This window comes from Tachypleus tridentatus, chromosome 9 (assembly GCF_004210375.1).
Source record: "Tachypleus tridentatus isolate NWPU-2018 chromosome 9, ASM421037v1, whole genome shotgun sequence".
Classification (NCBI taxonomy): Eukaryota; Metazoa; Arthropoda; class Merostomata; order Xiphosura; family Limulidae; genus Tachypleus; species Tachypleus tridentatus.
The window spans coordinates 26,281,759-26,401,711 of NC_134833.1; the positions used below are offsets into that span (position 1 = coordinate 26,281,759).

At 33.3% G+C, this 119,953-nt stretch overlaps 2 protein-coding genes across 9 annotated transcripts; both read left to right on the forward strand.

Annotated features, from left to right (window-relative positions):
* The first annotated feature begins 8,870 nt into the window (after positions 1-8,870).
* On the forward strand, positions 8,871-56,218 carry LOC143224898 (calcium-binding protein E63-1-like). Of its 7 annotated transcripts, none has more exons than XR_013013503.1 (8): positions 8,872-9,301; positions 13,950-14,125; positions 21,144-21,183; positions 30,207-30,350; positions 33,450-33,586; positions 34,433-34,544; positions 53,568-53,719; positions 55,146-56,207. XR_013013503.1 is itself a non-coding variant. In XM_076453348.1 (7 exons), exons 2-7 carry the CDS (start codon positions 14,123-14,125, stop codon positions 38,854-38,856), a joined length of 459 nt encoding a protein of 152 aa, XP_076309463.1. In that variant the 5' UTR covers positions 8,871-9,301; positions 13,950-14,122; the 3' UTR covers positions 38,857-42,349. The 7 variants fall into 7 exon arrangements, 2 of the variants coding, with proteins under 2 accessions (XP_076309463.1, XP_076309462.1); XR_013013505.1 differs by having other exon boundaries at positions 8,883-9,301; positions 14,048-14,125; positions 55,146-56,208; XR_013013504.1 differs by lacking the exon at positions 8,872-9,301 and adding an exon at positions 13,468-13,486.
* Positions 56,219-61,440: 5,222 nt separating this feature from the next.
* LOC143224899 (uncharacterized) lies at positions 61,441-117,218 on the forward strand. Of its 2 annotated transcripts, none has more exons than XM_076453350.1 (15): positions 61,441-61,854; positions 64,496-65,276; positions 74,675-74,863; positions 91,615-92,088; positions 93,988-94,115; positions 96,924-97,070; positions 98,146-98,199; positions 98,719-98,760; positions 99,972-100,061; positions 100,494-100,565; positions 102,264-102,477; positions 108,156-108,548; positions 109,698-109,921; positions 113,725-113,812; positions 116,727-117,218. In XM_076453350.1, the coding sequence occupies exons 2-15, from the start codon at positions 64,547-64,549 to the stop codon at positions 117,014-117,016; spliced, it is 3,135 nt and encodes a 1,044-aa protein (XP_076309465.1). In that variant the 5' UTR covers positions 61,441-61,854; positions 64,496-64,546; the 3' UTR covers positions 117,017-117,218. The 2 variants fall into 2 exon arrangements, with proteins under 2 accessions (XP_076309465.1, XP_076309466.1); XM_076453351.1 differs by having other exon boundaries at positions 91,618-92,088.
* The last annotated feature ends 2,735 nt before the right edge of the window (positions 117,219-119,953 follow it).

The following is a 119,953-nucleotide window of genomic DNA, read 5'->3' on the forward strand; positions in this document are numbered from 1 at the left end:
AAATATTTTAACAGAATGTTTCCTTGCATCTACTGAATCAAACAATCATTGTGTTAGTCAAGAATGATTTAAAACAATTCAACAATAATAGAATAAGAACACTTTATTGATGTGTAATACAACAATAAGAGCACTTTAAAAAATATGAAATAATGTAGAAAGTGCTACAGAATGGTTTTCCAATACCATTAATAAAACAAAAGGTGAACCTTTGTTATGTAGAATTATGTTAATTCAGTGGTGATAGAAAGACGACTGTTGTTAAATAACAAATCAGAACTTCAACCTGAGGTACAACTAATATAAGAAGAAAATGCAAGCTAGTTCAAAGCAAGGCTATTGATATACCAGATATTATCTAAAACACTAAAGCAAAAAATAAAAATATAATTTGAAAATATATGTTATAAAATGAAGTTTTAAAAATGTACTACAATACTGCTAATATTATTAGAAAGGGAATGCTGTTAGCAGAAGACTGTTTTGAAGAATTTCTGGATTTCATCAGTATCTTAGTTCAGAAAAGTTTTTTCTTTCAAAAATGTAATAAGTGTTAAACCACTATGTTTTGACTTTGTACAAGCCTAGGTATGTGGTGCAAATTGAATTAATGTTTGATTGCTCTTGTTTAAGTTTTTTTCATGTTACAAGAACATTTCCACTTTGTATTGCATCTCTGGTTTTGTATGCAGTAATAATTTTTAAGACTGGTAATTTAGTTCAAACTAATGTGCAGTTTTGATGTATACCAACTTGCTTATCATAATTGCATGTAGCTCTCTTATTATTGTTAATTTTTAATGGTAATAATTATGATATGCCTACTGGTACTGAAATATTCTTCGTAATAATTCATAAATGTTAACAGGGGATGTCTAATCGAATAACTCGGTTGGCTAGGAGCAGAACACTAATATTTTATTGTTGTAATTGTTTTATTATTAAATTTCTTTACTAGTGATTTAATTTGAGATGGAAAGAATTGTAATATTTTATACTAATAAAAATTCTCAGGATAAATGCAACCTGATCTCTTATCTCCAGAATATGATATCAGTATAACTGTATTTCACCTTACAGCTTCTTTGAGAGTTTATGAAAACAAAAAAATTTATGTATATCAAACAACAGAAGCAGAGGTTGTATGATACCTGTTTTAAAAAGTGTCTGATAATTAACTCCAGTTTTTCATAATTATTTTAAAACTGTTAGGACGTTTTGGCTTCTTTGTAAGAAATGCATACCTTTTTTAGTAAACGTCTTGCAAATTTATTTTTAATACGTAGCTGAAATTCTAATAAATCAAATTTGTATGTTGTAGTGCAAAGATCAAGATATACATGTTAAATACTTAAACACTGGGTTATGTTCTTTGTACAAAATTATTTGGCTTGGCATGGCCAAGTGGACAGAGCACTTGACTTGTAACCCGAGGGTCATGGGTTTGAACCCCTCTCACGCCAAACATGCTCGCCCTTTTAGCCATGGGATCATTATAATGTGTCAGTCAATCTCACTATTCATTGGTAACAGAGTAGCCCAAGAGTTAGGGGTGGGTGATGATTACTAGCTGCCTTCCCTCTAGTCTTACATTTCTAAATTAGGGATGGCAAGGGCAAAGAGCTCTTGTAACTTTTCACAAAATTCAAAACAAACAAACCAAACTTTTTGCCAAAAAAAAAAAAAAGCCAAGGTTTCTCTAGAGCCAGTTGACTATAGTAACTTTTAGCATTATCTCTTACAATTAGTCTCTTGCTTTCTATCTACATCAGGGTACACCTTCCTCATCTGAAAGTCTTTGCTACTAGTGTTATAGTATAGGATAGCAGGATACCAGGGAACAGTTGACTGGAGATTTATTATCAGCTTGTGTGTGTGCTGGTGTTGTAAGATATGATACCCTTGTTATTGCTCTACAGGGCCCGTCCAGGTTAAAACGTGTGTATTATGTTGCACTGTTTTGCTAGCACAACAATCTTGTCAACCTGTAACTTGACCTCGAGTGTACCCACAAACTTCATTGCAGTAAATACTAAATGGGTTGATCATGTGCCAGTCTATAAAGAACCAGGAGAGGAATCTTGCTCCAATAGCGTTCTAACTAAACCGTTTTACTGTTTCAAGATCTGTGGTGTGAGAAATGAATATACCAGAGTTTCTTGAAGTCATTACTCAACCTTTTGTTTAAATAAGCTATTTTTGATTCTATGGAACCAAGTAATAGAGCTACACAAAATTGAAAAAGTGGCTAAGAGTGTATGAAATTATCAAAAAATATTGTGAACAAATAAATTCCTGGATAGTGTCAACATGCGACCAGTGAAACATTGTCATTTATTATTGGAATTGATATTAAAAATACAGGAGGGCAGTATCCTTAGGTAGTTATTGAAGATAGAATTTTCCAGGCAAAGTGAATTGCATCTGATAATCAACCAAAGTTTCTTATCCTAATACAGAGTCTTCAAGCTTTTTGGACTGCGGATAACCCCCTGTTTTATATTTTGTCATATAGGTGAATGCTAGTTGTATTTTTTTAGTATAGTTTCACCCACTGCATGTTCCAAGCTTATGAATAATTAATCTATGGAGTGAAAGTAGGGACAGAATTTGAGATATTTTAACATATAATTGAGAAAGAAGATTGACACACTGATGCAAGACAACAGGGCAGTAGAATTTTAACATCAGTGTGAAACGGCTCAAGTTTGCTGTTTTTCTTTTAGGGATTAGGCTTGTTTTCCGAAGCAGTTTAGTCTTGCTAGGATGTCAACCATGCTAAAAAGTCAAGCTGAGTACATTTCTCCGAGTATATACTGTATTGATATTAACCACATACATCTGAACAAGCAATTGCATAAAACATACGTTAGTGTGAAGTTTATAGTCTACCACATATGACTAGTTTTTAGTAATGGCTTTTGTCGAAATTTATTTGAATTTGGTTTCAAGGTGTTTAATAAGCTCAGTCTTAAAATTTGAAGTTCATTACACGTATTATAGATTTATATTCACCGTATTTAATACAAATTTCGTTCAGTTTCTACCGATGCTGTGTGTCAAAGTCGTTTAAAGTTTGAAAGTTTATAAGAATGTTTAATAATTTGATACAATGTTATGAGAAAAAATATAATTACGGAAGACGATACAATTTTTTCGTACAATTCTTTTTTTTTTTCGTTTGATATTTTATAAACAAGTATAATAGTAAAACGATATTACAAATTAATTTTTAATTTTCATTTGTGTTATTACGAATTTGAATTGAAAAGCAGATTTATGATTGGTGTTTTAAATACTCGGGAGTCCTCTAGTGGCTCAGCAGCAAGTCTAAGTTCTCACATTGCTGAAACAACCGAGTTTTAATATTTGTGCTGAGTATAATGCAGGCAGCCCGCTTTGTAGTTAAAAATAAACCGATTAAATACTCGGAATAATTTTCTTTTTATAAGAATAAAGTATTTATTTTGTTCTGGAAAACAAGAAATCTGTAAACATACAAACGCAGATAAATGCAAAATCTCTAACATTCGAACTAAAAATTATCGGACAAGAATATGGGCACGTGGAACAAGAAGTTATCTTGTGCAACTCAAGCGTGAGTGAACAACATAATATTGTAAAAAAAAACAACTTAATATCAGTTAATTATATATTTATAAACGCTCCTCTATTAGTGCCAACAACGTTTTAACCTTCTTCGGTCATCGTCAGGTTCACAAAGAAAGAAAGGGTTACTGACCGGTAGCTGACCACATGTTTAAAGGCGGTTGTGTAATTGAGCGTAGGAATGTAGAGGGCGTGCTTAGATATTGGATATATTTATTAATATAGGTATAAATACAACATAACCATATAAAAAAACACCCAAAACTAAATAAAGAAACAAACATAAACGCAAAATTAAAGAAACCTTACTTATACAACAACTCAAGCCCAAAATAGCCCAATACAAAGGAACACCTTTATACCTATATTAATAAATAATTCCACATCTAAGAATGCCCTCTACATTCCTACACTCAATTACACAACCGCCTTTAAACATGTAGTCAGCTACCGGTCAGTAACCCTTTCTTTCTTTGTGAACCCGACGATGATCGAAGAAGGTCGAAACGTTATTCGCTCCTCTATTAGTGCCTTCTCTATCAGTTAGATCGTTTTAGAGTTTCATATTACTGGACCATATTTTTACAACACGCGGATTTACAACGCTAAAATCAGGGGCTCGATTCCTGTCGGTGAACTCAGCAGATAGCCCGATGTGGCTCTGCTATAATAATGAAAAAAACAACAACACACGCTTATCACAATGGATCGGAAGTGATCTGGCGTTGGCTTGCCGTGCTGCGAAACTAAGGGACGTTAGTTCGCTTCCCCCGCCACAGAGTCGGGCTTCGCAAAATTAGGAATAGTTAGCGCAGATAGCTTCTTTGTAGCTTACAACGAACATTCAAAACAAAAATTCATGAAAACTTTATTAATCTTTCTTGTTTTGTTCACAGAGATAATAAGTAAGTGTCGAAGTTACAACAAACTTTTATCAAAATAAAATCAATTATCTTGCCACTTTATTTTCGATATGATGAAAGTTTTGTATGTAAACAAAGAAGATAAACTAGTGAAAACCAAGTGCAAAATCTACTACTAAACACAACTCCCTTATTCTATATTTGTTTATACAAAGTTAAAACGTTTATACTTCGTGCAGGGGCTTAAAAACATTTTCTACAGAGAGTGAATACAAAAGAAATTGAAATTATCAGATATCGCGTTTTGTACAGGAAGGGTTTTGCTATTGAATACACCCTTGTGCAAATTAATTGAAACAAGACGGAAAATTACAATTTTTTCAATTTTTTTGTGTTTTATTTCTGAGAATCCAAAAATTACTCGCAAATTAATACATGATATGACCGCCTTTATTTTTCAGAAGATCATTAATCTGCTTTGGCATCTAATCCACGAGTTGACTGCAATCTTTACTAATTTTTTGATCGCGGTACCACACCTCAATTATGGCCTCAATTAGCTTATCTTTCGTAGTACAGTCTTTTCCCCGAAGTCTTTCTTCACAAATCGCCCAAAGATTTTCAATAGGATTTAAGTCCGGAGAGTTTCCAGGCCAGTCCAGCACCTTTATTCGCGTTGTAGTCATAAAATTCTTCACAAGTTTCGATGTGTGGCACAAAGCCAGATCTTGCTGAAAAATACCAGATCCATCTGGAAATCTCTTTTTCAATTCTGGAACGACTCTTCTCTGCAAAACTTCGATGTACTGTGGTCCTTGCATCATACCTTCTACGATGTGTAAACCTCCGACGCCATAGTAGCTGAAGAAGCCCCAAAACATCTTCTTCAAGGGATGTTTTACGAACTGATTGATGTGAGATTCTCGAAGTTTCTTCCCTGGAGATCTGCAAACATGCAGACTTCTTTGACCCTGTACGAAGAAATAAGTCTCGTCACTGATTAACACCTTTCTCCATTGTTCTTGCGTTCAGTTCTTGTATTTCAGACCCCATTGATACCGTTTTTTCTTCATTGAGTTGGTAAGTTGTTTTTTGACTGGTCTCCTTGCCCTTCTAACGCAATTTCGAATGACGTAATATTCCTCAAAATTTCGTCATATATTCCACAAGTAGATCGACGAACTGCAAAACACAGCTACTGAAGCCGTCTGTGTGAAAAAATGACTATTAAAGGAAATGAGCGGGTCCAGCGAGCCTACAGCGGCCGCCATGTTGAAAATATTGTAAAATGACCATTTGTTTCAATTAATTTGCACATGGGTGTAATTTCGGATAAACTATAATGACACTGTACCATATATACGTCTCTTTTTTTAATTTCGATTTACATGTAGTTAGATTACTTGTAATCTGAGGGTCTCGAGTTCGAATCCCCATCACATCAAATATGCTCGTCCTTTCAGCTGTGAGGGCGTTATATGTTACAGTCAGTCCCACTATTCGTGGGCAAAAGAGTAACCCAAGACTTGGTGGTGGGTAGTGATGACTAACTGCCTTCTCTCTAGTCTTAACACTGTTAAATTAGAGCTTTGCGCGAAATTAAAAAACAATCACTTTCAAATGCAAAAAAATAATTAAAATTTCTAAATGGAAGTTCGTTGTTACTTTGATTCCACACAGAAATTTCTTTCCTTAAGGGTGACCTTTAAAACTTGTTTTGTGAAACGATCTTTTCTAAAATAACATGTTTTGAAAAATATCATTTACAGTAAGTAAACTTTGAAAAATATAAAATTAAGTATATTTTCAACTAGGGGCGTGCGTAAATTAATGGGCGCTCTAGGCCCACAACTTTAGATGCGCTCCTTTCATCTCAAATGACTCGCCAGAAAAACCACCCATCAACATGAAAACAATAATAGATAAAAATGCAATAAAATGGGTGGAAGTTTATTTTTATTAATTATTTATCCTCGTAAAATACACCTCTGAAATTGTTCCTCTGTAGACCAAAACGTTGAAAGCATATTGGTTAATAAGCTCTCTGTCTTCGACTAGTTGAAAAGCTGGTCTGATATTAAAATTTAGGGAAACCATTTATTCACTGAACGCAGTTAATGAATTAGTTTCAATGAGTATATGTCTCTACTTACTATCCACGGAACAAGGGTACGTTCATTTCACAACGGTCACAGTTTGTCGCTACTTACTAACTATATAACAAGGACATATTCATTTCAAAGGTCTGGCATGGCCAAGTGGATAAGGCAGGCGCTAGACTCGTAATCTGAGGGTCGTGGATTCGAATCCCAGTTATACCAAACATGCTCGCCCAATCAACCGTGGGAGCATTATAATGTGAGGGTCAATTCCACTATTCGTTTGTAAAAGAGTAGCCCAAGAGTTGGCCGTGGGTGGTGATGACTAGCTGCTTTCTATTTAGTTTTACACTGCTAAATTAGCGACGGCTAGTGTAGATAGTGTCGCTACGTACTATTAATGAAATGGGAGTATATTCAATTCAAAATGTTTCCAACAAACTTCCATTTGTAAAAAATATATATATTTAGCAATATGTACGCCTACCCCATGTATCAAATAGGTTTTTTTTCAGGTTAAAAATACCAAATAATATATTTATATTAAAAAATACACTGTGTTTATGTGCTTTTCAGAAAAGTAACTCTGAATTCACTAGACACCAGATTTATATATACTCATAAACAAATAGGCCCGTCATGAGGAGGTGGTTAAGGTGCTCGACTCATAATTCGCTGGTTCGAATCCCCGTCACTCCAAACAGACTCATCCTTTCAGCCGTGAGGGCATTATAATGAGACAGTCAATCCCACTATTCGTTGATAAAAGAGTAGCCCAAGAGTTAGCGGAGAGTGGTGATAGCTAGCTACTTTCCCTCTAGTCTTACACTACTAAATTAGAGACGGCTAGCGCAGATAGCCCTCGTGTAGCTTTACGCGAAATTCAAAAACAAATATTCTCCTTGTCAGACCTAGATTAACCTATATGAGCTCGATGCACATGACCTCCAGCTCAGATTGGGCCCCTGACCGCCAGGGAAAAAAATATATACCTAAACTAAATTCCAGAAGTAGGTCTATATGACGATTAGAAACCCAAAATTCTCTACATGTTGTTTTCGGAAAGAGACAATCACTCAACAAAGTCAAGAAATGAAAAGTTACGGACCTCCCACGTGTGGTCATTTGTGAATCTGTTTGGCAACTTAAAATTGGTCAGGATCAATTTTTTTATGATTATCAAAGTATGTTATTGCTTCAAAAAAAAGGCTGTTTTTTTTAGGATCATCACCATCCCACCACAAAAAATCTGAATCCACTGCTGTTTGACATTAAATTATTAAAGTAAAAGCACAAAAGCTTTGCACTGTCATTAGTACATACATGTTTCTAATCTGATATTTAGACGCCTGTGTGTATATCTTTTGTTCTGTCTAGCTTAAGAAGAGGTTATTTTTGTCATTTTTTGAAAAGCGAAACGGCCCCAAAATTCGTTAATCCGGCACTGACAATAGTTTTCCTTACTTTATATATTCTTTAGTATGAAGAGCAATGAAAATATTATGCTGGAAATACGTTATTATGTATTTCTTCTTTAAAAATTAAAGTGAAGGCATGACGTTGCATTCTAAAGTTTAGAAAAATCTGTCTTGTAACTTGCGGATTTTACATAAATCATCAAACATTTCTTAAATATGATTTATATTTATTTAAAGATGCAAGCTCACGGAAGATCGAGTATTTTAATTACGTATGAGTACTGACGACCACAATGATTTTTTTAGATGGAGGTTCTGACATTCATAAGATTTAAATTTCAAAAATTTTGCAAATATTTCTATAGAATTAAGGTACAAATCTACACTGAAGTATTTTGTTTTATAACCACAGAATGTGGTATATAGTGTTGTTATTTTTTTCCTAAAAGACAGATAATTGTTAAGTCCTATGGTTTTGCTTGAGTAGGCTTAGCTTAAATTGATATTTGATGTTTTGTTAGTGACTGTTTTATTTTTATTTTTCTAACTTCATATTTAAAATCTTCGGAATGTTTCAGAAACTACCGATGATTTTCAAGTATTCTTGTGAATTATAAGAATACACGATTTACTTCAGCCGAAAACTGATTATATATAATTATAACTCATGACCTGTAAAATGATGTTAACTATCCACATTGACCGTAATTCTTATAACTTGATATTTAGGTAAGCGGCGTGCATTGCTAACTTTGCACATCTGTAAGAAAAAAGATCATTATTAAATATTTTACGCAACTAGCCTCGACCTAAGCAATGATGTTGCAAAAGTTTAGTTTCGAGAAGTAAAGAATTGGAAATTAGCCAAATCAGTTGTGCGCATCATTAGATTCCTTCTATACGTCTTGGGTGGGTTGCTCTCTGTTTCCGATCATATGATCTATGGGTTTTCGTCTGCAATGTCGTTAGCGCCGATAGTGTACCGATCCCACTGTAAACATCACCTTCTTTCGCGATAGAAATATCGTTATTATTAGTTTTACTCAAAATTCATCTTGACTTTCTAGGTACCTCGACGCAGATTGCGCATGTTTTTGAGAGAAGTTACATCACTTTGATGCCTCTCCAGTAAACATAGTTTTCAAGGCGTTCCAATAAAATTTGTGATTTTAACTTCTAAATTAATCTCCGAGGGAAATTTCTTAAGCAAATAAAATATAGCTACTCTAATTTAGGAAAATAATGTTTTGTTCGAAACAGCTAAAAGTGACAGACTTTTAAAGACGGCCCCAGAGTAAAGAGGAAGATATTTGTAAGTTATATCTTGTTTGAACTGTATCTACTAGTATATATATATATATATATATATATATTTATATTAATTTGTAGACTTATAAATGGACTGTTCTGTACATTAAAAACTCTTCTTTTATTTGCGAGCTTCCTGCCTTCATTAGACAACAATGTTGCAGTTTTTTGTACGTGTGTTTGTTTCAGTATAATGCCATACTGGGTTTCTACAATGTTCGTCTTTCAGAGAAAAACACCATACACTCCATCTCGTGGTAAATAGGCAAAATACTTTCCTATATTATTGCACCTTAAGTCTATAGAAATATTTTTATAATTCTTGAGATTTGAATATAGTGAATTTTAAAACTTTCATCATAGAAATGAATGTGTGTGTGTGTCATTACTGTTATTAGAAGTATTTGTATATTGTTGTCCGGCCAAGATTCCGGCTGATAAATCACAAATAAAAGTATCTTAACGTAGAGAACAGTCCGTGTGTACTTGTGGTACATATTAATTTACCTACTTTATGAGTCATACAAAGTTAAATGTTAATCTAACTTGGTGATTGTTGCATAATTTCTTATACTGCTACCAGCACCATTTTTGCAGTTTCACTGTTTCAATTGTTTGTTAAAATATTACATATTCAGCCTCATTCCACTACCAGAAAAGATAAAAGGTAATTTGGAAAAAGAAAAAATGTTTAACATTTTAACTTGGTAAATAAATAAGACACTTTAAGCAATGCTAATGTCTTTCATGCGGTTGTAAGAAAATATTATTTCACCAATTACTTTAAAAACAGCATGTTTAAAGATATTATGGATAGGAACGTTATGACAATACTGACTCGAAATTTGAAGTATTCAATTGGGCTTAACACCCTACGAGAAAATAAAATATATAACCTTATTTATTTTTATAAACTAGTGGCAATCAAGCCAGAGATACACAGGGAGTGGCAGGAAATGATTCATGAAATCAGGTTGTTTTTGTTGTTGTTTTGAATTAAGCACAAAGCTACACAATGGGCCATCTGTGCTCTGCCCACCACGGGTATCGAAACCCGGATTTTAGCGTTGTAAGTCCGGAGACATACCGCTAAGTCACTGGGGAGCCCATGAAACCAGGTTCCTTATACTTGGTATTTATTTTATGACCTAACAGTATTTCATACCCAATTAACGAAATTATTCTTTGAAAATATCTACAGGTAAAGTTTAAAGATTACTGTGGAACATGTTGTATATTTTGTTGTGTAAAGTACTTCACTAGTTCCTGAGAAAGGTTTTAGATGCATCTCTTGTAGAGAAGAATAAATAAATTTAATGAGAAGTTTATGTGGTTAATAAAAAATAGTTTTATTTATATATATGTGTAGGCTTGAAATGGCCAGGTGGGTTAAGACCCTCGACTCTAACATGAGAGTCGTGGTTTCGAATCTCCATAATTCAAAACATGCTTGCCCTTTTAGCCATGGAGCGTTATATTGTGACGGTCAATCCCACTATTCGTTGGTAAAAGAGTAGTCCAAGAGTTGGCGGTGAGTGGTGATGACTAGCTGTCTTCTCTCTAGCCTTACACTGCTAAATTAGGAACGGCTAGCACAGATAGCCCTGGTGTAACTTTGTGTGAAATTCAAAAGCAAAAACAAGCAATATATGTATATATATTTGTTATATCACCAGGGAACTGACACAGCAAATAGCACAGTGTTGCACTAAAATGAACATAAACAAGGTATTCCACGCTCCTTACTGTTCCACTTGGGGTTGAAACTAAGATATATTTACACCTATGAATAACAAAGAGGGTTATGCTAAAAGATAAACCACGTGTCAAACTTTTATTTTATTACGTTTTTACAAGGTTTTTTTTTTATATCGTTATCTGATATTTGATTGCATGTGTTACTTGGTTTATTTTTTTGTTTTAAATCTAGAGCTACACCGGAGCTAAACCACACGAATCGAAGCACAAACTTTTGTGTTATAGCTTTATAAGCCCTCACACTTAACGTTGAGCCACCAGGGGACCTTCCACTGGAACAAAATAAAAATAAATTCAGTACTCCTATAGAAAAACAACTTTACAAAACTCCTAATTATCTAAATGTTTAAGCCTTGTTCATCTTCTATATTTAGACCTATTTGTCCATTAATTATTCCTTTTCTTTTGCAAAATATGCTGACATATTCCCTGCTTTACGCTTTATTATTTAATGAGAAATTGCCCTCCCCCTTCCTTAATGTGCAGAGTTACGACGCTGGAAACTGGAGTTCGATATCCGGGGTTGGCAGAGCACATATAGCCCATTGTGTAGCTTTGTGCTTAACTACAATCAAACAAGCACCTTGTGAGAAATTGCTATAGCAGGTTTGGGATACATTTACGGTAGTCCCTCAGAGATACAGCGGTACGTTTGAAGGCTTATAACGCTAAAAACCTACTTTCGACACCTGTTTTGAGCACAGCACAGATACCTCATTGTGTTGCTTTGTGCTTAATTATTAAAAAATAACAACCACAAACAGTTACTTACGGTAAAACTGTGAAACACTGCTTTTTGTATTGTTGGTTGTTGTTTGTTTGTTTTTGTCTGGTTGAGAATCACTTCAACAGTGAATTTCCACATTTGTAGTCCTACAATCCGAGGTTTGATTCCACACGGTAGGTAGACCACAGACAGCTCAATGTCTAGCATTGTGCTTTAGGATCAACAATCAGTTTTTACTTTGTTAGTAATTAACCTATAATTCGGGAAAGCACTAAGCAGTTATTGTTTTTAGCTCAAAATCGCTCATCCTACCATTTGCACTGTGATCCGCGGAAATTGAACTCCAGATGCTAGCGTTCAAAGTTCTCAAACTTACTACTTAGTCAGAGAGGACTCGTTTTCAATTATGAAAAATTGGTATTAATCGTTAGAAGTCCTGAAATAAGAACACTGAAAATCCTAGAAATATCTCGTTTTATAAGTTAAAAGCTTAAAAGTTAAATCAATGAGTTATTTCGCCTCTTTTTGAACATTTTGAAATGTGTAGTTTGGTAAAATACATCGTGGTCGCGTTTTCTCTGGAAAGTTAAAAAATCAGTTTTTATTGCTTATATACAATCGTTTTCTCTCTTTGTTTTTTTTCGTTTATGTGGATGTGTTTAAGTTAAGAATGAATCTTTAGATATAACAAAAAGTTCGTTGCAAGAATTTTTAAAGAGACTATTTTATTTGAAGAAAGGTTTACACACTATAGTATTAATAGATCACAAATTATTCATGTTACAATATCCCATTCTGTTAACTAATAAATGTATTTTATATGTTAATTGTTGAAATGACTTTTGTTTGTTTGGGAATTTCGCACAAACAAACAAAAGTCATTTCAACAATTAACATGACATACAGACGAAATGCGAAGCCTAATTTTTTACTGCTTCAGTGTTTTTCGGTTTTATAAACATCAATGCAGTATCCTCTGGTGAGGAAAAACAACAACAATGATTCATTAATTAAAACCTCCTCTCTAGAAAAGCCAGTCATCCCACGAATACATCATTCCAAAACAAAACTCAACTGGTAACGTAGATAAACTTGGCAACCTTCGACTTTTTCAGTCTAATTGCGTACATTGACAGCGAGGTTAAATACTGGTAAAAAAAAAAAAAAAAAAAAAATCAACTACATGACACTAGCCGTACCATCTTCATTTGTAGTTTATACGGGTCATTTTTATCATGCTTTTTCAAAAGTAGTCCTAGTATTGGGACTTTATATTTTTTCTTCATCTATCTCTACTTTTGTTTTGTAAATTTTATCCCTGATTATATTATATTTTTTCTAATATTTAAATAAAAAAAAACAGTACGGCAGACGTTCATCCACCAGGGAACAATTTTCTTTTATTAAATTTATTTGCTGTATCTTTCCAAATGGCGACCATCGTTCTCTTTCTTATCTTTTAACACATTGTCTCCCACACGATCCACCACCACCGATAGGTCGTGATAGTCTTCCAGTAAACCCACACGACCCACCGGTGAGTCGTGCTCTATTTTCTTTTCAAAGGGCCACATACTGGCTGGGGCACAACGGCTGCATATACAAATAAGAGTGGTACATCAGAACAACATTTCTTTTCTGGACCCTGGAAAATATCGGCAAAATAGGCTTAGGAGCCAACGTATTTAGAAATACATTTATCAGGTTGGTGTGAAAGCTATCGCTGGAAGCTGGCTCTTGATATGTAGTGTTATTGTTTATTTACTGTGAGAACTAATCATCTTAAATCAACTACATAATATTCGCCCGAACAGATTCTGTAACACTGAACTCCGAAACTCAAATATCTGCGTTCTGTTTAGTACTGTATGGTATGTGATTCTTGAAAATAAATTGAGAGATAAATATAATTGAAGCTTGTTACAACGCCCTGTAAACTGCTCCTGAAACTTGTTACAACGCTCTGTAAACTGCTCCTGAAACTTGTTACAACGCTCTGTAGACTGCGAGACTACTAGGAACACTAAAATCCGTTGTTCAATTTTCCGCATTGAACATAATAGATAGCCCAATGTACTGTTGCTCTAAATCAAAGAAATCTCTGAAGTTATATAATGTTTATGTGTAGATATTTTAATGAATGTGATTATTACTTCGTTCTGTGCAGGAATCTTTCAAGTGGTAGGGTTAGCACACTTCTTTGTTAGCAGTGGCGGCCTCTATGAAGAATGAATATCTGAAAACAGAATACTTTTCCTGTTATAGAGCCCGTGGAAACAAGAAGCGGGGCAGTGTTAACTTAGATGTATTTGACGTTCGGAGCTCTGAAGATCTACTAGCATGGTATGAATAATACATGGTATAGTTGTGTATGTGTTAATAACAATAACAGTTTCAAAATTTAATTTCACATCACATTTCACACAAATTCTGTGAATATATTACTCGCTCTTTGCAGAATCGGTTTCGTAGTTTTCACTGCTCTTCAACTGTAATTTTCCTCTACTTACTTTCACTCTGTGTAAATTAAAATAAGTGTAATGATAAACAGTAGAACTACGGCAGCAACAACGAACACATGACACATGTGTGTACAGTAACAATGTATATTCCGCAACGTTGAAGAATTAAATGTTTGTTACTGTACACACAATTGTGTCAAATGTTTGTTGTTGCTGCTGTCGTTCTGCTATTCATCATAAAACTTCGACTCCCATCGAATGAATGTGTTAAAAGAAGCAGAGTGAAAATAAAAGGAGTTAAAGGGTAGTAAAAACCACGAAACCGACTCTGTAAAGAGTGAGTAATTTTAAATAACTGAAACCGAATACAACACGCGCTTTATTTGAAATTTCATTGAGTCAATAGACCCCAAGCACATACTGAATGTCCATAAATTCTTAACAAGACAAGAGTGCTAATCTTTCTTTCGATTACAGCGAAATCTCAAAGTTTTTACGATGTTTCTTTGGTAAAGTTCATAGTGAACATGCGACGTTATTTGCCTTTCTATTTATGTGTGCTATTGGAACGAAATAACTTCGGTCTGAACAATAATAGTGAATGGCATTTAATATCCAAAAGTCTGGAGTTAATAATAGTGATATCTATTTATAGGTGGGTACTCTTCGCGAGAACAGTTAGTGATATTTGGATTTAGAGCAATTGTGTCAAACGTCAGAAATGTTATTCGCACACTCGTTAAATTTCAAGAGTTGCAGTGTTTATTAGTAGTGATAACACCCCAAGACTAACTTCCATCCCAAAGATTCTTATGTTATACATAAGTAAAGTATTTATTTTTCATTATTTATGATATATATTTATGTTCTTTTGCAATTATCTGTATTTATTTAACGTGTGTTTATTTCCGCTTTGGCACATAGCGAAAATGTTGATGTGTGGGGTGCTAAGTTTGTTCTTTAACACTTTATAAACTGAAACGGTTTTGATTTCACGAGTTCGTTCATCATCACATTCGTATAGAAAGCAGTAGATTACGTTGTTGTGTTTGTTTTCTGTTCTAATGAATCTTGAGGGCTTACGATGTGACTCAACTAGGAGAATGATAAAGAGTGTTGTTAGATCAAGTGTTGTGTACCTACAGGTGAATAGTGTAGGTTGGTGAGTTGAGGATAGAGGATGTCATCTAGTCAAGTTTCGTGTACCTACGAGTGAATAGTGTAGGTTGGTGAGTTGAGGAAATAGAGGATGTCATCTAGTAAGTTTTGTGTACCTACGAGTGAATAGTTAAAGTTGGTGAGTTGAGGATAGAGGATGTCATCTAGTCAAGTTTTGTGTACCTACAAGTGAATAGTTTAGGTTGGTTAGTTGAGGAAATAGAGGATGCCATCTAGTCAAGTTTTGTGTACCTACGAGTGAATAGTTTAAGTTGGTGAGTTGAGGATAGAGGATGTCATCTAACTAAGTTTTGTTTAACAACAGACGAATAGTTTAGATTGGTGAGTTGAGGATAGAGGATGTAATCTAGCAAAGTTTTGTTTAACTACAGGTGAATTGTTTAGGTTGGTGAGTTGAGGATATAGGATGTCATTAGTTATGTTTTGTATACGTACAGGTGAAGAAGTTAAGAATGGTATAATTTTTATTTATGTATTCATTTTTACATTTGAAATCGCAATTGTGTTTATAATAGTTCAAATATTGACTTCAGCTTTTCTATTGTGTTACGCATGTAGTTAATCTGATGTTACTGATGTATGAGTGTGATTTTGTTTATTTGTTTGTTTGTTTTTTAATTTCGCACAAAGCTACTCGAGGGCTATCTGTGCTAGCCGTCCTTATTTAGCAGTGTAAGACTAGAGGGAAGGCAGCTAGTCATCACCACCCACCGCCAACTCTTGGGCTACTCTTTATCAACGAATAGTGGGATTGACCGTCACATAATAATGCCCCCACGGCTGGGAGGGCGAGCATGTTTGGCGCGACGGGGATGCGAACCCGCGACCCTCAGATTACGAGTCGCACGCCTTAACACGCTTGGCCATGCCAAGCCATGAGATTTTGTATTCATGACAAAGATACAAGGCCGGAATCTCTAATTTTGCTCTACTGATCAAATAAATAAAAGTAGTCAGTGAGTAGCAAAGGGAATGATTGTTACTCTTATAATACACTAGCAGCATAAAGTGTAGGGAATGTTTTGTAGTATTACACAGAATCTAACCCAACTCACCAGCTTCAAAATCCATGCCTCTACGATGGGACCATCCTGCATCCTAAGAGGGAAAATTTGACATTTTGTGGAAAACTCAGCCTAAGGCTTTAACATCTTTCTGAAGCCACAGATGTTTTTCATCATTGACCTAGCGGGGTTGATAAATAGTAAACAATTCTTGAAATTTGTAATTTTTAGGTGATATTTATTGTCTTTTTAGTAGATCTAACACTATTTATCTTTAAATTATTACTATGAGTTGTAAAAGTTGGCTACTGTCAGAACATTTTCAGTTATATTTCGTTATTTCTGAAACTTTTGTTCAAGAATTTACTTGTCTTCACTAATGTGAAAAAGTCTACGTAATAATAATATTGTTGTTTATACAAAAAATTATTTGACAATAATTTTCTGTAAATAAAGAATATTTTGAGTATTTCTATTAATAAAATTATTTTGTTTTTAACTAAAACTTATCGACTTATTATGGTGTTCAACTGTGAACAAATTTCATTGAGTAAAGCACGTGATTCTCCAAAGATTTCAACAATGCCATAACTTTTTATTGACAGCCATTTTGAAGCTGGCGAAAACTTTCCTTTGACCAAGCAAGCATTCTAACAGAAGACATTTTTAATGACTAATATCAAAGATTCTTTGGTTCTAAATCAATTGAAATATTTCAAAGACATTCTACTGTTTGAACGAAGTGTAATGTTACTCTTGCTACTTTCTGATTTTACCTTAATTATTTAAAATTTTCTTGGTGACTAAAGTGGTAAAATAGAGATAAAAATAAATATTATATTTTACTGTCAAACGTGATTTTGCAACTCATATAATTGAGGCCCCAAGCAGTCGCTGTTTCGCAGTAGTTAAGGCTCTCTTTGCAATATTATTTTGTTTGGTTTTATGAACTATATGTCAGGTACGAGTACATCTACGGTAAGTTACTGGAAAGGACAGAGATTTACAGATAAGAGTACCGTAAACACAAATTCATCATACCTCAGCAGTTTCAACATTGTTGAAGGCTTTTGATAGACGACGCCCAGAAAAATGGCCACGCTTCTATTTACCTACGTTACACCAGAAAAATAACACATTTTCCTCTATAACAAGGATATTTACAAGACAGTATAAAGTTGCCAGAATATATGTTTGTTTTTTTTCTGGATTAATTTATAATCCAATCAGATAATGGTTCTTTCGTCCAGATATTCTGTACGTCATACCCGAGCTGAAAGAAATATACATCCAGATGGCGGTATATACAAATAAATTTTAATCATATTTTTGAACCTGAGTACAGTGTGATCGTAAGACGACGAAATGATGATCATTCACGGAAAATTTTTAATAAATATGACCGCATATTGTCGCTTTTTTCACCATATTTTGACTTTAGTATACTTGAGTCATGAGGCTGATACGCAGAATGCATGTTATAGATTATACTGTATTGGCCTCAGTGAAGTTGAGAAAACCCACTTGTAGAGAAACAAATATATGTAAAAACGCCTCGTGTAGGCCTACATTTCTACTGCTAGTATACGAAGCAAAAAGGGAAATCTGGCTCGTGGTTCGAACGTTGACTATTTATAATGGAAGAATATTTTAACGGACACAAATTTCTTATAGGGCTTACTTAACTTACCTAAATATAAATATTCAGACAAGCTTGAATTTAATTAAGTTTACACAATGCTCACACGTGAGGCCTGCCTTATCTTTCACAGTTCTTTACAGTTATTTTCAGTGTTGACACTTTTGTTTGTTTTGGAATTTCGCACAAAGCTACTCGAGGGCTATCTGTGCTAGCCGTCCCTAATTTAGCAGTGTAAGACTAGAGGGAAGGCAGCTAGTCATCACCACCCACCGCCAACTCTTGGGCTACTCTTTTACCAACGAATAGTGGGATTGACCGTCACATTATAACGCCCCCACGGCTGGGAGGGCGAGCATGTTTAGCGCGACGCGGGCGCAGTGTTGACACACAATACTCCCTTTGAGAAACGGACAATGACTCACCCAAATATTTTTCATATGGTCTATCTTTTTATTTATTTTGTATTACTTTTTGAAGACATTTTGGAAGTTTGTTTCAAAGTAAGAATACAATTACGTAGGTAATTTGGAAATTATAGCTTGTATTTTTCAAGATGAGAAATCACATATTGTTACAAAAAATTCGGCACTTTGTTGCATAAAATTGGCGTCTCTTTAGAAAGAAATGGTTATATTACAAAAAAAAACAATTGTTAAACAAATTTTTCACTCGAATACAAGAAGCTAAAAATTTTCGAAAAATGATTGGAAAATACAAAAAACACACGAGAAAAACAATTTTGTCTGAACACAAAACAGAAAGTATGACGATTTCAATTCATGTAAAGAAAAACTTATACAACTACCCATGGTTGAAACATAATTCAAAACCTTCATGATATGTTTACAAAAAATTAGAGAAATTTTGGTGGTCGGCTTCATTTGATTACCGCATTCAAGTCTTATAATTATAATTTTTCACAAAGTTTGCATCATATGCTTTATTGAAGTATCGCCAAATTTTTGGAAAAATCTGTATTTGTGAATAGGAGGAATACAAGCTTAAAAATGAGTTTGTTTTAAACCGAGAGTCAGTAATCACGGAGGTGAGACTTTCCAGTGAGACATTGTTCTGGATCCACCTGCTTTATCATCTCTAATGGTAATTATTTAGGACTGTAGAAATACGTGTTGCGCCAAAAAAATTCCAATTCATTTCCAAAGTGACATTTTCAAGCTATGTTTTCATAGAGTCATTGATTATACAAGTAATACCGCATTTAAGTACAACCAAGAAAATAATACGTTATACTTTGCTTGTTGACATTTAAGTTATTATTATAACACATAAAGAAGTTTGAGATCTTGGAACACACACACACGCATATGTAATTATTTTTAACTTACACTATTATATAGATTTAATAAAATAACTGTATTTTGACTTTTTTCCGATCTTGATGTTTGCAAAAATAAGCCAACTCCAAAATTCAAACCAGTGAACTATAATGTTATAATCTTCAATATTTTTGTATTTAAACTACCAATACAGTAATAACAATACTTCATTATATATGTATATATATTAACTAGTTGTAGCTTTAAAATTATTGAGGGAATATGCCCCTTGGCTCCCCAGCTTCTACGCCCTTGTTATTTAGCAAATGTGAGGTAAGAATAATTCTTTGTACTCAAAAGTCTATCGTAACACAGGGCAAGCTTGTTTGTTTGGAATTAAGCACGAAGCTACACAATGGGTTGTCTGTACTCTGCCCACCACGAATATCAAAACCCGGTTTTTAGCAGACATACCGCTGTACCACTGGAGGGGTATCACTCTTCAAACTACGAATTTTAATGTTTTGTTTTTGTGATGGTTATTTCAAGTATAAAGTAAACTCAAACTTCAGACACTGTTACTACCAGTAGGAAGTAAAACTTGCAAACTTTGATCGTTAGTTAAAGTAAAACATAAAGTTCTGCTTGTTACTTCAAATTGATGTGATCAAGTTGAAAGGTGTGACTTTTGGTGTCCAAGTTTAATCATTAGGAAGAAAATACTGAGATACAAAGAGGTTTAAATAGTATAATATTTGAACGATTTGCAACTTCCGCCATAGTTAGCCTTATGGCTGGAAGATCATAGAGAATTTGTTTGTTTGTTTGTTTGTTTTGAATTTCGCGCAAAGCTACTCGAGGGCTATCTGCGCTAACCGTCCCTAATTTAGCAGTGTAAGACTAGAGGGAAGACAGCTAGTCATCACCACTCACCGCCAACTCTTGGGCTACTCTTTTACCATCGAATAGTGAGATTCACCATCACATTATAACGCCCCCACGGCTGAAATGGCGAGCATGTTTGGTGCGACCAGGATTCGAACCCACAACTCTCGGATTACGAGTCGAACGCCTTAACACGCTTGGCCATGCCGGGCCCGATCATAGAGAAGAAAAAGAAAAGAAATTTTCGAATAAGAATATTAACAGAGGAATTAAAACGATGTAGAACTAAAGAACACAACGTTTCGAAGAAGGAAGACTTCATTATTCTTAATGGAAGTACAACACCTAACATAACAATGTAACAAGCTCCAATACCACATCTCAAGCTAATTCGGAGCAACGCCCTCATCCGCGTAATGCAAACTGTGATTGCAAAGTAGCAGTGCAATGAAGTTTGGGCGTATATTCTCATAGTGAATAAGGATTTGAAGTTGACGAAGGCTCACACCCTTTTAGCCACACCTCGAAATTAACGACTGTTTACATAAAAAAAAACAAAATGGCCGAATGAACTGGAATCAAAGTAACCACATTCAACCACATAACTTTACTACAGTGCGGTAGTACCAATGGTATTTCGGACTACATAGCCGTGTCCTTAGAAGTTTACATCCAATATATCACGTAATGAAATGTCTGTGGAAAGCTTGTTCAAATGGATGATGAAACATCTACCCCGTTCACAGAAGCTTGAAAATAAAAACTGCAGACTCGGTCAACCATACGTAGTGGTGGTCACTATGAATAAAAACATGTAGTTATTTCTTGTTTTTTTTATATTTAAAAATATAAACATTAGACAAATATCTAACCCTTATAAACATAACAATCTCTTCTTTTATTCGTTTCCAGGAGCAGCGTCGAACATCTTTAACCGAATCTCAAGTACGAGGTAAGAATCCTGTAAGAAAAAGAATAAACACGAATTGTCTGTCAATAATAATAAACAGGGCCTTCTATTTCTTATAGTTCTGTTTCAACAGGTCTTAAAACAGAACATAAGAATAATTTTGAAATCTTTCATTAGAGATTATTAAGTCTTACGTACACGACTGTGTAGGATGTAGATTTAACCATTTGAAACGAGTAGACTTCGTGGTTGTTTTCATTATTATGAATTTCTATATATATGTGTGTGTGTGGTTGTGTATATATATATAATATACATATTTACGGTATTGAAAAAAGCGAATAATTTTAAAATGTTATTCTAGTAAATTAACCAGCAGATGATAATGGTAATAGAAAACATCGAATCTCCTCCATTTTAAATTGTGACACTACCTATTTATTCTTGTACGTCTGGGTCGTTTTAGCTATGCCTGAGCAGTGCTTTAATATGTTTTTGTTATTAATTTTAGATTATACTAAAAAGCTGTTATGAAATACTCTTACACTTTCTCTCAATAATAATTTTCATTACATCTTGTTGTTTCTAGTGAAGGTATAAATTTATTAAAGTCTATTGATACCGTGATCTCATCTAGCCCTTCAGTTGTAATTTTTATTTCTTTGCCAATTGACTCACAAACATCCATGTTTATCGAACGCTTTTCCACCACTACTCCCCTTGGATTTATTTGTCTTTCATAAGCTGCCCTACTATTAGTTGTTAAATCAGTAGCCAAAGAGTTGGCGGTGGGTAGTAATGACTAGCTGCCTTCCCTCTAGTCTTATACTTCTAAATTAGGAACGGCTAGCGCAGATAGCCCTCGTGTAGTTTTGAGCGAAATTCAAAACAATCCTTCGTATGTGTCAGAGTTTTGTCCTTTTCTGAGTGTAAACAAAATATTGGTTCCAAACTACGTCGAACTTTTTCCTAAACTAATTTTAGGCCATGGCCTAATCCGTTGATCTTTATTTCAGTTAATTTTCGCACAACATGATTTATACAACATCTCTCAACAGGAACGTTCGCATGCTTGAGCAGAATCGTGAGTATTTTGGCAAACGCGAGTCATCTGAACTCGTGCACTCGAAAAGCGCCCTTTGAAGATGGCTTTGCCAAGTGTGAGAGTGTTTTAAATTCTATATTCTGCCCTCAAAAAATGTCAAAACCGATTATAGTCACGAGTATTGTATAACCTCGTACCAGCATTTAAATAGTGTCGAAGATAGTCCGTGCATAAAGTACACACAAACGAAGGAAAAATCTACTATGTGACAAAAGTGAACACATTTGAAACTGTCAGAAGTCCTGAAACAACTACACATCTACTGTTTGCTGTCAGTTATGGGACAGTAGTTGCTCCGAGTTCATTTCATGAATGATCTTAATTTTGATTGACTCACAAAGAAATTTTCTGCCTCTTTGCTGGTCAGTCTTGATTTCGCAAAATGTATCTATTTTAGTTAACCATGAATATGAGTTTACGTTATATTATGACGTAGTACTTGCTCCGTCATTTTTGATGGGCTATACTCTAGTTCAGTGGTTACCAAACGGTGTTCCGCGTAATTTTGTAAATGTATGGCATCTAGTTTGCTTTTTCATGACCGTGTGAAATAATTAAGATTATTTAGGCCAACGTGGCCTTATTATTGAATTCAGAACATTTTTCTTTATTCAAAATAGCCCCAAGCCCCAAATTAGTGTATTACGTGTTTTTAATCAGAAAAACTGTCCTCTTTTCGGGGCAGAAGAATGCGCCGCGAAGTTAACATTATTTTTTTAGTATACCGTGAGCACAAAAAGTTTTGGACCCACTGCTCTAATTAGTAGCATAAACTGGTTTACAGAATTGATATATTAAGGTTTTACACTAAATAATACCTTCTTAACCTTAACTATTTTCAGTATTTCGTTCATCATGAAATATATGATTCAAGTTCTTAGGTTGGCTATAAGCTACAATGATGTTCATATTATTTACAGCTGTGTTTAAAGTACCATGTGTGAATGACACGATCAAAGCTTTGCGTTATTTAACACTAACTTGTAACCATGTGTTTTCTGGACGCGAGACATGGCCATTAGCAGGTTTCTAGAAATGTTCCAGATAGCAATGTCGTTAGCGTGTTGTGAATTGTAAGTTAAGTTAGACTAGAGAATGGTATATCACTAACGAAAATAAGGTAAAGGAGAAACGAGAGGACGGATCCTTAGGGCACTCCTGCAGTGACTTTAAAAGATTTTGATAAGGTCTTGTTGACTTTTATTTGAGCTGTCTTATCTGTAAGGAAGTTTGGTATATCCATCTCATAATAGTTCGATTTACTTTTAAGTTGTTTAATTTATACTTGATGGTGTTATGTTAGGCACTGTCAAATGCTTTTTTAACGTATAAAAATATGCCTATGGTTACCTGATTGTTATTGAATGCATTGTAAACTGATTCAGTGAGTCGTGTGAGGTGATCTATTGTTTGTCTGTTTTTCTCTGGAAGCGTTTTGAGATTTGGGTAGGATGTTATTTGTTTCGCAGAAATGAAGGAGGCGATTTGATATTATTTTCTCCATCAGTTTGTCAAGATAACAGACTGATGGGACGGAAGTTGTCAGGATTAGTCCAATTTGTTTGTTTCTTGGTTATAGTAGTGATAATAGCTTTTTTTCCAAGTGTAGAGATAATAACCTGTTGTTAGTGAGAGATTCATGATGTTTGTGAGATGTTGTAATAGGAGATTGGAGCCTTTTATAAGAAAAATATTAGGTATTTGATCACGTCCGGGTGAAGTGTTTTTCAAGTTTTTAATGTTAATTTTGAGTTCAGTAGTGTTGATTTTTCTAGTAATTGAACTGGAACGGCTATTGAGAATGTTACCGGGGAATTGTGGTGTGAAGGAAAATTGATTTGTATGTATGTAGTTGTTAACATGTTATTGGTGTTGTGTGTCAAAGTCAGCAGAGTTTAGGTCGCTAAAGAAGGATTCGTAATAGTCGGCTTTCTTTGATTCCGTCCTCGCGATTGTGTTGTTGTTTGATATGCTGGAGTAAGTAATATGTGTTTTTGTCCGAGGAAATGCTCTTCAATTTTTTCCAAAATTCTTTTTGGTTATTATTAGTTTTTCTAAGTTTTTATAGAAGTTAAGCCAACTTGTTTATTTTGCTATTTAAATTTGTTGTTTAATTTTTGCGTTAGTTCTGTTGATCGGTGTTTTGACGGTCGGGTTGCCTGTTGCAAAGTGAGTTCGTCTTAGCTGTTTGCGTTTGATTACAATATGTAACAAAATTTTTACTTTTTATTGTTCCTGGACAGAAAGTGTTATTTCCCAATTGCTTATGCTTAAAGTAAATGGAAAAGACCTGTTTTTTCCTTCAAACTTTGCTTTTGTGACCTGGGTAATGAAATTTTCAAATTTACCCATTTTTCAGAACATTCCAGGTAGATTCAGTGCTGAGGCAATTGGAATTGCCTGTAACCCGAACGAGTGACGCCCCTTCATTGATAACTCATCCATAACGGGAATAATATCCGTCTCTTCCCCTAATTCATTCGGTGCACCTCAAAGAGGAATACAACAGCGTCAAGACCTTGCTAGAAGCCTTGAAGTATGATGAGTATGGCTGGGAGGTTGTTGGAGACTTCAAAATGGTGGCATCCCTGATGGGTCTCCAAGGAGGCTTTACCAAGTTTCCATGTTATCTTTGTCTTTGGGACAGCAGGGACACCGCAGCACACTACAACAGGAAGCACTGGCCACAATGGACCGAGTTCTCTGTGGGGAGGCACAATGTCAAGTGTAGCCACTAGTGGACCTCCAGGAGGTGTTGTTCCCACTACTGCACATAAAATTGGGTCTTATGAAACAATCTGTCACAGCTCTTGATAAGGAGTCTGCAGCCTTCAAGTACCTTCGAGACTTCTTCCCGAAGCTGTCTGAGGCAAAGGTCAAAGCTGGTGTCTTCCTTGGACCACAAATAAAGAAGGTCCTGAAGTGCACAGAATTCCCCAAGAAGCTCAGTAGGAAGGGGAAAAAAGCTTGAGGCAGCTTTGTCGCAGTGGTTCGGGGCTTCTTGGGCAATTACTAGGCTTAAAATTATGTGGAATTGGTTGAGGCTCTGGTAAAGAACTACGGCAAAATGGGCTGCAGGATGTCCCTGAAAGTCCATGTCCTTGACGCTCATCTTGATAAATTCAAGGAGAACATGAGAGCATACTCAGAGGAGCAAGACGAGCGCTTCCACCAAGATATACTGGACTTTGAACGCCGCTTCCAAAGAGCGTATAACGAAAACATGATGGGAGACTGACTATATTTGGGGGCTGATACGTAAAGTGATTTTTATAATAAATTACATTACAGTCGCAAATCTCGAAAAACTACTCACTTCCAAACATTTTTCAATAACTTTAGTATAAATACATGTAAATCGTGATTCATAAGTTGTTTTATTCAGACCTTATGTAAATGAAAATGTGCAAATTTATCCGTTTTTACATAGAAAATGGGTTAATTTCTAAATTTCATTATCCAGGTCACAAAAGCAAAGTTTGAAAGGAATAATGGCCATTTTCTGTACTTTTACAACATAAGCAATTAAGAAATAACACATACTATCCAGGAACAAAATTTGTGTTACATAATGTTATGAAGAGCTGCAATACTAAATTAATATTCAATATGAAGACGTCTGATAATATATGGTGCGATCAAAATTACATGTAACATGACGCGTGGTGTGTTATTGTTTGTTTGTGTTGAATTTCGTCCGCGATGGCCAAGTGGTTAAGACACTCCACTCGCAATCCGAGGGTCGTGGGTTCGAGTCCCCGTCAACCCAAATATGCTTGCCCTTTCAGTCGTGTGAAGTGTTATAACAATTTGGGCAATCTTACTATTCGTTGGTAAAAGAGTAACCCTAAAGTTGGCGGTAGGTGGTGATGACTAGCCGCCTTCCCTCTAGTCTTACCCTGCTAAATTAGGGACGGCTGGTGCAGATAGCCCTCGTGTAGCTTTGCGTGAAATTCAGAACAAACCAAACCAGACTTTATTATAAGCTAAACATTGAAATGTATATTTCAGACTATAATTAAAGATATCTTCAATAACTCTGGCTAATTGTTGAGGAAAGTGGTATAAGTTACTCCTTCTACATTTGACGTAATACTGTTAAAAATTAATTATATATATATATACATTATAATTATCTTGTTTACATGAACAAATGCTTTTAAAATAGGAAAAAAATTCGTTGTTTTTTTAAAATAAAAATCAAAAAGTTCATTACAATGCAGTACATAAAAGTGCTATTGAAATTATGCTTATTTATGTCATGATTTAATGTTAGATATTTTGCTAGATTACAGACATGTTAGGCTTATAAAATTAAGCTTTCTTTGGTCGGTATTTTACAGATAAGTGGATTTTCAAGAAATCTCTAATCCAATAAAATATCGAATACCAAAAAGTATAGATTGATCACCAACCAAAATGCAATGATACACTCATTTGGGCTGAGGGTGGCTAAATGGTTAGCGTGTTCGAAATGTGGATCCGAGAGCAAGCCCATGGTTATAAAATCATGCTCTACACTTTGGAGCCTTAAGTATATTATGGGAGTTGCGGTTCAAATCCCACCATTGGATTAAAATAATCGTAAAAAATCAACAAATAACAACCCTGATCTATTAGCTCAAAACCAAGGATGGCTAGCATAGACATCCCTCTTGTACATTTCATACAAAGATCCAGCAATTTAGATTTTTTAATAGCCATATATTTTTGTCCTCAAGCAGCTGATTTGTAAGTATGAAATATTATTAGTCTAAAACCGGGTTTCAATACCCATGGTGGGCTCAGCGCAGATAACCCATTTTATAGGATTGCGTTTAATTGGTTTGTTTGTTTTGTTTTGAATTTCGCGCAAATCCCACTGTTCATTGCGTTCAACAACAAATACAGAGATGCCAACTATTTCAAATGACTGAGCGTAATGATTGTAGACGGAGCTCTTTCACAGTTTTAGTACTTTTAGATTTGCCAGAAACAAGACAATCTGGTGAACGAGGACTCTTTTTTTCCATCTTGTGAACGATGGTGTTTCTATACAGCTTAGAAAACAAAGAATACCCATCTACGCGAGCGCTGATGACGTAACTATAGATTCTCCCACGTACCCAGTATGGAGAAGCACCGCACTGAAGCTATTGGTAGACGTTGGAGATACAAATGTTTTTATTATTTCAAGCACAAACATGATTATCGGAAGTAGCCATTTGGACTGTCTTTTATTTATTATCAAAATTTATTTGTATCTCACTAGAAATTTTCTTTTCACAGCTTTCAAACCCTGGGGGAACAATTATCACTTTATTGTATAGGTTTATATAATATATAATAATTTGGGAGTTGCAACAAGTCGTAATATTTGTCTGTATGAGCGTATAGTCGTAATGTATACACCAAAATCGTAATGATTACGCTCAAATCATAATGGTTGGCATCTCTGCATTCACATCATAAACTGAGTGATAAGCTTGAAAATGGAATCACCTGTAGTTTATGGTTACTGTTGAAATGAAAATGATATTACTCTAATTTAATCAATCAACAAAGTGCTTATGATATTAAATTTATGCTATGATTGAAACAGGATATTTACACAGAAATAAGACCATGTGCAATAAACAAAGGAAAGAAAAGTGACTTGGAATTATGTTATGAACGACTTTTACGAGCTAGTGAAGTAAGATTATAATTCATTGTGTTGTGTTTTTCTTTTAGCAAAGCCACAAAGGCTATCTGCTCAGCCCACCGAGGGGAATCGAACCCCTGATTTTAGTGTTGTAAATCCGGAGACATACCGCTGTACTAGTGGGGGGCTATAATTCATTATACTTGTCATAATACATTATGTTAAGCTTATATTTTTAACACTAAATTCTTAATCTATTCCCTTAGGGTTAATCAAAAATTACAAGAGTGTATAATAATAGTATTTCAGCCACACTATATTTGTCATATCTATTGACAATGACGCGTTTTACTCAATCCTTGGCTATTCAGACCGTCTGGGATACAAATACGGTATTGGCTAATTATATATGCTAGCTTGATTCGCATATTTTACTGCTCTAAATGCTCTAAAACCCTTTGAAAAAGATAAAAAGAACACAAATGTTTGAATAAAATAAAACGTGTACAACAATACATCTAGCTACACACACACCTAAAAATTTACAACACATCTAACTTCAAAATATTAACAGATCTAGAATTTTAATCAGAAATTATTTCCAGTACTAAACTGCTTTCAACCTGTTTCTTTGACGGAGGACCATAATTAATAAATAAAAAAAATATTTATAAATAACTTCCTATACAAAAAAAATTATAAATGACAATAAAGATGCATCGTTGTCACCAGAAAATTGTCATGAATTAATATTAACTTAGCATAATTTTGCGAGCTGACTATAATAATTTATTCTCTTTGTTTGTGAATTTCACATAAAGCTACTCAATGGCTCTCTGCACTGGCCTTCTCCATAATTTAAAAGTGCAACTTTTTTTTTATATCAACGAAACGTAAGATTGACTGTTATATTATAATACTCCCACGGTTGAAAGAATGATCATGTTAGGTAACGGAATTCAAACCCACTCGCCTGCCGGTGGTACAGCAGTTTGTCTGCGAATTTATAACAGTAGAAATTGGTTTTCGATACTAGTGGTGGGAAGAGCACAGATAGTTCATTATATAGATTTGCCCTTAACAACGAAGAAACAAACATACGAACTCGCGATCTGCGTATCGCGAGACTTGTTTCTTTGTTTGGGAATTTCGCACAAAGCTACTCGAGGGCTATCTGTGCTAGCCGTCCCTAATTTAGCAGTGTAAGACTAGAGGGAAGGCAGCTAGTCATCACCACCCACCGCCAACTCTTGGGCTACTCTTTTACCAACGAATAGTGGGATTGACCGACACATTATACACCCCCACGGCTGGGAGGGCGAGCATGTTTAGCGCGACGCGGACCCGCGACCCTCGGATTACGAGTCGCACGCCTTACGCGCTAGGCCATGCCGGGCCGTATCGCGAGACAAGCTCTCTAATCACCAGGCCTTGCTTATTGTTTATGTTTTGATTCGTGATAGTTATATTTAGATACTATAACATACGGCGTTACCTATAGCACATCTTCATGTTTACAGAAACGTCTTACTTTGCGTCACGTATGATTCAGTTTAAAAGCTCAGTCGCTGAAGTGTTTTCACAGAATATTTCCGTCACAGAGACAAAATTAAACACAACCTTGAAAAGAAAAAAATGTATCTGCAATTTTAAGTCCTGGTAATGCTCAAACAGATGTTTATTCATAATTATGAACATAACACAAATGATGAAAGAAAATTCTGCATCATTACCAGAAGTTTATTTTAAAACGAGCTGTTTAACAACATAAACTTACTCTGTTTTCCTGTTTCTGTTTATAGTTCCCGAGATCAGCAAAAAAAAAAAAAAAGGTTAGTAAATAAATGAAATAAGTTCACGTCTTTAACGTTAATTTGAAAGACAGATAAATGAACAGGATCGTTTGTTTTATCACAAAACCATAGGAGGCTATCGGTTGCGCTCCCTCCACGAGGAATCAAACCCCGAATTTTTATGTTATAATCTCATAAACGTACTGTTGTCCCACTGGGAGACAGGCTAAAAACGTTTCGTCAACAAGTTTTCTTTATGTTTTTTGCTCTCTCTTCCTGCTATATATAACATTAAGTTTTAAAATATAGAACGCATTCATTTATTTTTTGGTCAAACTCGCTTCAATTTCCTCACTAACTATTCTAAAAAATGCATTGTTTGGTCGGAAATTGAGACGTTTTATTAGGCCTAAGAGTGATACATAGTGTCAGTTATTGTAGCTTTATATTTTTATTCAAGAATTATACGTTTACTACTTCTTACTTTTCATTTCAATGATATTTTATATTTAAAAATGTGAATTTGAGTACTTTTTGTTGTTAGAACTGAAAGTAGCGTTTGTACTTATGGACAAGAACCATGACGGTAGGGTAAACGCTAGTGAACTGAAGGCCATGCTCGAAAGTTTGGGAATTCTTTTGACGGACAGTATGATACACCACATGCTCAATCAAGTTAACATGCGAGGTTAGTAGTTTTGTATTTACTACATATGCGTATAGCGTTAGAGTGCAGAAATCGTTAAAGCAGAAAATATTTCAATTATTTGATTAAAAGGTCGCGTGATTGTAATCATTTCATAGAAAAGCAAATATACTGTTGTATCATGTTACGAATTATAATTTGTCACGGACGGATTTCCGATTTATTATATTAGTACGTTATATATTACGATTTTAAATAGCCGAAAATTTTAATTTAGAAATTAATTGTTAATACTACATTTATTACATTTTTCAACAATATTAATACACTTTTTTCTTAACACAAATGTATTATAATATATATATAAAATAAGAAAAATATTACAATTTATAATAACGGTTATTACAAATAAGTATTTATAAACAACAGTTTTACAAACAGACAATACTGTGTCTTATATACATTCTAGAACTAAATATTTTGTCTACGATCCAAGTCCACGAGAAGTAAATCAATTCTCAGTTAGTATTGTTACACCTCGCTTAAGCTAGCTAGCTTGGTTGCATTCACATCGCTGAGTTTTTACCGATGAAGATATTTAATGTCCTCGTACAAATACCAACGTCTGAAGTTAATTCACTGAAGTTGAACGGTTTGTAATGCTCAAAATCTGTAGTTTTCCGATCAATAGGAATTAATCACAGTTATAGCTTTTGAGGCTAATAATATACTAGCTGTACGTGACAAATAATAATCTGTCTCTTGACGCCTTGGTTTATATAGTTTAACACGAAATTCTCGAACTTTCAATAGTGTTAGAAAACATGCTAGCGTTTTCGTAAAACAAATATTGTTGATTTTCACTTTCAAGAATCTTATACAAATTTAGAGAACAGGTGGGACTTGCGCAATCCACATCCAACAATATACATCAGATGCATCAAACTGAAACACATGTAGATATTAAAATAAATTCATAAAAGTAAATCCGTTACAGTTGTGATGTCATTATTTCTTTTTGGGTTCCACTTAAATTATCAGGTAAAAATAATTCAATTTCCAGTCCATTTAAACAAAAACAGTTTATTTTTTTTGTTTTTTTAACGTTGGTACAAACTCGAACACCTTTTTAATTTGCAACTTGTAGGCCTACATTTTCAGCCAATTTATTGTATTATAGAACATAAAAGTAGCACAATAACTACAGCATTCACTCCAGAAATAATTCCCTCAGTCTCTATTTAACTTTAACTCGTGCTTCACGAAATTTGGTTATCAAGAACATATTGTCTCACACTGGGATACCGTGCAATTGCCTGGTCACCAGTGTAATTGTTGCTCTTTGAAATTGATTATAAATTTTAATTTAACCAGTAGACTGCACACTGACTAAACAATTATAACTTCAAATCATTTTCTAAAAAGCAACAAATATACTGATCTACCGCACGACTGGCCGGTGTCCCAGTGAACCATTACACTCCTAGTTTTATAGAAGTTCTAGGCCTTTCTTAACTTCCTGAACTTAGCATTATCATTATGTTGAAAAAGAATTTAAAGCAATAATTATGCACTTGAGGAATGTTGAAAAAAGTTTTAAAGGCTTATAGAAATTTCGTTACGTTTGAAGTAGTCTTTTGTAAAGTTTTCTGAAGTGTTTTCTTTGTTTTTAGTTTATTTATGAGACTATCAAAAAGATGACCCCTCACTGTATGATTAACCTAATAAAACGTATTATAGTCATTCATTTATATCAATCTTAAAAGTGGCTCAGTAATCTCTATAAGAATCGTAACTCGTGTTTTAGAAGCATTTAAGACTTCCTTGACGATAGAATTGTTTTTTAATTTAATTATTTTTCAAAAAATGGCTAACAAAGATTAAGGATTATCTGTGATTATGTATTGATTTGTGGCAATAATAGTGATATATTAACGTGTAGTAAACAACAGTACTCCTTTGAAAGTACAGAAAAAATAGACAAACATAAGTGATTTTCTTAATAATTATGAAAATGTTACTTTAACTGAGAATTTCATTGAACGTGCTTCTGTACTTACACAAACGGATAATTAGAACTTTAGAGTAAAACATCTGAGAGATTGCGTGAGTTCTTCCAAAGTCAAACATTGATTTTCTCAACTTTAATTTTATTAAACTAAATAAACTCAAGACATCTATTCAATTGAATGATACATTAAAGAAAAACAAACTAAAGCGTAATTCTGATATAAATGATGCTAAGCAGAATACTAAATCCGATTTTTAGCGAAATAAGCCATAAGATTTACCGCTAAGCCACCTGTGTACATAAATAAGGTAATGTAAAAAGAAAATTAAGAAATATCTTCTTTCATTTCTGAAATGAGGAATATACTTGCATATATATATAAAAAGAAAAACATATTCGTAGCTTATTCCAACGGCAGTTTAGTGCAATTTAAAACAAATTTGATTTTTCTTATCCACACACACACGTACAAAAACAAGACTATCTTGCATGCTTCCTGCCCCCATCGGTTCATATTTACAACGCTAAAATCAAGGGTTCGATTCACCTCGGTGGGCTCAGCAGATAGCCCGATGTGGCTTGCTATAAGAAAACACACACACATGCTTTCTAATCTAATAGACTTTGATTCTTTAACGTTTAAATTACCGATATGATTTTTACACTGTTAATTATTGATATGGTATACGTGTTCAATCATATGAAGTAATATTACGTTTTTTAATCGAATATAAAGAATCGATCAAATAAAATTGTGTAAAATCGCTGACTTTTCAAGTAAAAATACATAAGATAACCTTAGTAGTAAAAACTGGAAATTAGCTGTAATATTGATAGTATTCGTTTTTTCATGTTTTGTATGACTGATACGTTGGTAGGTGCCATGTAAGCAATTTCTTGTATGGACTCCTAAGTGTGTTTCTTATAGCAAAGCCACATCGGGCTATCTGCTGAATCCATCGGGGCCACTCCAAAGTAATTTGGTTCTGAATGAAAGAGCTTATAAAACTGTTTTCAAGTACAAGTGATTCCATAACGGCACTGCTAGGATTGATTAGTTATTAAAGTAATTCACACGTTTTAAGGCTTTATACATACATTTTTTCTTAATCATTTTACATTTTTTTTAGATGATGGACTGATCAATGAAGAAGAATTCATGACCTGGATGGCAAGACTCCAAATATCTATGAAAGACGACGTCATGGAGGACTTACTAGCAGCGTTTAGAGTGTTTGACAAAGATAGAAATGGTTTTATAACAAGAGTATGCACACAATAAAATCCCATTCTTGTTATATTTAGTATAATACGGGACAAAGTTTCATATATAGTGCCATTTAATTCACTTTTTAATAATAAAATAAATGTAAGAATTAATGCATATATATTCAAATGTAAAGGGAAAAATTGAAATATGAATACAAATTTGTAATTAATTGAGCTATGATATGGTTATAATACTCTCAGTACCAATCTTCATTTTTGTGGGGTTATAGGTAAGTATATAAAAAACGCTAAAGCAGCGTCAAACCCGTAACTGTCATCATAAACCCAGATGGAAGATACGGCTATTAAATTCCATTGTATTTAATTTTACTACTGAATTTTTACGAGAGTGAATGAAATCGGTTAGTTTGTGGTGACATCTTTTAGACTTAGCATATCCCTCTTCGATGCACTTGAGGGTTACGTTGAAATTACGTTAATTAATTGAAATTAATTAGATGTTATTCATCATTTTGGCATGCACAGATAATCTTAAAATAGTTAAAATTAAAATCAGTATTTCGAAAAGTAATAGGTTTATTCACGAATTTGGACTGTAAGCGTTTTTGTTTTTTTTTATAATATGTGTGTAGAGAATCACATAATGGTGCATCCTGCATAATCTATGCTCCGGCAAAGGCGGTTTTTATAGTGTTAACATATTTTGAAATACATATTTTCAAATTCAAAATCAGTTTAATGATATTACTAGGATAAACGCATCTAGAAGTACAATTGAAATAATATCCTATAATGCTGTTTTAAAAGTATCAATAATTTTTATAATGAGCCATCTATCTACTTATTTAGTTGTTACAATAATTCCTGTAATTCTGTCCCTCAGGACGAACTACGTGTTGCCATGGAAATGATAGGTGAGCCTCTATCAGATTTGGAACTAGATGAATTGCTCAAAGCGACAGACGTGGACAACGACGGCAGGATAAACTACGAAGGTATGATACAGTTGTTTAAATCAGGGATGGGCAACTTATTTTTTTATAGTGGCCACAACGTTGGCCACACTTCTCAAAAAATTTTTGAAAGATGTTAGTTTAATCAAGATGATTGCGTTTCAACTAACCTTGAAAATTGATGGGGTTTTCATCAAGTTTCATGAAATTTTGCTTAATATCTATGCTCAATGAGCATATTAGCTCTGGCTCTAAATTTATGTTAGTAAGCTGAGATCTATATCTAGACTCGAGAAAATCTGGCGTAGAAAATGTTGCCTCACACACCCATGTGGATACAAACATGGAAGATAGTTTTGAAATTGCTATCTTTAAATCAGGAAGACTCATTTATCAGAATAGTGAGCTACATCTCTCTGATAGAACACTTTTGTTTACCTTTTATGTGTTCTACACTTTGCAGGGTAAGCATCTCGTCTTCAAATCCACATTTATCCGAAGACAAAAAAGATGTAATTTCCTTACTGAAATTTCCTAAATCAAATTGAAATGGATCATACATAAATTCAAACATCAATGTCAAATTTTTAAATTCGGAGAAACATGATTCAAATTTCGGAGATGGATTTTTGATCCAGTTTACACAAAGATCATCTTTAGCATAGTCCTTATTATTTTCTAGAAAACTATTCAAATTTGAAAAAAATGAGTCAAATCATTCTTTTGTAATTGTTCCGTAAGGAGTTTTAGCTTTAATTGAAATTCGTGAATAGACTGTGATTGCTCGCTTATTATTTGACCTCTTCTCTGAAACTTCGTATTCAAATTATTCAAGTGAGTCGTCATGTTGCATAGAAACTGCAAATCACATTACCATGACAAAGTTTCAATTTCAGAGAAATTTTCAATCTTACCTTTTTCAACAATATATTCTTTTAGTTGAGAAAATAAGGAAGTAAATCATTCCAAGACTTTTCCTCAACTTAACCATCTTATATTTGCAAAATCAGTAAGTACACTGCTGGCCAAAATCTTAAGGCCAATGAACATAAAGACAAATATGCATTTTACGTTGATACACTCAACCACTTATATGAGTAGAGCTTCGAAAGATGAAAATAAGAAAAGAGAAAAAAACCTTTTAGCATTTAATAGGGAAAATGTGAACACTATGAAATTAGTCTAAATACTAGCTGGTCAAAAGTTTAAGACCATACCAAAAAGAAGTCCTAAACAGGGTAGGAAATGCCCAACAAGAGGTCTCAGTAGTGAGTTGTACGGCTGTGATTGCAAATAACTTCAAACATTCCCTTTGGCATAGTCGATATAAGCGTTTGCAGAAGGCTGGCTGAAATAATATTCCAAGTGGTGTAGATGGCTTCACGAAGATCATGCACTGTTTGGAATTGACGTCCATTTCTATAGACTTCCCTTGCCATCCACCCCCAAACATTTTCAATAGGGTTCAGTTCGAGCGAACACGCTGGATGGTCCAAAAGAATCACGTTATTCGCCATGAAAAAGTCCTTTGTCCTGCGGGCATTGTGGATTGCAGCGTTGTTCTCTGAAAGATCCAATCATTTCCACACAAGCGAGGGCCTTCAGTCAATAAGGACGCTCTCTCCAACATGCCAATGTAGCCAGCTGCTGTTTGACGCCCCTGTATAACCTGAAGCTCCATTGTTCCACGGAAGGAGAAAGCACCCCAGATCATGATGGAACATCTTCCACTGTGTCGTGTAGAAAATGTCTCCAGTGGGATATCCTTATCGTGCCAGTAACGTTGGAAGCCATCTGGACCATCCAGGTTAAATGTTTTCTCGTCAGAGAACAAAACCTTCGTCCACTTTTCTGCGTCCCATGTTTGGTGCTTCTCAGCAAAGTTTAACCGAGCTGTTTCGTGGTGTGGAAGGAGGCATGGCCTTTGAAGACGTTTACCGTTTTTAAAGCCTTTCTCTCGTAGATACCGTCTTATTGTTATTGAGCTGCATTCTGCATTCGTAAGGGCCTTAATCTGGTTTGACGATCGGCTGATGTCTTGCCGCATAACCCATCGAATCCTCCTGCTCAACGCCGGCGAAATCTTCTTGAGCCAACCATTGAAATTGTCGTTCTGTATCCCTCAGGGTCTGTTAAGATATTTGCAACAGCAATTTTACTACGCCCAATCTCACCAGCGATAGCACGTTGAGAGAGACCTTGCTTTTGCAGCTCGACAATTCTGCCACGTTCAAATTCTGTCAACCTTTAGCCTTTGCCATGTTTTTACCCAATGTAACACAAGAGATGTCACTGCGAGATGTTGACAACGCTAATGCTTGAATACAAATGACTAAATTTTGTTATGTATTTACCAATTAACGCTTTGTTTCAGTATGGTCTTAAACTTTTGACCAGCTGGTATTTAGACTAATTTCATAATGTTCACATTTTCCCTATTAAATGCTAATTTTTTTCCCCTTTTCTTATTTTCATCTTTCGAAGCTCTACTTAAATAAGTGGTTGAGTCTAACAACGCAAAATGCATATTTTTCTTTATGTTCATTGGCCTTAAGATTTTGGCCAGCAGTGTATATCAAAAGTACAGTCACTGCTTTTCTTCAGAGACTCAACAAACTGTCGATGGATGAGAGAGCTTCCACTTCTAATATAATTCACAATTTTTACAACAATGTCCATCAAATTTTTCAATTCATCACTTTTAGACATTTGAGCACATAGATATTCCTGATACAAAATGCAATGGAAAGATGGCAGCATGGACTTCACATTACTTCCAATTAAATGCTGCTTCAAAAGAGAAACGAATCCTAATTTTGTCCCAGTCATGGCGGGAACACCATCTGTTTTGACAAAAACCAATTTCTTAAAATCCAGATTGATTTTTTTTGACATTTCAAGAAATTTTTCAAAGATGTTTTTACCACATGTTTGATCTCGTATTCTACAAAGGCCAAAAACTTCTTCCCTCACTTTGAGACCTAAAGTTAGATATCGAACCCAAATTATCAGCTGTGGAGTGTCACTAACATCTGTTGACTCATCTAGTGCTAAAGAAAAATACAAACAGTCTTTTAGTTGTTCAAGCAACTGATTTTCTATGTCTTTCACTAACTCTAGCATTTTACGAACAATTGTTCTTCGACTTGACTGCAAATTATTTACCTTTTGAAGAATATTATCTTTTATTTCTGAATCATAATTCTTCAAGAGAGTTTCAATGACCACAATCAATATTTCTTTCACTAGTTCAGCATCAGAATTTTTTTTTTTTTGAGCTAGAATCCAAGCTACTTTATAGCTAGCTAACGTAACTAGTTCTGTCGATGATAATATAAATCTTTTTAGGCCTCCATTTTGTTCATGAAGTTGTGCTTTCAGATGGCTAATTTCATTCATACGGTTTTTGTTATTAACTGGAAATTTTACATCAAATTTGTTGGTTTATCTTATCCAGTACAGGACTCGGCATGGCCTGCTGGTTAGCGTGCTCGGCTCGCAATCTGAGAATCATGGGTACGAACATACTTGCTCTTTCAGGCGTAGGGACATTATAATGCAATGATCAATCCCACTATTCTATAGTAATAAAATAGTAGCCCAAGAGTTGGCGGCGGTGGTAGTGATGACAAGCTGCCTTATCTATATTCTTATACTGCTAAATTAGGGACGGCTAGCGCATATACCCCTTGTGCAGCTTTTGCGAAGTTCAAAACAAACGAACTTACCCAGCACAATTATTTACAAGTTCTGCAACCCCTGTTTTTGGCAAACCGTTACAGTTCACTTCCCTGTACACGCCTTTTGGTCTTTCCCGATATCTGTAGTGCCCTTTCTTATAGAACACTGCTTTCACACTATCTTATCCTATCGTTTAACTGTTGTCCCTAGTGGCTCGGTTGTAAACTAAAATGTGAGGTTTGATCCGTTTTTTGCGCTTAACAACGAAAAATAAATCTATCAGATATTGTTTCTTGTTCTTTCGTTTACTAAACCGTGTACTATTTAAATTGCTCAGATAATTAATAAACACGATATTCACAAATGTACCTATGCTATGCTCTAAAAAGGGTTCGCATCTAAAACTGTATTACATTAAGTTTTGCTGACTCCCCAGTGTTGTACTGTTAACTATTTTCCTTAATAACCTCTACGTATCTGTCTTGACAATGACACGAATGACTGTTGAAAAAAAAATAGCAACAAAAACTGCATATCTGTATTATTCGTGGTAAATTTATTGATAACAGTTGATTACTATGTTTGTATAAGCTATGCATTGGTAGTTATTTTGGAATATCTGAATCTTTTATTTTGTTTGTTTTTTCCAGAGTTTGTTCGTATACTGCTATAAAATGTATGCCACGTCTTGTAAGAATCTTCGAAAATGTTACAAGGATGTGTTAAACGTCGCATCGAAAACTGACAATAACAATTTCTTTCTGCTATCTGTAGTTGGACAAAGATCATCTCTATTGAACAATAACTAGCTTTTCTGTAAAATGAAACGTCTAACTGATAGTTTGTGTGATATTACATCACAATAAGACTGATAATAAAATAAAGTGTGCGATTAAACTTGCATTCTTCCTTGTGAAAACGCGTCCTCACGCGTCTTCAAACTACGGAACAACATATCATGTTTCGAAAGCCTGACATTGTACACCATTAAACATTTCATTTGTTATTTCAAGCGTTTGTCCGAGAAACGTATCATTGCCTTTGAAAGTGACAATACTGCATTTTGAAACTTAGGCCCAGCAAGAGTTCCATACTTCTATCGGTGTTTTTGCGACAAAATAAATATATAAAAAATACAGTCAATAACTTCTCACTACAAGTTATCTTCAAAATGAAGCTTTTCCAGGCATGTTGTGAAGCTATAAGAAGAATATAACGTAATCAGAGGAAAATAACATCTTTAAAACTAGTTATAAATAATCAGATTTCTTTTTTTTTCTTTCTTCTTCCAAAACAGACGAATTTAAATATTCATTAAAATTATTTTTCATAAAGAATACAATAGGTGGTGGCGTATGCTGTTGTATTAATCAATCTATAAATGTATAATCGTTGAACTGATCAACGTTGAACGATTCTTCCGGAAATCTAACTGTGTGTGTGGTTTATAACACACATGAAACGTTTTGTGCTGGTTTAATGCGATTCAAAGTCAGTGTTACTGGTTTTATCAAGAAAATTTCTCTGACTTCCAGAGTTATATTAACCATCGTTTCTAAGAAATGTGTAATGTATACAACAGTACCGAATTTACTGTCTAATATTATTTGCATTTAAGTCAAAGCCAGAAGTAGTCCTTAGAAAATTGCTTTTGTCAAAACAGAAGATACCCCTCCCTTACTGTATGGTGTCAGTGTATGTGAGAAATGAAATTATTTTATAATAAAATAATCCAAGTTTGTTTGTTTTTTTTTGGGAAATTTTGTAAGTAATGAAGTTTATTATAATTTGTATTTTAATCAATGCTGTGCATTTTAAGCGTCTATCTTACGCCTTCATTACCTTTATATTTCGTCAAAGTAACTCACTTGTAATAATTTTATAAGCTATTTTTTCAGAGTTAATATGGGAGACGCTGGTATGTTTATCAGATTAACACTCCTACGAAAAGTGGGGCCTAATAGGCCCCAGAGCAACTTGAAAGGTTATTAATATTAGGCTAATAATTTAATGAAATGAAATCAAATGAAATGGCAATTTCATTTAAATACAAAATTATTAGCCTAATATTAATAACCTTTCAAGTTGCTCTGGGGCCTATTAGGCCCCACTTTTCGTAGGAGTGTTAAAAAATTATTGTTGGAGGCGAACTGCACACACAAACAGGTTTTAAAACTGTTTGTCATGATTACTGTTGTACTTTCATACAATCGATATTGTACTAATCTTATTGCTAATAGTCTATCTACACTTTTTATACCAATTTCTGGATCAACTAAGCAGAAAGACTAAACTAATTTTAATTTAAATGTAGAGTATTCTTCTCAAACAAATTACCAGTCATTTCAGTACTCGTGCTTGTGTAACGACGCACCATCGCCAAGGAGTTGATAAATAATATCCCTAACATACGTACTGAGACTAAATGTATTTTGATCTAACTGTTGTGCTTCTGCCAGAATTTTAAACGTCGACTGTGGAAAAACCTGATTCAATATTTATATTGTTATTTAATACTACGGAGATTATATTCCTTCCTCTGTGTAAGAGGGATAACTTTGCTCCTGTTTTCATGTATATTATTTGTTAAACATTATTTTAATGTTTTTAATCCTTTGATCCAGGCCAAACTGTTCAATGTTCAAAATTTTATAGGAAACCAAAACCTATCTGATAATCACAGCCGATAAACAAAACTCTCACATAATTGTTATCAAATTTGATATTATAACTTGGACTATTTATGTCCATGACTCAAGATAAAAGTGTTTGTTCGTACATTTTAATATTAATCTACGTTATTTATTACAAAGTAATTTTTGTTAACACTAATATTCTAACTCTATGGCATTATGTATTTAATAATTTAGAAAAGTGAAATGCACCGGATAAGAATATTAAATTGTTATACAAGTTATAAAGCGCTGCTTGATGGCAACTCTAGCGATTAAGTGTAAAATTAAACTGTCGTTAGATAATAGTACTGCATGTACGTTTCTTGTTGATGGAAATTTTAGAGTGAATTTGTTTCATGTTTTTTTCAATAAAACTATAGTGGACTGTCTATGTTCATCGCTAGTAATCGAGCTTTCGATTTTAGGGTTTTAAGTTCGCTATTGTGTTTGTGTTCTCTTATAGCAAAGCCAATCGGGCTATCTGCTGAGCCCACCGAAGGGAATCGAATCTCTGATTTTAGAGTTGTAAATCCATAGACTTACTGCTGTACTAGTGGTGTTTTTAAGTTCGTTAACTTACCTGTGTTCTACCGTGGGATGTTTGTAATAAATGAGAGACGGTATTACTCTAGAAATTAAATAACATTTGATTTTGAGCGAAATATATCAGTTTTTGTTGTTGTTGTTGTTTTCTTGCAATGTTTGATTTATTTTATTATGTGTTAGAACTTGATCTCAAACAATATTGTATTGATATACGTGTAAAAGAACACACAAATATGTAACTTTCTCATGAATTTGGTAATAACGGTTTGGATTAACAGTAACATTATAATAAATAGGCAAACAATGTTTTATAGCATAATGAAGTGATTTAATTTTGTGGGAACGTAATACACGTCAGTTTATTATTATATTAGCATAATGTGCTTCCTTAGTCAAGTAATAGTAATATTACTTTAATAAAAAGTAGATGAAAGAATTACAAAGTCGATCGTATCGCTACTAAATCAATTTGTTAAAAAATTGTCTTCTATATTGTAGATCATAATTGAAACTAACACTCACTCAAAGTTATTGTGATGTTTTTAAATTGATTGAAATTTGTCTTTATTCATTACTTCTGTTTTCTCTTCTTGAAATCAAAACTATTATTTAAAACAAACTTAAAGCCTTAACTAAGTCTAAACTGAAAACTATTAAGTGATTTCGCTGGTACTTTAGCATAAAATGTTTTGCAAATAATTGTTATTTTATGGTGATAGCTAATAAAATAATTTTTATTTCGCTTTGCAATAGAGTCAGTTAACCTACTATATATTTATGGTTTAATGCAGACGACCACTGATTCAGGCTGAGGTGATCTGTAACGGAAAAACGTATCTTATCTAATGTAATTAATCTATCTCATGTAAGTACTGCAGAGTGCTATAACTTTATTGTAAAGCTTTGTGATAAAATAAAGGTTGAGATAATACAAGTTATAACAGACGTTTGTAGTTATTTATTTGGACAATAAATAAAAGGAAAACATGTTCTTCACCACAGTGTTTGTGATGTTTTTTTTTAGCAAAGCCACATCAGGCTACCTGTTCTGTCCACCGAGGGTAATTGAACCCCCGATTTTTGTGTTGTAAATCCGTAGACTTATCGCTGTACCAGCGGAGGATCCATTGCGTTTAACCCAACTATAAACTTTGCATTATACGTCAAATTTACCAATTAAAATAATTTGTAATTAAGAATTTGTCACAGTTAAAGGAAAAGGAAATTAAAAAAAGTGTTTGTAAAATTTAATTATTAATTTTACTTTAAAATTTATTTATTATGATAAGAAATATTTTTATAAAACGTTTGATTGTTTTTTGTTAAACATGAAGCTGCCTAATGGACTATTTGTGGTGTGTCCAGTGCAGGACTTAAGCCTCGAAATTTAATGTTATGAGCACTCAAGCTTATCGCTGAGGCAGCAGCAGGCTTTCTAGTAAGAACTTACACATACACATATATGTTAGTAAGACACATGTACATAATATACCTCAAATGTTTAAGGGAAAACAAGAAACCTGACAAAACCAATTCAATATCTATGAAAGTGGGTACAAGAACGTATATCTGTCAGTAGTAGGCCCGGCATGGCCAGGTGGGTTAAGGCGTTCGATTCATAATCTAAGGGTCGTGGGTTCGAATCCCCGTCGCACCAAACATGCTAGCCCTTTCAGCCGTGGGGGTGTTATAATGGTACGGTCAATCCCACTATTCGTTGGTAAAAAGAGTAGGCCAAGAGTTGGCGGTGGGCAGTGATGACTAGCTGCCTTCCCTCTAGTCTTACACTGCTAAATTAGGGACAGCTAGCGCAGATAACCCTCGTGTAGCTTTGTACAAAATTAAAAAAAAAAAAAAAAAAACAAAACTGTCAGTAGCATTCTCCATTCAAGCATACTGTGTTTATTCAGGTATTAAAAAGTATTGTGATAGCCGTTTATATATAGCGTATTCAGATAAAACTGATTATCATTACAGAAACAGGATAGGTCCTCTTTATAGCAAGGTATCTGACAAGATATTTGCTGTGGTGTGTTTAGCTGAAACTGAATAAACTCTAAAGCAGTAAAATAGGTCCTCAGAATAACAGGATATTCAAATAATATATCTATTATTTTTAATAAATAAGTCGTGAAAATGGAGGAAAGAGATTAGACAAAAAGTAAAATATGAAACAAACAATCTGTAGTGTAATAACACTTATTACAAGCACAGCGTGTGTACTTCCTCTTGTTCAAAGATGGACAATTACTTTTCTAGATTCTCTAAACTGCTTGCTCTTCAAGATCACATACCAACTGAAAAAAAAAAAAAAACACTATTGTTTCTACTATGCAGGAACGTAACACTGCAACATAACTAGTCGTTCGCATAGGGAAAATATCACCTGAATTACAAATGAAGGATACTGTTATTAACTTTCTTGCATAACGTACAGTATCTGAAGAATATTGCCAACAGATAACACTATATTTTCTTTTCCTTAACATCAGAAGGAAAAGGACAACTGGAAAAAAAATTAACTTGTTTCTTTGACAACACGCTGTGATAAAATTTCACGTTCAGAGAATAACTAATACGTTTCAGAATTCTGTGCCAAAACTGGAAGTTATAAATACATAGTATTTTCACACACCTCACTTACCTATCTTTTCTGCTTCACGTTTTTCTCAAGCCAACGATTAGTTTTAACCTAAAACCAATAAAATTTCAATTCTAATCCAGGTCAAAGAGTGTGTTGACTTTCTCAAACCCTTGTGAGCACACACAAAATACACAACAATCTTTTAACAAACAAAATATAATACATAGTCAAGTTTTTATCGGTACAAATCATGATACTGTTAGAATGTTTTCTATTGTTAGATGGCTAAAATAATGCTAAGACCAGTACACATAATTATAAAGAATTAATTAATTTTTTCAATATTTGTTATACATTATGTTCGCTTTGAAACAAGTTGTAGAACTTGGCTCATAAAAAAAATCCATAGAAACTATGCAACTAATGTATCTCTAACTCACAAGTAAACTTACTAGGAGAATTAGTCATTGAATAACTCGCTAAATGACTGGAGTATTCTCACTACTAACACTGGGCTTAATCACTCAGTGATTGCTCATTAAGAAAGTAAATACGTCACTGAGTCTTATGTTTACATCTCTTCATGTTATACGAAACTTCTAGATCAGTGGTTCTTAACCTGAGTTCAATCGAAACCCAGGGGTTCGGTGAGTCAGTCTCAAGAGTTCTGTGGAGGTCAAGACACACACACTGTGTGTGTGTCCGTTCCGTTCATACCACTTGTACGATTCATGACGTCATGCTCCACTTGGCCGTCTGTGCTGCAGGGAACTTCGTGCACTTAGCAGTCGACTTGTGACTGTAGTAATCGTGTATCATTTGTGATTTTTTCCCTAATCTTTCAATCCCTTCATACTAACTATGCCAAGCAAAAACAGAAAGTGATCGGACGAATACGTACAATATGGATTCACGTGTATAACGAAACATGATGGAAGTCAGCGTCCTCAATGCATGATTTGCAATGCCAAGTTGAGCAATTCTAGTCTAACACTGGCAAAACTAAGAGAATACTCCCTAATGTTGCAGGGAGATGGGAAATACAAGAACACAACGTTTGCTGAATTCAAGGTAAAGAGAGCCAGATTCGATGAAAAGGCTACTTTGCCTGTTCTTGGCTTTGTACCCATCGACAAACCAATCCTCACAGCATCGTACAAAGTTGCGTACTTGATTGCAAAGCAGGGCAAACCACACACCATTGGTGAAGCACTCGTAAAACCAGCTGCGTTGAAGATGGCGAATATCATGCTGGGAAAAGCTGCTGAAAATAAGTTATCCAAATTCCTCTTTCAAATGACACCATCAGCAGCAGAATAGATGACATGAGCGATGACATCTTGGCTCAAGTAGTTGCAGATCTGATTTCAGGCCCAGCAAAATTCAGCCTTCAACTCGACGAGACCACTGACGTTTCCAATCTAAGCCAGCTTGTTGTATTGATACGCTATATGAAGAACGACGAGATAAAAAAAGATTTTTTTTATTTTGTAAGCCTCTTACAACAACAACTAAGGCAGCCGACGTAAAGAAACTTGTGGATGACTTCTTCAGAGACAACGATCTTTCGTGGGATATGGTTTCTGTAGTTTGTTCAGACGGAGCTCCAGTCATGCTGGGACGAAACTCTGGTTTTGGTGCGCTGGTGAAAGCCGATGCACCACACATCATTGTAACGCACTGTGTTCTGCACAGGCATGCGTTGACAACAAAAACCTTGCCTTCAAAATTGGCAGAAATAATAAAAATTGTAGTAGAATGTGTGAACTTTGTGCGAAATAGTGCCCTGAAACACCGCATCTTTAAAGAGCTGTGTAATGAAATGGGCTCTGAATTCGAGGTACTTCTGTACCATTCTAACGTTTGGTGGTTATCCCAGGGAAAGGTGCTGAATCGTGTTTTTGGAATTAGCCCTGTTTTTGCGAGAGCACCAACATTGTCATGCAGATTGCTTCGAAAAATCTGAGTTCATTCTCATTTTGGCGTACATGGCCGATATCTTCAATGCTCTCAATCAACAGATGCAGGGCGGTGAAGTCAACATCATCGAAGTGGAAGAAAACCTGAAGGCTTTTTAAAAAAAGCTACCGTTATGGAAATGACCAACAGAGAATAACTTCGCAAACCTTCCCCTGTTGGACAACTGTGTAAGTAAGATCGAAGATGTGTCTGAAATCGGAGACATTTTTGTACCAGGGGAACTGATACTTGCTTGGATAGTGGTGGAATCTTGGCAGTGGATAGTGATAATTAGCTGCCTTCCCTCGAGTCTTACACTGCTAAATTAGGGACGGTTAGCACAGATAACCCTGGAGTAGCTTTGTGCGATATTCACAAAACAAACAAACACACGGAGTAACCATGAGTCACAATTTATGCATATATATTATCTTTTATTTAAAAAAACCCTGGTAGCCTGTCGGCCACCGCTAATTAGGGTGGAAATGTCTAGGAGCCGACATAACTTTATATTCTTAAAGGTTTTTTAATACTGCTATATTCACAGTTCTTCAGTGTTTGACAAATTAAATATATCATTCTATTTTCTTATAATAACACATCAGAGCATTGTAGAGCACTGTACATAATCGGTAATATACATATTGTTTCTCTAATATTCTACAGTACATAATTTAGATTAGCCTATATTACGTCTTATGAAGGGTAAGTCATAAATCCTGGTTACTGCGGGCAAGTATATCCTACAAACAAAATAAAAAATGGAAATACGACTGTAAGGTGCTTTCATCTATAGTTAGTAAGTAATATAACTACAGATGTGTGGTAATACAGTTCTCTCACCTCGAAAGAGGTAACTTGCAGATAAATATGTGTTTTTCTTATAGCAAAGCCACACCGGGCTATCTGCTCAGCAGATAAATAAGATTATTATTATAATACATATTGCCGTAACTGTACGGGATTGGCTGTACTTTAAGCCAAAGTAGGTATATTGAATGAAAATTTGATTTATTTATTATTTCGAGTGAACTTTGTTTGATGCAGGTATGCTGATTTTCTGAGGTGCTGTCCTTCTTGGTCATCCTTGGGTGTTTCCTGCAAAACTTTGTTCATAAAACTTTTACTAATATTTTTATTTGTTTGCTTAGGAGCCAGTTTAATCATGGCACAGCTTATTGTCGTAAGTACTACAATATTACTAATGTTATATTATACAACATCATCATTACTTCATTATATGCAGACGCATGAATTTCCATTAAAATTTACTTTTCGTGCTATTGATCTGGCAAATGTGCAAACAAGTTGTTTCAAGTAAAGTTTCTCAGCAATTTCATGTTCTATTGACAGAGTGAATAGTTCAACAAGTCTTTCGTGCGTCATGGTTGACCGTAAATACGTTTTTTATCAAATTTAGTTTGAAAAACTTCGCTCACCACTAGCCATAGACACAAGGAGTGTCAGCAGAATACGTAATTCAATAAATACGTATGGAACACTATCTGCCATCTTTTTTTCCCATATAAATTTCAAAATGTCTTGCGGTAATGCACGCTTCTTGATCCGTCTTGCAATTAATTCTAATTCACTGGACAAATCTTCAGCATCAACGTTGCAAAGCCTTTACTAGTTATAAGCAATGTTCCATTAGTTCCTTCAATGATGTTGTTTGCATTTTGTGTATATCATAAACGAAGCCAAACAGAGTACTTGACGCGCGTGTGTGAATTTTTGTTCAACTAATTGTATTGCTGCGTCCAAGACTGTAAAATAAAAGTTTACTTTAAAATTTTACTTCGTGTTCTGAACTGGTTCATCGTCTGCCTCGTACGTAAACTGCTTTCTCCTTCTTCTCATATGAACTGGTTCTGGTTCTAATTCTGCAGATATACCCAACTCCTCAGCAAGTTTCTGTGCAGTTATTAATGTTTTCTCAAATTCTTTGTATTTCATACAGGTTTATAAGATACTTTTTTTTTTTTTTAAAACTGTTCAACTGCAAAATATGTATCAAATTTTTTCTCTTAAATATTTTTTTAAGCTATATTAACTTCAAACCAAATATCATTGTTTGTTTTTGAATTTCGCACAAAGCTACTCGAGGGCTATCTGTGCTAGCCGTCCCTAATTTAGCAGTGTAAGACTAGAGGGAAGGCAGCTAGTCATCACCACCCACCGCCAACTCTTGGGCTACTCTTTTACCAACGAATGGTGGGATTGACCGTCACATTATACGCCCCCCACGGCTGGGAGGGCGAGCATGTTTAGCGCGACGCGGGCGCGAACCCGCGACCCTCAGATTACGAGTCGCACGCCTTACGCGCTTGGCCATGCCAGACCACCAAATATCATACCAAAGAACAAGCGAAACATTAAACTTTAAATTGGAAGTTTTATTTGCAAGACCGCGCGCCTCAACCCGTGAAGAATTGCCAGACGATTCCGTAAGGGAAATAACATCAGAGATTTCAATTAAGGTATCATGTATATTGCCTAGGTGGTACCGAAAATATTTCAAAGCAGTAATATGGCTTTCTCAGCTTGTGTCATTTAATGTTTAGTATTTGATGTTTTAAAACTTCCCAGTGACGTGTCGAAGCTGAAAAGTACACATAAATATGTTGTCCCAGGTCAAAGAATGCTGTTGCCTCCAGTCAACGTTTGGCAGAATCATTAACAACCTGATTTAAAGAATATGCACTACAGGGATCGAACAGTGCTCGTGGATTAATGTCCAATATTTTCCTTCGTACACTATTTTATTTTCCTTTCATGTTGCTTCCATTATTATAGCCTTGACCACGCATATCTTTGACCAGTAGTGACATCTGTAACTGATAAAGAATAGCGTCCGTCATACCAGCACCTGTTGTGCCCTTAATTAGTACAAATTCTACAGAATGTTCTTTGATGCGTGGCACTGGCTCGCAATTATCAGTGTCTGAAGGTATGTCTACAAATCGAAGTATTACGGTCATTTGTTCAACATGGCTTACATCAGGTGTACAATCTAAGGTTATCGAATAATACTTAGAAGCGTGAGCAGCTCCTAGTATTTCTTTGTTTATCGCATTGCCTAAGAGCTGAACCAGCTCATTTTGTATATATTTCCCAAGGTAATGTACACATGTCTCACTGTCTTGTATCTTACGAAGATGTTCATTCATAAGTGGATCAAACAAAGCAAGATATTCTACTAACTTCAAGAAGTTTCCATTGTCAGACCTGTGGAGGTTGTCATGTGATCCCCTGGAAGGTAGATTTTGTATAACAAGAACTCTCACTAAAGCAGTAAGTTGTCCCAAGATTTTTTGCCAGTATCTTTCTTGTTGTTTGATTTATCGCATATTTGTTTCTTCAATTGTTTTTTTTGTTCTGTTCAATCATAGTTCAAATGTTCCTTACTTTTTTCATGCAATGCTAGAATTGCAGATATATTTTTTCCAGTCTCTGCAACCTTGATCAGCAAGAGACGAAACAGTCTGGTAGGCAGTAGTAAACAGTTTACAACAGAACCAAAATACCGAGTCCTTTGACTTGGAATACTGTAATTACTTTGTTCGCCAGTGTCAAGTCTTTTATTGTAACGAACTGATGAGAATCTTCTTTGTTTATAGTCTTTAGGGAAATCGTATTGCTGAAGTTGTTCTGATCCATGTTCCACCAAGAATAGTTGCAGATGCTCGTCACATTTGGGCCAAGTATCAGGGTCACTATAGTCCAGATTAGTGGTATTTTTACTTTTATGTCTTTTCAAATTGCGATTCTCACAATCACCATTTTCTATTTCTTTATTTAAAAAATATTCACCTTTATTTTAAGAAACTGTGGTTAAAACTAGTATCTCGTTATTTATATCTGTTTGATCTGTTCAATTCTGACATGCAGACGGCAAGTGAACCAGTTTTTGTTCGATATCTTTTTCAGCTTTCCTTTAAAGATTCTGTTTTCCAGACAATTTTTTTTCTACAGCTTTCTCCAGTCATCAGGTAACTGCGTTATAAAAATAATATAACAAAAAAAATTATCTTACTGTTTGGCAGGATAACCAACTCTTGATCTTTGTTCCACTGACCACTGCAAGACGAAGACTGAAGTGACAAGTGTCATGAAGTCTTCGGCAGCTCGTGTTTTTCACTCCACTCCCACCCACGCCAAAACATGTGGCACGTCATACCTAACACCACACGACCCAACACCCCTTCTTCCAGCCCTCCCCAACATCATGTCGCCCGTCCACCTCTCATTCACGGTTGACCTCATTATTCCCCATCCTGCCCTGACCTTCCACCCCCAACCAGAAGCGTCGGCTTTGGTTGTGACAGCGAAATGTCATTTTCGTAAAACTCTTCAGACAGTTTTTTTTTACAACATAACTGAGTTTTCGTATTTTTTACGGAGATTAGGTAATTTTATTCAGGGCTATCCAGACCAGTGAAGCAGATGCACTTGCATAGGTCAAAATATTAATGTATCATCTGTATTGGTCAAATTACTGACCAGTCGGTAACCTCATTTTGTCTGTGTTAACGAGCCTTGGCCCTTAACTGCCTGAGAGTAACTGTGGCCTCCATAAAGTGGCAGGTTAATCTCTAAATTTTAATCTGACCTGAGACTCAGAAGCTTGTTGTTCGTTGTATGACGCCTGTGAATGTGTGAAGTCAACTCGTCACTTACCAGATGCTGTCATTCCTAAATGCACGTGTAGACTACTTGGCGGTGTCTTTGATGTAGTCGGCTGGGAAAAAAGATGGAGGAAAAGGGTTATGGGGCTGATCTCAGCTGCATGTCTGTCTCGTGACGGGGTCGTGGACTGACCTGCGGGCAGATCGAATAGGTTGAATCGGTTTAGTCGTTGGAACTTCGACTAATACCACCCGCTGTCACGCGCAAAATTTATTTTTAAATGAGGATGTCGTGGCGAATGGAGCTCATAGATACTAATTTAAGGCTTTACAGTTCAAAGAAAAGTTACTCGAACCCGAGACTTCCAATAGAACACTTTATTTATACTTTCAAACATTTAACTACATACATATATACAGTCTAACTTGCTAAGGTTTATTATAGACAGTTAGTTAATTTTATTACCATGGTGACTGATGTTAAGGAATAATGCCATTAATAATAATTACAAAGAGCTTAGGTATGAAGACATCTTACTTTTCTTTCGTTGAGGTACCGAACTGTCTAAATTACTTAGCTGACCAACAAACTAACTCTCTGGGCTTATTTTCCAAGCCCTTTTATATTAGTAGGTGGGTGAATATCGGCTCACTGAAAGAAACAGCTGGTGTCCGATTTACTATTGCTCTGAGTTTTTTTCGTGAAAAAAAAAATATTACTGACACACCATTAGAGTGTCAAACCTTGTTTACGAACTCCTACGTTCTCCAGTTAATTACTAATCCTCTTTTTAACACGGGCTTGGTAGATTTAACTGACCACATGACCTCTTCTCTACACATGAAAAATATTTTTCCCACCATCCGAGAACAATGGCTTGATTGTAGCGTCGTCTTATTAATCGAGATCTTGTTCAATATATAAGTTTGTATACCTCCTTACCAGCTCGCTGATGTCTGCTTATTTAGTTCAATATTCATGAGATTTTAGTTTATAGCTTTGGTAATTTAAAATCCGAGAGCATCTATTTGTTCAATCTAAACAAATAACAGAAATCCTTCGGTGTGTTTCTCTGAAGTAATATCCTAAGTGATGCTTCTATATTTATTTTATCTTTGGTAGCATCAGTTATTCATCAACAGGTTAATTGTACTGTGACACGTTTCTCAGCGTTTGCTAAAGATACCGTTGTTCTGTTTATAAACATTATTGCTTTACAAAAAAAGTTCGCTTATACTGCATTTTTAGATTACTCGCAGGGCAATGCGTTTCTCGATGTGTTTCCTTCAAATGCCTTTCACTGTCTTTCAAACATTTATTATAGAAAATGATTGCTACTTTGAGTGAAAGCCGATATTGTTTGGTATTCCTATTACACTTATCTTTAAACTTAAGTGTCCATTATTTCTTAACTTGAATATCAGCCAATGAGGAAGTGGTTTTCTAACTCGAAGTAGAAAACATTGTAGTTTTAAATTATAGTTAAACTGGTTTGAGCCACTTGTTCAATTGTATGTTATGTCTGTCAGCTACCTTTTGTTATTTTGTTTCAATCCTCGCAACTATTAAAGTAACAAAATAAGTGTATACTTGTATAATGAAAAACAACTAGTGAATGTTTACCTCTTAACACACTACTTCTGAAATTAAACAGCTGTTTAATTTTAATAACAAGTCATTTTAGGTTGGTGAGCAAAATTTGAAATGTAAAACAAATTATGATATCTTAAAGATTTCTAAGAGCTTGCCACATTCTGCTGTTTCTGTACTTGTACAGTTCTTTATGAGAAAAAGGTAAAAAACACATTCTTTTGTTAAACTTGATCAGAGTTATGTCTGGAATGTTTCTCATAATATGTCTTGCTTTTAAAAATACAGTTTTTCAATTATGTGTTATAGCATTACCAGCTGAGAACTGTATAGTTATCTGTCATAATCTGATTGTTGCTGGTTCACATTTGTCTTGTGGGCTCATGTTGACTTTCCACATTGAAAGTCATGTTAAACTTATAATTGATAAACTGTTGTACCATAAAAACTATTAATTATGTGCAAAAACGTTTTGTTTGGGGAAGAATGACTTAATGAAAACAGTCCAGATTTTAAAGGTTTGTTATTTTTTTATTATTGACTTGTGGCTACTAAAATTCATTTCTCTCGATGTTAAAGTCATATAATAAAGTTTAGAAACAATAACTTTGGTTCATTTATGAAGCCATTAGAAAATACATAAAGATACTGTGCATATAAATCTTTTTTCTTTTTTTTTTTACATTGAATTACAATCTGTTACAGCTAAGGTTCCTTTTATGTATCTCACTTCATGTGTAAAACATGTTTTCAAAACCCACAACTTATTTTCTTTGCTTGCTTTCTCTCTATATAAAACAATATAATTAGTTGTGATATATTTATCATGTATATTAATCCTGCTGTGAACCCTGTTTTTTACATCTGAGCTGAAAGTTTATTATCAATAAAAGAAAAATAAATCCCTTTTCTCGTATATATGAATCATTGGAACATATATAAAATACTGTCAATAAACTCCATTTTCTTATTTGAAATGTATTAATTTTATTGCTAGTAATATCCACAGATGAAAAGATGTATTATATTCTATTACTGAAAATGCAGCTTTTAAAATGGAGTCTTTTTTTTTTCATAACTGTGTTTAATGTTATCATTTAATTGAACTATCCTACCTGTTCCTTTATATCCTTAATAAAGGTAGCATAACTAACATAACCAGAAATAAAATATCTATGTAATTCAAGTTATATTCATATATTGTGATTTCTTTAATTTAATATACATAATTTCTGTAATAAAAATCTTCTCATATATAAACAAGTATCAATTGTATCCAAAATTAATTACAGGTAGTAAACATAGGTTATGTCAGAAGATTTTATCTGAATACAAATGGAATTTACTTTGTATTTAGTACATGTTTTATTATACATATATCCATGTGATTCTTTTTTAAAGATGCAGCTTCGAAGCATGCCAAACAAGACTTTTTTATGTTCTTAGAGCAGAACTTGCAAGTACAAACATTCATGTATGTGTTGTTAAACTGGGCTACTTAAAGACTAAGTTACCACTGAATGGCCATCAAAATGTTGATTCCAAGTTTGGAGGTTTGTTTATTTACTTAATATGTTTGAGCAAGAAGATGAGACTACTAGTTTTTGTGAAAAGTTAATGATGATTTAGATTACGTTTTAGCATAAAAAAACAAAAAAATACATCAAGGTTCATACAAATATTGTAGAAAAAGCATAATTTGTGTTTGTTTATATTTATTTTTACAAACTTTTAAAAGTGCTGTAAAAATAGTGTCTTATTCACAATTTTGTGTATATTTTTGTTAAATAATTACAGATTTGATGAAATAATGATTAAATGACAACAACTGCTTGAATGACAATGAAAATTTTAGAAGTCATGATGGGCTAAAGATCTACAAAAGTAGCACAAGTCCAGGGTTAGCTGAAAGGCCATTTTAAGTTAGATTTGTTTAAAAGGTGCTTTTAGTTTGAAATAATCTTCTATTACTTTAACTTTATATATTCTACATGTTCCTAAAAATTTATCATCCACTGCAAAATAGAGTTAATATGCACTAGACCAATGAAATTAGAATATGCTACACAAGTAATGCTAGAGTACACAAATTTTAGTGTATAAAATTTGCATACACTAAAGAAGTACAGTTACCATTCACTACACGAAGAAAGTTAGCACACATTACATGAGTTATCATCCACAGCAAAATAAGTTTAATATGCAGTACTATAATATAAAATGTACTGTACACTGATAGAAAAAATTGTGATTAAACAGAATCTTGCATAAAATGAAACCATTATTACTAAATTATAATATTCCTTGACATCTGAGATCAATAAGTAAAAGTGGATGCAAATAAGAAAAATTAAAAGTAAAAGTAATTCTAAACCAGTAGTGTTGCCCATCCATTTGAAAATTAGTTTCATGGCTTCATATTATTTTGTTATTTGTTTTTTTTCATTAACAGACAAAATATAAAAATTAATACATTTCAATGGGATTAATATACCATGCAGATAAGGATATAATATCAACTGGTATAACTTATCAAGTATACGTACTATATATTTTGTAGTCATTGTTTTTCTAAATTTCTTTCCCAACATAAATCATTTTTTCCTCTTAAAAGGTACATGTTGTTTAAACTGTACAGTATAAATAACAATTTATTGTGTAAATGAGATAATTTTTATATCCCCAGAGGTGTGTATATATAACATTGATTGTAGGTAATGACAGATCTGGAGTGTGATCCTGGCTTAAGATTTAATATTAGAAAAAAGAAATTTGACTTAGTAATTTTTGCTTTTCTTAGATAGGTAAGAAAGTTATTAATAGATAGAAAATGTAGCAAAACAAGCATTGTGAAATTGAAGATGACAAAAAATTTGCTTAAATTAATTGCAGTAAATAAATAAATTAATTACAATTATATAGGCAATTCATTAATGTTAAATTACTAAATATATGCAGCCGTATACTTCTTACTTTTAGGTTGGATTCACCAAGTATTATCCGTAGGAGCACCAGGTGTGAAAGATATGTGAAAGAATTGGACATAGATATCTTATATTGTTGAATTATTACTTCATTAGGAAAGTGTATATTCTGGTTTTTGCAACTACTGCCAACCACTTTGACTGTGAATCTAGTTTAACTATGTATAATGGATGTTTTTAAACGTGGGTTTATCAAATAAAAATTCATAGCATATCATCGATTAACTTAAGTTTAGAAACTAGGTAAATGCAAGACATTCATAGCTTTAAAACATTTTGTCAGCAGAGATTTTCTGTGACTCTAGTAAACAGAGCTTTGGACATAGCAGGAGTCATAGATGTATTTTTTGTGTCATTTAATTAGATGATTGATTTGATGTTGTTCAGTTATTGATGAAACTACAGCAGAGGGAATGAACCACCCTTATGAAGCTAGTGATATTGTTCTTACTGCAGTTACCTCAAGACAAAATGATGTAATTTTTGCATCTGTGACAGCAAAACTAACTGTGTTTCTGTATAATTTTTTGTCTGTGTATTTTTATCTTACAAAGAACAAAACTTGAAGATCCAGTTGAAAAATGCAACAAACCACTGAATTAAATTTGCTTTTTGTTTAGTCCTGTGTCTAATTCTTATTAGTAATAGAAACACTATATTTTTAAAAAGTTTTTATTGTTCTGATACAACAATTGTTTGTACACTTTAATGTAATTTACATACATTTTGCTGTACAGTAAAAATGCACTCTCAATTTTGTACAAACATCTAATTTGGAGGGGAGAATGTTCATCCACATTTTACAATAAGTTGTTTGTATACTCTTTCACGTTCCTAAAATCAAATTACTTGTATACTTTTCCACATTGTTAAAATTAAATTGTTTGTGTACTTTTCAACTTGTTTGTGTACACTTCTACACTGTTAAGATTAACTTGTTTGTGTACTTTTCTACTTTGTTAAAATCAAATTCTTTGTGTATTCTTCCACATAGATAAAATCAAATTACTTGTGTATATTTCTTCATATTGTTAAAGTTAAATTGTTTGTGTTCTCTACCACAGCATTGAAATCAAATTGTTTGTGTACTCTTTTACATTGTTAAAATCAGATTGTTTGTGTATTATTACACATTGTTAAAATCTAATTGTTTGTGTACTCTTCCACATTGTTAAAATCAAATTGTTTGTGTATTCTTCCACATTGTAAAAATCAAATTGTTTGTGTACCCTTTCACAGTGTTTAAATCAAATTATTTGTGTACTCTTCTACATTGTTCAAATCAAATTGGTTGTGTGTTCTTCCTCGTTGTTAAAATCAAATTGTTTGTGTATTCTTCCACATTGTTAAATCAAGTCATTTATATACCCTTTAATGTTATTAAAATATGATTCTATGTATATTCTTTTAGAATTGTTAATATTTTATGTTAATCATGAGCCACAGGTTGGTGCTCTTTTTAAATTGTAATTTCTATACTTTATTTTGTTAAGTACATAAATTTAGCTTGCAGCTTTTGTTATTACTTTACACATTATAGGAGCTTTCTTTTTCATACATTTTAGAAATCTTTTATGTACTTGTGTCAGTCTTTAGGTATTGTATTATATATTGAAATAAAAGTAAACAGTAGATTTCATATAAGTGTTTTTCATGTAATAAAACATCACTGCAATAAGGATGGTTATTTGCACATGCCTAGGTTGATACCCCAGATGTTATGCTTCCCCTTGAACTCCTACCTTCATTTTTAATCATAGCTAATATCATATACATGATTACACATTTTGAATAACATCACAATTTCACCCATGCTTTGCAGACACAAGGCCGTAGGCATCCCCTTTGTTTGTCAAATGGGAAATACCTGTTGACCAATACCTGCTGTGGGGGTACCTTGCAACTGCCATTTGAAGCTGAAATATTTCCATATTCCATTTTCCTTTCTCTAACTGATCAATTACAAAGAGAATGTATGTGTGTGTGTTGTAAATTCAATTTTGGTGTATTTATATATGATTCATCTAGCTACAAAAACTATTTTTGCACATTTGCAACAATATTAGATATTCCCTAGTGCACTCTGATCTTTGCATTAAGCAAATTCTGAATGAAGTATTTCCTGTCTAAGAGCACTGGGACTATCTGCATCAGAGGTTGGTTAACATACACCAGTGGCTCTTAATGTTGCTACAACATGACATCATATAGTGTACTATACATAATGTCTGCCAGTTATTGCACTTATCAGTGCTACTTATACCTGTTTGTGATTGGTATGTCCACCTTGCTTCATGGCAAAAAGCATCAAGCCAGACCTGCATTTTTCAGTTACTCCTCCTGAATTTTTTTATTGGTCATTTGTCAGCCCTGTAATGTCTGTAACTAATGCATGATGTCCACCATCTGAGCACTCAACAAAAACAAAGCATGATTTCACAAGTTAGTGAGATAATCCATTAGCATTTGCACCTTTGTTATCCAACTGACAAATCATACCTTCAATATTTTGAGGCTTATTAAAAACATCACCCATCTTTAGACTGCACATAACTATAGCGTTTCTTTCTTCTTTTGAATACTTATGGAGATGACAAAGCACACTCTTAAAGTTGTATCACATCATGCTTTAATATCTAGTTGGTTTAAGAGCTCACAACTAGCAGGTACTCCAAGGGAGCTGTAAAATGATTGGTTTAACAGAAATACATTATCAGTGAAGTCAAACTGTAAGGTTATACAATAATACATATTCTGGCAGTTCCTCTTGTAATTTGCAGTTACTATCTCAAAGAGAGATCAGTGCACCTAAGAACACCATATCTTTGAATATATTAAGATGATTCTTAATGCTCAAAGCAGCAAGTAATGTGAAATTCTAATTTGAATAAAGATATACATGTGTTCAATGAATAAAGAATGTAAATGCCCATGAGTTATTGGAATGTACAAAAAATACAGAAAGGAGTAGTGTTAAAATGTGATAGCTTATGATGAAAATTACACTACAGGATCATTGTAAAGATGCACAATTATCAGACAGAGCATGAATTGACACAGCACCATTGACTTAACAATGCACTTAGGATCCAAAATCATTTTAATATAACATAACATGTAAAAACTTTAAATCTGTTTATCAAAATCAAAAATCAATCCAATACTTAGTCTCAGGTTCTAGTTTGAACTAGGTTGCTTATTTTTGAACTATTGTAAAATACTACTTGGAATTGTAAACTTTACTTTAGAGTATAATCCAGATAGTTTTGTTGTTCATAATGATCTCTGATTACTGTCCTTTCAATAGCTTTAGAAGATGAAATTGTCAGTTGTCACAAATTAATCGGTTTAGGATTGGCTATTGTCAAGAGAGGACTTTCTTCCATTGTTAAGTTTAAACCATGAAAGAGTTAATGTTGACTTCCAATCAGCTTTTTTTTTCTTTCACCCATTTTTTTTTCTTTGTATTTATATGTAATGATACAGAAAATTGATTGTGGAAAGGAATTTCTGTATTCTGTGATTTAAAGTTAACCTCTGTCATAAGTAAGGTATGTTCAAAGTTTAAGTAAACACGATTTAATTGTATTCATTGATCTTGTTGGGCTCTTCCCTTCTGTCCTTATTTTCACACGTGTATTTTTGGGTCCATTAAGTTGCTCCAAGATTGACAAAATAGGTTCTTCAAAGGTTCAATAATGTAATATAACATTAAACAAATATGAGTTCTCTGACTATGAATAATCTTGAAGAATGAATAAAAGTCATGTGTGTATGGACAGTTGATGACACCTTTACTTGGGAATCCTCAACACTGAATTTTGTTTTTCAAGACTGAGAAAACATTGCATTATATGCATGAAATAACAATGCTGGTTCTTAAAGAACATTTGCATTACCTACATGACTATTGGTCAATCTCATTAAAACATACGCTATATCATTAAGACATTTGATATGTTAGTGAAAAAGGCACTGTCAAATTTTACGTAGTTTAAAGATATTTTCAAGAACCTTTCTAACAGGAAAACAAACGTAATACCTTAAGTGAGTGACCCAGAATCAAAAATAGGTAGATCAAGGGAATTGAACAACTTGCTTGACCAACATTCTGTTAAAACTGTGCATATATCAATAGTTGAAAATGTTGAAAAATTCTGTATTAAAGCAATGCTGGCCTGGCATGGCCATATGGTTAGGGCGCCCGACTCAAAGGTTCAAATCCTTATAAAACATGTTAAACGCAAGAATATTAAAAACGTAGCACTCTATCCATTGACCTCCTGTTATACAGGCTTTAACATATGCATATAAGCTTACAAGTTAGTTTCAGTTGTGCCCCTCACTTGTACAGCGGTAAGTCTACAGATTTATAACGCTAACATCAAGGGTTCTATTCCCTTCGGTGGGCTCACCAGATAGCTCACTGTGGCTTTGCTTTAAGAAAACATAAACACACACTTTCAATCGAAAATAAAAATAATTTCAGTTATATTTAAAGAGTAATAATGACCGTACCATAATCCTTTTGTCAAAAGAAAATATCGTAACTTTAATTTCGAAATAATTAAAAAGTAATGTGTGCACATGAAAGACTTTTTAACAGAACGTATTGCAAGCTCACGCTATAAATTACGTTAACAAACAAAACAAATCAGTTTTGCTCGTACTGCATTATTCAGTGCGTGTGATACTGGTAACAAATACAGATCCAAATATTTTACACAAAACATATTAAATGATTCAGCTCTCTAAACTGAAAATCGGCCCGGCATGGCCAAACGTGTTAAGGCGTTCGACTCGTAATCCGAGGGTCGCGGGTTCGAATCCCGGTCGCACCAAACATACTCGCCCTTTCAGCCGTGGGGGCGTTATAATGTTATGGTCAATCCAACTATTCGTTAATAAAAGAGTAGCCCAAGAGGTGGCGGTGGGTGGTGACGACTAGCTGCCTTCCCTCTAGTCTTAGGAACGGCTACCGCAGATAGCCCTCAAGTAGCTTTGCGCGAAATTCAAAACAAACGAACAAGCTTAAAAATCACCACACACTTTACAACTATCTCGATTAATAATCTAGCTGTGGATATGGTAGCACATTTACATCACATTTTTGAAGTTTTCTGTATATTCTGAGCTTAATATCATCATTATGACCCGTAATTACCCCTAGCTAAAATTTAAGTTACAATATTAAAAATATTGCCTACAACAACTCAACCTGTGTGTGCAGTAATATTTTTCAGTTAAAACCGATTTCCTCGAATCGTACAAGGTAGACGCGGCTTATAACGGAAATGTCGACAAGATGAGTTACGTAATGATACTAAATTTAGGAATAACTAATTTAATTTGAGTAACAAAATGAACAGGATTCAATGAAAAATACTTTATTAAATCAAAGATAAAAACATTGTAGATGTTTGATTTTGGATGCAAGACGGTTGCCTTATACTGGATGCTAGAATTTGTTAGACTGAATTTATTTCCTTTAGATGTATTCCCACTAATAAATTGAATTTAGGTCAGGAACAAGAATTTCTAAACGTAACATTTATTTTTTTTTTATTGAAAGGGAACTTAATATTTTCCTGTAGTAATTTGTGCTACCCAAGTGATGGTAATTATCATTTAAACATAGAGGAGAACGTAACCTCGATATATAATTTGGTTATCAACATTCTTGCAAAAGAAGGTGGTTGGAACGAAGTTTATTTGATGACTTCCTTGATTACGTGTTATGCAAAAACTAAATAGAATACACGAAAGTTTTTGAAACTCATGGACAAAATAAGTTTTATCTTCATAGCATTGACAAAAAAAAAAGCGGTTAAAATGAAGTCAACGACTTTCTTGAACACATGTTATGTGGAAATTCAAAATTGAAAAAATATGTCAAAATTTAAAATTTAGTCTCAAAACAAATCAGTCCTTAAAAATTGATATCGTACATTGCACCTTAACAACAATAATAGCAAAAAGTGTTTTACAATTAATATTTAGAAAATTATTATTTTAAAGGAATTTTTAGATTAGTGTAACAAACCCTATTTACTTAAAAATAGTTGTTTTGAATAAGTTTTTAATTTTGATAATTTCTAACAATACTTATAGCAAAATGTAGAAAGGTTTATGTTTACTCATATTAGTATAAATTTGATTACTTTCTGTTTATTATTTCCAATTTCTATAACTTGTAAACAATATGGATCTGAATAAAATCTAGTAAATTTTGAAGTTAGCAGACTGGATTTGCCATACGGTTTTAACAAATGATGTCAGGTTTTCTTTTATCCGTGCATGTATCAGTATTAGTGTGATTTTATTGTTACGCGCCTTGTTATAGACAGCTTGTTGCTAACACTAATCATTTAGTTACAAGTGTAGTACTACTGTTAACGGATATTGGTGTGATCTAAATTTCTGTATTATTTTTACCTTAAAGTATTTATATATTTCAGCATAATGACTGAGGTTTTATTTCAACTAAATATGAATTTGACGGCCTAACAGATTTTTTTTTTAAACAGTGTACTAATTATGTACACTGTACAGTACAAAAGTCAGTTGTCTTGAGAAGAGTTATAAAATTAATAACATTACTAATAATTGTGCTAATTGTACTATGTTTTACTTTTGAACTTGGTACTTGTTTAATTTTTCAAGATGCAGAGAAAAGTATGAAATTGTTTAATGATGCATTCTCGGTAAGTTAAATTTGGAGTAATTTTTCGTTTTTTTTATACAGATGTAAGTACTGTAATATTGAAATTCTGGTTGACTGTGAATTTATGATGCATTTATAATTGCATTTTTCTTATTTCACAATGTTCATGCTTTACACTTAGTATCACACTGCCAGTGTAGATGACCTATTATTATTTTAAGTGAGAAAGATTACAGGTATGATTTTTGCACTAACTGTGATGTACCTATTTTATAGTCTAACAAAACTGTTTTACAGTTTTATAAATTCTTTTAACAAACTCTTTTTCACACCCTCTAACATTGTTGACAAAATTTCAAATACAATATTTAATTAATTAAAAATATGTTTAAATGGAATTTGGTATCTCAGTAGAGAGGGAAGTGATGAAATGTTATTTGTTTAGAAATATTATAAATACTAAGATATAGAATATAATACCCATAATTTACCATCATGATTGAGAAAGTTCAGTAGAAAAGGTTTCATGAGCATTTGGGGAGTAAGGACTGTATTTTGGCAGTTGGGTGTTGAAGTTAATGGAACAGTTACAAGGGTCCCTCAAATGTTATATTTTTACTTTACCCATATTTATAAGGTTGTAAAATATGATTCTGGGCTAGTGCTTTCTATCTTTACTTGAGTGAAAATAAAGTAACCAGGGGTGCTTCATCAAAATTTAAGAAAATGTACTGGGAAGTGAGGGTTTTATTTGAATTGAATAAAATGATTTATATGAAACAATTAAAAAATCTTTCTTGGTTTTCAGATTTATTTGAGTGTTGCAAAATTTTTATCTAGAAAAAATATGTAATATCATTAAAAAATAAAAATATAATTGTAAAATTTAGTTTTAGTTATAAATGTCATGGAAGATATTTAAAATTAAAGTAGACTTTTTTTTTTTTTACATAAGGAGGAAAAATGTGCTTTACAGTTGAATTTTGTCTAATTGGGGATTTATTGGGAGGGAAAATTGCTCTAAAATGTAATGCTGTCTAAAAATTGATTATATTGGCTCACCTTATTGCACAAGATAATAAAACTAGAATACATCATATATTGATTGATATACATTTTAATAAGAGTTTTCCTTTGCAACCAAGTTAACCTACACTGTAGCCCATGGCTGGAGAAAAGGAATGTTTTTTGTTTTTTTTCAAACTCTTACTGCCTCACTTGTCTTTCTTGTTACTTGGAGATGTAAGATGTAATGGTATAACAAAAACACCATAGAGTTTGTACAAGTTACTCTTTTGAAAAAATACACCGCTCATTAATTATAATTATGCTTTACTAGCATGGAAAAGGTGTTCACATGATAACAATTGTTGTTGTTGTAACAAATAACTTATTTAAGGTTTTCAAACGAAACCAAAACTTCGATTGCTTTCGAATAGTTGACTATTCTTTTTCATGAAAACAGAGAAAGATTGACAACTATTCAAAAGCTCTTGAATTATGGGTTTTGTTTGAAAACATTACAACTTCTGTGTTGATTCTGGGTGCTAACTATTTAGTGAGAAATAGATTATATAAATTTTGTTCCAAAATTTTGTACTATGTTTTTTGTGTTTCAGCCAGCCTGATGTGCTCTGGATTAGAACAATTCATTGTGAACATGGTGTTTGATATACTGTTATTATAAACACCTGTAATACTTGAAAATTTCTAAAGGACTAGATAAAAAATGTGGTGTTTAAAAATGTAATAGGCCTAATACTAATTTCTTATTAAAAGTATAATTATACATTACATCATTAAGAAAAAGACTTTTGCACTAAAACAGTTATTGTTGTAACAGTTGCATAACTTCTATTCCAACTGCTAATGTGTACTTGTGTCCCAGCCACCACAGTAAACTGTGTATTAAGCAAAATGTGTCATTGACAGTTGATGTGTCAAACATAATGTAGTTGAAATACTATTACTATACACAACCCCTGGATTAAGGTGTGAGCTTACTGGGCCTCACACTAATTGGTGGGCTTTGTGCTATGACTATAAATGTAGTGCATGTAGAGGTTCTGTCTCAAGAGGGCCTTTATAAGGTAAAACCTAGTGCCAATAAAACCTTTAATCCAGCCTTGATTATACACTTTTCTAACTCTTGAAAATCTTCAAGGGATTAGATTGAGTATGGTGTTAAGAAATATGGTTAGTCTAACACTAAGCTGTTATAAGAAATATAATTAAATTAATGTTTTCAGGAAAAAATATGATAAAAATAAAATCATGTTATACCAAAACAATAGAGGTATTATTAAATGTCTATATATGGATCATACAACAAGGCAGTTAAAATTTTTTTTCTTCAAATTAAGTGTGTAATATGAATGAGTTATAGAAATTTGACCTTGCTTTAGTAAGTGTGTGTAAGCATGGTTCCTGTTTAACTAGAGAAACAATACAATATTGATAGAAAAAAAACTCACTTTACTCAAAAAATGTTTATTTAATGCTTTTTAATGCAATTTTATGATCTTATGATTTGTCTCTTACATAAATTTTCTTGTTCTTATATGGTAGGAATTAAAAACATGACATTGGAAACAGTTTTTATACCTACTTAATTACTGTTAGAATTATATACGTTTGTACAAACTCTGTATTTAGTAGGTTATATATTTCTTCTTTTGCAGGGAAGTCTATGCTTTTGAGTTATTGGTAAATAAATAAATAGTGTATTGAGGATGGATATGAAAGCTGAATCTATTCAACGAAAACAATTAATGGACTTAAAGAAAGAAAAAAATTGCTCGGTTAGCACAAACAATTCTGAAAAAAATCTCAGACAACATTCTGCACGTAAATCAACAAATCCACACAAGTTAATTCAGTATCAGGAATGTAGCACTGACACTGGGAAAACCTCAAATGTTAGTTCACCAAAACGTGGCAAGGAACGTCGGAACACAAACTTAGAACACAGTGATTCAAGTAATAATCTAGGATCAGATGAAAGTAAAGACAAAATAGTTCTCAATTCAAAAAATGAAGAAAGATCAGCTAAGTTCAACACTGATAATTGTGAGGATGGTGGAATTGAAAATGTTTTAAAAACCATCCAGGAAGATTTGAGTTATGTGTCTACAAACCAAGATCACAGTTCTAGGGAAGATTTAGAAGATGAAACTATATTTAACATTAATGAAGAAATTCCTCTCCAAGAAGAAGAAGAGCCTCCAGATTGGGAGGAAAGAGAGCTGTCAGGAGAAGATGAAGAAGATCTAGAGGAAAACAAAGAAACAAATGTTCACCAGCTTCTCCCTAAAGATTGTGTTCTCATCTCTTCAGATGAAGAAGGGTTTGAAGATGATCCTCCTGCTGTATCTTGTCCAAGTACTAAATCAGTTCTAATTAATGATAAATCATCTAAGTTGAGTCCTGTTTGTATTGCTGATAGAAAGAATTCTAGTGCAGGTAATTTTAAAGATGATTCTAAATGTAATTGTTGTTAGTTACTAAACACTATTCCTAATATTTTATTGGGATGTGCATATGTTCTTACTGCTTTAAATATACTTTAGTATATCAACAATTTTTTTTATTTAGCAAATGGTGCCATGCAGATCCGTTTTAATTAATTTAAATTAATTCTCTGTGTATGTGTGTGTGAAACACAGTAATACGATCATTTGGGAGGTAACAGAAAGTCATTTTATCCATCACAGTGACACCCCAACCTCCAAGATAATGAACCAAAAAAATTTAGTAGCATGTTCACCATCATTGTTTTGGCAGTTGTTATTCTTACATGTGTTCTTCCAAGACTTAAACCTATCACCTATCTCTCAATGTGGATTCCTGTGCATGGTGAGGGGACCTTCCAGAGAAGGTTCTGTACTTTCAGTTTACCTCCCTGGGATCTAAACATCCACCTGCGTGGTGACCTATGAAGGGGAGGAGAGGATCCTGGTGGTTGAGGGGTCCAACTCCAACACACCACTTTGGCCTTGAATTCCTGTAGATGAGTGGTCTTGGGGTGGCCCCCCAAGATCAATCAGCTAGTCCATTTGGGCCAGGGTCAACTGAGTGCCAGCGTAGGACGTCCTCAACAGGTGTAATGGACATTGTCTGATACTGATGTTCAGGTATAGTGCTCACAAAACCCTGGCATTGCTGCAGTGACCTTATACGACTCTGTAGTGCAACCCCTTATAGGGCTCCATGGTGGGTGGGGTCAGTGAGCACCAAAATATTCTTCTTTTTTTTATATTATGAATATCCCTTAAATAATAAAAAAATAAACAAGCATGACAGCATAGAGAAAAATCTGACTACTGGCAAACAACTGTGCGTTGATGACTCTGTACAGTCAAATTACAACTTGAATCTATCCTGCGATTTTTAATTATACATTCTTTACCTGAAAAACTCTTAGGGCAGATGTCTCCATTTTTTATTCAAAAAGGTTTAGATGGGCTTGCTGGCTCACCTAAATCCGTAAAAAAATTACGGTCTGGAGACATTTTAGTGGAAACAGCTTCATCACAACATTCCAAACTCCTCTTGAAGTCGAAGGCCATTGGGGATATACCCATTGAGGTTACTCCTTGTTCTACTTTGAATTCTTCCAGAGGAGTTATAGTTGAGAGTGATTTAAAGACCAATCCAGAGTTAGAGATTCTGTGCTGAATTTCTACTTGTAGAGATGGGATTATGGAGCAGACAAATGTTCTAATATTAACATTTACAACATTGCATCCTCCTACCACAATCAAGGCAGGATATCTCAATTGTAATGTACTGTCTTATATTCCTAACCCTTTTTAGATGTTTTCATAGTCAATGATTTGGTCACGCAAAAACATCTTGCCGTGGTTCCTTGACATGTGCCTGTTGTGCTGGTAAAGACCATGATGCTTTTGAATGCCAACTAGAACCACATTGTGTTAACTGTAATGGTCCACATCCTTCCTATTTTACTTCTTGCCTTAAATGGGTGGAAGAGAAAGAAGTACAATGTCTCAAGACAGTTCATAATATTACTTATCCAGAGGCTTGGAAATTACTATTTCCAATTCCATCTTGGACTTATGCTGCTGTAATCCATTCCACTAGTACAGTAGGAGTCCAGACAGACCTTTCTGTGCCTCCTACAGAATCTTTAACAGATCACTAGAGAGTGACTGACCCACATCCAGTAAAGACAAAAAGCATGATCTCAAACCGAAGGTCTCTGTGCCATATTCTCCTCCAAAATAAAGAGAAATGGCCACGCTAATCCAGTGGAACTGTTGAAGTTTTCAATCAAATGTGAATGAAATCAAGGATTTTATTGACTTTTATCATTCCAAATGTCTTTCTTTACAGGAAACATTTTTAAAACCTACTAATACAGTCAAAATTCAACAATACTCCCTATACCTTAATGACAGGTCATGTGTAGGACAAGGACATGGGGGAGTAGCACTGCTGGTTCATCAACATGTGCCCACCCGGTTCAACATGGGGGAGTAGCACTGCTTGTTGATCAACATGTGCCCACTCAGTCCTTGTAATCGAATACACCCTTGGAGGCTGTAGCCATCCGTATCTCCTTGAGTCGTAACATCACTGTTTACTCTCTGTACCTTACCCCTGGGAAAAATTAACATCCCTCACACCTTGATGCCCTCATTGAGCAACTGCCAACCCCCTTTTTACTTTTGGAGGATCTTAATGGACATAAACCCCTCTGGGGTGGTTCTAGTATTGATGTGAGGGGTTGTGCTATAGAGCATATGTTCCTGAATCACAACCTGTCTCTCTTCAATCCTAGCTCTTACACTTATTTTCATGCACAAAGTCAGTCATTTACTGCTATAGATCTTTCTATCTGCTCCCCTTCGCTTTTCACTTGCTTTTCTTGGGAGGTTAACATCAATCTGCGGGGTAGTGATCATTTTCCTATCATATTAAGAGAGATTGGCCGTGGTAAGTGCCACCTGACCAGTGTGCCTCAGTAGAAGTTGGACCAGGCTAAGTGGACCTCTTTCACTGCTCTCTTAGAACTTGTTTCTGCCATCTTATGTAAATCATTGATAGATGATTGTGTAGCAGCAATAAGTAACTGTATTGTCCAAGCAGCTGCTCAGTGGATCCCCAAAACCTCAACATCTTTCCCACGGCATTCCTGCCCTTGGTGGAATTTTGCTTGTTCTATAACACAAAAAACTCGGAAATGAGCTTGGGATAAATTTTGTAGATATCCTTTGCTTACAAACTGCATTGCATTTCAGCAAGCCTGTGCACAGGCTCAGCATGTCAGATGTCAAAGCCAGAAGGAATCTTGGATTAAATATACCTCCAGCATTTCTTCAACCACCAGTTCAAAAGTCATATGGGACAAGATCTGGTATACTTCTGTGCCCCTCTCTATCTTAATATTCAATGGCCATGAAGTTGCTGATGCTCAGAGCATTACCAATACTTTTGGTGAATGTTTCTCTCATGTGTCTAGCTCTTCAAACTCATCCCCTTCCTTCTTAGCTGTTAAAACATGAGTTGAACATCTGCCTCCTTCCTTTTCGACTGATCATCCCTATGACTACAATTGCCCTCTTACACTAGTTGAATTCAAACTTGTGCTTCATGAGTGTGGCAATACATCAGTTGGACCTGATGATACACATTAAGATGCTATGCCACCTTTCTCATGCCTCTTATTATTCTCCTGGCTGTCTTTAACTGCATATGGCAGGAGAATGTCTTTCCTGCTGCTTGACATCTAGGAAAGATCCAAAGATTCCTTCGAATTATTGTCCCATTGCTTTGACAAGTTGTCTCAATAAGACCTTAGAGAGAATGATTAATGCTCGTCTTATTTGGTTCCTTGAATCAAACAACCTTATCCCACCCACTCAGTGTGGGTTCTGAAGACAACGTTCCACAATAGACCACTTAATTTACCTTGAAACATCAGTTAGAGAAGCCTTTTTGAAGTGACAACATCTTGTTTCTTATTTACGAAGGGAACGCTTATCGTACAACATGGAGATATGGCATCTTGCGAGACCTTCACTCATACAGATTGCATGGCAATTTTCACTTTTTATTAAGCATTTTTTAATGAACTTCTGATTCCAGATCCATATGGGATCAACACTTTCCCATTTTTCCCACAGGAACTTGTGTTTTGAGTGTCACACTTTTCATTATAATGATTAAAGCCATCAGTGAACAGCTACCCCCTATAGTTGCAAATGGTCTTCGTTGATGACTTTCACATCTCATGTCAGTCATCAAATGTGAGGTTTATTAAACGATAACTACAAACTGCAATCAATCATATACTTAAGTGGACCACAGCAAATGGTTTTCAACTTTTCTCTCTAAATCTGTTTATGTACATTTCTGCTGCCAAAGGGGTATTCATCCAGATCCAGAACTTCATATTGATGATGCTGTATTTTCTGTCGTCCCTGAGGCAAAGTTCTTAGGTCTTATATTTGACTGTAAATTAAAATTTATTTCCCATATCAAGCAACTTCGTGTCAAATGTATAAGAGCATTGAACATCCTCCGTGTCCTCTCTCTTCCATCTCTTGGGTAGCAGATCCATACTCCATGCTTAAAATTTATTGTGCCCTTATCCGATCCAAACTTGACTATGGGTTTATGGTTCTGCCAGAACCTCAGCACTGAAAATGCTGGATTCTATCCACTATCAGGGGCTTTGGCTTTGCACTGGGGCCTTTCATGCTTCTCCAGTCCAAAGTTTGTATGTGGAGTCCCATGAACCCCCTCTGTATATTTGCCATTTGCAACTGTCTCTTATATATGCTTCCAAACTTTTCTCTTTACCACAGCATCCTACTCGGGGTTGTGTTTTCAATCCTCAGTGGGTTACACTTTTCTATAATAGAAAATCTGCCATTGTTCCTTTTAGCCTTCGTATTCAGGCACAATCAGAAAAATTGGATACATCTTTGAATAGCATAGCAGTATCAACAGTTTGGCCTTTTCCACCATGGCTAATTACTATCCCCAACTGTGACCTATCTTTGAGTCATCTGAGGAAAGCCGGTACTCCTGACTGGAAATATCGCTCTTTATTTGCTGAACATCTTTCAAGCAATCCATCCTTTTTCATATATACAGATGGTTCAAAATTGGGTGACTCTATAGGTTCTGCCATGGTTTGTTACAGTTCAGTTGTAGCACACAGATTCCCCTCTACAGTTTTTGTGTTCACTGACGAATTGTATGCCATTTTTCTTGCCCTGAATCATATTGAAACTATGCAATATACCAATTGTATGATCTATACTGATTCACTCAGCTGTCTGTTGGCCCTGACATCATTCCATGTTAGTTACCATCCTATTCTTATCAATATCCAAAACAAACTGGCCCATCTATCTCTGTCCATTTTTTTGGGATACCAGGTTATGTTGGTATTCGTGGGAATAAGCTTGCTGACAAAGCAACAAAGTCCATCTGCTCTGGCTATGTCACCACTGTCCCTGTTCGACACATGGACAATGGTCCAGTTATCAAAACCCAACTATACACCAGTTGGCAGTTGACCTGGAGTGAGTAGCAAAGTAATAAGCTCTTTCAAATCAAGCCTTCTTTAGCTCTTTGGCCATTTTGTTTCTGTAAAGATCAAAGGGAGGAAGCTGTTTTGACTAGGCTACACATTGGTCACAGTTTTTTAACTCACCACTTCCTTTTATCTGGTACTGATGCAGCAATGTGTGGTCTGTGTGGCACTCAGGTTACAATCGTACATATTTTATTATCATGCTGTTGTTACAACCAAGAATGGTGAGTCCATTTTAAACATATTTTTAAGGTAGCTTTTCCCTTGTCATTAGCCAGTGTCATAGGTGATACTGGCTGCCTCACTCATGTTTTTAAATTTTAAAGAGCCATTGGTCTGTTTAACTGTATACTGTTTTAGTATAATTTCTTTTACACATTTTAATTTTATTTTGATCTGAACCCAGGACTGGAAAGACCAACTTCAGGTGACTGACAGCAAGTTTGAACTTACCGCTTCAGTCTTCCTGGCAGGTCTAAATTTTACATATTTTATATATTTTTACCTTTATTTCCATATGCCATTATAGTCTACTACATCTTGTTTGGCACAGATAGCCTAGTAGCTTTGTACCAGTAAACATGAAATACCTACCTACCTATCACCTATAATATTTTTATTTTTCTGATATATGCATTTTGTCAATTTTAGAATTGTATAGCTGTTCTTTAAATCAGTAGTTAGTGAAATATTTTGTCTGAAAGAACTTGTGCCTTATGGTTGTACCCAGTAATGTCTGTTTTCACACACACATTGTAATAAGCAAGGTTTTAGTATCATGAATTTTTTTTGTGAATTAACTGAAGAAATAAAAATTCATCACCTCCTTTAAGAGAAACATAATATAAAAATGTTCATTCTTTTGGTTTAAATCGTAGTGTTTTATTCACAGAGGTGAATGTGTAACAACCCATTTAACATGTTAAGATTTTAATTGCCCTTTTGAATGTTCCTTACCTGTTGCTATTTGGTCAGTAATTCTGTAATGTGTGAAAGAGCACAAAACTTACTTGGCGATCAGTACTTCAAATAAGCTTTTAACATAAAGTATTTTGTTTCTCAAAATTAACTTTGCAGCTGAAAATGAAAACTTGCACATTTCGGGTTTCAACGGTTTCAACGACGTTTTGTTGTCTGATAATTCCAAGTCACTTTTCTTTCCTTTGTTTATTGCACATGGTCTTATTTCTGTGTAAACATCCTGTTACAATCATCATAGTCAATCATAGCATAAATTTAATATCATAAGCACTTTGTTGATTGATTAAATTAGAGTAATATCATTTTCATTTCAACAGTAACCATAAACTACAGGTGATTCCATTTTCTAGCTTATCACTCAGTTTATGATGTGAATGCAGAGATGCCAACCATTATGATTTGAGCGTAATCATTACAATTTTGGTGTATACATTACAATTATACACTCATACAGACAAATATTACGACTTGTTGCAACTCCCAAATTATTATATATTATATAAACCTATACAATAAAGTGATAAATTGTTCCCCAGGGTTTGAAAGGGGTGAAAAGAAAATTTCTAGTGAGATACAAATAAATTTTGATAATAAATAAAAGGTATAGTCCAAATGGCTACTTGTGATAATCATGTTTGTGCTTGAAATAATAAAAATATTTGTATCTCCAACGCATAGAAACACCAATGCAGTTTGGAATGTTCACCAGATTGTCTTTCTGGCAAATCTAAAAGGACCATCAAAACTTAGGAAACAGTATAGGTATCCAGTCATTGGGGAACCCATAGTTACAATTTGTTACCATCAGTGCTTGTCAGACATACAAAATTCTTCAATCAGCACTTCAGCACGTAGATGGGTATTTCTCGTTTTCTAAGAGGCATAGAAACACCAATGCAGTCATTTACAAGGTGGAAAAAAGAGGCCTTGTTCACCAGATTGTCTTGTTTCTGGCAAATCTAAAAGGACTAAAACTGTGAATCAAAAACTTAGGAAACAGTATAGTGCAAAATATCCAGTCATTGCATCAAAAGTCAATGACAGTCGTGTTTTGTACAATTTGTTACATTGATTTTTCTGTGGCGCATGGCAGGATAAACGATTGTTCCAGACATACAAAATCAGCATCTCACCAACAAAAGGCTGAAGAGAAGACAAAAACAATGTAGATAATGGCATTAATGAGTAAGAATTCAGAATATGAGACCATGAATGCAGAAGTGATGTTCATGCAATTTGTCATTGCTCATAATTTACCCCTAGCTGTAGTCTATCATGCAGGACATCTATTCAGAAAAATGTTCCCAAACTCTGATATAGCAAAAAAATATGGCTGTTCTAGAACCAAAACTGCAGCCATTCTACAAATGTTGGGTTGTGAAGATGACAAAATGATTTCAAGCATACTTACTAACAGTGTTTACAGTTTAGCCACAAATGTATCCACAGACATGGATGACTCAAAACTGTATCCAGTGGTTGTACGATATCTGTACAGGCTCTGTTTACAACCATTATGCTTGGTCATTTGAAATAGTTGGCATCTCTGTGACTGATCTCCCATATTTCATGTTTGTGTTATTACTTATAGTTTTCGACTTCTTATAAGCAGATACACACACAAATAAGTAGATGACCTATGTTCTGACAAATGCTATACATATTTAGTTCACACATTGTTTATTTCTGGTGTATTTTGTGTAAAAAATGTTATTTACATGGATATGTGCTTTATCTGGAGTATTGCACAATTTTTCTATTATAGGTTTAGAAACACAATTCTTTGTACCTGTACTCATGGCCTTTAACAAGGACCTTACTACAATATTGTCATATTCATTACATATAAAACTGGAATTGACCACAATATAGTCCATTGAAATGACCTCTGCTTTTAATAAGAATCCTATTTTTATTGATTTTATGCATTCTTTAGTGCATCTATAATATATTTGATTCCATAGAATTTAAATGTATACAAACATATTCAGAAGGTTTTACTGTTATTGGAAGAATTTTAGTAGACTTCACAAGCAAGTGATAAGGACAAATGAATCAGTAACTCCATAAACTTGTGTTTTAAATTCAAACAATATGTAAAGTAGTATGTCAGCCACACTATATATCTACCATATACAGCACTGATGAGGTCTTTCATCCAGTTATCAGTGTTTATCATGTCAGCTGGGAAACAAAAGGAACTGTAGTGATTCAGATACTGTCTGTGGTTACAAAACTTTTTCACCAACAGCACCACTTTGAGTTGCATGGCGCTTTTGCTATCACATGTAGTTTTTTTTTTTGTACAGTTCTGTTTTTAATTATTATTCATTTGTCAAAACTCTTGCAAGATCTCTAGCAACTTTTTTACAACACTGTTTGTAAACCACAGCATACATTATCAACTTGCATGAACAACAGTTGTGGTGTGAACTAGATTAAGTTGAAGTGTTAGTTTTTTAAATTTTTTCTAAGTCTTCTACAAATCAGAATAAGGGTAAGGATGAATAGTATAACATTATTTATTTATTTTAACATCAATTATTTATCATTATTATTTGTGTTTACTTGAATTAACTTTACTTGTCATTCAGAACTGGCAAACCAGCAAGCTACACATTTATGTGTTTATTGAATACCTTAGAGTATTTAAATGATTAATAGTAAATGTTTTTTTAACTTTCAAAAAATGTGTGTAAAACATTTCTGTGAAAAAGTTGTTACTGCTTTACTATCTGACAGTGTAAAATTTATCACTGTAAAACTTGTACAGCATAGTAGAATTTGGAAAGCATATACTGCTGTTAACATGATTCTTGTTTTCAGGCAGTATTAAAAATATTCCAGTTGTGATGTACATCATGATTTGCTCTAAATATAATTGTAAATTTTTCATTTTGAACTCCATATTATGTCTTTGTGTTGTTGCTCTAGCAGTTGTACATGATATTGTTAAGTGTTTATTATTTGATTATAGTTGTAGGAAATTCTTTTTTTTAATTACTTAGAAATATTTAATTTATTAATCTATGATATAAGTAATAAAAATAGTCTCACATGAACAATGACTAGTTGTTGATTTTCATACTTTAGAACATTTAAAAGAATTCAGTTAAGATAAATGTGTAGAGTTTACTTCCTTTTTAAAGATGTTTTCAAATTATATTATCTCTGAAATGTTACACAGGGGTCAGCATGTGAAGAAAATCTTCAATTAATTTATTATATGACAAAATTTAAATGAATAGAAAGTATGTATTGAATAAAATTTGTGAAAGTTCACTTATTTATTTGATTTTTTTTTCATTAGATCCAAGTGAGATTGATAAAATCTCTGAAGAAGAGGAAGATCAACTCTTCGAAGAACATCTTCGATTAGAGAGCTCCTCAGAGTCTCAAGAGGGACTGGACCATGAAGAGCTTGATAGAGATAATGAAGTATTTGACAAGCATGAAATACCTGCTGGACTTTTTACTTCTGAGATGGATTCAGAGAAAGGTATGACCAATTAATTATCTAACTGTATCATTATTTAAGTTCTGTTTGATACAGAAGATAAGCTATTTGGATAGCTTCATAAAAGTACAGGTATGAAATAACAGTAGATTTATTGTATAGTTAATGTGATTGTATATATATATATATATGATAAGTAAATATGATTTTCAGTTGTATCATCTATGAAAGACTTTATTACAAGCAGTGTATTAAAAGCCCTGTTAACTTGTTTAACATTAGAGGCTTTTTTTGTGTAGACTTTTATAAAATGTTTTTTAATTAATGATATTTGCAAGCTATTTTTTTTTCTCTGTCTTTGTAAACAGAGTGCAGGAAGAACTGTTGAAACTGAAGAATGTATCCTCATAAAGATGTAATTCTACTAAAGTTATGAAGGAACTTATTAACCACTAAACTTATCATGGCTTTGTATTCTGTATCATGACAGGTTGAGACAGGTTCTCCATATCTGTTATAAAATGTTCTTCCCTTATGCTTTCTGATGTTTCATATGAAACATTCTGTTTACAGGGCAGGAAATTCAGAGCAGTAATTGCCACTTTATTTTTCACAAAGACTGTGGTGCCTTCAGAAAATCTCTTAAAATCCATGACGACAATGGCTGTCTTTTGGTATCCCTTTAGCTGTTATGTCCTCGCAATCTAAATCTATACTGCATACAGCAGTAGAGGCAAAACCACTGGGGGATCACAAACACTGGCCTTACAGCCTGCAGATACTACCTTGTTATGAATAACATGTCACATAAAGTGCATCTAGTGGAGAGAGTGAAGGTTTCACTTTGATCAGCTGTAGAACGATAGTGCAGGTTGTTGAGTTATACCATACTGCAGATTCTTAGTAGTAGCAATAATTTAAATTGGTTCTCAAACAAACCCACAGTGGACAGCAGTACATAATAATCAAAGTCGACATGTAGATACACCGATCAGAGTGAAGTGAATGAATGAAAATACTACTTGCATTAATCACACCTAAAACAAAACTGGCTAGGAGGGTGAATGCCATGCTACGTTTCTGTGGTGGACAAGTGCCAGAAATTAGAACTTTTTTTTTTATCAGTAAATAGTTAGATTACATCTTGATTTTTAGCCATGACCTAGCAACTTATGGCTCAGAGTTTGTTTTTCAAATATAAACTTTTGGTTCATATCTCCATCATCTCTTGGACAGTTTGAGATCTAATTACAGTTTACAACTTAAAGTTATTCCCTTTTGATTGATGTATTTGATCACACCTAAGGTCTCATTCGTTGATTCACTTTAATCCTACTTAAAATAATTTCAGTTCGAAGGTGGGCTGATAGAGATCCTAGTGAGTAATAAATTGAATCAGATATACACATGTCCCATGTTTATTACTGCTGGCACTCAAAAATATAGCTAATAAGAATAAAAATTTTCATACATTAATTCACTTTAATCCTGCACAAAAGAATTTCAAGTGCTGCAGCTATTGAGAATTTCCTCTTGTTTAGAAAATGGAGGGAAATCGGACAGCTCAATAAATATGAGCTTCGAACCCATGAAAGACTTGGGCCTATTACATTATGTAGCTACAGTTAATGTTATTCAATTACATGAGGTATGCAATGTGTGACAATTTATAAATTATTATGATCATGTGCTATACTGTAGTGTAGAACTAATTTACTGTTTATTGTCATTACCTTACGTTCAAATTTGTACAAAGAAATACTATCAGTAGTATTGTTTGGAAATAGAACGTTGGTCTTGTGTCATGGTAATGTATGTTTTTATCTTTCTCTCTGTCCTTCAAGATTTTCAAAGGGGTCCTATTCAAAGACTGTGTAATTGATTTTTGTCAATCTTGGCCAAGTGGTCAGACATGTTGGGATTGAATTTTATTGGTAGATATTAGACCTATAAACTCCTCCTTTGTGTGATCATTCTCAAGAGTAAGATAAAATGATAAATGGATATAGATGTATAAAGGTTATATCCAGTTTTTAGGTCAAAGGGCATTTGAGGTCAAAAGCTGGAATTCTAATAAAGCACTTGTTCTCTTTATGTGCAAGTCAGATGTTTATCAAAGTTGAATGAATTAACAAGTGGATAGAGATGCTTTAAAGATGCTGGACCCCATTCATCATCAAGGACTTTGGCTCTGCAGTGGGGAATTCCACACTTCCTGAGTTCAGAGCTTCTACACAGAGTGTCATCAACCTTCTTTGCACCTCCTTGTTTGCAGCTTTCTTTACTATATGCTTTGAAACTTCATTCCTTACCATAGCATCCCACCTGGGGTTGTGTTTTCCTTCCTCGGTGGGCCATACTTTTTCAGAATAGACGATCTGCCATTGTTCCTTTTGGACTTTGTATCCAGTTGCAGTTGGATGAATTAGGTCTGTCTTTGGATACCATTGCTGTATCCACTGGTCAGCCCATCCCACCATGGCTTTTTAGGGTCCCCCAATGTGACCTATCTTTAAGTCATCTGAGAAAAGCAGACACTCCTCATTGAAAATACTGTTATTTGCTGAACATCTTTCGAACCCTCCTTCCACTACTGTTTATACAGATGGTTCAAAATTGGGTGGCTGTGTGGGCTTAGCCATGGTTTGTTGTGGTTTGGTGGTTGCTCACAGAAGCCCCTCTACAGCTTCTGTGTTCACTGCTGAACTGTACACCATTTCTCTTGTCCTGGATCACTAAGTAGTATTCAAACTGCACTATTTATACTTATTCACTTAGTTCTCTACTGGCCCTGGAATCCCTTCGCGTTAGTTCACACCCTGTTCTTATCAATATTCAAAACTGACTGGCCCAATTATCTTTAACATCTACTTCTATCCAGTGTTTCCGGATACCAGGCCATGTTGGTACTCGTGGGAATAAGCTCGCTAATGCTGCAGCAAAATATATCTTATCTGGCACTGTCACTGCTGTGCCTGTTGTATACATGGACTATGGTCCTGTATTCAAGGCTCGGCTCCATGCCAGTTGGCAGTTGATTTAGAATGAGCAACATGACAACAAGTTTTTCCAAATAAAACCCTATATGGGACTTTGGCCGTCTTGCTTCCATATGGATCAGAAAGAGGAAGTTCTAACTAGATGACGCAGTGGTCACAGTTTTTTAACTCATTTTCTTTTATCTGGAACTGTGTGATACTCAGGTCACAGTAAACCACATTTCACTTTCTTGCCATTGTAATGGCTCTTAACAACGGCACCATTTTCACCATATTCTGTCCCAAGGTTTGTCCATTACATTAGACAGTGTTATTGGTGATGATGACACTGTCCACCTTGGAAATGTTATTAGTTTTTTAAAGGCCATCAATCTTTTTAATGCTATTAATGCTAAGTTTTTAATTTATACATTAAACCTTTTTTAATAAGACTCCCTTTTAAGAATCACAGTCCATCTAGTTTGATTTGAAATTAGAAAATGGCTGTAAAGTCAAATAACTCGAAACCAGGACTGGAAAGGATAACTTCAGGTGACTAACACTACTGTTCAAACGACCTGTCAGTCATCCTGGTGAGTTATTAAAATTTTGCTACAAGTCTTTTAAAATTATTATTACTTTACTTTTTGAAAATGGCTACAATGTCAAATAACTCAGAACCAGGACTGGTAAGTCCAACTTCATGTGACTGATGGTGGTTTTTATACTTATCTGTTAGTCTTCCTGGTGAGTTATGATAATTACAGTTATGCTACAGAAAGACCTCTACCACTTGTATTACTGTAGTTTTTTTCCTAATGCTATAGACTAGATTTAAACATGGGTTTTATGCTTTTTTTTTTACTTTGTTTTATTTTACTAATTTTACTTTAATTTTAACTTTTTACTGGATGTTTGGCACAAATAGCCTAGCTGCTTTGTGCCATAAAACACCAAATCAACCAACTAACTCTTTATGAGTAAGTCAGATTCTTATCAAAGTTGAATAAATTAATAAGTGGATAGATATGCCTGAAATTTGTTCATGCTTTGTAAGGTCACCAGAGGTTAAATCCTGGAAACTTTTAAAATGCTTCTCTTCCCTGAATTTTATTTGATCCTTCTCAAAGTCAGACAAATTAGTAAGCAGAGAGAGAGGTGCTTAAAAGCTGTATATGATTTTCAGGTCAAATGTCATTTGAAATCATGAGGGGACAAACACTAGGAATTCTTATTAAGGTCACAGAGCATTTTAGATTGGCACATTACCTCTTAAGCTGATGTACTGTTACTTTGTCTCATTCATTCAAGTTAATACTTAAGTACCTGATACACACAATCTGGAAAGATAGGCCAGCTTTCCAAGCCCCCAGTGAAAAACATTAACAATGTAAATAAACTAATTGGAAACTCATTTCTATTTCATAAACATTAATGTGTATTGTGGCCTTAGTGCCTTCCAGTGGTTTTTTTTGGCCTTGGTACCCTCAAAAATAAGAGAAAACTCAAGGCCAAATGACCATGTCTTAAACATGATGGATTTTCTGGCCTGGGTTTAAATATACAAATGTCTTCCTTTTCAATGTAGTTGTAAAAGAGGATGGAAATTACTTTGTTTTCTGTGTTATTTTGGTACTCATTTAATCCCAGTGATAAAATTTACAAGTAAGACTCATCAAATGATTGTTTGATGAACACTTATTTGAAATTAAATAAATTAGTGTAACATTGTTATTCATGTTATGGCTTTTTTGAGGTTTTTTTTTCTGTGTTAGGACTATCATCTTACTGTGGTTTGAAAAGGCTAAATCATAAACTAATCAGTTAAAATTATCTCAGTCGTGTTTTCCATATATGTATATATGACTGGAGTATTTAAATACGTCATGTTAAGCTTGCTTGCTTGTTTGTATTAACCTTTGTACATTGAAGATGTGTAACTGAAATATATAGAATAGATATAGTAGTGTTTCAATGGGGAACAAAACAACTTGCTTTGACCTTTCTTGTTTACATTTTTAAGGTTGTTTTGACTTCTAAGGTATCTTATAATATTGATTACAAAGAACAGTTACAGACTTGACATAACAAAAATTTCATTATTAAAATACTTGACTGTTTTATTAATACTTGATTTATGTAGCAGTGGTAAAGAGTTATCTGTTGTATTATTGTGTTTGAAATGCTTATGAAATAATTGTTACATGTGTAAGCATGAAATGTTTTTGCTTATTTTAGTTAAATTGAGGATGAAAATTCAAGCATAGGTAATCTACTTTGTACCTATGTTTGCTAATCATAACTTAATATATCGTAATTTGTTTAGGTTTTTGTTGATACCTCTTACAGTTTCTTCGCCCTTCAGTGATTCAGCCATAATTGTTATAAGTTATGGTGCTAAAAATTAATTTTGTACGCTTGATAGACATAGCACAGATAGCTCGTTACATAGCTTTGTGCTCAACAACATGCAAACAATACTCCTTTTGTTTACAAGCAGACATACAGAGCATTTTAAACACATGGACTCTGGTATTCTTTTGTTTGTCCACCATTTTTCTTGATTTTGAGAAAGTGTTTCAGACTACATTGCTGAGTTCTTCATCAGATTTGTATATTTTGAATTGAAAGATTGCAAAATTCTAAGTAGTATAGCCATCACAAAAAACTTTTCAATCTTAAAAAAGTTGAGTGAAAAATACCAGAATATTTAACGGGATCCCACTGATAGACTTGAAAATACAGCATGAGGCTTTTGAAGAAAAATTAAATCAAATTATTCAAACTCCAAGTAGTTAGTAGATACAGATATTTGAAATTGTATAACTTATCCAAGAGCCAAGATAAATAAGATAGATGTTCCAGTTGTGAGTATGGTAAATTCATCTTACCACTGGCTAATCTAATACCTTATTCTTATACCAACTCCTTTCAGAGAAATAACCAGTGTTTATGTTCAGAACCTCAGTTAAACTTGAAGATGTCTCTATCCTACCAGAAGATATTCTTGCCAGTTTTTATGTTATTATAAGCATGTTTTTTAAAACACATCAGTTCCTGACTTTGTCTTAACCATAAAAAAGCAAAAACTGCTATTTCTTAGACCTCTAAACCTACTTCACAGTTAATTCCATAATGTAACCCATCCTTCATTGCCATAATACCACATATTTTCAACTTCTTAATGCTTTCATGAATAGATCAGTAGCCCAGATATGGGCTTCCTCTTTCACTGATCATCAGCAACTTCTTAATGTCTTAATTCGAATCCTATGCTCAGGATTTGCATAAGTTCTTAAAAACGTGAAAAGTCATGAAAAATACATATTTATAAAACCAAGCCTGAAAAGTCTGCAAAACGTATAAGTTATATTTCTTAGTCTTAGTTTTGTAAAAGGAGAGGGAAAGTAATTTTAATTATTTCTTTATTGAAATGCTACTGATTTATGTTTTATTTTTCAGTGTGTTTTGTTCATGACTAGGTAAATATTAATGATTGTGAAAACTTTTGCCAAAAAATATTGTATTATGTATTAATTGTCTTGTTCAAGGTCACATTCAAATTGAAGATGTCAACACCAAGAGCAGTGTTTGGGTTTCTATTAGTGTTTATAATGGATAATAGGAGAAGGCTTTTAATTAGAATTCATTAACAACAAGAAACTACACAGTGAGATAAAGAATTCAGCTTTAATGAGGCTATAATTATGGGAGATATTGATTTCACACACACACATATAGCCTGGAAAATTTTAAGAGACAAATCACTAGAAACAGTGCTATTTAGGTTTATTTATAAATTGTTGACAGGGTGGAGTTTGGGGAACATCTTGGTGCAACTGATCTTTGCATACTGATGTTTTGCTGCATATGGAGATAAGAAATAATAAAATTTTTGTTCCAGATTTCAAAAAAGCAAATTTTGAAGGAATACAACAAGAATTATGTATTGAAAATTGGGCAGTTCATTTATTTGGAGATGCTGATCAATTGTGGAAAAACTTCTAAAATCTTAAATATTGAAGAGAGTATGTTCCTTATGTACAAACAAATGTGGCTGTAAATTAAAATCCAGGTTGACTTACAAAGGATAAAATGAAAAAAAAACCATCATAAATATAAGAAGTTTAAATTGGCCGCAGTGGTTGGAGATGTGGAGAATTACAAACAATCAAAATAATTGGTTAAATGGGAAATTAAAAATGAAAAGAGGTGTCTTTAAAATGTAAAATTAAATAGCAAGGATTTTTGTAAATATATTAAGTGTAAGTAAGATGTTAGAAGTAGGGCCTTTGAGTGTTGATACCAGAAGGTTAATATCTCATGATGACAATATATTTGAGTTATTAAATTCTGGGTTTAAAATTTTGTTGAATATTCATCATGGTTTGACTAGGGGAAAATCTTGCTTTCCTAATTTTGTTTTATTCTTTGAAAAAGTTTCTAATTATATGAGGGTGTGGGTATGGATTTAATGTATCTGGATTTTCATATGGAATTTGAACAGGTGCCACATAAAAGGCTTGTTTAAAAATTGTCTTTGTAGGTGTGAGGATAGATTAGCTTATTGGATAGAAAACTTGCAAGATGGAAGAAAGCAGTGGCTTGTTATAAATTGGAACTAATTCATGTCACAAGTGTAATACATCACAGTTCAGTGTTAGGTCTTAATTTTTTTAAACTTACATCAGTGATATAGCTGGAGGAATGGTCAATAAATTATTTAAATTTGCTGACATTAAAGCTTTGTCTTTAACTGGCTGTGAAGACTTTTCTGTTTTACAAAGAGATATGAATTATTTAGTGAGTTGAGCAAATAAACAGCAGCTGGCTTTAAATAATAATAAATGCATGTGGGATGCCATAATTTAAATTATAAGTATAATTTTGATGGGAATAACCTTCACAGTTTTATAAAGGCCTTATTTATTGGCCTTGAATGGAGCACTTTTACAAGTGTTTTTCTAATAAATCAGAAGTGTAAAAAAACACCTTAGTTGAAAGTTTCTCCAACATTAAATGTGGAAATTATAGAAGAGTTGGAAGATAAATTTGGATATAAAAAGTAATCTGGGTCTCTTAGATAAACAAGTCAGAAAAAAATTAACTTTTAAATAAATGTTGACTGAAAAAGCTTTGTCTTGCATTAAGACAAATGTGAATACAGGTCTGGACTTGTTTTTTTTTGATACCATGATCTGAAAATACCTGAAATGTTGGATGTAAAAAAAAGGGGGGGTTAAGTATATTGTTTTTAGTTTGTGTCTCTGTTGTTGGTTTTTGTTTTATTTGCAACTTTGACAGCTAAACATTTTTGTGAATTATTTGTATTTTTTACATATATTAACAATGCCAAGCTAGGTGGTGTCTGGCTAAGCTGGTTGTTCAGATATCATACGTGATGTGAATCTTGATTTCCTCAGTCTTCCACTTCATAAGACCATTTTCTTATTCAATCTTGTGCGTTGTTATTCAGTGATTGTGAATGTACCATGATCATAAATTTCCGTTATTTTAATTACGATATTGTTACTCTGGTCGAGAACAAGAAAATAGAAATAAGAAAATGTGCATAATACCGTATTACTCCTAATTTAAGACCCACATTTTTTCACATTTTTCCATACTGCAAATTACGGTGCATCTTAAATTTAGGTATTATTTTTCACTCTTCAAAAGTCTCTAAAATGCACATCCCCATCACGCCGGACATGCACGCCCTTTCAGCCGTTGGGGCGTTATAATGTGACGGTCAATCCCACTATTCATTGGTAAAAGAGTAGCCCAAGAGTTGGCGATGGGTGGTGATGACTAGCTGCCTTCCCTCTGGTCTTACATTGCTAAATTAGAGATGGCTAGCATAGATAGTCCTAGAGTAGCTTTGTGTGAAATTCAAAAAAACAAACAAAAAACAAATCGAAAACACGTGCACAACGTCCTATTTGCCGATGTTAGCGCCTCTAGTGGCATAGTTGGATATCACTGTCTTCAGTTTTTGACTTTCCTGTTGTTCAGAAGGTATTTTAATGCGTTTGTTACCCGTGGAAAAGTGTTTTGCGTACAGTGTCGAATTTAGAAGAAAAGTTATTTTGTGCACCAAACAGATTGGGAATCATGCATCTGGTAAAAGGAATACATTGAGTGAGGCAAATGTGCATCGTTGTCGTGGTATGAAAACTAAGTTGTTCTCTTGCAAACAAAGTCTACTCCAAGAAAAGGAAAACATCCTGATATTGATGCCGTATTTTAGAGAGTTATGAAATCAAGAACTGCCTGTAACAAGAAAAGTACTAACGTTAAAAGCAAAAGAATGTGCAGGAAATGATATTTCTTTCAAGGCTACTCGTGGCTGGTGTGAGAAATTTATGAAGAAAAAGTTTATTATTACATCGAAGAAAAATAATGTTCAAAAATTGCAGTCAGATTTTGAAGATGCGGACGATGGAACACAAGATGACATTCTTTGGGACAATAGTGAATCAAATGATGAAGATACTTCATAATATAACAGTGAGTCAGAAGAAATATCAGAGTAACATTCTGATTAAATAAAGAAAGCAGGAAGAAATACTATTGTAGTGAAAATTTAAAATTTTCTGTATATTTATATATTTTTATTATATTTAATTTTAAATACATTATTAACATTTTTGATTTGTTGATAAATTCTTTTAAAACATATATACTCCTTTCTAATCATTATTCTTTTCTTTTTCCTGAAAATTCCTTTTTAAAATTGCATCTTAAATTAGAGGGCATCTTAACTTCCAAGTAATATGGTATTTTAATGTGTCTTAATTTAGTGTTTCAAATTTGCTTATTTGATTTATGCAGCCTTTGTACGCCCAAATTGTCAAGTCCTTTTAACTTGCCAAAGTTGTGAAATTACATTTAAGGGGAGAATGTACTAACCCTATAAGCTATATAATCAGTAAAACGAAGTCCTAGTCATGGAGCTAATGCTGAATATTTAGCTTATTTATTATTTTCATAAAGTGAATAAAATAATTCTGTAACAATGCAAATCTGGTGTGATACTCATCATGAGCAAAACACAAATAGCCAATTGTGTAGCATGTGCTTAACGTCAATTACTATACTTGATTATTGCAACAGTGTAAGTAATTGCTCTCATGCTCAATGAGCTGTATATTCTGATGATGTTATGATTAAAAAAAGAACATTTCTTATCCCAAAAATCTGGAGCATTATTTGTGTAATATCTAAAACATCCTAAGTACATTTCAAATGTTTGTTTCCAGTCAGGCTATGTTTTGTCTACCCGAACAATGTAGGGGTCTGTAATTTTATATATATATATATATAATCACTTCAGGTTCTTACAGTCATGCCTGCTTAACATTGGAACTTTAATTGACACACTATATGTGCACTCATGTTGGTGTATCTAATATAAAACTAATCATTAGTAGTTACAATGTGACCCTGTCTTGGCTGTCTCTTTGTGGATTAGTAATGTTTTGTAATAGTCACATTTCAATTATTATACGTTGTATATGTATACAAATTATGACTCTTTTAGAAATAAGTTAAACCTTTTTTAACTATACAACAGTAAATAAATTAGTAAAGCAAACAATTAACTCTTCTAACTTTTAAATTTGGTTGCTGTTTGGTGTAGTTTGCTAAGCCTTTTAAAATTTTGTATGTGAAGGATATAAAATGATGTTTTTTTTAGGTTTTATACATACAGTTGAATAACCACAAAAATGCATAAGTTACTATATTGATACCATATAACTCCACTATAATTTATCAAGCTCAACAACTAAGCTGTATATAGGTCTAAAAGAAAAAAAAATTCAAGTAGATTAAAGACACAACCAACCTCCTTGAAATCTCGGTCTGAAAGAGTCTAACTGATTAAAATGGCTGGGAAAACCAATTGGGGGACATTTTAAGCTATCATTTGGTTATTCAGTTTTTATATATATAGATATACATACAAGTATACACAAGGAATCATTTACAAAAATGGGAACAAGGCCACTATGTGTGATTTAGTCATATCTCGGAAAAATAAAAAGATACACGTTCTTATTTTGCATTATAGCTTGTCAGTAAGAGTAATTTGAGTTCCTAATTTTGGTAAAACTACAGACTGAGTATTTGGACATCACAAACATCTAAATTGAAGCCGTGCTACATTCAACATAACACATGACTTACTAAATTGGTATTTAGGTGTGTTCTTTTAATATTTACTTTTAAATTGAAAAATTAACTGTGTAATACTAAAATTATAATCTACAGTTTGATCTCAAACTTAATGACATAAATTCATAAAATGCTGATTCAGTAAAATTTTGAATGTAAGTCAACAAACATGATGACATGGCTTTTGACCTATGACCCATTGTTGAGGTGGAGTTAATAGATCTAACTGTAATTTCAATAACTGGATAGTTGGAATAATCAGAAACATTAATAAGTTTAAATACTGATTTATTATTTTACATGACACTGGATTCATCAGTGCTTTTAATTAATAGATCAATTTGTTTATTTGTCTGGTTTTCTTGAAAATACAGTTTGGATGATATCTTCATCATGGAGTTACACTGCAATACAATGTATGATTTTCTCTTCCACCTAGACTCTTAAAAAAAATTAACCTTTGCTGTCCAAATTGAGTCAAAACCATCATTTTCCATTTCTAGACATCCTAACAGAGAGGCTCTGCATGACCAGGCAGGTTAAGGCGTTCGTCTTGTAATCTGAGGGTCGTGGATTCAAATCTCCGTCGCACCAACCATGCTTCCCCTTTCAGCTGTGGGGGCATTATAATGTGACAGTCAATCCCACTATTTGTTGGTAAAAGAGTGGCCCAAGAGTTGGTGGTGGGTGGTGATGACTAGCTGCCTTCCCTCTAGTCTTACACTGCTAAATTAGGGATGGCTAGAGCCCTTGAGCAGTTTTGTGCAAAATTCAAAACAAACAAACAAACAATCCTAACAGAGTGATATGAACACCATCTATCTATATAAGTTACATAAATCAACTTGAACCTTTTAGACTATAGCTCCAGTCAATCACACACTGGCCCAACATGGCCAGGTGGTTAAGGCACTCAACTCGTTATCTGGAGGCCACAGGTTCGAACCCCTGTCACACTAAACATGCTCGGCCTCTCAGCTGTGGGGGCATTATAATGTGATGGTCAATCCCACTTTTCATCGGTAAAGAGTAGTGCAAGAGTTGGCAGTGGGTGGTAATGACTAGCTGCCTTCCCTCTAGTCTTACATTGCTATATTAGGGACAGCTAGTGCAGATAGCCCTCGTCTAGCTTTGCACAAAATTCAAAAACAAACAAATAACCACACTCATTAAAATGTAAAAATATTAACGTTTTCCAAATCAGAGCAGAAAAAAAATCTTTCGATAATTTTCTCATAAACAAGTCTTTTCAAACTAAGCAGTTCATTAAAGCCAAAGGTCTCGTCCTTTATCAGTGGAAAAACATTTAACTGCCATAACTCTTAATATTTTTATATTTAATCTAAGCTACAAACACAAAAAAATTTGTAAGACATTTAATATTATACATTGTTTCAAATCTGGCAAAAAAAATCTTTAATTTTTATAATCTTTAAAATATCCTACAAGAGTTTGCTGTGATCAGAAGTTAATATTAGTAAACTTGTAATATCCCATAGCTGTGATGAAATCTACATTGGAGAAACAAAAACTGTCAATCTGAGAAGAAATAAACACAATCCAAAGTAAAAAGATGTACATAAAACTCGACTGCAACTGAACATTCTTGTAGCACAGTACACTCATTTAAATATAAAAATACACTGTTTTAGATACTACACAATATTGAATAAAGATCAGTAAGTAAAAACTAAACTGAGACTAAGGCTTACAAAATAGTGATATCTGGAATTATATTCTGCAGAAACTTAATGAAAACAGGATTCAGCAACTTCCTACTGGTCAATCAACATTCTTCATAGCTCAGGAATTCACTGTGAAAACTGTGCTACTCAGTTACAATATCCTCTCTTTTCACAAAATATGAACCTCGTGATGGACGTGTATAGAGTCCACATCATTACCTTGGAGTCAAGAATAATAATAGAAAACTCAGTCCAAATACTTTTATACCTGGAACAAATATATATGTGATACATTTTATTGTGCAATTTAATATGAAACTATGAAAATGCCATTAACTTGCTTAATAAACTTGTAGTTTATCAATGCATGTGTAGAAGTGTTGAATATGAAATTTTCACTAGATGCTGGCTGCCCCTCATCATAAAACATGTTTGCACTCTGGTGTGCACTTTGCTGATTTAATTATTCTGGAAATACTGTATTTTGCATTTATATATTTACATTATATAATCTGTTATTATCACAATCTTATAAAGGCAAAATACTGTAGCACTAAAATCACATTCATTGCAGGATTTGTTTAAATGCATCTGACAGAAAACTGGATTAGGGGAAAATGGCAATATTAAGATAGAGATATAGTTTGTACTTAACATTTTATCAATTTCATTTAGTTTTTGTGTCAAACCTGCTGATAAATACTGGCAGTTTATAATTAACATTTATTTCCATTACAGACATATTTCCTGAGCATATATGAATAAAAATTTCCCCAAAAATAGTTAGTAAGTATATATAAAACCAAAAGTTGTGCACAGCAATAAGTGGCCAGGGATTAAAAACAAAAATGGCTTAATACAGTGTTTATTGTATGTTTTCCTTCTACTTTTTAAAGTTACTTTTATACACATCCAACTAAAAAATAGACACCCACTTTATACAGAATGTCATTTATTAAACAAACAAAAAATGTAGGTGGAGTGCATAATTACCATTTTTATTTAATGGATTTACCCTTTATAAAACTTGAGGTGAGTGGGTGTTGAATTAGTAAGAGCCCCTCTCTCATAAAAGTACTGCTTTGTCTGATAAGTTGATTATTGGAATAAAAAGGTATTAAGCTTTCTTGAGAATTGTGATGTATTGAGTAGCATTGGCTGTTGCATTCTGTACCACCAACTTTGATCATCCAGCTTCCCAAATGTCATAATAGGAATACTGCATTATATTATGTCTTGCAAATGATTCTACAAAAATTCCTGAGAAGATATTTGTCAAACTTAGAATTATGTAGATGTAGACAGGTTTGTGAAAATTAGTCCCCCAAAAATTCAGTAGGGTGCGATAGTGTCTGTGATGTTTACCATTAATAACATATTGACTAGAACAAAGAGTAACCTCTGTCTGGCTACTTTGTCATTCTAGCCCAGGGTAAAACAATAACTTCTGATGATAATGAGAAACAGCAACAGTAGCAGTTGTGCTTCATCTCATATCTTAGAATGTAAAGAATATGTTGTGTTCCAATGTGACTAAAATTGCATGGCCAGTTTGTAGTTGATTGACTAATTTACAAGATAGCACTGCTTAGAAGAAGCTCTCCTTTCTCCATTTATGAATCCACTTTGCAGCATGTTTGTCACAGCACATTCCCAGGAGCATGATACCTTCTATAATTGAGAACTACTGACAACAGGCTGGCAGAAAATACTTCTCCTTTTTACTCCATTATTATGATTGATTGTTGCATACTTTTGCTCACATTTTAACACCAAGTATCTGGCCTTGGCACAGTCTCATTTCCTGTCAGTAATCTTCAGTTGTTCTCATATCAATGCCTATTTGAATTTAAGAGAACTATCACCTGACCTTTCCACTTTCTAAATGACAAAGGAAATTAATGAAGCATCTTGTAATTCTCTTGCTGTGTTATAAATTAAACATTAAATGAAACTATTTATGTATAATACATGTTATAATGATAAATAATAAGTTCTGTGTTATAGATTAAGTATTTAAAAGTTTATCAATTGTTTAGTAGATCTATTTGTTAAAGTAACTATTGTTTGAAAAGTGAAAAGTACAAAATGTTGAAGTGTTTATATGTATTGCTAGGCCTAATGTTGCCTCTTTAGGCCTAGCTGTATGTAGAGTAATAATAAGCCTTGGAACATGAAACTGTGAAGTCTGAATTAATACTATTAAATAACATATTGTGAAATACTGACATAAGACTTGTTAAATAAATAAAATGTTTGCTGGTAACAAACTACATGAATTATAAAATACTTCAGGATTTAGTAATGATAAATGAGTATAATTTTCTTATACTCCTTTTATTTGGTACATATCTGAAAAATCCATATAGTTTACTGATGTATAAGAGAGATATTTATTTTTCATTAGGAATAATAACTTTAGAGTTTTAGGCCTATAAAAGTTTATAAGAGCTCAGAATCTAGGTTCTAAATTATGTCCAGTTTGAGGTATAATAATACATGTAAAACCAGTTATATTTTAAGGTTAATACATTTAAATTAAACCACACAAGTTAAAAGCTTTATTCATAGTATTCTATAACAGTTGATAAAATCTAACACAATATATTGAGCATATTCCAAAATTTTAATTCTAAGCTATAGTAATGAATTTCTATTTACAAAAGTGCATCTTCCAAGAATTAAGCTTAAGCAGCATTTAACAAAATTGAAGCCTTTATTGCTGAAGTTAGAATATGTTCATTTTGGAGTTTAAAGAAGGCCCTTAAAGAATAGATTTATGTCTGGTAGAGCATTAAAACTTTGATTTTGGAACAAATATGTACTAAACCTAATCTGGTATTACTAAATGATAATAAAATTATGCAATATAAACTTATTAAGTCAAGTTACCTATTGTATTCTCAAAGTAGCTCAAAAATAATATTAATGAAACATAATAATACTAGTCTAAGTTTTCACAGTCACTCTCATCCATGTGAGCCTTTGACCATATAGCTCATTGACGTGTATACTCAGAGGTGTGTCTGTTTTATTTTATTTATTGGAAGGATGTGCATAAGGATCTACTATTTTTTAACACATTACCTGTATTATGTAAGTATTTGAATTGAAAGTGTCTAATAATTTGCCTTAATGCATTGTGTGAAATCATTTTGTAATATGTTTCCTTAAAAGGTTACTTCCCAAAATATAATTTTGTGAAACCAACCGATACCTTTTATGGTGCCAACTGTCTATGTTTATCATGTTTTTCAACTTACAAGTATAATAGTTTGAAATAAATGGTCTTTAATGATTTTATCATTATTTGGTGTTATGTAAGAAGTCAATTATGTTTTTTATTTGAAATGCTGAGAGTGACTTTGGACAAAAGGTTGCTTAGGTGGTATCAAATTAATGCATGTAGTGTCATAGTTATGGTTATACGTGTGTAATTCTAAAACACTAAAGTGTTATTTTTATCATTTTATTGTAACTTCTCAAGGTTGTGTGGAAATCTTTATGGATATGTAGACCACTGAAAAGAAAAACTGGGAAAACGGGAACGCTAAAAGATTCTTAGCTCATTTGCTATCATTGAGCTTTCTGCCACAATTCTGTCATGTAAAATCATAAGCTGCTGGAATAAGTAATGTTGTTAGCCCTTAAATTATATATGTTTTTAGCCCTTTTATGTTTTTTTATTGCAATTCTTTTGAGTAAGTGCATTGCAGCTTTCAAATAAGAAATGTATAAAACATTAATATACCTGTATTTTGTTTGCCACAATTCACTTATGAGCTTCGTGAGACTTAAATGTATCTGAAATGTTTTTTTTGTGTGTGATTTGTCATTATTAAACTTTCTACCAAATATTTAATACTTCTAGTTTTTTTTAATGTTTTATATTCAAATAAAACATGTTCTAAACTAAAGATTATTAATTAGATATCTCTATTTCTATGTTAAGTAGATTTATCACATGTGGAAGTATCACAAAGATTGGGTAGTAATACTGGAAAAAGACCACTGGAACCAGAACATGAACATAAGTCCAAGAAACAGAAATTAAGTGATAGTAAAAGTAAAAAAAAAGATCTTCAGGCAGATGATTCTTCATTAGAAAAAAAACCACAGCCTGACAATGTAATGGAAATAGGCTTAAAATCAGCAGAAACTGGTATCAAAGAAAAAGTTTCGTTAAGTTCAAACAGACCAAAGAATAATGTTGAAGATGTTGAGCATCATAATTCTTCCATAGAAGACACTGAAGATTGCTCAACTTTTAATAAACAGAATGATATGAACAGTGATGACAGAAAAACTGAAGAAAAAACAGATATAAACCTGAGTACAAAAATATGCAGTGAAGAGATCAAAGTGCCTACAAGTGATGAAACTGCAGTTGATAAACAGAAAAATGACATGAATTTTGTTGAAAAAGGTAAATGTTTCATAATATTCTTTAGGTTTTATAGTTTTAGTATCTGTATTAGATATGTTACCACCAGATCAATTAAATCAACTTTATAAAAATGTCATGGTGATACCAAATTCAGACTTGGTTAATTTTGTAAATTAAACTATAAATATTTCTTGCAGACCTTCCAAAAGTATGTTTTTTAAATAGATTATAAGAATTGAATACTCTTAAAAAATTTTAATCTAGTCACATCTTAATGAGATTTTATAAATTAAATACAGTTATGATTTTGAAAACTTTATTTTTTTGAAATGTGCAATACTCCCAATTGTAACAATATTGCCATGGTTCAGCACTTTGCTTTTTTTAAACATTTGATCATTGAATTTAGCAATTAAAGATGAGGGAACTGATAATAGCTCTATGAAAAATTAGCTATATAAAATCTATAAAGCTTTATAACATTGCTGCTTTGTTATAAACAATTTTGCCATGTTTCGTAAGCTGTCTGAATGTAACATTGTAAATAGGTTTTGTATAGAACATGAAAAATTATAAGTATTATTTAAGTGTAGCTGGAACTTAAATTGTATCTAAATGACATAAAGTTTTCACACACATATCGTGCAACTATTAATACTAGCCCAAGACCAGCAAGCATGATTATACACAACCAGCTTTTGTTAAAACTGTAATTTAAAGGACCAGTACCTTGTTTCAAGTACCTTGTATTTAATACAGTAATCCACAGTGTATGGCCTGGCATGACCAGGTGGTTAGGGTGCTCAACTTGTAACCTGTGAGGAGCATTATAATATGTTGGTCAATCCCACTATTTGTTGGTTTTGGAGTAGCCCAAGAGTTGACAGTGGGTGGTGATGATTAGCTGCCTTTCCTCTAATCTTACACTCCTAAGTTAGGGATGGCTGGTGCAGATAGCCCTTGTGTAGCTTTGCACAAAATTAAAAAATCAAACAATCTATAGTATACACCATTCTTTTATTGTACATCGTGTTATCCATTCGTGTTATACGTATTTCCACATGCTTCACTTTACTGCTTTTTGTTTAGAAAATGACAGTGTTGTGCAGAGTGATCATGTTTTAGTTATTTGTAGTACAATATCACGTGAATAATAAGAAATGAAACCCATATTTGAAAGAATAGTTAGTAAAGGTATTGGTAAACACAGGTCTGGGACACTGTTTCTTGGTTTGTGATTTTCATTTAATATTTTTGGATTAAATGTCAACTTTTTTTTATATTCACAATTAGGCTTATCTGAGAGTTAAATTGGCTGAGAGACAAAATAAACATCTAAAGGCTATAGATATTCACATTCAAAGAGAAACCCAAATATTGGGATATATACATAGTTCTACATTATCTAAGATATGGAAATTATTGCATTAAGGAAAACTTGTAAATAGAATGGCTGATGCATTTAAAGATGACAGTGTTGAATGAAGTGAAGTAAAAAATTGTGTTCTTGATTATACATGATATAATGTAGTGTAGTTTAAAATTTAGCAGTAGGGTCAATAAATAATTAGAACTTCATCATTGATTAATTGTGGGCTGTGTGTTAGTTCATTAACAGCTTCACATTCAGAAAATGCTGGTAAAAGAATTGTTAATTGTGTTTTTAACATCTGTGTTTTGGAGTGGCCAATCGAAAAGTATTTTATTATTCTAAAGGAAATTAGTTCTTTATTTTAATACTAAACTTTACATCTATAGGACAAGTGAAAGTTAGTGGTGAAAATTACTGTATTAGGGTCAACATTTTGTGACACACAGATTAATGAGAATATGCAAATTTGCTAGTAAAGTTATATGCTTAATGTACTGTAAAGAAACATTTTTTTTAATTATAAATTGTAATACTTTACTCTGTGTGTGTGTGTGAACATGCACTAGTGAAAGACATTCCTGTGGTACTGTCAGGAGATGATAAGGATCTTGAAGTTCCAAAGGAGAATGGAGAAAATGGGGAAAGCTCAACCAACAATAAATTAGTCAAGCCTGAAATAATTTTAACAAAGTCTGTAAGTACTTACCTTTTTCTAGTTTTAAAGTATTTCTTGTTTGTTTTTTCTTTTTAAGTTGTCTTGGAAGTGCAGGAGAGTACTTGTAGAATAGGTTTTTATGGAACTTGTGAATTTTATACAATCAAGCTTAAATATTTTATTTGGTTTAAAAACATAGAATATTTCACTATTACATTATGTAATAAAAAATTTTACAGTGTTAAGACTCTCAATCATGAAAAACAATCCCTCAAGGCATCACACCAAATTCTTGAAATTTTTGTCCCAGAAGGTGTTGATTGGTAGAAATAGATTACTTGACTCTGTTGTTTAGAATCTTTTCTTGAATGTGAAATCCATGATGTATCCAAGAAGATATATGTGTATATATCAGAGGCTTCAGCATTTCCATATCCAAAATTGATATCATACACCTTGCTTTCTTCTGATATAATTCAATTTTGACCTCTCAGGTTCTTCTCATTACACTTTATCCACTTTCAACATCATTTCTCTGCTTCTAATTAATATGAGTTACTTTATTTGAGCATGAATCCAAAGGTAAGCAGCATCTACAAACAACACACTCTTCTATTTTTCAGTATTTATGTTCCTGTCAAAGCACTTTACAGATTTCACTTATGAGTGTATTTTTTTCAATCAGAAGAAGAAGGTTTTTTTAGATTGTATTATTAGATTACAGTTACACAGTGTGGCTCCTCCAAGCTGTTTTGAAGTGTCATCCTATTTAACATAGGAGTACATACCACACAGGAATATTAAAGATTTTAAGAGAATATCACTTTCGGTTTTCTTCAGGATATGCAAAACCCATTGTTTAACATCTAAGATCCCTGTTTGTGAAACACTGACCAAATTTAGGAAGAAACATCAGAGCTGAAAACCAGATTGGAGGAGCCACGCTGTGTAACTGTGAACTCTTCATATTGAGTTCATTCATTTTCTTTAATTAAAATTTTACAAAGTTTATGTTTTGTAGGAGTATATTTGTGATGTCTATGTGTGTGTGTGTGTGTATGTAAAGAATATGTTGAAATATAAAAATTTGGTGGTAATGCATCATGTAAGATGATGACAATCATCTACACAGCAGGACTTAAATATTATAAAATATATATCAGGACCAAAACAACGTGCAGGTCATATACAGTCTTATTTACAATAGTTCAGCTGTTTCTCACCTTCTGTAGCTCACACTGTGGTAACTCCATTTATCTCATATTTTCAGTGGATATGCTCTACTGGATCTTTCCTTCGTGTACCAAGTTTGAAGGCAGTCAATTCTGTTAAGAAATACACAAGATATAAAATATCCAGTTGTGACTGTATTTTTTATTCACATGGAAAATACAGAAACTTTATTTGATAGAAAAATGTACTTAACTTTTATTGAATTTTTTCAACTTTGATACAATGATATATTTTTAAAACCCACAATTAGGTATCAAATGTGATGTAAATATAAGCCATATTTGCAAAGTTATTCAACAAAATCACTCACATTTTACCAAACTTTGTGTGTACACTTATTTTAAAGATCAGGGTAAATTACACTTTGTAACACACATTTTGTTCCTGGATAGTATGTTGTATTTCTTAATTACTTATGTTGTAAAAGTACAGAAAATGACCATTATTCCCTTCAAACTTTGCTTTTGTGATCTGGATAATGAAATTTAGAAATTAACCTATTTTTTATGTAAAAACAGGCAAATTTGCATATTTTCATTTACATAAGGTCTGAATAAAACAACATATGAATCATGATTTACATGTATTTACACTAAAGTTATAGAAAAATGTTTGGAAGTGAGTAGTTTTTGGAGATTTGTGACTGTTATGTAAATCACTTTCACATATCACCCTCCCAAACATAGTCTCCCATCATGTTTTCGTTATACATTCCTTGGTAGTGGCATTCAAAGTCCAGTATATCTTGGTGGAAGTGCTCACCTTTATCTTCTGAGTATGCTCCCATGTTCTCCTTGAATTTATCAAGATGAGCATCAAGGACATGGACTTTCAGGGACATCCTGCAGCCCATTTTGCCGTAGTTCTTTACCAGAGCCTCAACCAATTCCACATAATTTTAAGCCTTGTAATTGCCCAAGAAGTCCTGAATCACTGCGACAAAGCTGCCCCAAGCTTTTTTTCCCTTCCTACTGAGCTTCTTGGGGAATTCTGTGCACTTCAGGATCTTCTTTATTTGTGGTCCAACAAAGACACCAGCTTTGCATCAGACAGCTTTGGGAAGAAGTCTCGAAGGTACTTGAAGGCTGCAGACTCCTTATCAAGAGCTGTGACACATTGTTTCATAAGATCCAATTTTATGTGGCATGATGGGAACAACACCTTCTGTAAAGCCTCCTTGGAGATCCATCAGGAATGCTGAGTTTTATATTATTCTTCATGCACATTACATGAAATTGTATCTCTAGTCATTTTTGTGGATATAGCATTGTATGATGAGTTATAAATTCACAAAAAGAAATAAAGAAATTTAGATATTAGGATACTAATACTCTGTATGTAAATAGGAAGATTACATGTTTGTAAATTTTGGGGCTTGAATGTATTAATCTAGTCTGTTTATGTGTATTGTTTTATAGCATACTCTAGAGACAGTTTTTCACTTGATTTTGCTGTTAGCATAGTTATTTTTCACTAACAACCATATAATATTGGTTTTTATGGTGTGTTTTTTAAATAAGTTGTTTAAAACTTTCATATGTTGTAGAAGTAAACCAGTTTTGTGAAATGATTGGGTTTTTAAGTTAAGTTTTACAAATTACTTTGTCAATACAGATGCTGGAACAACTTGTGAGTGAGAAAATCCTGGAGTGTCTAACTGAAGGAAGTAAGAGTGAGATAGCTAGATTGAAACAGAAATGTCTTTCTCTGGAAAAATCTGTTGAAAGATGGAAAAAGAGAGCACAGAAACTTCAAAAACATGTATGTTCAAATCTTTCACTTGGAAATAGTGTTACTGTTATAAAAGACAAATGTTACATTATCATTTTATGGATAATTGTTCAAACAAACTCTTATACAGTGTTAAGTGCCACTTGTTTGTCTTTTTTATAGTTTGTATAGCAGGAATTTCAAAACATGCTTACTATTTGTTCAACATCAGATGTGGCTATCTAAGCATTAGTCTGGCATTATTTAGTCTTGCAAATATTTGGTTTGCAACTTTCTCCACCCTCATCAGTGCGCCCTCTATTCTGGCCATCCAACATATAAGCACTTTACTTAGATAATACAATCAATTTTTCCCAACAAAGTAGTGGTAACAGTTTTCTCTGATGAAGTTTTATGCATCATTCCATTATTGATTGTGATTTTCTTGTATAATTATAATTAAAAAAAAAAAAAAAGTATATGTATTAAAAACTAAATTAGACATAGTATTTGTGGGGATGAATTCACGTTTCACTGTTGTCAGCAACAAGACAGCTAATATGACCTTGCATACTCCTCCTTTGTGGTGTAGTGTTTCTCTTGTGTTGGTGTATTTTTGGTTGAAGACGTTCGAGTTTTTATCCATCAAGAGATGAAGACATTTGTTTGGCCTGGGATGTTTTCTCCTAGGGCTTCTAAAGTTGCCTTTGTTGATCCTAGAAAGAATTTTGGATTCTGTTTTCCTGATTCATGCTGGAAGATTTACTGTTTTATTACATGATAGGATAGACAGACATTGTATTCTCCTTTGTTTGATAAATATATACATCCATCACATTCTTAAATTGTGGTTTTTAATTATCCAACAAAGTCTAAATTGGATAATGGTCATGGTTAATGTTACTGTATTTTGTTAATTAAAAATAAGTACATAATGAGCTGTGAGAATGCTTCTCTAACTATTTGTGTTCATATGTATATATTACTAGTTCTTAATTTGATGATTTCTAAGTATTCTACACTTGTTAAGTATATTGAATCTGTATCTACTAATTTGTTTAATAAAAAGAACAGGTTATTTTTATTTTTTATGAATTTATAACTTATATGTTTCAATATATTGTAGATGGCAGAAATGTTGGCTGAAAGAAGCAAGTTTGCTGCTATGAGGAAAGGAAAGGCAGGTGTATTGTTCTTATTTTGTCTGTCTGTCTGTCTGTAGTTTTCTGACAAATATGTAGAAATATCTTTGGATTGTTTTCATTCTTCTTGTTTAAGTGCCTGCAGGTGTAGATGTTATTGTTACAAGTGTTTGTTCATTCCTATGAGTAAATAATCGAGAAGCATATCACATTAATGATGAAGTGTAGCTGCATTGTAGTTTGAATGTGTATTTTTTCTCATGGCATTATTTAGTTTTTTAACACAGTTATCATATTTCTCTTTACATTTTGTATTAAATAGCTTCTGACATGGTATAGTTGACTAGTAAATATAGTATTCAACATTGTTGTGAATATTGCACAAGTTTGTATTTGTTGATGGTGTACCTACATTTATGTCTTGCTGGATGAAATTTAAGCTAATATTATAAACTTATAAACAGGAATATTTTTATAATTCATAGTATTATTTAAAGTGTACCTGACATAAAGATGGTGTCAATCCATTCACTTCTGTTTTTCTGTGGAAACACTAGGTGGCAACAAGGTCAGTGGGGCTTTATGTTAGAATGCCATCGGTAAGTTTTTATCGCTGATTAGTTTTAAATGTAATTAAGGTGTTATGTAATTAATAAAGTAAAGTAATCAGTTTAATGCATAACAAATGAGTTTATTTTTCAAGTCTTATGGTGAGTAACTTTGTCAAAGTGACCAAAACATAATTTGCCTGTCTGAATGTTTTTACAGTATTTTTAAGTTATAAAAGTTTAGCCCCCCACTAGTACAGCGGTATGTCTCCGGATTTACAACGCTAAAATCAGGAGTTCGATTCCCCTCGGTGGGCTGAGCAGATAGCCCTTTGTGGCTTTGCTATATGAAAAACACAAACACACACATAAAAGTTTAACTTTAGTTGATATGTCTTAGTTTTATTCATGTTTCTACACGATATTTAAATATAATATACTTTCAAAGGTTAATATTAACAAGGAAAAGCATTTTTTACTGGGTTTTTGCATGCAGACACCTTTCAGGACATATATATAACCCCAAAAACTACCCATCAAATTTTACCTTTGAATGTGATAACATTTGTAACAAACTTTACTGCTGGTTTGTTTTCAGAAACCAATTGATAACTGTAATAAACATCTTTCCACTGACATTCAGTTATTCTCCATTATCAGGTCAAAATTGGTTAACTTGAACTTTCATTTGGAAGAAGAAACTTTGCCTAGAAATGTTTTATTTTTATCAGTGAGGTTGATTTATTATTAAAACTATATTCAAAACCTTTAATTCTTTATCTCCTTCAGTTATCTAATAGAAACATTTACTTTATGCATTATAACTGATTAGCTTTTAGTATTACATACTTAACAGAGGATTGGGTGTGGCCAAATGGTTAGCATGCTGAACCGTGAAGCTTATGATCCATTGTTCACATCCCACTAATGCAAGAAAACACTGTACTCTGGGGCTGCAAATGCATTATAAGAATGACAATAATTGATGGTGGGTGTTGTTGACTAGTTGTCTTCCATCTAGTTTTCATAGTTTTTAATTATGAACATGTAATACTGATATCCCTTGTAGCTTTTTGTAAATATTCAAAACAAACAAAACACAAAAATCCTGTGATGTTTTACATTTATTGGTATAAAAGTTTTAAAATTCAATCTCATGGACCATTTATTATATTCTGTAAGAAGTGTTTTGTGAAAAATAATCATTTTGTGTAAAGAAGTATTAGTGCAAATAAAAAGTAACAAGTTTTTTTTTTCATCAGGGTGGAATAGCCAGCCCTTGTGATCAAATCAAACAATCAGGGCTAATGCAGAGTGTTAGCACAAAACATGTGACTACCTCATCAAATAAGGTACCCACTTCAGTTTCTAAAATACAAGTGGTCTGTTGTTTGTACGTCAGAGAATACTTGTCAACAAAATGTGTCATTAATCCTAAACTTTTTTGTGTATTGACGTAAGTTGTGAATGTACTGTTTTTGTGAATGTCAGTTAAGATTTATTTCTCATTGGTAAAATTTAAAAAGTTATTACTGTGTTTCTTCCTCTGTTCTATCTCTTCATACGTTAAGTTCTGTTTGTCTTACTCTTTCAAGCATTATATATTCATTTGTGTATATGTGCATATATACTAACTATAGATTATTAAAATAGAAAATGAAAAAAGTGGATACACCATTCTGAGAGAATTTGTGTTAATATTTAAAAGTTCATTCCTTAAAGTTTCTGTATCTGTAGCCATTAATACTGATGTGAAGCAATGTATTAAAACTCTTCACTTCTAGATTTCTGAACCTTCCACCACTGGAAAAGCACCGTTAACGACTCAAAACAGTGTGTCAAAAGGAGGAAAAACAGTGAGTTTCATCTATAGATATGAATGTTCAGTTTGTTAGCTTCCTTCTGAGAAAAAAAAGTACTTGTTTTGATAGTTAATATTTTATAATAAAGAAGTTGTCTTTAACCATTAAACTGCAGCTTTCATCACCTGATGCTGCTACCTGCAACATTCCCACTGTTTATGGGTTAAAAACTGGTTGAGTTGTTGCAATAGAAATTAGTTGCAAATGACATTAAACTTGTGAATTGCTCTCATCTATTTTATAGGCTGTTCATTGGTAGTAGTTCCTGAACACGTGTCTGAATCCATTAAGATTTTAATGCATGTGGATGTTATTGGTTTCAAAAGATCTTATTATATTCCATATATATTCCCAAGTTAAAATAACAGAATGTAACAGATCATAAATATTCTTAAATAATAAAATTGAACATTAATAATAATAGTTGCATTATTATAAAAAACATTTCCAGTTTTGTGCCATTATTATTTTAAAATATCCTGTTATTTGCTCATCATGAAAAAATAAAGTTTAGTTTACTGTGTGTAGTATGACAGTGTGACAGAAATTAGTTATTTCTTCCAAAGATAGTCCCCCAGTGATTGAATTTTCAATGCTCCTCTCAGTTGGCATGGCAGATATCCCAAAATGGCTTTGCTCTAACTAAACACACATTCACTTCCAAAGATGTTCGTGTTCATTCAGTGATCAGTCTAAGCCGAACATTTTGAGTGCTGTTCTGGGCAACAATTCACTTATGCTAATTTTAATTTGATGATGAAGAACCCTCTTTTTAGAAAATAAAAGTTTTCACACAGCTTGACTGACTGATCTAAAAGTTCATTATAACTGTACAACATTATAACAATATTTTGTCATCCTTGGGTGCCTTAGTTTTTCATTACCCAGTCAAGCCATCTCAAAACTTTTACTTATGCTGATTGGATGGTAGAATACTCACAGACTGTTTATCATGTAGGATGACTAATTTAATAAAAAAAAGGAAGAAAATGTTTTATGTTTCACTATATATGTTACTGCAGTAACATTTTATACAGTTGTTACTGTATTATTTTTTTAAATGTACTAAAATATTAGTTATTTTTTTTTCCATAACCGTGTACAAACCATCTATATATAATTCTTCATTAACAAATCATTGGCCTCACTAAAAAAATTGCAAGTGGTGAAATTTTTATAAAACATCTTACAGTTCTTGTACTTGAACTAAGACACAATTGATAAAAACAAAATAGAGTATTTGGACTTGCAGTGATGCATCTTATTACCAGCTATGGTGTATGGCTTTGACTGTATCAATTTTCAGTAACTAGTAATGTCCTGCAAGTTTGCAAAAAAAAAGAATTTTCTCTTATAGCAACTTTTATAGCAAAAAAAAAAAAAAGTCAAAATTTTAATATAGCCCTCTTATTATTTGTTGCTGATTTATAGTATTTTAGATGGTTTATAAATTACAGTAGATTTTGAACCTAATGACACCATTTTGTGGTTTGGTCTTAACACTGTGGGAAGTATCAAGTTGCTTGGGATATTTTCATTACATGGAAATAAATGGACATAAGAATTTTTGCTTTTAATTAATGAGGCTGCCATCAGAAAAGTTGAAATTTGTATTTATTAAATAATTAGAGTTTGCTTATTGGGTGTAATTAATTCAGAAATAAATATTTAATATTTATTCTTTCATAACAGGATGTAGGAGCAAGCACTCTCCCACCTGTTCCCATTCAGCTCATTGCTAATGCTGCAAGTTCACAAACAACTACTGGTACAGCACCCAGATCTGTACATATGTCTGCTAATGCACCCTCAATCGTCAAAGTCATTGACTTAACTAGAGAAGAAGAGGAAATCTCAAAGTCTGCAGTATCTGGTTTGAAAGTGTCTGCATCTTCTACAGTTTCAAGTATGTCAACAGTTTGAGTCACAAAGTTATATATTAAAGTCTGAAGTTTCACTCTCTTTCAAAACGAATTTCAAGTAGAATTATTTTTGACAGCTGATAGTTTCACTGAAGATGTCATAACTGCTTTCAAACAAAGCCAAAATGATACATGATATTTAAAAATACAATGTATGAAGATTTTTGTGGTGATATCACTGCATTTGTATTGACCCTTAGGGACAAATTCTGTCAATTTAACACATTTTACACACAGTTATAAAAACAAGTTGTTTAAAACCTTAAAATTTCCGACAAAATGTTTAATTTATTTGAAAAATAGTTTAAATACATTTAATATCAATATGGTTTAATTTTTGAATTTTTACAAAAGATCACAGCTAAACACTGTTTCTGATACAGTACTTCTCTTTCCTCATAAGGTTAGCTCTTCTCATTTAGTGTTTCCCTCTTTATGGGGAGTTTTATTTATACATAACACAATCCTTCTCCCCTTCCCCAGTTGGAATTAACTTATTCCAATGTTTTTGTCATGTAAATCATTGTGCATCATCTCTCCACCAATAGTATCGTAATATACTCATATGATGCATGTAACTTCTATACTCATATGATGCAAATAACTTTCTCTCTGTATCTCTACCAAACTAGCACTTTTCTTTTGGCAGCATTTGTGTTTGGACATGCTCTTTTGTTTGTTTATTACTGCATGTTCATCTGTTTTCCTCATGAATTTGTTATTCTTCAGCTGTGTTTGATTTATCCAACCAAATTCATATATTCGTATTTACCAGTTTATTCAGCTATATCTCTTCTTGAGTTTGGTGAAATCTTTGTGGGCTATGTTCTGAAATTAATTTACTGATCATTCCCATTCCCCTCCTGAGAGTCTCCTGAGCCTTATTCAGTATCAGTGGATTTATGTCTCAGGTTTGTGTTGTTTTATAATTATTACATGAACTATATTCCCAACTTTTGGTTTTTCAGGTTTTTCTTGATCCATTGGCATTACAGTTCAGTGAAGAGTTGCATCTCCATCAATCACTCCTTTCTCTCAAATACCTCAGCAGCCCTGGAGGGCTGCTCCCTCCTTGCTTCTACCTCCCTTCCTTCTATTTGCCGTCTTTGTTCTCTACCAGATCTGGGTACACTTCTGTATCAGGATTTTTGTTCTCGTTTAGCTCTTATTACATCCTTTCAGGTTCCACCTGTTTTAATTGTGGGAGGCCATAAACGTCTTTTCGTTGCTGGATGTCAAATTCCCTGATCAATAACTCAGTGTTAAGCCTTGTGTCATACCCAGGAATTTGAATGGTTCTCAAATCCCCTAGGTCTTGGGTTTGAGGTGAAGATGGTATGATCCTTTTCCTACCCTGACATGGATGTCAGTACCCTGCGAGGAGGTTTTGGGTGTAGTTGACATATTGAGTATGGTCCTCCACTCCCTAGGCATTCTACATCCAGGCATGTATCTTTGTTTACCCCCCTTTTTTTTCATTATGGGATTGAGTTACAAAATGTTTCTTTGGTTAGGATCACTTTCCTACCACAGTACCTTCCACTGAGATGTGTTCCTTTCTTTTTCTTACACATTCCACACCTGGGCAAAGAGTATACCTTTTCAGGAGTGGTGCAGTTCCCCTCTTCTGATCTGAGTCTCTTATCTTTGAAGGCGTTCTTTCTATGGGTTTGGAAAGTATGTCTGTTCTTCCCTCGTGCTGGTCCCTCCTCCTAATCAGTGTGGGATTCTATCTAATCTTGTGAGTGGAGGTAAATACTATATTATAACTTATTTTCCTATACTGAAAATGTATATCCAATAGGCACTTCCCTCCTTCCTCAGTTTCCACTCTTTCTCCCCAGATTCTTCCAGTGCTTCTGTTTTTACTAGACTTTGTAGTAATAGTTTGGTAGAGGTGAATAGAGGGAACCATGTGCACCACATGAGTTTATCATGCTCCTATTGGTGGATAGGTGACACATGATAATTTACCTAAGAGATGTGTTGATTCTAATAGTGGAGAGCAGAATGCTTGTGGCAAGTGTAAATAACAAGTTCACATATAATGGGCAGCACCAAACAAGAATAGCTAATCTTATGAAAGGAGGGAAGTACCTGTCAAATGTGTATATAGGAAAATTATGACTTTTATAGAAAAAATAGACTAATTCTGATTCCTCAGATTTTCAATTTTTATGTTATTAATAAGGAAATTGTGTCTATTACTATTTTATCGTTATTTTTAATGTAATTATCAAATTTTGGCATATATGCTAACCACCTGTTAATAACTTCACTGGAATTCTTGTTGTGGAGAAATATTTCAAAAGCTTTCAAAAGAAAATAATGTGACATAAATCCAGCATAAAAAAATCACCAGAAACTATTAACAATAAATCTCAGATATCTTGTCGTCTGCTGTTTCTTTCTAGAAATACTGTGTTTATCTTTCAAATGTGGCTCACCAGATAATTTCTTCCAAACTAGAAGCATTGATCAACATGTTGCTTATATCATTTCAAAGCTAAGAAAACCCATCTTTATTAGGCCCAGTATGGCCAGGTGGTTAAGGCACTCGACTTGTAATCCAAGGGTACGAGTTCTAATCCCCGGCACACCAAATATTGCTCGCTCTTTTAGCCATGGGGGAGTTATAATGTGTTAGTCAATCTCACTATTTGTTGGTAAAAGAGTAGTCCAAGAGTTGGCAGTGGGTGGTGATGACTAGCTGCCTTTCCTCTAGTCTTATGCTGCTATATTAAGGATGGCTAGCGTAGATAGCCCTCGTGTAGCTTTGTGCAAAATTCAAAAAACAAGCAAACCATTGCATAGAGCAGATTCTAAACTATATTTCAGTGTAAAGTTATTAATTTATATGACTAATAATTTATGGTTTTCTGGGAAAGTGACAAGTCGTAGCTGAGGCAGAGAAGTACATTGGAACATAATGGGAAGCTTAGAAGACTTTAGGGACAAATTACAAATTTAGGAAATTTTATATTGTTTTTTAGATGTTCTTGTAAAGATTACAAATAAACCTTATTTAGTCTAGAGATTACACTGGTGACAGAATAATCTAGTGACCCACATCTTGACATACTGAAATTATTTTTTTTAAGTTTATCATACTCACATAATGCATACTAATTATTTATTAAAAAGAAAGTATACTTATTAGAAAAAAATTGATTTTGGTTAAGAATGTTGTTAGTAAAAAGTATTGTTACTTGACCTGACTTGCTGTAGTTTCGTAAGGTCAAGTCTTAGGACACTGATAAATTTATTCAGAGTTATATGGGACTTACAGCCACAAGTGGTAGTTAATAGAACTGGCAAAATTAAGTATTAAAAGAAATGTATTGTGACAGTCATTAAAGCTGGAGTGGATATATAGAATGACACTTTTTCTTTAACAAATAAAAATGTAATTGTAAGAGTAAAGATAATATTCTTAATGTTTCTTTAAAAAATTGTAAATTTCACAATCTAAAAATTGTTAGTAAAATAAAATAATAATTTCTTATGCCTAAACAAGATACCATATAGTAACTTTGTATCAAAGTTTCATGCATTGTGTTAAGTATTTCTACTCCAAGATGGTTAAAATATTGAGAGGATATGAATAATTTTCCTGTGGTTTAGAAGGGGTTAACCAGGTGAGGATTACAGAATAGATTAAAATCATTTTGTAGAATACTGGCTTGCTCAGAATTATTGAAATAGGTCATAATTGAAATATTTAAAAATGGTTTTCAATATTAGTAAGCAAATTCGAACTTAAAATTGTAAGTCATTGTTGTACCCAAACAGTTAATAATCTTAAGTTTGAATATAAAAGTTTATAGTCCAGTGATTGACATTTAACTTTTTTTTACTTTAAATACAGTTGCTTCATGCTACAAGTTTCTTTACGTTTTCCAAAGACTCCATTTCAACGTTTATGAGTTTGACTGAGTGATGAACAGATAATTATCATAATTTTACTTTCTATTTAATGAACAAAATTTTTCAATTCAGTAAGGCTAAAACAAAATTACCATTTAAATTTAGAAGTAAGTCAAAAGGTCCCTGTTTTTGTTCTTTTAATGTTAATAAAAAATCATCATTAAAAACTGAGACATTGGTGATTCCAAGAAGTTAGAAATACAGAAAATACAAATGTAATATAATTAGTGCTCTCATGCAAGAGGAACTTCGTAGAATAAACTGTCTTTAATGCTGGGAATAAATGTTTATGGAATATTGTTTAAACAAAAGGGACATTTTAATATGTAAAAAATAAAAACAAATCATAGTGTGTATGTCTTTCAGAATAATACTTTAATTCAAGTGCACAACATAAGTTTATAGGCATTTTGTAGCCACAAACTGTAATTATTGGATAGATTTAAAAAAAGTTAGATTCTGTCACTGGTACACAATGTCTGTCTAGTATCTGATGGGTAAGAAAATTCTTCATTAATAATTATAGCATTTACTACTTTTCTCAATAGTGGAAACACGTGCATTTGTACAACCATGTGATTTACACAGCATGTTAATAATAGCTTGCAGTCTCCAGTACTGTGATTTCATTTTTCAAGTAATTTATTTATAAATTTTGTACCAATGTGGTCCCTCGCTGGTACAGCTGTAAGTCTGTAGATTTACAATGCTAAAAGCAAGGGTTTGATTCCCCTCGGTGGACTCAGCAAATAGCCCAATGTGGCTTTGCTATAAGAAAACGCACACAATTTTAAAATGAGTACCTCTACACTGGTCATTAACATCAGTGAATGTGTTCTTTGATTGGCTCTATAACAAATTCTAACTGTATAAAAAAACAAGCTCTCTTAAAGTAACTAACTTCCTGTTCACAGTTGACACAAGTATGATTACTTAAACATTAGATACGCAAGTTTCGTCCATATTTGTCTTTTTGCAGCAACTTAGCCACTCACAAGAAAAGTCTATTGAAACGTACAAGCAAGTTGATATTTTTTACGATATTACTTGTTTTACAGATTTGAGCAGTCAGAATATTTCTAGTGAGGATATATTGCATGACAGGTTAATAAAATAGTTAATTTTGTGTTCCCATTTTATAGGATTAAATAACCTAGATATCTTGTAAAATTCAGTGTTTTAGTTTTCACTGGAATTAGTACTAAACAAAAAATTAAGTTTATGATTTGTTGCTTTAAGACATTATGTAAGACTAGTTGACTGACCACCAATAACAAAGTTTGTATTTTTAAAAAAACTTGGAATAGATGGTATGTATTTTTATTGTTGTCTCTTTGAAAATAAAATCTGAAACTGTATGAACTTTTTTTTTCAGGAATGTTCCATCTACTAATTACAAAGTCTGTTAAATGTACTCTAAAGACATTTCTACCTTTTTGGTTTTGACTGTGTTAACATTTCTCATAATCTTTGTATAGTGTTTGTTGTTCTATGGCTGAAAGCTCATTTTTGTATTCATTAATCTTATAATGTTAAAATTATGATTTCACATTTTACTGGTTTGAAAAGTTTCATCTACTTTAAGGTATAAATGACCATAACTTAACATGCTTATCAGATAAGAAAGAACTCTATATTGTGATACACAATGCAGGGAAAATCGACATTTTAAAATTTATTCTAAAAGTTCACATATTTATGAATGTTTGTTATACTTTTTTTATACTGTCATTAGTTGTCAAGCCTTCAGTTCAAAGCTCGACAAGCATTGTTCACAGTCTGCCATCTGGTGGAGTAGTCACTATGCCTATTGTTCGTAATACAGTGCCATCCCTAGTACAAGTTATTCCTTCAGGTGCACCACTCTCACAGTCTTTTGCTTCCTCCACTGGAACAGCTGTAAGACTGACCAGACCATCTTCTTCTGTACTTCCTCAAGCTTTTCCACAAGGGACCAAGGTCACATATCTTGTTCCTGCTGCTTCAACAGCTATATCAGTTCCAAGACCTGAAGCTGCTCCTCGTCTCACCTCTGCGGTGCCTTTTACATCACCTTCAGGGGTTATCGGTAATGCTCGCCCACCACTCCAGACCTTCTTGGTACGGATGGCATCACCTCAGCCTGGAGGTTAGTTAAAATATGATCTTGTCACCTTTGAAGGTTATTACTGTGTACAAACATCAATAAGATATACCCATATGCTTGGTGCAGCCTTCATCCTTACTAAGATTGTTTCGTCTACAGTCAGTACAGGGTCAAAATGTGATATTTTCATCACAGGTATGGCCTTTTGAATTTACACAGAGTCATTTAGTATGAAGATTGTGGCATAGTTTTAAAGGCCATCTTAAAAATTGGCATATCTCTGTTACAGCTGTAAAACTTATTTTGCATGATCAGAAAACATTTTTACTGTAACAAAAGTAAATATTGTCTTTTACTTGTAATAGATATCCAAATGTATAGCCTCCATGTAAGAAAACTAATTTTGAAAAATGGCATACAGTTTTATAAATCTTAAATGCCCAAGGAAATTTACTTACAAATTACTGCTTTTGACAACCCATCTTGTTTGTGTGACTTGCTTATTTTTGTTATCCAGCTAATTTGTCTGTGCCATCTTCATGCTTGTTTGTTATCTGACTAATAATTTGACTATGCCACATCATGACTGTTTGTTATCCAGCTGTTTTGGTTATTTTACCTCAAAATTCTTTGCCATTGATCTGGTTTGACTTTCCATTGTTCCTGATGGGACAGCTGTATCTGTTAATCTTAACAGTGCTAAAATCAGAGGTTTTTTTCCCCCTCAGTGGACACAGAATATAGCCCTATGTGACTTTACTATTAGAAAATGCATGTTTTCAAATTTCTGTTGTTTTTTTTTCAATCTCTTTCTCCAGCCATAAACAGGCTATTTTCCTCTCTTTTTGAGGATTAGCCAAGTAAAAATTCCTAGTGTAAAGCTTATAGTTTGTTGGAAAAGGTTAAAAATATTCACGTAGGAAAAATAATTTAAGTTGAGTAGCATCCGTTTTGTCACAGATATATAGAACTTGTCAAGAGCATTATTAATGTCCAAAAGTTATATCGGGCTTATATTTTAATTTAATAAAACATTTAAAGTTAAAAGTGGAGAAAAATTAGCCTAAAGGACTTAATGTTCTAAGCATTTATTTTAAGGTTTATTAGCAATAATTTTTTTCTTTATATTCTGTTTTGTAAGTTTCTTATAGATTTAATTTTGTAAAAGTTGATGATAAATTGTTTTTGTAGTTGTACCAGGATTGCTTCGACCAGTAACCACTTCAACAGTGACACTAAGGACTGCTGTTCCAAGTCAGAATGGAAGTGTCCAGACAATGGTAGTTTCTAGCCCCACTGTATTACAGAAGACAGTTCCTGAAACAGTGTCTTATGTGTCTAGTCCTGGAAAAACTCTAAGCACAGTTAACCCAACTTTTACCAGTGGTACTGTTGTAATCTCTTGTGTGTCCAAGGTATGTGTTTGCTTAATTAAGTACCTATCAAACAGAATTTAGGATTGTGCTACAAACCCACCATGTAGGATTGGATTTATTCTGTTAATAATATACTAGCAAAAATAACCTCCACTTTGTAGCTGAAAGTACTGGTTTTAATTGGTTTGGAATATGGTTTTAGAACCTGTTGCTCTCATAAATGTTATGGAGAACATTGAAGATCCACTTCTCCTGAATTGTTGTCTTTTGACTCTACACTTAACATCTCATAATAAATGTTTTTCTAAGAAAAGTGTAGGGATATTTTCCAACATTTCACCAGCTTTTAATATCCTTATAGCCAGCAGTATATCATGTTTTTTTTACTTACATACACACCATTGTGTTAAGTTTTTTAAAATCTGTCTGATTTTATTTTAGTGGACGTTTTATTAATACTTGTTTGTGATAAAATAGTAAAATCAAAACTGTTAGCCCTAATTTAGATTTTTAGTCAGTCATAATTTTTATTTATAGAATAGAATTATTTTAAGTTGTCAATGTGTAAAACAGCTGCAAGTCCAGTGTCTTTGTTTGTTTTAGATTACTGGTTGAAAACAGTAAATTTTAAAATTAGTAATGTCAAAGTACTAAACTTAAATGCATTTTTTATCTTGCATCTTTGAACCTTCTAAAGCTAACAAAATCATCATGTTGCCTTAAAACTGTGATTATTTCCTTCCTTGCAACCTGTTTGCTTTTGCAGCATACCTTCTTTCTCTTCACACAATAACTGTTGAGTGTTTTTACATCTGAAGTATTTCATGGTTGCAAGCCTCCATATAATCATGTTTGTTTTTACATGGTTTGTAGAGATAATAAAAAATGTTTTACTTTCCTTGTTTATTTTGCTGAAGTAATTGTTATAGAATAGCTCTCACATTTCAATCCAAATAATGGTTTTTATGGTGGACTTTGCCCTGGCATGGGCTTGGTATAAATCTTTTTAAAACAGTTTAATATAATTTCTAAATGGATTACAAAGATAGTTCTCATAAATCAGTTTTTGTGAGATAAATACTGTCCATTTCTGTTATAATAACTTGCAAGGCATAAGTGAACTAGTGAATATCATCAGACCTCTGATTGTGTTATACTGATACATATATGTAACCTGCTTTTTAGGTCAAAGTTTATGAACATTTTTTGCTGTGGAATAGTATCCAAGTATATCATGCAGCTGTTTTTATATTATAAATTGTAAATTTGTCACAAACAATCCATATGAGGTTCAAAAACATTCACTGGTTATCATGCTTTACATTTGAAGTATTTTTTTAGAGACAGTTTTATTTAGGAATTATGAAACTCAATACAGAAATAACAAAAAATGAACAAAATGATATCACGGTGATGGGAAGGGTATCATATTTTCTGATGAAACTAAAGTCTGCTTACCTCATGACCAAGGTTCTGGAACCATCCTGACATTGACAAAATAGCAGTTGCTGTTTCTCAAGTCTTTCCATAATCTATAAATATCCCCTTTTAATGTATATATATATATATATATTATTTTTTATTTATTTATTTATAGATAGCCACCACTTTAGTAGTTAGCTGGTACAAATTGTAAATTATTAGCATAAGTATTTCTTGTTAACATGTGTTATAGAACCAGTGTAAAATAGTAATAATTCTGAGAGAAGCATTTATGTTAACAAGTAAGACAGGGTTTGATATATTTGCTTTGCTTCTAGGAATAAGTTCAAAAATGAAGGAACCAGACAAATTTTTTTAGTCTTCTGTGTTTTGTGTTTTAACAGTTACTAAAAAGATTCACATTCTACTGTTGAATAGAATAAATTATATTTTACGTATAAACAGTTATAGATAAGATCTTCATGTGCAGTTATGTCGTACAAAATAACATATCCTGATGTGAAGTCCCAAATGTGCTTGGCACTTACTTCTACTATTTATTTGATATATTGGGGCAATGCATATACATTGTAGACTTGAAACTGAAGTACCACTTGTTCACAGCCTTTGCAGATCACATTCCTTCACTAATGAGCCATTTTAATGATGTATAATATTACACTGTTTTCTGTACAGAGAGTTGTCAGTTCTTCTCCAAGTACAAGGTTGATTTCCACAGGAAACATATTTGGTAACTTGGATGAACCTGTAACGGCTCTTGTTGCATACTTAGAAAATTAGAAGATTGCTATAGGGTATTTTCTGATTTTAAAATATTATTTTAAATTCTTTGGTGCATTATTTAATTAAATAAAATTATTTAGTGAACTACTACCATTAGTATAAAAAACAAGGCTTAAGTGTCTTTGAGAGCAATATAAAATTAATTATAGTACAAATATAGGTAAGATGGATGTTAATAATCTAATTAAAAAAATGTTCACAATGCACGTGTGTAAAGAACTCGTGTAATGTAATCTGATAGCTTAATATGCACTGCACGATTTATTTATTATTGTGGAATTAGTAACTAAACCAGTTCAGAGGGTAATAAACCAAAAAAATGTGAGTTTAAATAGATGTATATTGTTATGTGTGTAAAGCTACTTAGTATAAACAAATGTAGTTTCATATTCAGTATGAAGTCATTCCAGAAAACGAGTAAAAGGGGTAATGTAGGGTTTTTGTGGTTATGAGACCAGTTAGTTTGAATGATCTTGTATAAAGTTAGGGTATAAAATATACAATTTATTTAGGTAGTTTTAGAGATTTTTCATGCAAAGAAATTTATTTTTAACACTCCTATGAAAAGTGGGGCCTAATAGGCCCCAGAGCAACTTGAAAGGTTATTAATATTAGGCTAATAATTTTGTATTTAAAAGAAATTGCCATTTAAATCCATTAATGAATGGATTAACAAGATTCCCACTGTCCCTATCTACTATCTAGCGAAACCACAGCCAGGGGAACAGGCTTGGAGAAATCAGGACTAGAAACGTCTTTTCGTAGGAGTGTTAATTTTAATGTGAAAAATCCCATAACGCGTGGAAATACTATCTATATTTGTGGACATATCTTTAGTAAAATACTTCATTAAAATATCTGAGTTTTTATATACAAAAGACTTAAAATGTTTGTTAAAAGTATGGGACATTTTGTAAGAATGTGTTTACTGTATTAGAAGTTAAAGTATGAAAACTCTAAGAAGCACAACAGGGTGTCGATCATCTTGAACGTGTTGCGTGTTTACTATGTAACGCAGATGAGCACATAAGCCAATCACTGATCCACAGCAAGAGGTTATTGAGCTGGATTTTCAAACTAACACAAGCAAACATGAACTGAGTATAATAATTACTGTCAAGTAAAGGTGCCACAATGAAATTTCTAGGTTTTGGAGCCCTGGTGTAAGCAAAATATAAAAACAAAAATTTGTGCTGGTATGGCAAACTGATAACTGGTTAAAAACTTGAATTTTGAAAATAACCATACATTAACAAAGGGATACTCTTAAATCTTACAATTTGAAGAAAAGTGGTGTAGCTGAAATCTATTGATTATTAACAATAAAGGCTTCAAATTTAGAATAATCAAATTGTAATTGTTCCTCAGACCAACTTACTATGATGGTAGGAATATTATGTTCTGAGATGTTTTGGGCAACCCTGAAGTTCTGAGCTTTCCCTGGAATATACTCTTTTCATATGAGTTAAGAGCCACCTAGTTGTAGAGCCGGATACTTCTCCCTCCTTGGTAATGTCACTTCTCATCAAATTGTAAGCTTTAGATCTATTTCTTTATTTTGATACTGACAGTATTAGTTGTATGTTATTTTGAACTCAAGATATCTTGATTTTCAGCATCCAGCTCCACTCCCTGGAATGCCGGCCTCAGACAGTAAAGATCTTCCACCTAAGCCTGCTCTAAAGGCTTCTAGAGTAATGAATGGTATGCTTGTTTCCAAGACTACTAACTAACTAAGAAGAAAAAGAGTAATCACTTTCTAGTATTAACGTCTCATTAGTACATCTTAAAAGCTATGACGCTGATAATATAGAAGCATAAGTTGAACACACACATTCCCTAACAAAGATTAAGTACATTTAAGCATCTTCATTAAAACTGGCAAACCAGCTGTTGACACATCAGGAATCATAACCCAATCCACCAAGTATTGTCTTGGTTTTTTTGGTTTTTTATTTGTTTGTTTAAATAGCCTTGACTGAGTATGTAGAAGCTTGTCAAATGTTACCTGATACGTACAAAGGAATTTGCCAATTTTGTGAAAATCACCTTTATGGTATTGACAGTTTATACATATTTCCTGATTATATATTCTAAAGACAGCCGCTGTGGGTATTAAAACTTTAATTAAAATAAAGAACAGAACAGTATTTTTATATATGTAAAAATGGCTCGTTTGGGTTGAGAAAATTTTTTAAAATGTATTTTAGGCAATTATTTATGGATTTGGACAAATATTTGAGAACTCACCAGTCCATATCTGAGAGAGGTAATCTGTTTTCCCATTATGTTGATACTGTGACATTAACTTCAACTAGTAGACCTTAGTAAGTTTTTGAAGGTGAAGATTCTTGGATACCCTGGACCCATAGCTCCATCTTTAGATTTATTTGTATGTATCTCGTACAACACTTTTTGCACAGTTGTGTACGACTTCCATATTCAGACAGTGCTGTACCAAAGTGTTAGAACAAAGTCACAAACTACTTTCAAAGAACAATGGAAGGTAAACCACAGGTCAAATATTACAGTTTTATTAACCTTCATATTTAGTACAACAGAAACTCAGTGAAAGTGCTTGAGTTCAACAAACAGTTAATATTTTGTGTGTCCCCCTTTTGCTTTAATAACTACAGACAGTTTTTCAGGCATTTTTGCAGCATATGTAATCAAGGTGTACTTTGGAATTTTACTCTAAATGTGTCTAATACAATCCTATAAAGTTTCATTGGAAGTAACTTTTGATTTGTCAAGTTTTTAATGTATCAAATCATAATTGGGTTGAGATCGAGGCTTTGTGGGACCATTACATCATTTAAATGACGCCAGCAGCTTCTTTCTTAGCTAAATAATTTCTGCATAGGTTGGATGAGTGTTTGGAATCATTAACGTTTTGGTAATAGACTCCTTTACCAATAATATGCAAACCACTGGGTATACCATTAGGTATCAATATCTGAACGTACTTGCCCTATTTCTTTATTCCATCTATTTTGTGAATATATTCTGTCGACTAAGCAGAACATATCTCTGAACCATCACATTACCTCCCTCATGCTTCCTGGTAGGTGTTATGTATTGAAGTAAGTATATTTCACCTTTTTCCCATCAAACGTACAATCTAAACTTTGAACAAAGTATTTAAAAGTTGGACTTATCTGTCCATAATGCCATTTCCCAATCATTAACAGTCCATTTTTTTACTTTTTAGCAAATTTCAGTTTCTTGACTATATTTGGAGATCAAAGTAAAGGTTTTTTTAAACTACTACACAACCAAATATTCCTTTCTCATTGAGTCTTCTTTTTGTTGTATATTGGGACATTTCTGTCATTTGGTACAAGGTTGTTATCTTATAATCAGTGATGTTGAGAAAACCCATTTGTAAAGAAAAATATATATGTAAAAACGGCTCATTTGGGTTGAGAAAATTTTTTACATAGAGGAGCGAACAATGTTTCGACCTTCTTTATGAACCTGATGATGACCGAAGAAATCGAAACGTTGTTCGCTCCTCTATGTAAAAAAATTTCTCAACCCAAACGAGCCGTTTTTACATATATATTTTCTCTACAAGTGGGTTTTCTCGAAATCACAGAACAGTATTTTGACCTTCTTAGGGTCATGTTCAGGTTAATGAAGAGAGTTTGAAACTGATCACTGCTGGGCATATCTTAGGGACAAGAATGCAAATGGGTGCAACATTGTGGAGGGCATTGCAGTTATTGTACATTTATACTTCAAGTGGGTTTCTTGTCATCTCAGATTCCCTGACTGTCTTGGAAATTTGATCTTTGCTTTATGTCCAGAGAATTGAAATTTATCTTTATTGAAAAGTTCACAAACTGTAAGTTGATGTAAACATTAAATGGATTAGTTATTTCTAACAAGGTGAAAGTTGTGTTGCTTAATAATGTAATTACTGTGTATTGCAAAATCAAAATATATGACTTGGTAAAGCTAATGTAGATCTGTTCTTGTGATAAGTGTAAAGTGGAATTTTCAGTGAACATTATTCAATCCAAATATAACCCCCAGTAATATAGGTGTGTATGTCTGTAGACTTACACTGCTAAAATCTGGGTTTAAATAGCTATGGTGGGCAGAACACAGATAGCCCATTGTATTCCTTTGTGCTGAGATTCAAACATGTATATATAAAAAAGTGGGTTTTCTCATCATCACTGAGATTCAAACAATCTACAAAGTAATTCTAGTTGGAGTAAGTTTACTTACTCTCTCTTAACGTTTATTTCTTACTTCTTTGAGTTTCTGATATTAAAGAACTTTTTTATTTTCTGAAAACTTTAGTATAAAATGAAAATATTATTATTATTTGTGTTTACTATGATTTTTTACAGGTTTTTGATACAAACAGTATGTTATTTCTCTCATTGACAAACCCACAGAAAGATTTTGTGTGACTTGACATTTTTTTATTTGTGTGACTTGCCATTTTTATTATTTCCATAACATTTTGTTTTATTAATTTAAAATAATATGTAATATATGTGTAAAACTGCCTTTTTAATTTTGTTACCTTTGCTAAACTTGTAATATTTTGAAACATCCAGTTTCAATATCTAAATGCAGATTGTTTTTTTTTTGTGGTTTTTAGGAATTGTTCTGTCATGGAATATGACTCTGAATGCCTCCCACCCCACAGTTGCTACCTACCAGTTGTATGCTTATCAGGAAGGCACAGGTCCACCTGCTACAAGTACGTGGAAGAAAGTTGGGGATGTAAAGGCTTTGCCATTGCCTATGGCCTGCACGTTAACCCAGTTTGTAGAAGGACACAAGTATCATTTTGCCGTACGTGCCGTGGATGTTCATAATCGAATTGGTCCGTTCAGTAACCCAGCATTTATCTTCCTTTCCAAACAGCCTAGTAATACAACAACTTAGTAATTATAGGATCGTTCATTCCAGCACACTCTTGACGTGAGAGTGAAAATATTAAAAAATACTTCTTTTTTTTAAGACTTATTTGGTGTATTATAATGGAAACATTTATTAAAACCTGTTTGTTCAGTTTGCTCCATGTGACAGTGAACAGGGTGATGTGTGATTATGATGTTTTCTGCAAATAAAAGTTATACCCATTTAAGTGACATATCTATTATTTTTAAGAAATGGTGTTAATTTCCTTCTGCACACTATATGTATTACCCTGTAACTTTTAGAATAGCAAGTAATGTTTATAGATTCGATTTTTAGAAGAAATGAAGGCATTATGGGAGCCAGTCTCATTTGAGTACACAGTTAGTGTACATTAGATGATATTTATTCACAAAATGTATTTTAACTCTAACAAGATAACTTTGTATTGTATATAGTCATCATTTTTTTAAGGCTACTTGTTTTGTATATAGTTTTGTGATTGGAGTGTGATAAATGACCATATGTTTTGTGTAAGTGTTTTTTTCATGCAGCTTGCCATTCACCGTCTTTTTCCCACAGTCTGTTTGATGTTATATCTTGTACAGTCAGTTCTTAAAACATCAGAATGAGTATGGGCATAGAGATATTTAATCAGTCAGCATCTGTGAGGTTCACTGCTTAATGTTTGGCAGATTGATTATGGATAATCCTATTCCAATCATCAGTCAGTGTAACTCCAATTTTTGTAGTGTCATGTGGTTGGTTAAAGTGTTGACATATAAAGCATCTCATAGAATCTCAGGAGTGTTCTGAGGGACTTAAATCACAATTTGTAGTTGATTCTGTGGTTTCTAGCCCAAAAGAATCCCTCATAAACCTGACAGTACAACAGTGAGTGATATCTTATGTCAAAATATAGTCTGGTTTGTTTCAATCAAAGAATATTTGTTCAAGCAGGACACATTGTAAAATCTCTAGATCTGTTCATATTGATGTCTTCTAATGACATAACTGATCTGTACTAAAATGGTCATATTCCATGATTTGAACATGCTTTCTGCTGACTTTCCAAATGTGCATCAATTGTTCAGTAGTAGAAACCTAAAATCTTGAAAGTGGATGTGTGAAGTCTTGTTTCGTACATGTGGTCTCTCCATTTGCTGTCTTGAAGCAGCATAGTTAACCTTGTTGTGTAGTTATCTGACAACTAAATAACCTTCACACCACAGACTTGTATGTATTTAAAGTTGTTTGTTATTTTTTGTAGAGTCTGGTTGTTTTCTTATGTAGGGTACAATTGTTTGGTGTAGTGTGGTTTGTCTTTTCTTTATATAACTTACATCACTGTTTTTTCTCAATAGTCTAAGTAGCTGTCTAACATGTTAAATTGTTAGTTAATACCAAGAACCAATTTTTTATCTTGAAAGCAACTAATTTTAACCCTTTCACTGCTTTATATATCATATGATATAACTTTGCCCACCACTTAAAATTCAGTATGGTATTTGAATGTATCATTGACCCATATATGACTGTGCATAACAGGCAAAAACTAACATGGTGTAAATATTAGGCATCTATACAGTAGTGCAGACCAGGAAATTCATCAGTTGTAAGGAAAGGCCATTTGGCCTTGGATTTTCTCTCATTTTTAAAGGCACCAAGTGAAAATAAAATTCACTGGAGAGCATTAAGGCCACAGTACACATTCCTGTTAATGGAATATAAATGAATTTCATAATTAATATACTAAATTATTGACATTGCTTATATTTATTGAGGTTTGGGAAGCTGACCTATCTTTCTACATTATGTTTATCAGGTTGGTAAGTACTTGAGAAAGGTCAAATAGAATCCATGGGAGAGGAAGCATTTTAAATGTTTCTAGGATTTAACCTCTGGTAACTTTACAAATCATAAACATATTTCAGGTATCTCTATCCACTTATTAATTCAACTTTGATAAAGATCTGACTTGTACATAAAGAGAACAAGTTCTTTATTATATTTCTAGCTTTTGACCTCAAATGCCCTTTGACCTAAAACTGTATACAATCTTTATACATCTCTATCCATTTATCATTTTATCTTACTCTTGAGAATAATCACACAAAGGAAAAGTTTGTAGGTCTAATATCTACCAATAAAATTCAATCCCAACATGTCTGACAACTTGACCAAGATTGACAAAAATCAATTACACAGTCTTTGAATAGGACCCCTTTGAAAATCTTTGCAGACAGATAGATAAGTGGATAGACATTACCATAACACAATGTTAACATTGCAATTGCAAACAGTACTACAATAAAATGGCTGGTATTCTTCTGCATAATTTTTTAATGTAAGCTAGTGCTTCTAAACACAAAACTAGGCTTACAGTACAGGTTTATAACCTACATATTGCACATTTTTACATGTTACCTTGTACACCTTTACTAATTGTTATTCAGTAGTGTTAATTTTAGCTAGCTGATGTAGTAGGCCTAAGCCTTTTGTGTGTTTACCGTAAAATTTATCAAGCCAATTTATTGACACGTCCTATTTCTACATTTTCTAAACAAGTGGGAAGTCTCTTGTAGGCAGGATTAGAGTAAATGAATATATGAGATTTTTTTAGCTCTATTTTTTTTGTGTGTGAACAATACCAAGCATGGGGGTTCATTTACTTTGTTTGATTTCATTACTTATCAGGATCTGTATCAACTTGAAATTTCTTTAACAGGATAAGACTAAATTAATCTATGAGACCTTAGGCATGGTTAAATATATCAATCAAAAGGGTTTGATCTCCCAAGTTGTAAATTGTAATTCAGTCTCAAATTGTCAGTAGATGACAGAGCTATGTGCTAAAAGTTTCTAACTGAGTTTTAAAAAAAAAATCCATTCTATGAGCTGCTAGGCCATGGCTAAAAATCAGAATGTAATCAAAGTATTTACAGATTTAAAAAAAATTAAAAA

Excerpts from the sequence above, each read along its gene's own strand:
- LOC143224898 (XM_076453347.1), top strand. Across the intron at positions 21,184-30,206 it reads AACCGAATCTCAAGTACGAG|AACTGAAAGTAGCGTTTGTA; the intron begins GTAAGAATCCTG and ends TTTTGTTGTTAG. Across the intron at positions 33,587-34,432 it reads GAAATGGTTTTATAACAAGA|GACGAACTACGTGTTGCCAT; the intron begins GTATGCACACAA and ends TCTGTCCCTCAG.
- LOC143224899 (XM_076453350.1), top strand. The coding sequence starts at position 64,547 with ATGGATATGAAAGCTGAATCTATTCAACGAAAACAATTAATGGACTTA. Across the intron at positions 109,922-113,724 it reads TAATCTCTTGTGTGTCCAAG|CATCCAGCTCCACTCCCTGG; the intron begins GTATGTGTTTGC and ends CTTGATTTTCAG. Across the intron at positions 113,813-116,726 it reads GGCTTCTAGAGTAATGAATG|GAATTGTTCTGTCATGGAAT; the intron begins GTATGCTTGTTT and ends TGTGGTTTTTAG.